This window comes from Nyctereutes procyonoides, unplaced genomic scaffold, assembly GCF_905146905.1.
Source record: "Nyctereutes procyonoides isolate TBG_1078 unplaced genomic scaffold, NYPRO_anot_genome, whole genome shotgun sequence".
Taxonomy (NCBI): Eukaryota; Metazoa; Chordata; class Mammalia; order Carnivora; family Canidae; genus Nyctereutes; species Nyctereutes procyonoides.
Genome location: NW_026575020.1, coordinates 1,057,682 through 1,197,510, shown reverse-complemented (window position 1 = coordinate 1,197,510; position 139,829 = coordinate 1,057,682). Strand labels below are relative to the sequence as shown.

The 139,829-nt window shown below is 50.4% G+C and overlaps 7 protein-coding genes across 13 annotated transcripts in view; 3 read left to right on the top strand and 4 right to left on the bottom strand.

The window, feature by feature from the left end:
• Window positions 1-36,092, bottom strand: part of PYY (peptide YY) — a 41,021-nt gene extending 4,929 nt beyond the window's left edge. The window contains exons 1-2 of the mRNA XM_055336007.1: window positions 35,976-36,092; window positions 741-803 (exon numbers count right to left, since the gene is read on the bottom strand). The gene's annotated coding sequence lies outside the window, so the exon portion shown is untranslated. The remainder of the gene's footprint in view (window positions 1-740; window positions 804-35,975) is intronic.
• Window positions 34,193-39,171, top strand: NAGS (N-acetylglutamate synthase). Its single transcript, XM_055335976.1, has 7 exons — window positions 34,193-34,716; window positions 35,303-35,577; window positions 35,688-35,901; window positions 36,167-36,347; window positions 36,681-36,852; window positions 36,948-37,130; window positions 37,740-39,171. The coding sequence occupies exons 1-7, from the start codon at window positions 34,282-34,284 to the stop codon at window positions 37,891-37,893; spliced, it is 1,614 nt and encodes a 537-aa protein (XP_055191951.1). The 5' UTR covers window positions 34,193-34,281; the 3' UTR covers window positions 37,894-39,171.
• A 131-nt stretch (window positions 39,172-39,302) lies between these two features.
• Window positions 39,303-43,066, bottom strand: TMEM101 (transmembrane protein 101). Its single transcript, XM_055335989.1, has 4 exons — window positions 42,860-43,066; window positions 42,376-42,556; window positions 41,094-41,240; window positions 39,303-40,310 (listed from the first exon to the last, which is right to left on the bottom strand). Exons 1-4 carry the CDS (start codon window positions 42,994-42,996, stop codon window positions 40,002-40,004), a joined length of 774 nt encoding a protein of 257 aa, XP_055191964.1. The 5' UTR covers window positions 42,997-43,066; the 3' UTR covers window positions 39,303-40,001.
• A 10,864-nt stretch (window positions 43,067-53,930) lies between these two features.
• LSM12 (LSM12 homolog) lies at window positions 53,931-77,075 on the bottom strand. Its single transcript, XM_055336183.1, has 5 exons — window positions 76,881-77,075; window positions 74,902-75,035; window positions 57,926-58,035; window positions 56,390-56,516; window positions 53,931-55,594 (listed from the first exon to the last, which is right to left on the bottom strand). The coding sequence occupies exons 1-5, from the start codon at window positions 77,002-77,004 to the stop codon at window positions 55,502-55,504; spliced, it is 588 nt and encodes a 195-aa protein (XP_055192158.1). The 5' UTR covers window positions 77,005-77,075; the 3' UTR covers window positions 53,931-55,501.
• Window positions 77,076-79,573: 2,498 nt separating this feature from the next.
• G6PC3 (glucose-6-phosphatase catalytic subunit 3) lies at window positions 79,574-83,922 on the top strand. 2 transcript variants are annotated; one of them, XM_055316935.1, is made up of 6 exons: window positions 79,574-79,906; window positions 81,779-81,885; window positions 82,292-82,382; window positions 82,576-82,694; window positions 82,886-83,027; window positions 83,258-83,922. In XM_055316935.1, exons 1-6 carry the CDS (start codon window positions 79,689-79,691, stop codon window positions 83,619-83,621), a joined length of 1,041 nt encoding a protein of 346 aa, XP_055172910.1. In that variant the 5' UTR covers window positions 79,574-79,688; the 3' UTR covers window positions 83,622-83,922. The 2 variants fall into 2 exon arrangements, with proteins under 2 accessions (XP_055172910.1, XP_055172909.1); XM_055316934.1 differs by having other exon boundaries at window positions 81,779-81,929; window positions 82,273-82,382.
• Window positions 83,923-84,306: 384 nt separating this feature from the next.
• On the bottom strand, window positions 84,307-122,648 carry HDAC5 (histone deacetylase 5). Of its 6 annotated transcripts, none has more exons than XM_055316889.1 (27): window positions 122,500-122,648; window positions 116,991-117,201; window positions 109,633-109,707; window positions 98,001-98,260; window positions 97,768-97,912; window positions 97,541-97,655; window positions 97,104-97,234; window positions 96,826-96,972; window positions 96,623-96,735; window positions 96,168-96,299; window positions 95,717-95,939; window positions 93,440-93,651; window positions 92,880-93,173; window positions 91,991-92,156; window positions 91,229-91,362; window positions 90,748-90,868; window positions 90,222-90,271; window positions 89,951-90,058; window positions 89,484-89,539; window positions 89,249-89,336; window positions 87,988-88,107; window positions 87,634-87,731; window positions 87,341-87,459; window positions 86,731-86,864; window positions 86,393-86,477; window positions 86,095-86,260; window positions 84,307-86,010 (listed from the first exon to the last, which is right to left on the bottom strand). In XM_055316889.1, the coding sequence occupies exons 2-27, from the start codon at window positions 117,010-117,012 to the stop codon at window positions 85,971-85,973; spliced, it is 3,354 nt and encodes a 1,117-aa protein (XP_055172864.1). In that variant the 5' UTR covers window positions 117,013-117,201; window positions 122,500-122,648; the 3' UTR covers window positions 84,307-85,970. The 6 variants fall into 6 exon arrangements, with proteins under 6 accessions (XP_055172864.1, XP_055172884.1, XP_055172893.1 ...); XM_055316909.1 differs by having other exon boundaries at window positions 109,633-109,704; XM_055316918.1 differs by lacking the exon at window positions 109,633-109,707.
• Window positions 122,649-137,667: 15,019 nt separating this feature from the next.
• HROB (homologous recombination factor with OB-fold) overlaps window positions 137,668-139,829 on the top strand; it is a 15,359-nt gene continuing 13,197 nt past the window's right edge. Inside the window, exons 1-2 of the mRNA XM_055326448.1 lie at window positions 137,668-137,849; window positions 138,772-138,822. Coding sequence (XP_055182423.1) covers window positions 137,847-137,849; window positions 138,772-138,822 — 54 coding nt within the window. The 5' untranslated portion in view covers window positions 137,668-137,846. The remainder of the gene's footprint in view (window positions 137,850-138,771; window positions 138,823-139,829) is intronic.

Below are 139,829 nucleotides of genomic sequence, written 5' to 3'. Positions count from 1 at the left end.
CTCCCCACAGGTGCCGACATCTCACATATGTTTCACCCAAGTACAACTTCCACATATGTCCAGACAGTACTGACAGCCTCTCATCCAGCTAAAAAAAAAAAAAAAAAAAATCCCCTGGAGGAAACAGTGGAAAATCACTGGACATCCACTGTAGTTAGGTGGTGGATTTGTGGGCTCTCTGAATGTTAAGGCTGCTCATTTTTTAAGTCCAAGTGAAACTGTCCATGCTACCTAGATTACTAGCCGCAGCCCAGAAAACACTGGCTACCGTGATGGAGCTTATCGAAATGCAAACCTGTTCATTTCATCATGAGTATAAATGTCCTGTTACCTAAAAACACTCTGTGGCTCTTTGCATGGAGTGAAGCAGAGAATGGCGAGTAACCAGTTGACACCACTGAGAAATGGTCACCTCTCCAAAGGGATATTAGCCTCATTCAAGGGAGCTTTGTCATCTGCTTGGATCAATGGTAAGGAAGCAGACAGGGACACTCTGTTTCCCGTGATCTGTCATTGTGTACAAAGCACTGTGAAGGGCAAATGGGACCATGGGTGAATGAGGGAGGTCAATGAGAATGGCTCAAACTGTCACACCATGGATTCTGGTTATATCTAGGGGGTGGCTTTGGGAGGTAGTAACGCCAAGAAAGAAAGGATTTTCACTTATGGCAGGAGTTCTCCTAGGAAACCTTCCCTTACCCAAAGCTGTCAGTCCTTCTGCAAAACGCAGCAACAGATACCTGTGGCATGGTGCATTCCCAAGGTTCAGGCTTCTCTTTAGAACAGGAATCAGCAAAGGCTTTCTGTAAAGGACCAAACAGTAAACATTTTAGTCTCTGTTCAGCCCTTCAGCTTGGCTACTATTGCACAAAATCAGCCATAGAACTATGGGTGGGTGGGGGGAGAATGAATGTGGCTGTGCCCCAATAAACTTCACTGGTGGATATTAAAAATTGAATTTCACATAATTTTCACATCATGAAATATTCTCCTTTTGATTTTTTCCAACCATTAAAAAACATAAAACCATCTGTTGTAAAACCATTTGTACCCAGGATGTACAAAAACAGGTTTGCGGAACCACGGTTTACTGTCCTATGGTCTCAAAAAGCAGGTATTTCGGTTCCCCCTGGGGTTGGGTTGCCTGTTTACCAAGAGTCAGCTGGCTCTCTCGCCTGTTTCAGCCAGGTATACTTGTCATTGTAATCCTATAATCCTATAATCCTATTATCATATAATTCAATTAAACATTACACAAACTGATGAAATCTGAGTGCATAGAGTCACTTCCTTGAAAACTAAGTTGAGTGCTTTGAATAAACTAAACAGAGAATTGCCAAAATGTTGAATTCAGTGTGAAGGATAACTATAAATTATTCGGAGAAAATTCTTTTAAAAATCTACGTGGATTATACACTGGATAGTTTCACTTGTGCCCTTACGTTCTCACACCATTTAATGAAACTGGAAATAACGTGATGGATTGTGAGAGTGATTTAATTTTTTTTTAATGATACACACACAGAGAGAGAGAGAGGCAGAGACACAGGCAGAGGGAGAAGTAGGCTCCATGCACCGGGAGCCCGAGCCCGACGTGGGATTCAATCCCGGGCCTCCAGGATCGCGCCCTGGGCCAAAGGCAGGCGCCAAACCCCTGCGCCACCCAGGGATCCCTGTGGGAGTGATTAATGCAAGGAAGATAAGGACAACTCATGTCAGGAGCCCAAAGAGTGCCTGGTGCCTAAATGTGTATCTATATGTTTGAAGTCAAAACAAAATGACAAAGGCATATGTTTCTATTTTTATGATTGTCCACTCCAGCCAGCTTTTTGTAAAGACTGACCAGTGACCCAGTCCTGCTTATATCTAGACAAGGGCTTCTCCATCACTTTACCTATTTTCTGTATAGTTTGAATTTGAATGTTTTTTTTTTAATTTGAATGTTTTTATAGGGTGTATATACCACCTTAATAATTTAAAGAACTAATAAAGGGGGTGCCTGGGTGGCTCAGTTGGTTAAGAGTCCGACTCTTGATCTCGGCTCAGGTGATGATCTCAGGGTTGTGAGGTCAAGCCCCACTTTGGGCTTGGTGCTGGGCGTGGAGCCTGCTTAAGACTCTCTCCCTCTCCCTCTACCCCTCCCCTCCCTGCTCGAGCTCTCTGTCTTAAAAAAATTTTTTTTAATTAAATAAAAAAGAATTAATGAAGCTGGAGCATCTGAGTGGCTCAGTTGTTTAATCGTCTGACTCTTTTAAAGTTTTTTTTTAAAATATTTTATCTATTTATTCATGAGAGACACAGAGAGAGAGGCAGAGACATAGGCAGTGGGAGAAGCAGGCTCCATGCAGGGAGCCCAATGTGGGTCTCGATCCCGGGACTCCAGGATCATGCCCTGGGCCAAAGGCAGGTGCTAAACCGCTGAGCCACCTGGGCTGCCCTAATCATCTGACTCTTGATCTCAGCTCAGGTCTTAATCTCAGGGTTATGAGTTCAAGCCCTGCACTGGGTTCCACATCCAGCATGGAGCTATGAAGGAAAAGAAAGAGAAGAAAGAGAAGAAAGAAAAGAAAGAAAAGAAAAGAAAAGAAAAGAAAAGAAAAGAAAAGAAAAGAAAAGAAAGAAGAAAAAAGAAAGAAAGAAAGAAAGAAAGAAAGAAAGGAAGAAAGAAAGAAGGAAGAAAGAAAGGGAGAGAGAGAAAGAAAGAAAGAAAGAAAGAAAGAAAGAAAGAAGAAAAAAGAAAGAAAGAAGAAAGAAAGGAAGAAAGAAAGAAAGAAAAGAAAAGAAGGAAGGAAGAGAGAGAGAAAAGAAAGAAGAAAGAAAGAGAAAGAAAGAAGAAAAGAAAGAGAGGAAGGAAGGAAGGAAGGAAGGAAGGAAGGAAGGAAGGAAGGAAGGGCGAGCAAGCCAGCCCATGGGTGGTTCAGTGGTTGAGCATCTGCCTTTGGCTCAGGTTATGATTTCGGGGTCCTGGGATCAAGTCCTGCATCGGGCTCCCCACAGGGAGTCTGCTTTTCCCTCTGCCTATGTCTCTGCCTCCGTGTGTGTGTCTCAAAAATAAATAAAATCTTTTTTAAAAAAAGAAGAAAGAGGGAAGGAAGGAAGAAGGGAGGGAGGGAGGATGTGATATAAAGAATTTTCTAAATCACTAGGGAGAAAATGTGAGTGTGTTGTGAATTCTGGAACCAGGTTACTGTGAGGGGCCCTGGGCTCCAGCACACCTCCCCCCCAGGAAGACCTGTGTACACCCCCCCCCATGTAAATGCTCCCATGCCCCCATGTAAATGTTCTTAGGGATGAACCTCCTGTCTGAATCTGGAATGTTTCAGGGACCTACGGTCACAGAAAGCCCATGCTGCTGATAAAGAAGCTCAGATTCTGAAAGTGGCATGATTCTGGAGAGACACAATGATAAGCCAGGCCACTAGAGTCCTTGTATCTGTGACTCGGATGTCTCACGTGGTACACCAAGGAAATGGTTGTCAAATCAGTGAACAAGTGAGAATATTAGGTTCAAGTATTGGTGCAGCTGCCTTAATAGAGACTAAATAACAGTAGCTTCAGTGCCATTGAGGTTCATTTCCTGCTCATATAAGGGTTGAGGGGGCAGGTGGCCCAGAGGCAGGGGGCTCTGGTAGTGGCTCTGACCCCCAAGGAGCCCAGGCCCCTTCTATCTTGTTACTCCGAGATAGTTGGTGCATGGTGGAAGAATGTTCACTCCACATCCACATGCTGGCTCATGGGCATGAGAAAAGAGGAAGTAGAGGGCAAACATTTTCCGTTTAACAATCTAATGGGGAAGCTGCATGCACTACTTCTGCTCCTGTCCCAGCTTCCAGAACTTGGTCACATGGTCATTCCTTGGTGAAAAGAAGCCTAGGATATGTGGTCCCCACTATGAGGATATCGTCTTCCTCCACAGTTTTAGCCAACTTCGTGGTGTTTTCCAACCTCAACAACCAATTCTCTGGTTCTCCTGACATCAAGTGGGTACCTAACGATTGGATTCAATTCTGGCACTAACTACCTAAGATTAGCACAGTACCCAGCACTTCTGGGCCCAGTGCCACAGAATTGCCCCCTACTTCAGATGCCATCCAAGGTCCTGGGCCTCCTGTGCTTCTGACCAACTGGCTAGAAATCTGGGACTCCCACGACCTCATCCTCAGGTTTGACAATTTGCTAGAACGTTTCAAAGAATTCAGGAATACGCTTTCTTTACATTTACTGGTTTATTATAAAGGGTGTTCTAAAGGATACAAATGAACAGCCACATAAAGAGGTATGTAGGGCAAGGTGCAAAACAGTCCTTCTGTCCTGTGGAACTATGGTGCACAGCCCTCCTTGGAGATGGTGGTGGGGCCGAAAGTTCCAGGTTTCCCATCAAGGCTTGGTCTTTCTGGTGATCAGTCCCCGTCCCCCTCCTGAAGCTATCTAGGGGCCCACTTACCAAGAGTCACCTCATTAAAACAAAAGATGCTCCTGTCACCCAGGAAATGCCAAGGGCTTTAAGAGCTCTGTGTCAGGAACCAGGGGCAAAGACCAAATATGTATTTCTTCTTATGCCCCAGTCCCCTATGTGAATAAGCCCAAATCTCTATCACTTGCTCCTCTACTGAGCTCCTGACCCATATCGTCCTCTTTCCCAGACATATCTATTTGGGTGTCTCCCAGTTAACTAAAACTCAATGTCATCTAAAGAGCAAAAATAATGAATCAACATTTCTCAAGTGCTTCCATTGTACCAGGTCTTTTCACATATTAACTTCATCTTCACTGCAAACATGATTAGTCCCATTTTTGCAGGAGATAGAATTGAAGCACAGAGAGCTTATATTTGTAGCTGGCCCTTGACTTAACCCCCACATCTCTGGGGATCTCCGGTTCCATGAACAAAACCTCCTCTTCTTCTGGTGGGTGAGTTGGAAATCTTGGTTTCACACTACAAATGACTTGAATCACTCTGCAAGTCTGAAGAAAGAGCAATGCAGATCTAAGAATGGGCGGCAGGTCTCAGAATTGGGGTGTAACCACAAGGAATTCTTCAGAAAGGGTGTAACTTTATTCTGTGTATTCCCTTGAAATACAAGGGAACCATATGAAATGCACAGTTGAGGAAGCATCCACCTTCTTAATACTTGGAGAACACATTTTTATCCATAAATATAAAGTGGGATATGCTGTATATACTGCATTTTGGCTTACATTTGTCATTCAGTGGTACCTCACAGGGCTCCTTCTGTGCCAATAAATATGCATTCAACCCTCTCCCTCAGCACTCCTGATTCTCCTTACCTGCTCTGTTTTTTTCCCACAGTACTTACCACCTTCTCTCATACTATACAATAACTTATTTGTTATGGTTATTATCTGCCTACTTGCAATAGATCAAGTATCTGTGACTCTTCAAAATTCATACATTGATGGGACGCCTGGGTGGCTCAGTGGTTGAGCGACTGCCTTTGGCTCAGGGCGTGATCATAGAGTTCGGGGATCGAATCCCACATCAGGCTTCCTGCATGGAGCCTGCTTCTCCTCCCTCTGCCTGTGTCTCTGCCTCTCTCTCTGTGTCTCTCGTGAATAAATAAAATCTTTTAAAAATTCATATGTTGAAATATTAACCCCCAATGTGATGCTCTTAGGAGATGGAGACTTTGGTGGGTGATGAGGTTATGAGGACTCATGGAATACCAGTGAGCTCCCTCACTCCTTCTACCATGTGAGGACATAGCCAGAACAATCTTTATGAACCAAGGAGGGGTTCTCCCCAGACCCTGAATCTACACACACATACACACATACATGTACACTCCTAAAGACAAAAGTGTATTTCTGCCCCATTGCACGCCCTGCAGGCTAGGTGGTGGACGATATATGGGGCCCTGACCACCGCAAAAGGTAGACCAGATCTCACTCCACAGAGCTAGCATGCACCTGCCTCTGAGGCTGCAGAACTAGGGGCTGAGAACACAGGCCAAGAGGACTGGGTTAGCCACTTTCGAGCAGTGTGACCTTGACCAAATTACTCACCCTCCATGTACTTCAGTTTTGTCATCTGTCAGATGCAGATAATAGTATTTTTATTTTTTAAGACTTTATTTGAGTTAGAAAATGAGAGAGAGAGCAAGAAAGCAGTAGTGGGAGGGGGGCAGAGGGAGAGGGAAAGCAGACTCCCCACTGAGTGGGGATTCCCAACTGAGGCTCAATCCCAGGACCCTAAGATCATGACCCGACCCAAAGGCAGAAGTCCAACCGACTGAGCCATCCAGACGCCCCCAACTGTGACCATTCTAAAAGCGATTAGGTTCCAGGTGAGATGGAGTAAGCCCAGGCCACCCTGTCTCTCCCACTAAATGCAGCTACAAACTTGAATGGTGGTGAATGGACAGCCATCCGAGTAGTCAGGAAAACAAAGAGCACTGGACAAACCGAGGAAGAAAGCTAGAATTCAGAGTGCCACTGAACTGGCGGTGCCATCCCAGTTTCCTCTGGTGGCCCCCAGCCAGGATACAAGACAGCCGGGAATTCAGAACGGGTACTGCCGCGGAGGGGTTGCCAGCAGAACCGCTCTGGTTCTGGGTGGAGGATGCGAGAGGGGGGTCTAACCTCAGAGAGGGTAGTGCAGCCACTGGTTTTGCCTTCTGCATTTTGTCCTGCCTCAGCCCCCAGACAATTCCAAGGCAGTGGCAGTGGTGACAGTAAGCCCTCCAACACACCTTAAACTCTCAAGGAGCAGAATTTCCCCCTCTGATCAAAGAGCTGCGCTTCCAAGAGGTGGGGTGTGCAGCAGAGCAGGGTAACTCAAGCCCGTTTTCTCACTACAGAACAAAACAGGGAAGCCCTCAGGGAATGAGAAGCACAAAGGAAATCGCAGACAGGGAAAAGCCACCTCACACAGTGGCTCACAAACTCCTGAGCTCACCCCTCAGCTCTACCCCAATGGTTCTGGTAAACCTAAGCAGTAAAACTAAGGGCTGTTTTGTTTCATTTTGTTTTTAAAAGATTTTATTTATTTATTCGTGAGAGACACAGAGAGAAAGGCAGAGATATAGGCAGAGGGAGAAGTAGGCTCCATGTGAGAGCCCAATGCGGGAGTTGATCCCAGGACCCCGGGGATCACGACCTGAGCCAAAGGCAGATGCTCAACCACTGAGCCACCCAGATGTCCCAAATTAAGTTTTTGAGACTGGACTGGAGAATAGACCACTGCTCAAGTCCCAGACCGGCGGCCACTGGATGCTACACACATGCCACAGAGCTAAGCCACATGGAAAAGCTTTGACGTTGAAATAACACTGGAATGGGATCCCTGGGTGGCTCAGCGGTTTAGCGCCTGCCTTTGGCCTAGGGCGTGATCCTGGAGTCCCAGGATGGAGTCCCACATCGGGCTCCCTGCATGGAGCCTGCTTGTGTCTCTGCCTCTCTCTCTCTCTGTGTGTGTCTCTCATGAATAAATAAATAAAATATTTTTTTTAAAAAAAGAAATAACATTGGAACTATATAACCCACAGAAGTCTGTCTGGTCAGGATTTGCAGCCTGAAGCCACCTGGGTCAGTTGTCAGCTAAAACAAAATTGCCCACATTCTCTGAAGAACTAAAACAATAGCCAGATTCTTTTTTTAAAATAATTTCTTTTTTTTTAAAGATTTTATTTATTTATTTGAGAAAGAGAGAGAGCCCAAGTGAAGTGAGAAGCAGATGTCCTGCTGTGCCTGAAACCTGACATGGGGCTCGATCCTGGGACTCCGGGATCATGACCCCAGCTGAAGGTAGACCCCCAACCAATTGAGCCACCCAGGCACCCCTACCCAGATTCTTAGAACATAATCTTTTTATTTAAAAAAAAAGATTTTATTTATTTATTCATGAAAAACACACAGAGAGAGGCAGAGACATAGGCAGAGGGAGAAGCAGGCTCCCCGTGAGGAGCCTGATATGGGACTCAATCCCTGGGCAGGGATCACGCCCTGAGCCAAAGGCAGATGCCCAACCGAGGAGCCACCCAGACGTCCCAAAATATAATCTTTTTAAATATTCAGGATACAAGTGAGCATTATGCAGCATACTAGAACCAAGAGATTCTTCAACTCAGACAAATGCAAAAGCCAAGATGACAGAGGCCAGATTTCTCTGACAAAGACTTCAAAGCAGTTATTTTAAATGCTTTGGGCAAATACTCTTTAAATGAATAGAAAATATTGAAAGTCGGGATCCCTGGGTGGCGCAGCGGTTTAGCGCCTGCCTTTGGCCCAGGGCGCGATCCTGGAGACCCGGGATCGAATCCCACGTCGGGCTCCCGGTGCATGGAGCCTGCTTCTCCCTCTGCCTGTGTCTCTGCCTCTCTCTCTCTCTCTCACTGTGTGCCTATCATAAATAAATAAAAATTTAAAAAAAAATATTTAGAAAATATTGAAAGTCTTAGCTACTAAATTAAAGATATAAAAAAAGAACCAAATGGAAATTTTAGAAATAAAAAAATAAAATAACCAAAATAGAAATTGCCTGGATGGGGGCAGCCTGGGTGGCTCAGCGGTTTAGCGCCTGCCTTCGGCCCAGGGCGTGACCCTGGAGACCCAGGATCGAGTCCCGCGTCAGGCTCCCTGCATGGAGCCTGCTTCTCCCTCTGCCTGTGTCTCTGCCTCTCTCTTTCTCTGTGTGTCTCTCATGAATAAATAAACAAAATCTTAAAAAAAAATGCCTGCATGGGATCATAGCAGAATGGATATTACAAAGGAAAGAACCAGTGAATGTGAAGATAGAGCACTAGAAATCATCCACTCCAAGTCACAGAGGGGGCACCTGGCTGGCTCAGTGGGTGGAACCTGCGACTTTTGATCTCAGGGCCAGGAGTTCAAGTCCCACGTTAGGTATGGAGATTACTTAAAAATAAAATCTTGGGGATCCCTGGGTGGCTCAGCGGTTTAGCACCTGCCTTTGGCCCAGAGCGTAATCCTGGAGACCCGGAATCGAGGCCCGCGTCAGGCTCCCTGCATGGAGCCTGCTTCTCCCTCTGCCTGTCTCTCTCTCTCTCTCTCTCTCTCTCTCTCTCTCTCATGAATAAATAAATAAAATCTTTAAAAAATAAAAAAAATTTAAAAATCTTAAAAAAAAAACAAAGAAAATAAATTAGTGAAAAAAAGGACTAAGTGGGGACACCTGGGTGGCTCAGCAGTTGAGCATCTGCCTTCAGCTCAGGGCGTGATCGAGTCCCACATCGGGCTCCCTGCGAGGAGCCTGCTTCTCCCTCTGCCTATGTCTCTGCCTTCGTTCTGTGTCTCTCATGAATAAATAAATAAAATCTTTAAAAAGGAGAAGGAGAAGGAGAAGGAGGAGGAGGAGGAGGAGGAGGAGGAGGAGAAGAAGAAGAAGAAGAAGAAGAAGAAGAAGAAGAAGAAGAAGAAGAAGAAGAAGAAGAAGAAGAAGAACTACTAAGGGTATTTGCTGCCAAAAGATCTGCACTAAAAGAATTGTAAAGGAAGAGGCAGACAAATGTCTAAGGACTTTGGCATTGTCTTCTGAAGTTCAACTTGAGAACCTTTCAACCCTGTATGACCCAGAAATCCCTCTTCAAGGCATTAATCCTACGGAAATGAATACAATGTCCACATGAAAACCTGTACATGAATGTTTATAGCAGCTCTATTCATAATTGCCCCAAGTTGGAAACAATCCAAATATCTGTCAGTGAGTGACCAAACGAATAAGCTATGGTACGTTCGTATATTGGGATATTTACTACTTTGCAATTAAGAGGAATGAACCATTGAGATGCAGAATAAATTGGATTAATGTCAAAGGCATTAGGCTGAGTGCACAAAGCCTATCTCAAAAGGTCATATACTGTATAATTCCATTTATATGACATGCTCAAAAAGATAAAACCATGGTTGATAAAGAACAGATCAGTAGTTGTCAAAGATAGGGGTAGGAGGAGGAATGGCTGCACAGGGATAGTGCCGGGGAGCCCCTCAGAGTGACGTAACTATTCTATATGCTGACCCATGGTAGTGACCGCAGAAATCTATGCATGTGTTAAAAGTCAGAACTATAAACCAACCAAAAAAAAGTCAATTTTACTGTATGTTTTTTTTAAGATTTTATTTATTTATTCATAGACACAGAGAGAGAGGCAGAGACACAGGGAGAGGGAGAAGCAGGCTCCATGCAGGGAGCCCGACATGGGACTCGATCCCGGGGTCTCCAGGATCACACCCTGGGCTGCAGGAGGCGCTAAACCGCTGCGCCACCGGGGCTGCCCTCAATTTTACTGTATGTTAATTTTTAGAATCATTTCTTTAAAGCTACTATATCTATTAACACACTGCCTGGTAATTAGTAAGCTTTCGAAAAGTATTAAAAATAAAATAAATTCCTGGCTTTGTGAACCTGAGACACCTACCTGTATAAGGAACATATGAGAACTGCCCGCTGGGGGGCTGCTCAAAGAGCAGGAGAATATCCTGCTTCACCAGGGTCTGTGCTTCTGTGAGGTCACCCCCTAGGTGGTGTCCCCAGGTTCTGTGCAAGCAGAAGGGAAATAGCATAAAAAGTCATGATCACTCAACACAAACAACTCCCAGGAGGGAGAGGTGGGAAGGGGAGGACTGTGGGGAGCAGGTCCAGATGCATTTAGAGAGCGTGAGGTCTCCTAGAAGCACAGAGTTCAGTTCTAGAGCCAGATAAATCCTGGTTCAAATTCTGTTTCATCTGCTCCCCCAGCCTCTGTGGTCAAGTGATTTCATCTCTGAGCCTCGGTTTTGTCATCTGTGAAAAATAGATCATAAAACTGCCCGTAAAGGCATATGATGATTTAATGATATGGTGCTGTAAGATGCTCAGCACCGTTGCCACCTCATTGTAAATGCCCAATAAAATGCTACATTTTATGGCTATTCTTTGTAATAAAGACATTGGCAGGATATACCCTGAATGTGAACAGGGGGTTACCTTTTGTGGAGAGATTTTTTTTTTAAGATTTTAAAGAAACTCTATATCCAACGTGGGGCTCAAACTCACAACCTTAAGATCAAGAGTCGCACGCTCTACAGACTGAGCCATCCAGGCACCCCTTGTTGAGGGTTTTTTTTTATCTCCAACATTTCATTATGAAAATTTTCAAAGTTACATCAAGTTGAAAAGATTGTTCAGCAAATGTTCTTCGTAAGATCCAGAATGGGCTTTTTCTTTTCTTTTTTTTTTGCTTATCCATAGTTTACATTTGTGTATGATAGACGTATATTACTTGGGTAATGGAAAATAAATACAAGGAAGGGAGGGACACCTGGGTGGCTCAGCGGTTTAGCACCTGCCTTTGGTCCAGGGCGTGGTCCCTGGAGTCCTGAGATCAAGTCCCACGTCGGGCTCCCTGCATGGAGCCTGCTTCTCCCTCTGACTGTCTCTGCCTCTCTCTCTCTGTGTGTCTCTCATGAATACATTTTTAAAAAACTTTTCTTAATTAAAAAAAAAATTCAAGTAAGGGAAAAGAAGAAAAAAAAAGTGAAGTAGAACAGGACCCAGGTCGGAGTCCCTGGGCCAAAGTCAGTGCCTCCCATTGATAGCCTTGGCTCTGCCATCAACTGTCTTTAGAATCAGCCCCACATCTAATCAGAAATTCTTCCAGCCATTGAGCTATTTGCCCATATATCACTCTTGTGTCCACAGGATGTCAGGTGAGATTTTGCCAAGTGCCTTGCTAAAGTCCAGACACAAGGAGCCTGTGGCACCTCCACCTCTAACCAAGTAATTCCATTAATGAGGCAAATTAGATCAACCCAGAGTAATCCGTTCTTAATGATTTCTGATCATGTCTTCCTTTCCACCTACTTGCAAACTGAGGGTGGTGGAAAAGGCGTGGATCCTGGAGACAGACTGTTCTGGGTTTGAATCTCACTTGCATTTCTCAGCTGTGTGACTTTGGGCAAGTTGCTTGACCTTTCTGAGCTTCTCTGCAAAAAGGGAATAATAAAGCCCATGTCACAGGCTTCTCCGATAAATAAAATAACAGATATTTCTGTGTCTCCCTCCCCATCCAAACTGTGGTCTCCTCAAGGCCAAGGCCTGGGCTTCTTATCTTTGCATCCCACGGTGCCCAGCACAGAGGGGGACCCTCACCCCACCCCCTACCCCCAATATCCCTTCCACTCCTCACTCTACTTCTCCACCCCCAGCATCTCCCCACCCCTCTCCACATCTCTCACTAACTCCCTTTCCACACATTGTCCTCTCCTCCCTCACCCAGAGCCTCTCACTTCTCCCTCTCCCTCTCTCTTACCTCCCCTGCCCAGCCCAGGTGACAGGCTTCACCACTACTCCACCCCAGGTCCCCTGTGCAGCCTGTGGCTTGCTCCACGGCCCCCATGGAGTGATAAAGTGGTGTCAACTCATTTGCTCAGTCACTTGTTAGCAGCTCCATTAGTTCTGAGGCTCCATGGAAAGCCATTACTGTGACTCAGTCTGTGTCATCCATGCCCGGAGCAGGCAGGTAACAGCAGACAGAAGAGAAAACACAACATGACCCACCATCCGCCCTCCTGGCGCCTCCCAGGCCAAGGCCCAGGCTGGCTGCTCCGAAACTAGGGCTCCAGAAGCCTCTCCCTGACACCCCCTTGCTCCCACAGGACCCAGGGAGGGGGTGGACAGTGCTGCCCCCAGCTGGAGGACACTGGCCTGAGAAGGGGGGGCGGCACAGACCCGCCCATTCCTCAGCATGACAAGTTCGTGGTCCTTCCTGCTTCACCCTCCTTCACCCCTCTGGCCACTTTCTCCCGCCTCCCTCCGCCTGCCTCTCTCCTCAGCTCAGCGCTGGGGTCCCCAGAACCACAGCCCAGCCGTCCTGCCCCCGCCACTGCCACAGGGGTCTTTCTGCTTGCAGGCCCCACTCCAGGCTGGGGCTAACGGGGAAACCTCGTGCAACTGCTGTCCCAGACCCAGGGCTCTTAAAAACCATCACTAGCTGAGAAGGAGATTCTCTCTACAATAAGCGCTCTTTATTTATTAATTTTTTAAATGGTTTATTTACTTATTGGAGATGGAGAAAGAGAGAACGTGGAGTGGCAGAGAGGAGCAGAGGGAGGGGTAGAGAATGCAAGCAGCTTTTCCACTGAGCAGGGAGCCTGCTACGGGTCTCGATCTTATGAACCTGATCACAATGAGAGCCAAAACCAAGTCAGACACTTAACCTACTGAGCCACCCAGGAGCCCCTACAATGAGATCTTTGGGACACCTGGGTGGCTCAGTGGTAGAGCGTCTGCCTTTGGCTCCAGTCATGATCCCAGAGTCCTGGGATCGAGTCCCACATCAGGCTCCCCACCGGGAGCCTACTTCTCCCTCTGCCTATGTCTCTGCCTCTCTCTTTGTCTCTCATGAATAAATAAATAAAATCTTTTTTAAAAAACAGTTCTTAAGCAGGTCCTGTGATGGGCTTTGGGAATCTGTGAACCCCTTGAAGTTGCATGACAAAATTTGTGTGAAGGGACATCGTTCTGAGGAAGCCCATCGGTGGCTTCCAGGAATATTTAAAGCTCCTCCATGCTCTCCCCCGTCACCTCCCTCTCCTGCTGGTGAGGCCTGGCAGCATTGGGAATTACACCCCAGACACTTCATTTGGGTTCGTCCATCAGAGAGAAATGCAACATGTTCTCTACAATACTTTGCTATTTGTAAGTCACAATTTGTAAGTGATTTTTGTAAAAATCCTGTAAGTCAGGATTTTTCTTTGCTCCTACAACAGTAAAGGTAGGAGGAAATGCTACTTGTAGAGGTCACCCCCACTCCCACTCTGTGGCTGGGCTCCCCAAAGCACAGCCCTCAACATCCTGCATCCGAAGGACAGAGGTGCTTGTACGTCTGCCCGCTGCACTGTGGGCACCTCACATGCAGTGTCCTTGACTTACGTCTCTGCATCAGAGTCCCCAGTCGAGTGCCAAGCTGGAGAAGAGCTTCAATACATGTTCGTTGGACAAAGATATGAAAGACTCTCTATTTCACAAAGATATGAGACACAAAGAGGTAAAGTGACTTGCTTCCGTGAGGTCACCTAATCTTAGTCAGCTAGGCCTGAGTCTCTGAAAGGCCTGGCTCTCTGGTCCTGGGCTGATGGGGTGGCTTGGGATGTGTTCTCTAACTCTTGCTGGTTATCCCCAAATCTATTCTTCTCTTCTTCATTAGTCAGATAACCTCAGACTTAGCTGAAACCTAGCCATCCAGAATTAGAAACAAAACAAAACAAAACACAGTCCCAATCTCTCTTGCAATTAGTTATGTAGATGGGACTAAGTTCTGGCCAATGAATTGCAAATGAAAGTAATATTTATAATTTCTAGGAAGTGTCATTAAAGGCATTTTAAGACACCATAATAGTGTGTGGTATGTTTTTGGGTTTTTTTTTTTTCTGCTTCTCCTCCTTTCTGTTTGCTGGAGAAAAACCAAATGGTTGGAACTCAAGCTGCCATTTTGGACCATAAGGCAAAGGACACATCTTAGCCAGAGTGGAAGTCCTGACAGGCCCTGGATCCCTGACAATTCACTACCACACCTACCCTGGAGAATAAAACTTTGTATGTTTACAGCAATCATTCTCACCTCACAACTTGTTAGAAAGACACATTCTCAAGCCCCATCCTGAACTACTGAATCAGAATCTGGGGGTAAGGACTGGGTTTTAACAAGGCCTCTGCTTGATTCTGATGCACACTCAAGTTTGAGAACCACCAGGTTGAGGCATTATAAATTTCTGTTTTTCTTTACTTTCAGCTGGACCTAATCCCCAGTGATAAAACATCCAAGGGGAAACAAGACTCCTGGGCAAGGATGGCATCTGCCTATACAGCATCTTTGTGGAAAAAAAAAATTTAAGTACTCCCTTCTCTAATAACAAGAAAAATTGTAAATGTAGTTGACTATAATCCCATGACTTGAGCAACTAGAAGTAGGCCAAAGGAGAAATGAGGACGTTGGCATCCAGATGAGGCCTAGGGATGGGAGTGAGGGAAGAGGAGAAGAGGAAAAAAACAGGGCAGAGAGAATTTAGTCTGTGACAGAGAGCTTAAATTCATCCAAATGGTAGTTCTATAAATGTGTTTTTTTAAGATTTATTTATTTGAGAGAGAGTGTGTGTGCATGAGCAGTGGGAGGAAAGTGGGGAGGGAGAAAGAGAATCTTAAGCAGGCTCCATGTCCAGTGTGGAGCCTAACACAGAGCCTGATGCAGGGCTTGATCTCATGACCTTGAGATCATGACCTGAGCTGAAACCAAGAGTCAGATGCTTAACCAACTGTGCCCCTCTATAAATGTTTTAAATTTTTTTCAACTTTTTTTATTGGAGAAACTATACATTGCTGTGAACAAACTGCAACTGTTCAGTTCAATGGGTTTCCACAGACTAAACACACCAGTGTAACCAGCATCCAGTGTAAGAGATGGAACACATTGCCAGTCTCCCAGAAGTCCTCCTATTACCTATATGCTAGTACTTGGCAGCCTTGCGCCCAGGCAGGAGTCAGGCAAAAAAAAAAAAAAAAAAAAAAAGGTTTAGCCAAGGTTCTGGCAAAAGCAGGAGTACTAGGAAATAAAGCAGATTTGGGCATGTGGCAGAAACAGGCATGACTGGACAGAACTGGACAGTCATTCAAGCTAATGAGATGTCAGTAAGGCTTAGGTCTGAAACTGGGCCAAGCTGGATTCTGGGCTCCACTGGGAGCCTGGGCCCTTCCCTGCTCTGGGGGCAGCTGTTCATTTTGTCTTATAGAAGATGGTTTGTCCTTCAGACAACCTTGGCATGGGGTATCCTACGAAGGAAAAGGATGGTGGTGGCTCCAAGTCTGTGGCCTCCCGCAGCATGTTGAGATCCTGAAAGCATCTGGGAGGGGAAAGCAGGGATCTAAGGAGAGTTTGGGGGGCAGAGCTGACTGCCTTGGGATGAAGGAGGTGGTGAGAAGTTGTGGTCACGTCCCAAGGGCTCTCCCACTGAGGCCCCTCTCTAACTCAGTCCCCAGCTCTGGAGCCTGCTGGGTGTCCCCCAGCCCCCAGCCCCACCGGGACTCAGATGGCCTAAGCCCCCACCCCCTGCTTCTGAGACCCTAGGAGTCTGGGAGCCTGTCCCCAAGGGAAGGAGGGTGAGAGCTGGTAGGGAGTAGGGGATAGATCCCTGGGGCCTGGCTGGAGGCGACACCGCTGGCTGGGAGGGCTGTTACCCCAGGGGCTCTCATCACAGGAAGACTCCTTCAGATGCCCACCTGCACCCACCGCCCACCCTCCCGCACGGCGCGCACCAGCTCTCACCCTCTGGGCCCTGGAGGCCGCAGGCGGACCCGGCGGGCAGGTCCGCCCACTCCGCGCCCTTTCCCAGCCCGGCCCCCACACCCGGGCGGCGGCGGGGACGGCCACGGTCGCACGCCGCCCCGCCCCCCCGGGGGTCCTGCGCCCGCGGCGGCGCGAGGCGAGCGCAGGTGTTTGCACAGCTAAGTGGCGTCTGTGTACAGAGCCGGCGAGCGGCCGCGCCGCGCTTATCTCCCGCAAACACATTATCTCCCGCAACAGCAGCAGCGCGCAGCGCCGGAACCCCTCGCCCCGCCGCGCTCATCCGGCCGGCGCTGATAAGGACCGGAGGGAGCGGGGGACACCGCCACTTCCCGGCACCCTGCCCGCCTCCGATCGCCCCGCGGATCCGGAGAGGCGATGGGGTCGCTGCGAGGAGGGCCCCCCCCCGGGGAGGCCGGAGAGCCCCCGCGCCCTGCGCCGCCGGCTGCCCGCCCCCCCCCCCCACCAGCCCTGGCCCCTCCCCTCCCGGGCCCGGCCTAGGCCACCGGGCCTGGCTGCCCCGTGCCTGTCCGTCTGTCTGTCTGTCAGCCCCGGCCTCCTTCCCCTGGTGGCGGCGACACAGCCAGGGAGCCACGTCTTGACCTGGATTCCCAAAGGGTGGGAGCCGGGGGCTCGGCAGGAATTCCTAAACACCACTACCACCGCCACCCCTACCACTACTACTACTACTAGTACTACTAGGATCTAGTTTGACCGAGGCTTAACTGGGGCGCAGGGCTGCCTGCGAAGCATTTCAATCACCGGACTTCATTTTCCCAACAAGCTCTCAACCTCTCGGTGAGGGAGGCACTGTTACGATTCCCATTTTGCGGAGGCGGAAACTGCTTCCTTCGGGTGCAAACCTTAGCGTACAGATTTGAATCTGGCGCCTTGTGAACCCGGAGCCTGCACCGACCTCCTCCCAAGAGACCAGCGGGTCGGTCCAGCCTCCTCGGTTTACCGAGGAAGACACTGAGGCACAGCGGCAAAAGGAGCTGGCATCTGGGTGTCAAGGCACGGAGTCGGCTCCGAGGTCACTGAAATTGATTGCCTAAAGTCTAGACTGGGACCTGGCCAGATCGTTAAATCTCGATTTTGCTCTTAATTAAATCCAGTCTGGTTGCACGAGGCGGTGGTACTGGGCATGACTTTGTTCTCCTCCAAACTTGTAGGAAAGCGGTTATGTGACTTTTACAATGAAAGTGAAAAAGCCCTTCTAAATACATAGAAATAATATGACAATAAATGAAATGAATACATTAAAAATGTATAAGTTAGACTACATTAAAATATAACATTTCTCTATATAATAAAAAAACTAAATTAAAAGACAGGCCTCAAACTCAAGAGACATAATTGCAACATATACAACCAAAGAAGCTTTAAGATCTGGAATATGTGGGGACACCTGGGTGGCTCAGAGGTTGAGTGGCTGCCTTTAGCTCAGGGCATGATCCCAGGGTCGCAGGATCGAGTCCCACATGGAGCTCCCTGCAGAAGCCTGCTTCTCCCTCTGCCTGTTCTCAGCAGCCTCTCTCCCTGTGTCTCTCATGAATAAATGAATAAAATCTTAAAAAAAAAAAAATCTGTAGGGCAGCCCTGGTGGCTCAGCGGTTTAGCACTGCCTTCAGTCCAGGGCCTAAACCTAGAGACCCAGGATAGAGTCCCACATCAGGCTCTCTGCATGGAGCCTGCTTCTCCTTCTGCCTGTGTCTCTGCCTCTCTCTCTCTCTCTGTCTCTCATGAATAAATAAATAAAATCTTAAAAAAATCTGTAATATGTGAAGAGTACCTATAGATCAATAAGGAAATGACCCAGACCCCAGTTTCAAAAAGTGAGCAAGGACAATATGCAATTGACTAATAACAGTGAGAAATATTTATATTATCACAATATTAATCAAAGAAATACAAATTAAAAGAGGTATTTTTTTTCCAATTAAAAAATTGGGGGACAAAAATTTTGTTTTTCAACGACAACACCCAGTGCTGCCCAGGCCATGACCAGCCCCGTCTCGAACACTAAAGAGGAGACTGTAGGAGAATTTTCAGAAGGCTGCTCTAGCATCATGAGCATCTACCTTTTATCCAGGTTCCCATTTCTGTGAAGGTAAACAGTAGATACATCCAGAGTAAGTACAAGAATACTCAGCAAAGCAGCATTTAACAAAATACACAGAAAAGGAGAAACAACGCAAAATCCCCAAATATCCGACAATTGGTAAATTATAGTATATATGAAAGATGTACTATATTAATGGAGCCACTAAAAATCACATTTTAGAAGATCACTGAATGACAAGGTTGAGTACATAAAAATAGTACAGAGTGGCTCTGAATCTATACAAATATACATGTCTATGTCTATACGTGAAAGGAAATCCCTCAGAGAAATTCTGTACATAAAGATGTCAAGGATAGTCACCTCTTGGAATGGAACTACAGGTGATTTTCTTCTTGATATTTTTATGTTATTTTTATAGTTTGCAACAGATACTGTTTTTATAATCAGAAAAGTTTTAACTGAGAAAATTAAAAACAAGAAATAATTAAAATAAAATAATTAAAAATAAATATATAATCCATAAGACATTGTTCTCTTTATTTTCTTGGCACTCTAGCCCCAGCTAGGGAACGATATTTTTGAAATTTGCTCAGGGGGTGGGAGACCCCGCTTCTTCCTCGTGGGATCCCCCCCTGACTTCCTGAGAGCTGGCCCTAGGCTGGCCTGCCAGCAGGGACATCTACCCTAGTGCATGAGTGTGTCACCCAAACTCCACCTGCTGTCACCCTTTCTTTCCTGCCTGGCCTCTGCAGGGTGAGAATTTGTCCTGTCCACCAGCTCCCTGTCCCCTGTCTCCCCATCTTGTCAGAAGGCCCCAGGACTACAACTTTATGTCTTCCACTGTCACCTCCCTGCCCCAGAGCAAAAGCCTGGCCCCCCTCCCCAACCCCTCCAGCCTTGATCCAGGAACAAGGCCCAAGGAAGGACCAGAGCCCAAAAGGGCTGTGGTCTCAGCAGAAAAAAAGCAGAGCCAGGCTCTGTGCCTAGGAGGAGCAGAGATTCAAGATTGACCAGGAGTAGGCAACAGGGAGGGCCCCTTGGCCCATAAAGAGAAGTGAGTGTCTGGGTCTTTTTCTCCTGAAGACACCCAAGTATATGTCCACGAGGTGAGGCATTTGGGGTGTCTAAGGAGGAGGCTAGCTGCCCCCATTAGTCCGCATGGTTTACCCCAAGACCGAGTTTCTTGAAGCATAAAGGAAAGGATCCTTTGAGGACTGTGGCCCCAGACAAGCCTAAACTGGAATCTCAGTCTTAAAGCCCATTGATTTTGCCTTTCTGAGCCTCAGTTTCCATCATATGTAAATGGGAATAGTATCCTTGCAAGGCCATTGGAAGGAACACAGAAAATGGAGGAAAAACCTGTGAAACCATACCTGGGGCTGTAATGCCTGCCCCAGGACTCGGAACCACCATAAGCCACCATCAGGGGAGCCTGCATGTTCCTGCCTCTCCACCCTGCCACCTGCTCATAAGTGGATGAATTCTCCAGCCCAGCTGCCATAAACCATTTTTTTTTTAATCCCAGCTCAGTGTGTCTGCTACATGCTGGGCACACTGCTAAGCATGTTACGTTTACGCCCCATTGCAATCCTATAAGGTCTGCATTATTAGCTCCATTTTACTGATAAAGAAACTGAGGCTCAGGAAGGTTAAGCAGCTTGCTGCAGGTCCCACAGCAGGTAAGTGGATACCACAGCAAAAGCTGAGGCCAATCTGGCCCTTGGTCCGAGCTCCTTCCTCTGTCTCCGGCTGCCCTCATGGAGCCCGATGGCTGCACACTCCTCGGGCATCTGTGTCCACTCCCCTGGTGGTCAGCACAGACGTGGGTGACTCTGAAGCCACATCTCTATTACCAACATTTCCAGACTGGGCAGGGCTCTCCCCTCCTCTGCCCTTATTAATTTTACCAGGAGCCTCCTGAGAAAACCAGACCTCCCTCTCTCCCCGCACCCCTGCTGCTCTCTGGCTTAATTACTTCTCCTCCTGGCTGTAATGAATGTCTCTGAACCCCTGAGACAGGAAGCTTCATCAGGAAGAGCCGCCTTCATGATTCAGCCCTGCCTCCCCCAGCCCTGTCCCTTCGGACCCAGACAGAGGCCCAGCCTCAGCCTCATCTCCAACCCAGCCCCAGCCTCAGCTACAGAGGGCATCTCTGGTTGGGAGACTCCCTTGGCCCCTCAGCTTCCCTGCCCCCCATGGATTGCAGGCCCTAAAACCAGACCATAAGGGGTCTGCCCCAGACTTGAGGGTGGGGTCTAGATTGTTGAACCCTCATCCGCAATCTGCCCGCAAACATTGGAGCTGACGGCTCAGCAAGGCAACTCCTCCTGGCTTCCTGTGTACCCACACCCCCAGAGGTCAGCACACAGAGGGTGTTCTTTCCTCTTATTCATTCACCCCATATTCCGGGAGCACCTACTCCATACCAGTCCCTGCTCCAGGCACCTGGGGATATAAGAAAGAGCAAGATAGACAAGCGGTGAGGCCTCTGGGGATTTATGGTCCAGCAAAAATACAGCCCAAAACAAGTGAACAAGCACAGAAATACAATTACCTTTGACCCTGGAACAACACAGGTTTGAACTACATGGATCCACTTATACGTCGGCTTTTTCAATAAATACAGTACAGTCCTGTAAATGTATTTTCTCTTCTTTATGATTTTAATAACATATTCTTTTCTGTAGCTTACTTTATTATTATTTTTTTAGATTTTATTTATTTATTCATGAGAGATCAGAGGGAGACAGAGAGAGAGGCAGAGACACAGGCAGTGGGAGAAGCAGGCTCCATGCAGGGAGCCCAACGTGGGACTCAATCCCAGGTCCCCAGGGTCACGCCCTGGGCCAAAGGTGGCACTAAACCGCTGAGCCACCCGGGCTGCCCTGTAACTTACTTTATTGTGAGAACACAGTATATAGTACATCTATGTATATACCCTATGTGTGTTAGGGTATCCCTGGGTGGCTCAGTGGTTAAGCGCCTGCCTTTGGCCCAGGGCGCGATCCTGGAGTCCCGGGATCGAGTCCCACGTTGGGCTCCTGGCATGGAGCCTGCTTCTCCCTCCTCCTGTGTCTCTGCCTCTCTCTCTCTCTCTCTCTCTCTCTCTATGTCTATCATGAATGAATAAATAAATAAATAAATCTTTAAAAAAATGTGTGTTAATCAACTGTTTATAAGGATTCCGGTCAACAGTAGTGTAGTAGTAGTTAAGTTTTAGGGGAGTCAAAAGTTATACATAGATTTTTGACTGTGCAGGGAGTTGACATCCCTACCCCCTGCATTGTTCAAGGGTCAACTGTATTTATAGTGGGAAGTGAGATAGAGTGATAACTTGAGCAGCAGCGATGGGCAGGGAGAGATGGCACAGACGCTTCCATGCCATCCTATTCGAACCCTATATTGGAAGCCCTTACAGCGGCCTGCCCGGGATCCTTCATACGTCAAGGGCAGCAGGGTCTTACTGGGTCATCACCTCCAATCACCTGGGGCTTCCCCCTCTATACCCACCCCATCCCTCACGTCAAACAGCCACAGGGAGAAGAGGTCACCGGTGTGGGAGCCCCAGAGCCTTCATGTCAGGGAGGAGGGCGGCAGAATGAAGACAGTATCCTCTGCAGCCCCCCGACATTCCCCTTCTGCCTTTCCACCCTCCCACTGGGGTCCCTTATCCTTCCTTCAGACCCTGCACCCATCACCGAAGTAATTTCCAGGTAGACTACAGAGTTACACATAAAAAATAAATTGAGCCACACAAAATCAGGAAGAAAGCACAACCAGAACTCTTGAGGGAAGAGGTTTTTACAGAGGACTGGACGAAATCACAAGAGAAAGGTCAACAGCTTTGCCCACAGAAGCATTAAACGCATGTATGTGTCATAAAAGCGCAACTGAAATGACGCATGAACACCCTCTTTTAGCCAGGCTCGCTCCTAATCTGTCCTATATGGAGCTCGGGGGAAGCTTCCCTCCCTCACCCCCAGCCCTCACCTTATCGAGTGTGGGTGGGCTGTCGCCCCTGAATGCTCCCTGGCACCCGGCTGCTGCTCCATCTTCTATCAGAGCGCCTTGTGAATGTTGGTTTCAATTTTGATCCTCATGGTCTATGGGCACCTTGACATCTTGTTGTTTATATTTATAATCTCCACGCCCAGCACACAGAGATACTTTACGCAAACTAAAATTCATTAAGTTGTTTAGTGGATATCTGCTCTATTTTTTCCTTCTCTGGGTTGTTTTTTTTAATTATAGTAAAATATACATAACCTAGACGTGCCTGGGTGGATCAGTGGTTGAGGATCTGCCTTTGGCTCAGGTCTCGATTCCAGGACTCCCGGGATCCTGGGATCGAGTCTATTATCAGGATCCCCATGGAAAGCCTGCTTCTCCCTCTGCCTGTGTCTCTGCCTCTCTCTGTATGTCTAATGAATAAATAAATAAAATCTTTAAAAATATATATACATAACATAGACACCAAAAAAATTTCACATAACATAAAATCTACCATCTTAAGTTTTGAGGAAATGCCATACTGTTTCCATAGCAATGACACCATTTTACATTCCCACCAACAGTGTGCAGAGATGCCAATTTCTCCATATCCTCACCAACACTTGTTACTTTCTCATGTTTTTGACCGTAGTCATCCTAACACATATGAGGAAGCATCTTATTGTTGTGGTTTTTTGGGGGTAGTTAATCTCTTTATTAATCTCTATGCCCAACAGGCTCAAACTCACAACCCTGAGATCAAGAGTTGCACGCTCCACCTACTGAGCCAGTGAGGCTCCCCTTACCGTTTTGATTTGCATTTTCCAATAACTAGTTTTTAAATGAGCCAAGAAACTAAAAAGAAAAGAAAGAAATCCATATAACAGATATGACAAAGAGTAATAGCTTTTTAAAAAATATTTTATTTTATTCATGAGAGACACAGACATAGACAGAGGGAGAAGCAGACTTCCTCTGGGGAGCCCCAGGCAGGACTCGATCCCAGGACCCCAGGATTACGCCCTGAGCCAAAGGCAGACGCTCAGCTCCTGAGCCACCAAGGTGCCTTGACAAATGGTAATATCTTTTATATGTAAAATGAATATACAAATCTCTACGTAAAACATTAGGATACAAAAAGATAAGTGCACATGAAGAGACAACTTCGAAAGAGGAAAGGTAACATAAGAACAGATGGCATCACTGGTCACCAAAAAAGACAAAATAGAATACCGTGTTTTACCTGGGAAGATTTCAAAATGTAAAAAATAGGGGATCCCTGGGTGGCGCAGCGGTTTGGTGCTTGCCTTTGGCCCAGGGCGCGATCCTGGAGACCCGGGATCGAATCCCACGTCAGGCTCCCGGTGCATGGAACCTGCTTCTCCCTCTGCCTATGTCTCTGCCTCTCTCTCTCTCTCACTGTGTGACTATCATAAATAAATAAAAATTAAAAAAATTAAAAAAAGGGATCTCTGGGTGGCGCAGCTGTTTGGCGCCTGCCTTTGGCCCAGGGTGCGATCCTGGAGACCCGGAATCGAATCCCACATCGGGCTCCCGGTGCATGGAGCCTGCTTCTCCCTCTGCCTGTGTCTGCCTCTCTCTCTCTCTCTGTGACTATCATAAATAAATAAAAATTAAAAAAAAAAATTAAAAAAAAAACAAAATGTAAAAAATAAATAAAGAGATAAAACTCACTGCTGGCGAGAGTGCTGGCATTCTCAGACATACTCATCCATTCAGGGCTGATGAATGTGTGTTGGGACAACCCTTTTGAAAAGTAATTTCCAAAGACTCAGTGGGAATTTATGCACTTTAAACTATGGATTCAGTTTCTGGGCACTTACCGAAATAAACTAATTTCAGCAATATTTGCAAAAATGTGTACCACAGTTTATTTATAGCAGTGAAAACTTGGAAGTAGCATAAATCTCTAATAATAGCATATTCAATAATAAATTTTAAAATATTCCTACAGTGTAACACTGCGCAACTGTGCAGTTGATTGTGAAGTTTATGAGATGAGAAGCTGTTTGGGACCTTTAAGTGGGGAAAGCAGAATACAAAATTTTACCTGCTATATGATCTCAACCCAGAAAAAAAAATAAAGGTAGTAAGTGTGTATAAAAATATACAGCAGGGGGCAGCCCCGGGGGCGCAGTGGTTTAGCGCCGCCTGCAGCCCAGGGCGTGATCGTGGAGACCCTGGATCGAGTCCCACATTGGGCTCCCTGCATGGAGCCTGCTTCTCCCCTCTGCCTGTGCCTCTGCCTCTCTCTCTCTCTCTGCATCTCTATGAATAAATAAATAAAAATTTAAAACAAAACTTTAAAAAAAATATACAGAAGGGTGCGCCTGGCTGGGGCAGGTGGTGGAGCCACTCTTGGTCTCAAGGTGAGTTTCAGGTCCACATCAGATGTGGAGATCACTTAAAAATAAAATCTTAAAAAAAAATACAGCAGACTGGTGGAAGCTTTCTCTGGCTGATGAGCCTGTGGGTAATTCTTTTCCGCCTGGGTGCTTCATCTCTTCTCATCATATACCTCTCCCCAAATGGAAAATGTAATCACAATCTTTCATAAACTTTGATCAGATAGTCCCTTTTCTGAATATTTATCCTTAAAAAAATCATTCAACAATTTGAAGGAAAATGTTATGCGTGAAGTGCTAATTATGGGGTTGTTGTTTTTTTTTTTTAAGATTTTATCTATCCTTCTGAGCCGGGAGCCTGATATGGGGCTTGACCCTAGGACCCCAAGATCATGACCTGAGCTGAAAACAGACACTTAACCGACTGAGCCACCCAGGCGCCCCACTAATTATGTTTATAATCACATATAAGTTGGATGCAAATCGAATGTTTAATAATAGAAATTAATTAAATGAACAAGGGAATTTTACCCTTGTTGAAATCTTTGTCACTAAAAGGCACAATTGAGAAGTGTGATATGTTGAAGTCCTAACACCTAGTACCTCAGAAGACCTTATTTGGAAACAGGATGTTGCAGTCTTAATTTGTTAAAATGAGGTCATCCTAGTAGGGTGGCACTTATCCAATATGTCTGTTGTCCTTCTAAGAAGAGGAGACAAGACCAGGGAGAAGGTAGCCATCCAACCCCAAAGACAGAGATGAGTGGTTCATCTACAAGCCAAAGAATGCCAAGGATTGCCAGCAAATACCAAAAGTTGAAAGAGCCAAGGAAGCATTCCCCCATATAGGTTTCAGGTGGTCCTGCAGTCGTCTGGATCTTGGACTTCTAGCCTCCTCACCTGTGAGGCCATAAATTTCTGCTACTTCCAGCCACCCAGTCTGTGGCACTTTGTTAGGGCGACCCTAGGAAACTAATATAGGATCTAATGTGAAAAACTTTCCTGACATCTTAAGTGAAAATCAGAAAAATATTTGTAGGTACACAATGACACAGCCAATGTTTGTTTGTTTAATGTACAAGAAGAGCATGGAACCACATGGACCAAATGCAAAAGCAGCTATCCATTAGTAGGCTAGGTAGGTTTTATTTATCCAGTTTTATATTTTTATAATGGGAAAAAAGGGGTTTGGGTTTTTGTTGTTGTTATTTTTTTAAGTATACCTTGAATGTGACCACCAGCTCCTCTTTTCACTCCCACTGTCAGACCCCTGGTCCTGCCTGGGATCCACCATCCCCACCCCTCCGACCCACCCCTACCCTTAACTTCCAGGAGCCCAGTTGAGATCGGGTCCCTCATTCCTCAAAGTCCTGCAGTGGTTCCCCGGGTCTCCTTACCCTGCACCCACTCCACTGGCCTCACGACCCACGGCGTTGCCCTTCCCCGCCCTGCCCTTGCCCTGTCACACCAGCAGGTTCACGATCATCGGTACTTTCCCTGGGGTTTCTCAGTCTGACCTGCAACCACCGGTGAATCAGTAAATCGGGAGGGAAGTCAGCTTTCTCCCCACGAACAGGACCAAAGGGAGAAAGAACCCCTGCAGTGGGAGTGGAAGCCAGTCTGTGAGGCTGGGACTTGAAACCCCCGCGTCCGACCCCACATCAAGGCAAGGGCGGAGCCTGCCCCGGTCCACAGTGGGCGCTTCCTTCGGGTGTCCCGACTCAGGACGCCTGAACCCCCTCCTCCCACCTTTGCCCCCCAGTAAAACCTCCCAGTCCTCCTGACTCCCCCTTTGGCTGCACCCTCACTCCCAGAGCTGGTCTACACGCGGGAGGGTTGGAGGTGTCAGGATGCGAGAGCAGCGCACGCAGAGGGGGTGGCTCTGGAAGGGCGTGGGCTGGGGTGGGGGCAGCCAGAGTCCGGGGCGGGCAGCAAGCCTGGGCACGAAGGGACCAAGAGCCTGCCCCCCTACACGCGGCCCCGGTCCGGTTCTCGCTCGTCCCTGGAACCGATAGCTGTAACTTCGCAAGGAGCGCACCCGGCCTCGGGCCGCCGGGCTGACACCGCCCTCTCGTGGCAATAGGTGTAATTACAAGCTGCAGCCGCCCGCGGAACAGCGTCCTTATCCGCCAAGGACCGTAGAGCCTGACGGTAGAGCCCTGAGTTCCCGGAGTCCAGAGGGCGGGCTGTTCAACCTTAGGACAGTTTCCTAAGCCCTGATACTCCACAATCCCCTGCCTCCACAGCAGCTTCGCCTTGGGACGTGCACATATTAGGATGAGGCCATATGAAACTTCCATTTATTGACTTACAAAAACACAAAACATACGAAAGATACACATAAGCTCAGCCCCACACCTCACCCTTCATACATGCCAAACCCCTCAAACACACACACACACACACACACACACACACACACACACACACACACCTCTACACATTCCTCTTTCCTCTGTGGAACACACAGTTGGCTCTCCCCCCAGGAGCTCTCAGCCATGGGACTGACCCAGAAATACCACCCAGCACTACACCACCTTACCCATGAGTCCCACACGACACTCAGCCTCCACGGAGCCATAAACACAACACCCCTGAGTCCAGCTCCACCCCAGGGTCTCCACCTCTCCCTCCACATCTTCTCTGGCCTCAAACTCACTAGGGATATCCCCATATTGAATGCCTACCTTTCTTGACCTCTAGAGACCAGCCTACAGACCTGCTCCAGTACTTTTCAGATTTAAATGCCCATAGAATCCCCTGGGGAGCTCATTAAAATGCAGATGCTAATTCAGTAGGCCTAGAGTGGGCCCCAGATTCCGCCTTTCCAACCAGCTCCCAGGTGATGCTATGAACCATGCTTTGAAGAATGAGGCTGGGGGATCCCTGGGTGGCTCAGCAGTTTAGCACCTGCCTTTGGCCCAGGGCAGGATCCTGGAGTCCTTCCGGCATGGAGCCTGCTTCTCCCTCTGCCTGTGTCTCTGCCTCTCTCTGTCTATCATGAATGAATAAATAAAATATATAAAATAAAAAAAGAATGCCACAGTTCTCCCAGAAGTTCCTATGGTCTCATCCCAGGCCCCTCCCCAACCATCTGCCACTGGACTTTCCCACCCTACTCCCTCCCACACACACACATACACACTCACACACTGAAATGGGAAAGTCACTGATATGTGAAACCAAAGGCCTTTTCTCATGCTCTGAGAGGCATCTATGCTGTGGGCTGCCCCTTTCTTCTTGAAACATCTCCACCTATGGATTCTGGGTGACTCCTGGTGGGCCGTCTTCTACCTCTCCATTGTGTTTTCTGCTTTCTCCACCCCCTCCCTGGCAGCTCGTGGCCACACTCAGGGCCTCTCCATCCCTGACCTCTCTCCTGAGCTCCAGGATCCTCTTCCCCTTGTCCACTAGGAAGCTCTGCTTGTGCCCTGAAAACACTTTAACTCCACTTGTCTAAAATCCGTCTCCTTGGATCCTTCATAATAATGGTAACACCGACTTTGTGGTGTTAGTCGGGAATTAAATAAGTGAATACGTATCATGTGCTTAGAACAGTACCTGAGGAAGAGTTTGCCATCAATTATCTTCAAGACAGTAAGTAGCCTGTCCTGGGACACCTGAGTGGCTCAGTGGTTGAGCATCTGCCTTCAGCTCAGGTGATGATCCCCACAGGGAGCCTGCTTCTCCCTCTGCCTATGTCGCTGTCTCTCTTTGTGTCTCTCATGAATAAATAAATGTAAAAATCTTAAAAAAAAAAAAAAAAAAGACAGTAGCCTTCCCTAAAGACTCCCAGGCCCTAAAGATTGTAGGCTGTAGGAAGACATCCTATTGTAGGGTTATGGACAAATTCTGCCTTCTGTGTATATGTGTCTTTTTTCTTCTGTCATTTCCCAGAGAAGGTCTCTATCAGACACTAACAGGTCTGCAGCATAGCCCTCACACTGCTGCTAGCTCCCTCCTTTTAAAACACTCCCAGGGCAGCAGCCAGAGGAAGAGGCAGAGAGAAGGGAGTCCCCTGCTGGACAAGAGGCTCATGGCAATACCGAAATTCTTAAATCCATAAATTATATATTTGTGGAGTATTTACTGTTTCACATATTCATGCCTTGCAGGAAAACTACTCATGGAAGGTACGCCTGGGTGACTCAGTGGTTGAGTGTCTACCTTCAGTTCAGGGCCTGATCCTGGAGTTCCGAGATCGAGTCCAGCATCGGGCTCCCTGCATGGAGCCTGCTTCTCCCTCTGCCTCTGTCTCTGCCTCTCTCTCTCTGTCTCTCATGAATAAATAAATAAAATCTTTTTTTAAAAAACTATTCATGGAAGAAGCAAACTCGCTTTTATTGAGTGTTTGCATGTCAGACTGGTACCTGCCACCTATGGGGAGTTCATTGAATTTTCTCATTTGTCCGATCATACACAGCAGTGGGTAGATAGTATAATAAATCCCCTGTACCCATTGCCTAGCTTCAACAAATATCAACTCCTGACTCATAGTGAGCCTAATTGCATCTGTTTCCCCACACTGCTTTCTGCCCTCCAGGGTTATTTTGAAGCAAATGCAAGACATCTTATCATTTCATCTATAAATATTCAGCATGCACCCTAGAGTACACGGAATAATTTTAAAAACACCACACACAATCATAGCATACCTAAAAAATAACATATCAAATATCCCTTGTGCTCAAATTTTTCCAATTGTCTAATTTTTTAAGGTTTGTTTGATTCAGAATCCAAATAAGGATTAAAAGAGACTTTTTAAAAGATTTTATTTATTTATTTATTTGGCAGAGAGAGAGAGAGCAAGGAGCAGGGGCAGAGGGAGAGGAAGCAGCAGGCTCCCTGCTCAGTGGAAAGTCTGCTGAGCAGGGAGCCCTGGCATGGGGCCCTATCCCAGAACCCTGAGATCATGACCTGAGCCGAAAGTAGATGCTTAACTGACTGAGCCACCCAGGCACCCCTAAAAGACATATATACTTTTGAAGCTACGCAATGGGTACAGAGGATTTATTATACTATCTACCCACTGCTGTGTATGATCGGACAAATGAGAAAATTCAATGAACTCCCATAGGTGGCAGTTACCAGTCTGACATGCAAACACTCAATAAAAGCAAGTTTGCTTCTTCCATGAATATATACTTTCAGGGGCACCTGGGTGGCTCAGTCAGTTAAGCCACTGACTCTTGATTTTGGCTCAGGTCATGATCTCAGGTTTGGGGGATTGCCCCCCCTCCCCGTGAGGCTCCGTACTAAGCACAGAATCTGCTTGAGATCCTCTCTCTCCCTCTCCCTTTTTCCTGGCTTGCACTCCCTCTCTCCCTCTCTAAAATACATATATACATACATGCATCTTTTTGGGGCACCTCACTGGCTCAGTCAGTAGAGCATGTGAATCTTGATCTCAGGGTTGCATAGAGATTACTTAAAATCTTTTTTTAAAAAATACACCTTTTCACCTAATTCCACCCTTCTCTCTCCTCCTCTTTTCCTTATAATTTATTTGTTGAAGAAACCAGGTTACTTGTCCTATAGTTTCCCACGGTGTGGGTTTTGCTGACTGCATGCCCATGGAGAGCTCTTCATCTTCACTATGATGCAATGAGATTAAGTTTTATTCTCTTTCCCCCTTTATATGGGTGAGAAAATGGGAGCTCAGAGAAGTTAAATGCCTTGGCCAAACCTCTTTAGTCAAGGAAGTGGCAGAGCCAGGCCTCCTGACCTCCAGGCAGGGAAAATGGGACTACATCCTCAGGGTGCCCTGATCACCGCCTGGCACATGGTGTGTGCTCACAAAACTTTATAATCTCCCACTGGGCTCTTCCTCCTCACAGATGAGGAGGGCCACCTCGGGGCTGTCTGAGTAGTCGTAGGACCAACCCCACGACAGGGTCTACAGAGCCAGTCTTCCCTTTCCATAGGGCCCTACCTCTTTCTTGCTGTTTTCTCTTCATTCAGTCATTCATTCATTCAGTAAATGTTTACTGGCCACTTCTCCCATGCCAGACACCATTATGGCATGTGAATGAGTGTGGCTCTGGGCCTCTGTACATGGGTAGATGGGTATGATCTTAGGATGTATGTCTGCTTCTAATTCTGTATGTTGTGTGTGTGTGCATGTGTGTGGATGTGCACACAGAAGTCTGTGTATATTCGTGTCTCCAGATCTGAGTGCCCCCGTTGTCATCACTGACAACAGCTGGGTGTGTATTTGTGTGTTCTCAGTACCTGTTCATGTATATGCTGAGTCACTGAGCATGTAAATGTGCACAATTATGCATGCCAATGTGTGTCTGAGTGGACCCGTGTCTCTCTGCAGACCTGTTGTGTCTATACATGTGTATCTCTCCATGTGTACATCGTGTGACTTTGGATGGTGTGGGAATCCATGTATTCTGTGTATCTCTGTACACCCGTCCGTCTACACATCTGTGTTTCTGCGTGCATCTTCATGGATGGTGTGGGTTGCTACGTTTGTGTACTCTGTGTGTGTGTGTGTGTGTGTGTGTGTGTGTGTGTGTGTATCTCTTTGCTCAGGTGCTGTGACGGGAACTGTCAGCTGTCACCCCTGGACCGTCACCTCCATGCCCACCTGTCCTGAGTGGCAGCCAAGGAGGGCTCTAATAGGAGGGAAAGCCCTGGCCCTTCAAACCAGCTCCTGTGCTCAAGGCTGAAGCCCATGCTAAGCGGAAATATCTGGAGGGGTTGGAAGGTTACGTCTGTTCTCAGCATCTCCATGACCCAGGGCCCGGTGAAAAGACAGGAGCCCGATTCTGGGCAAACTGACAGCAAGCTTTGCTCTGAAAAACAAAACGACAGCTTGCTTCAGAGGGGAACAAAGAAAATTCGAGCTGGAACCACAGACTGACAACAATACTATAGCCCCTCAATTCAGAGATATGGGGTCAGGTGGGGGTGCTGACCTCACACCCACACTCATCTCCTCTGTGAAGCACTGCCAGCTCTCCAACCACAGGCTGGCCTTTCCCCCCAGGAGAGGCAGTGGGGACACAGTGGCCCTGGGGTCACTGAGTCTGGAGTTAATCATTTACTCAGGGTATTCCTGGGCCCATTGGCTGCGTGGGGACACGGCCCCCTGGGCTAAAGCCCAAAGCAGTGGGAAGCAGCTCCCCAGCTGGTGTCACCAGCCCAGGGGAAATGGGGCTGATGCTCTTGGCTTCTGAAAAGGGTGGGCCCTTGGTCTGTGGAGGGAGAAGTCAGCCCTGCCCTCACACAGGCCCCGAGTTGGCAGGAGGCAGGACTTAGCCACAGCTGTGGGGAGAGGGCCTGGAAGGGGCCTGCATTTGGGAGAGGAGTGAAGAGAGGCCAGGGCTGGGGCGGATAGACCCCCTGAGCTCAGAGGGGCCAGGGAAGGTGGGAGCTCGGATGAGGGGCTGGGACCCCCTCCTCTGGTAGATTCTGGGAAGTGCAGGCAAGAAGGGCGTGGGCAGCCCTATCCTGGAAAAAGAAGGCCCTAGAGGTGACCCCGCAGAGTAGGGGGTACACTCTTCCTGCTTTACTCTCTAATGGAACCCAGGATTTCTAAAAAGGAAAATGGAAAAGTCAGTGGCGGAGGTCACAGAGGTCAGCTCCCCCGCCCTCTGCCAGGAGTCTTCTGCCTGGGAGGGTGCATGCGTGCACGTGCTGTGGTTCTTGCAGGGGATCCCCGGAAGGGGTTGCAATCCTCACCCAGCATCCTCTGGGATACTCAGGAGAGAAGCAGCTCAGGCCACCACTCGCCATTTAGGCAGAGTCCTCGGGGTCCTTCCTCCCCGCACAGGGAGCATAGAACTTTACAGAAGGAAGAAAAGAGCAGTGGTGAGAACTCAAGATACCTAGCATCTGGCCATGACACTAACAGCTATGTGACCTTGGCTGAGTCACTGCTTTTCCTCTACCGCGACACAAGTTGAGACTCCAGCACAGTGTACCCAAGCACAGGATGTGTACAAGTGATAGCATACAGGGTGCTTTTAGGCAGTGAGCAGATACAGTACCAAATAACAATGAATCACATCCAGTGAAAGTTTTCAGGTCCTTTTCATTTTTTTTAAAGATTATTTATTAATGAGAGACACAGAGATAGGCAGAAGGAGAAGCAGATTCCCTGCAGGGAGCCTGATGTGAGACTCGATCCCACGACCCTGGGATCATGGCCTGAGCCAAAGGCAGACGCTCAACCACTGAGCCACCCAGGTGCTTTTCAAATTGTGTTTAAGAACATACATTTGGGGGCACCCGGGAGGCTCAGTAGTTGAGTCTGTCTTCAGCTCAGGTCATGATCCTGGGGTCCTGGGATCAAGTTTCATATCAGGCTCCCCGGAGGGAGCCTGCTTCTCCCTCTGCCTATGTCTCTGCCTCTGTCTCTGTCTCTCATGAATAAATAAATAAAATCTTTTTTAAAAAATGGGAATAATAATTCTCATCCTGGCCTCATCGTGAGGATTAAATGAGTTACTATATGTGAAGGGCTCTGCACAGTGCCTGGCATTCTCCATGTATCAAGAGAAAGCCTCCCAGGGTGCTAGGGTAGCTCTGACATTGGGCCCTTACTGGCCTTATGTGTTACCAAGAGACCAGGCAACACTACCTAACTGGAATTTAATAACAGTTTGTTCTGGATTTATTCTTAAGGCTTTCTTCTGTTTATAGCAAGTGATATTGGTCTTCCAGTTATAATCTTGATAGGGATAAACTTTAAATTTGAAAACTTTAATACTAATAACGGGGATTTACCCTCTGGTTCCCTTCCCATTGGATGGATCTAAACACTGGTCTTGGTAGAAAGGAGCATACATTTTGGGAAAGGAAGGAAAAGGGACACTGAAGCTGTCCTCACAGCACTTTATAGTCTGGTATATAGCTTATGGCCTAGTTTCAAATAAGGTAAAATAAAATAAAATAAAATAAAATAAAATAAAATAAAATAAAAATAAAATAAAAATAAAATAAAATAAAATAAGGGGTGATTTGTGAATATGACAGAATTCTTCAAAGTGGTACCCAGTGTCTGGAGCTTGGCAAACCCTGGTAACCTCATGATTCCAATCTTTGCGTTCAGATGATAGGAGGGAGGCATCCCCGCCCTCCAGTAGAGTTGGCCCGCCTCCACCCTCCTTCCACTTTTCCCCACCTCTCCTTCCAGTCTCCTCCCTCAGTCCCGATAACCTTAACCGTCACTTGCTCACCCCTCTTGACCTCCTCAAACTCCCCTTTAATCATCCAGAACCTTAGAGACCCTCAAAGCCACCCTGGGTCCCCTGGGCCCTTCCTGGAACCGGCCTTGGCAGCAGATTAAAGACGCCCCGCACCCCTTATCTCTGCCTCGTGACCCGCGCGCGCTAGTGGGTTCCGTCCCCCTTCCCCAGGGGCGGGGATACTGTTGACCCCGCCCCCTGACCCAAGGCGTGACCCTCCTCAAATGCACCCGGAGGCACTCAGGGCCCCCAGTTCGCGGCCCGCCCCGGCTGGTCCGGCCCCGCCTTGCAGCAGGTTAAGAGCCCCCCCAGGACCCGGAGCTCGGGACAGAAGCGCACTCGTGGGGGGGCCAGCCCGTCTGGTTGTCATGGCGACGGCGCGGTTGGCCTGGGCCCTGCGGGCCACCTCTGCGGGAGGAAGGCTGCGCGGTCCCCGAAGCACCGGGGACGCCCGGAGACTGAGCGGCAGCACACGACGGCGGGCGGCCAGGGGCGCCAGCCCGGGGCGCCGGCTCAGCACCGCCTGGGCGCCCGCCCAGCCGGTACGAGAAGGGACCGAGGGCGCCGAGGACGACACCCACGCGCCTGCCGCGGAGGAGCCGGAGTGGCCGCCGCCCCCCGCGCCCCCGGTCCCCCCCGAGCCCCTCGAGCCCCCCGGGCCCCCGGCAGGCCGCTCGCTGGTGCAGCGGGACATCCAGGCCTTTCTGAACCAGTGCGGAGCCAGCCCCGGGGAGGCGCGCCACTGGCTCACGCAGTTCCAGACCTGCTACCACTCCGCGGACAAGCCCTTCGCCGTCATCGAGGTGAGCGGAGCTGGGCGCCGGCCGTGTCACGGCGAGGGGATGCACGGGGGCTGTACGGTTGTACGGCGACGTGTCGCCAGCCATGGGGGGACCGGCTGCGGACTCCGCGCAGCGGAAGCGGGAAAAGGTGAGACGGGGCCCGGACGAGTGCCGGGACTGGGTGAGGCTGCGCACTGCTCCAGTAGTCTCCCGCCCAGCCCAGGCGAGGAGACTGGGGACCCTAATCCGCCAAGTGTGATGCGCTGGAGAAGTCCCCACCACCACCACGGACGCAGTTAGGGGTTCCGATGGCAAGTGGGGAACCTAGACAGGAGCCGCCTGGCTCACCCCTCCCCCCAAGGAGTCCTAGAGTCCAAGGTCGCAGGGAGGCACAGAGGGAGGAACAACAGTGTGAGATAAGGGGATGGCAAGACCCAATGGGGCAAAGGGCGGAGCAGGTGGGCGCCGGTAGCCAGAAATGGAGCCTGACTGTTCCTGGGGAGGGGAGGTGCAGCGACAGGGCCCTGTGGGCCAGGCTGCAGGAGCAAGCGGTTGTGGCAGGAGTCAGGGCCACTGAGGCCCCTTCTGAACGCTCATTCCCGTGCAGGTGGACGAGGAGGTACTCAAGTGCAGTCGGGCCGTATCCAGCCTGGCCTTCGCCCTGGCATTCCTGCAGCGCATGGACATGAAGCCACTGGTAGTCCTCGGGCTGCCGGCTCCCACCGCGCCCTCCGGCTGCCTTTCCTTCTGGGAGGCCAAGGCACAACTTGCCCAGCACTGCAAGGTGCTGGTGGATGAGCTGCGGCACAACGCTGCCACTGCCGTGCCTTTTTTTGGTGGTGGGTCGGTGCTGGGAGCTGCTGAGCCAGCCCCTCATGCCAGGTTAGTGCCGCCCACCCTGGCCCCGTCCTTAGACCTCACTAAGCTGCCCGCCCTGCCCCAGCCGGGCAGGCCTGGAGGGGGCCGTCTTGAGCATCACATCTGGCCCACAGCTACGGTGGCATCGTCTCAGTGGAGACCGACCTGCTACAGTGGTGCCTGGAGTCGGGCAGCATTCCCATCTTGTGCCCCATCGGGGAGACGACCGCACGCCGTTCGGTGCTCCTCGACTCGCTGGAGGTGACCGCGGCTCTAGCCAAGGCGCTGCAGCCTACCAAAATCATCTTCCTCAATACCACCGGAGGCCTGCACGATGGCACTCAAAAGGTGTGTCCCCTCCTTCTGGGTCCCACTCCTATGACTCTGTGCCTAGCTGAGCCCCTCTCATGCCCCCTGCTCACCTTCCAGAGGGCTTCAGTCATTCTCTAGCCGGGTGGGTCGGGAATGGCGTGGTGCCGGATCAGAACACTCCCTGGCCGAGGAGGACTCCGGGAGGAAGTGCGGGTAGAGGGTCGGAAAGGGTCGGGGAGGGCAGGGGCAGAGTCCGTAGCCAGCTGCAGGCCAGAGGCTCACCCCCTGGCCCTGGACATAGGTCCTGAGTAATGTGAACCTGCCCGCTGATCTGGACCTGGTGACCAATGCCGAGTGGGTGAGCACCAAGGAACGGCAGCAGATGCGGCTCATTGTGGACGTGCTCAGCCGCCTGCCCCACCACTCCTCGGCCGTCATCACCTCCGCCAGCACGCTGCTCACCGAGCTCTTCAGCAACAAGGGTGAGGGCCGCGCCTGGGGGCGGGGTGGGGGGGTGGAGACCCGGCTCGGTGGTAGGTGGGTCTAGGGGAAGTAGGTGGGACTACAGGCGATGGACCGAAGTTGAGGGACAACAAACAGCCAGCGGAAAGCATCTCACTTTGTGAAAATCATGTACATATCTATGCAGACCACAGAAATCACTTCATTGTGTAGGTCTTCCAAAGAGGGTCACTGTCCCACCGGCCCCTGTTCTCTCTGGACACCCCCCCGCCCCCACCAGGCAGGGCAAAGGCAGGAGCGGACGGGACCTGGCTCTTGGTCCCTTCCTCCTCCATCCTCCACCCCACCCCCAGGGTCCGGGACCCTGTTCAAGAACGCCGAGCGGATGCTGCGGGTGCGAAGCCTAGACAGCCTGGACCAGGGCCGCCTAGTGAACCTGGTCAACGCCAGCTTCGGCAAGAAGCTCCGGGATGACTACTTGGCTTCGCTGCGCCCCCGGCTGCACTCAGTCTACGTCTCTGAGGGGTGAGCCTGCGGGCCCCAGGCAGGGACCGAGGGGCAGAGCTGGGCACCTGGGGGCCAAGGAGAGGTCCCAGCCTGCCTCTCCCCTGCTGCGCCAGGTACAACGCGGCCGCCATTCTGACCACAGAGCCCGTCCTGGGGGGCACCCCGTATCTAGACAAATTTGTGGTGAGCTCCAGCCGCCAGGGCCAAGGCTCTGGCCAGATGCTGTGGGAGTGCCTGCGGCGGGACCTGCAGACGCTTTTCTGGCGCTCCCGGGTCACTAACCCCATCAATCCCTGGTAGGTCCCGCCCCTCGGGGCTCTGGGCTGCCCACCCCACCCCCACCCCTCGCCAACCCCCACCCCCCTTCACAGCCACGCCTCAGGGAGCAGACCACACAGGGAGCCTGAGATTTCCCCAGAAGCAGAGCACACTTAAAAGCCCTGGGCCCCACAGCGGTGGATTCCTTGAAGACACTCCCCAACTCTCCCAGAGTCCAGAGAAATCCTGACCTTCCAGGCTCTATTCCACCCTCCAGAGTTGCCGAGCTCTGGCCCCCAGCCCACTGCATGTCTAGTTTCCCTCTGCAACTATCCCCTCACCCAGGTCTGTGGGGACCAAGAGGTGAACAAGAACCCCTCCCCTGGATGCACAGACAAGACTGGAGAGAGCGAAGGACGTCCTCAGTCTAACCTTCCTAGCTTTGGGACTCTGGCAAGTCAACTAACTTCTCTGAGCTTTAGCTGCTTCTCTGTGAAAAGAGCATTAATACTACCAGGCTCTTGGCTGCTGCTGTACGGATGAAACCAGATAATAGTAGGGTGCCTCGCATGTAGGAGGTCCTCAAAATAACCAGTGAATAATGAGCACTGGCCTTGCCCTAAAGGCACCCCCCCTTCTGCCACCAGGTACTTCAAACACAGTGATGGCAGCTTCTCCAACAAGCAGTGGATCTTCTTCTGGTTTGGTCTGGCCGATATCCGGGACTCTTACGAGCTGGTCAACCATGCCAAGGGACTGCCGGACTCCTTCTGCAAGCCAGCTTCTGACCCAGGCAGCTGACCCTCACCACCAACCTGCAGGCCCTGGGACAACCAGGTGAACCAAAAGCCATGCCTGCTGGAGGAGCTCCCAAGCAGCCACAGGCTGGACCAGGCTTGATGGCTAAGTGATCTGCAGAGGAGGAAGCAACCCCTACTCTACTCTGTCCAGAGGGGGATGCCCAAATGGGCACAAGCACAGGAAGAAGGGTGTGCCAAGACACACCCCCACCCCCCATCACTGGCTCCAAAGCTATAACCAGATGGCCTTCAATTTTCAGTCTAGGGATTTGGGAGGTGAGGGTGGGGGGCTGGCCTTCTAGGGCTCTACTCAGGGCTAACCTTAAAGGTGGGCCAGTTTCTGTGGTCTCTGTGCTGTTTCAAGGCTCCCTTGCTCAAAAGACCACCCCCCATTTGCTTGATATTCCACCACGTATTTTAATTCCTTCGGGTCTTACAACTTTTCAGGAGGCCTTGATTAAAACACAAATACTTGTCTGAGAGTCAGCTCACACTTAAGAAGAAATGAGCAGTGCCCTTCTGGGAGCAAGATCTTGAGGGCTGGAGAACCAGGGGACTCCTAGAGGGAAGAGAAGAGCTAAAAGAGATGGGAGTGCCCCAAAGATGTATGTTGTCACTGTCTCCCTCACCTAGGTGTCAGCAGCCCCCGGAGGGGCTCCCCTCCATCCCCCAGTCAGACCAATAGCAATTCCAGCTCTTTCCAACCCAGACCCAGACTTGGATGTTTCCCTCTAGACCCCACTGGAAGCTGTCACCATCTGCGGGAACAGAATATCTCAGCAGGTGGGAGTCCAAAGCCAGAGATTTCGTTTCGCATTTTTGACTCCCACCATGTGCCATGCCCATACTGCCTGCTGGGCTATTTTCAATCAGGAGGTACATGGACAAGTAGGGAGAGGACCACCATGGCACAGCAGAGCCACACCAGAACAGACCCATGAGCAGCCTCTGACTTCCTCAGGAGAGGGGTGACACAGCTGTGCGTGGGCATTAGACAGGTCCGACCTGGAATCCAGCTGTGGCTGTGGCTGTATTTGCTATGTGGCTTGAAGTAAGCTGCTCGCCTTCTCTGAGCTTCCATTTCCTCATCTGTAAGATGTAAAACCCTCACAGTGAACACTTAACATTAGTTCTCCCCACTAGCTGCCCTCACCAAAGGTTTCTTCCAAAAAATCAGGAGGAGAAAAGGGGAGAAAAAGGCTAAGACACAGGAACTGGGGACAGATCAAAAGCAAACTATAGGGAGGATCCTGACTAGAGAGCCAAAGGCCTGTGGGAACTCCCAGAACAGGGCAGAGGTCATGGGAGGACTGAAGTAGGCCTTAACTAGATGTGGTCTTTCAAGAACCCAAGATCAATCCCAGCCAATGGCAACGCGCCTTGTGGGGAGAACAGAGAAGCAAAGCCAAATGTCTATAAAATGTTTATTTTTGGAGGACTGTGTGGTCTGGTGTTTGGGAGGGCACTCACCCCAACCAGGCCAACCATAGTGCTAGAAACAGAATGCAGGAGGCCGGGGAGTTAGCCGCTGCCTGCCAGACCCCTGCACACCCCAGACTGGGGCCTGCTCAGCTCTCAAGCTGGGGCAACAGGCTAGAGCTGTTTCGGCCCCCAGCATGCCCTGAGAACTCACATGACTTCTGTAGTGCCTGGCCCCTCAGCTTCTTTTGGCCCAATCCACATGTCAACACACATACTCACTCCCAGTCTCCAGAAAGCACTGCAGAGCCTAGCTGACTCGTCAGGCTCAAAAAGGAACTTTTCACATTTGCTCACTTTTGGTTCATGGTCTTCCTTCCTCTGTACCCCCACCCAAGCCCTGTCTTATTACTCCCTTCTCTGAAACAGGAGACCCAGGAACCAGCTGGCCTTGGGTCCCTAATAACAAATGGGAAAAAACCCTGGAAGGCATCTTCATGAGGCCTCCCACCACCCCCAAGGGCCGAGCCCAGACACCGGGGAAGAGACCTGCCTCCTACCAACACATACACACAGCAGAGAACCAAACCAACAGAGCAGAAAGCATAAAGAAACAACTGGGCCAGCAAGGAGGAAGGCAGGGTGGCCCTGGGTGACCCCCTGCACCCATCTCAGTCCTCGCCATGCCACTCAGCCATCAGTGGCCAGGATGACAGCAGCCCCGAAGATGCCCACGCTCTCTCCAAGGAGCTTCATCTGGTTCCAGAACTCAACGCGCCGTGTGTTGTGCCAGTAGGCGACATTGCCATCAATGAGCAGCATGACCGGGGGCAGCAGTATAGCCAGGATCTGGGCAGCCAGGGTCACGTAGTAGCCTGACAGGAAGGCCAGGGCCAGGACGCCATACAGAACGAAGAACAGCTGGATCATCAGCTCCCCTCCTGGGAGATGGTTCAGATATGCCAGCCGGTCCTCCTTGCTGTGCTGCAGTGAGTAGGCCTAGAGACACACCATCCTCTAAGTCTCTCCAGCAGGCTGAGAGGAGCCGGTCTGGGGATGGCTGCCCTGGAGATGGCACCTGCAAGTCAGCCTCTGCAAGGTGGGCTTCTGACTCCCATCTCAGACTTGGGGGCTCTCTGAAAATAGGGCCTGCATCTCTCCCACAGACTAAGGAGCTCATGAGGCTAAGGCCTGTCTTTCCTCACCTTCTAGGCTCAGAAGGAAGTGTGTCTCCACAGCCAGACTAGGGCTCTCACCTCTGAATACAGAACTGCACATGGGATACGATGCCCAGTAACGAATATGAAGCCAGGTGACCTGGAGCCTGTCCAGGTCCCCATCCACACTGGCTCCCTCTAGGTCCTCCACGAGGTAGTACCATAACTGGCTACCCTAGACAACCCCCACAACTCTAAGTGGTAGATCCCCATCTGGGGTCTGAACCCCACCAAACCTCTCCTTTGTCCCCTCTCCCATTCCTCTGGGGGCTAGAGCCATGAGATGACCAGTCCACTCTGTTCTTCTCTCAGGCTTGGGACTGAATGGTCAATCCAACTTCTTTTCTCCCTGGTGGCAATAATGTTGGGAGAAGGAACTCTCAAGCAGGTCTCAGGAGACTGAAGGGCCCTTGAGGCCCCAAAACTGGCTGAGGAAACCCCAGGAGGTAGACCATCAGGAAGCACGTGCAAGGCCTTATTCTGCCCACCTCCCTGGGTGCTGCCAAGCATGGGCTCAAACCTCATTCCCAAGCAAGCACTTCCAGCCAACGGCCCCCCAACCTACCACGCAGATGAGGTAGATGCCCAGGAACACCTGGCCGGTGGACTGGAGGGAGCGGCTGCGGGGTTTCTGGCGGTACAGCTCCCCAGCGCCGCTGGCCAGCACAAGAAAGCCGCCGATGATAGCAACTGTGCGCGAGTACATACGGACCTGGACCGAGGTAAGGGGACCCCAGTCAGGAACTGCAGCCACATTTCTCCTGGCTGTCCAGAGCAAAGAACAGCCCATCTCTACACATCCCATTCCACCTGATGAACCCTCTTACCATTTCCAAGTGTGGTAAACAGGTACAGCAGAGATAGATAATTTTTATCAGAAGTGGAGACTGAGGCTCAGAGAGATTAATAAAATTGTCCCATGTCCTACAGAAAGTGGCAGAACCCAGATACCAAGAGTTGCCCCCTCTGTACCCCAGGTGTACAGACTTAAATCCCAATGTTCTTTCTGCTATATAAGACAAGAGTCTGTCCCATAAAAAACAAACAAAACAAACAAACAAAAAAAAAACACATTAATCTCATTGTCCTGTAGCTGTTCACTCATCTGCCTCCCCTACTGGACTGACAGTCCATTCCTTGAGGGCAGTGCCTTTGTTGAGGATTATCTACAAGCTTGCAGTGCCTGCCATAAGTTCTGGCACTTTCAGGTTTAAATGCTCCACTAGGGATCCCTGGATGGCGCAGCAGTTGGCGCATGCCTTTGGCCTGGGGCGCGGTCCTAGAGACCCGGGATCAAGTCCTGTGTCGGGCTCCCTGCGTGGAGCCTGCTTCTCCCTGTGCCTGTGTCTCTGCCTCTCTGTCTCTCTCTGTGTGACTATCATGAATAAATAAATAAAATCTTTAAAAAATAATAATAAAAAATAAATGCTCCACTAAATTAAATTTCGTAAAATTGGATGGTTGAAACCGGTACTCTCCAAGGTCCCTTTTGCCCTATAATCTGACATTACTAAACTAATGGTTTAAAGGGTTCTGGGAACTAGTGACCCAGGTACTAGTCTCACCTGCAAGGCTGACTGTGGTGTGACTTTGAGAAAGTCTCTTTCTCATCTTCGGACCTCAGTTTTCCCACTCTGAAAGGCAGTCTTGTGTGGTCTCTAAGGTCCTTTCATTCTTGCAGTCTGGAATAATCTCCGCAAGCCTGGGGGTTCTGCATTCCCAGGCTTCACACTATGCACCTGGCTAGCGCCATGCATTACCCAACTGCCCGGGGCCCGGGGCCCGGGGCACTGGCCTGGGGCTCCTCATCCCCTTACCAAAGTCCCGCCTTGGGCCGAGGTGCTCACCTTCAGCCAGTCCCCGTAGTGAACGTAGCCCCCGATGTAGGCGGCGTAGGTGCTAATGGCCAGCTGGAGTGCGGCCCCCAGGGCGAACCAGCGGCGCTTCACCCCAAAGGACATGAAGCTGGCGCACAGCACGGCCGCCCCCAAGTCGAAGTACAGGTAGGGTACTGGGATGTCGGGCTTCCTGCGAGCCGGAGAGGGGAAGAAGCAACGAGGACAGAGTGAAGCGGGAGAAGAGCCTTGCGACGACCCCTTGAGTTCCCACAAGCTCCACTGCTCCCCCGAACCGGACGCCCTTCCACGGCCAGGATCCCTGCACTACGCTCGATGCCCACCTTGCCCCAGACCAGAACCCCTAAAAAGCCCGAGGTCCCAACTCTTCCCCAGCCCAAGGGCCCCAACTTCTTCCCCACCTCATCGCACCCCCGTTCTTGGGACTGGCCGTACCGCCCCCCACCGCACTCGGCGGCCGCGTGGGCCCGCTCACCGGCGCGCTTCGGCCCTCTCAGCGTACAGCATGAGCTGGCTGAAGCAGCCCCAGAAGGGGCAGCGTGTGAGCAACACCGAACCCAGCTGCATGATCAGCTGCAGCATCCACCGTCGAGAACCCATCTTCGACGCCATCTTGGGGAAGGGCAGTCCGCTGCGGCGTCACCCCCGACGGGGAGACCGGCGCGGGGAGGCGACACGCAACTTCCGGCTCTCGCGGAGCGGCGGGGGTGGGAGTTGGGAGCAGTATCTTTCCCTCCCGACGGGAAACCATGCTCTCGCTCTCTAGTTCCGGACCGGAGCAGGTGTTCCCTCTGCGGATTTCGACCCTTCCCTCTGCTCATGGCGGCTTAAGGATCCTTCCTCTTGGCTGCAAAATTGAAAACTAGACTAGAGGAAGGAACAGTGGGTTCAGCTTACCAGAACCATGGGCAATAACCTGATGCAATGAAGCTTACTAGTCTTTGCATGCTGCTAGACCTGGGCTCCAGGCTTCAATCCAACCCTAAGGTTCTTTGGGCATGTCCCTACACTTTCCAATTCCATCTGTAAAACGAAGAGGACATTTACCTTACAGTGTTGTTATGAGATTTAAATGTGGCTGTGTTGGTACCAGCTCATAGTAGGGGGTAGATAAATGGTGTACACAGACACAACCCCTCTACCTCTGTTTTCAGAGTAAGGCGTTCTCTTGGCTAAGTCACTTGTAGAGAAGTTTGGTCTCCTTCGTCCCCTGAGAGAAGAGCAAGATTAGACGTGGGCACACAGGACATCTCAAATGAGTCTATCCTTTCCAGCTCCAATGCTCCCGCTCTAGCCTGAACTACCATCTTCTGATGGTTTAACCACATCAGGCTTCCAACCGGCTTCCCCAGCTTCTCCTTTGTCCTTGTTTATTCTTAGCTCCCCTGGTTTGTTTTCATGACATCAGGTACCCTTCATTTTAATCCCTCAGCACAATGGCAATTATGTATTTTGGATTCTTTCTTAATGACCAGATTAACCCTAGATTGTGAGCTAGGTGAGGGCAAGGATGGTGTTTGCTTTCTGTTTACTGTTATATCCTTGCAGCCTAGTGTACAGGATGCATTCAGGAAATACATGCTAAGTAGATAAATGAACAAAAGATGTTGCCACTAGGTCTTGTTCATAGTAGGTACTTAGTGATTATTTGTTAAATAAGTGGGCAAAAGTTCTGGGCACTCCAGGATTGCCACCACAAAGCCATCTCCACCTATCTTCCTGCACCACCCCCCACTCCCTGCAACACACAAACTCATCTTCCCAATACTGAAGTTAAGACTCTACAGGCAGAGGCAGCCTGGTGGTGCAGGGGTTTGGCGCCACCTGCAGCCTGGGGTGTGATCCTGGAGACCTGGGATCGGGTCCCATATCGGGCTCCCTGCATGGAGCCCGCTTCTCCCTCTCCCTCTGCCTGTGTCTCTGCCTCTCTCTCTGTGTCAATAAATAAATAAAATCTTAAAAAATAAAAAAGACTCTACAGGCACTCCCACTAGGCTATTTAATTCAGGTCAGTTTGTTTCCAGTTCCCTGGGGTGGGGAGAGGAGCATCCCCACTTAAAAATTCCCACTCAGCTAGTAAAAGCTAAACAAAACACCTCTCACATCTTATTTTTCAGTCACTGGGATAAAGCCTGAGTATAACAGAAACCTGAGGGAGGCATAGATACATCCATACAAAATGTAGGAAATGGGATTGTGTCCATGTATGTAGGGGTGGAAGTGGGGGAAAGCAATCTTCAGATGAAGGGAATGAGAAAGGGCTTGGATTAAAGGCCAGTTTGTCTACCTCCCCCCATGCGCCAGTGACAACCACATGAGGTAAGTTTTCCACAGGCCCATAGTACAGAATCATATTTTCAATTGGTTTTACTTTTCCAGTCTCTTCACCCATCCCTGATTCAAATGTGACAAGAACACACAGCCCTCACCGTCACCGGGATGGGGACAGTGTATGTCCATAAAATAGCTGTAGAAGCCTGACCAGGCTGTGCCCACAGGAGCAGTACCACATCCTCATGACTTTAGCAACAGCAGAGGCCAGGGACACGTGTGGGGAGAGGCAGGAGACTGGGATTAACAAAACTTTCCTTGGTACCCACCCTACTCTGACTCCCTCTGGTCTTCAGTCTCTGCTTCTAGTGCCTGAGGCCCCAGAAGATTGTGGAAAAGCACTAAGGGCCAAATCCCTTTCTTGGGTTGGGAAGGATGCAAGCATTGTACTGGGTCAGAGAATAGGTGAGAGGTAGGATCACAGGCCCTGAGAGAGGAAGACAGCCATGTGTCCCCCACAGCACCACCACCACCACCACTCTTCCCACTCCTGCCCAGGGGTGACAACCCAGCTGGACAGACTTCTGAAAAGAAGCCCTTTTCGTCTTCTACATCTCTAGCTGCTCTCTCTGCTCCAGCTGCCTCCACTTCTCTCTGCAGCACCCCTATCTCTCCAGAGGGCTCTCACTGCCCAGCTCCTCTGGAGTCCCGCCTGCGCTTGTTGGCTGCCATCTGACCAGCATGGTGCCCAGGATACCTGGCACAGTAGCTGCCTCGGGGTGGTGGGCAGAGCCGGGCCTCCGTACTGCTCAGCACCTCCTCCAATTGCTGAGAGCCAGAATTTAAGTCGGGTTGCCTACATCGGCCACCCACAAGTGCCACAGGTGGTCCAAGCTTCTGGAAAGCACCCCACAGGCCCAGGGCTCGCACCCAGGGGTTACTGGCCATCCAGATGTCCACCTTACCTTGAAACTGAAGCAGGGCAAACAGTTGTCTACAAGAGAGATGTCCAGCACCAACAAGCCACAAAGACCCCAGCCTCCAGCTCACTGATGTCACTCCCAGCCAGAGAGGACCTCTAGGCCTGACACGGTGGCCAGGCCACATGAAGCAGTTCCCAGGCCACAAGAGCCAGCGTAGACAGACAAGGCCCTAAGCCTGGCTGTGCCCAGCTTGGTCAGCTAGTGGGACTCAGGTAGAGCTGCTCCAGGTTCCGGGTGCGGGTGAAGACCAGGGGCAGGTGAGCCAGTTGGTTGTGGCTGAGGTGCAGCCACTCCAGGAAATCCAGGCCCCCCAGGGCTCCACCAGCCAGATCCCACAGGACACCATGAGAAAGCAGCAGCACCCATGGTCCCCACAGGCCCTAGAAGGAGCCACCTGGCAGGCAACTCAGATTATCGTGGCTTAGCTCCAAGAGCCACTCTGCTAGGGAGCTTGGGAGGGAGGCTGAGTGGGTGGAGGCCCCCACAGTCCACCACACTTCCTGCGGCTGGACAGATGCATGATGCTGGCCACCAGATTCTTGGGTAAGCCCATGGTCACACCTGCTCTGTCCTTGCCCCTAAGGGGCTGGAATGACAGTGGCATCAGGCTTGCAGCAGGCACTCATGGATACACAGACCTTCATGCCTCACTCCTCCACCCAGGACTCTGGGAAAGTGTGGGCATGCTAGGGAGAGGAATAATAGATACCATTCAGGGGTCTCACCATTTGCCATGTCCCCCAATACGGTCTTAAGGACACCTCACTCCCACAATTTAGCCTGCTACCAAGGCTCTGGCAAGAAGCGTCGCAGCCCGAGACCCCAGCATCCCGATCCCCTACCCCAGCCACCTCTCACTCCCTTATGCCTACCAGGATAAAAAGCCATTGGGGAAGATGGCCTTTTTAACCACCGGCACCCCTTCTTTCCTCCCACTCCATAGCCACCCCCACTTATTTACCACACAGCCCAGGAGCAACTCTACCTTCTCCTCCCCCTAAACATCCCCTGGGTCACTCAACCAGCCAACATTTGCAGAGTCTCTGTGCTGCAAGAGGACACAGCCTTGACTAGATCCTGGCCTAATATGGCCACTGAGGTTAGGGCCTCAGGCCATGAAGTTCAACACACTCACCCGTATTCCTGGCACGACCTGCCAAGTACAGCCCCGGCCCAGGAGTGGCAGTGGAAAGAATCTCAGTTCTAGTTACTTGCACTCCTGGCTGCCTGCTGGAACCCTAGCCCCAAGCAGTAAAGAGGTCAGCTCTCAGGGAAGCCACAGCACTAAGGATGGGATAGAGGGGTGGGGTGGGGTGGGGAGGGTGGGCGGGTCAGATTGAGGACCTCTCCAAGGCCTTGTGGCCTTATAACCAGCAGAGCAGGATCCTGCTCTGCCTTTCTAAGAACACTACTCCTCACCCCACCATGACCTTCTTTTGAGCCCCACACCCTGTTCCATTGCTTGTCAGGATGGCAGCCTGAGGCCCCTTGGAGGTTTCAAGTCACCACACCTCACATCCAGAAGTCAAAAAGGAGCCAGGCATCTTCTCTTTCATCCTATACTGTCTGCCTAAGAAATCTGCCATCATCTGTAATTCACTTAGGTCTTCTCTAGACAAAGGAAGGAAATGCTCTTTCTTGTCTCACTAAGCCAAAGGTCAAAATACTCCGTTCTGGCCTTTGAGGAATGTCCAGCATCGCTGTCTGACACAGTGGGGTCTGGAGCCAGGGTTTCTGTACCCAGCATTTCTACCTTGCCCTAGGAGGCCAACCAAACAAGTTACTTTCTAGGTTCCCTTGTGTGCTCCCCAGCCCCATCCAGCAAGACTCTTAAGAGAATCATCATGGCCATATGGAAGAGATGGTTACCAAGGGCCAGGCACCTCATTAAAGACTTCATTTAATCCTCTACCGAGACACACATTTTAGAGGAAACTAATGGTTGGCAAGGATACAATGGCTGCCAAGTCACCCAGCTAATGAGTGGCAGAGATGAAATCTGACATAACCTAGACCTGTTGGAATCCAGCCATGCTCCTGACCACTAAACCACAGTGCCCAAAGACAGGGCCTACTGTCCCACATGCCAGCCAAACACCCCTCAAAAAAGTTAAGGTCTACAGGTGAGTAACACAGATTATCTCCAGAATGGGAAGAGCAGATGAGCCATCAGCAAACTAGGATATGAATCTGAGCCTTTGATTGATCAGATTTGAGCACCCCCCCCCTCACTTTTCTTTTAGATTTGAGCCCCTTTGAATTAATTTAAGGGATCTGGTTCAAGGAAATTATAGTGAAAAATATGAAAAATCACTGTCAATAATCTTTGAGGGGTGCCTGGCTGGCTAGGTCACTGGAGCATGCAACTCGTGATCTTGGGGTTTTGAGTTCAAGCCCCACACTGGGTGTAGAGATTACCTAAAAAAAAAATGAAATCTTTTTAAGAAATTATAATAATCTTTGAGACAATATTGCAAACTGAAGGTTGCCAGAGACTTCAGCTCAGTAAAAGTTCCAATTTTCAAAAGTCAGACAAGTGTTACAATAGTTAACAAAACTCAGAAAGTTTCATTGCTTATGTTGTGTTACCTGGAACATGGCATCCGCTAGGAGCTCACATGAGCAGACCAAAAAATATACTCAAACAACTTTAATTCCTTTTTTTAAAATTCCTTTTTTGATAGGGTTACTAGATGAGTATTATAGATAAATATCTGGATTTTTTTTAAGATTATATTTATTTATTCATGAGAGAGAGAGAGAGAGAGGCAGAGACACAGGTAGAAGGAGAAGCAGGCTCCATGCAAGGAGCCTGATGTGGGACTCGATCCCGGGTCTCCAGGATCACACCCTGGGCTGAAGGCGGCACTAAATGGCTGAGCCACCCAGGCTGCCCAACCTCTGGATCTTATTAAAATCTCTCATCACATCCCTTCAGATAATGAGAACACAGAAGACAAATTGGAAATAATACAACACTGGAGTGGCTAACTATTGGATTAGAGTATCAAGATTTTTTCAAAGCTCTCAATAATTCAGAACAGTTGGCCGAAAAAAGCCATTTCACTGGAGAAGACTAGACAGCTCCCAGTCATATCTATGTGCCTCTCACGAAGGGCTGCAAGGAAAAGGAAACATCCCGAAGAGCAAGGACTAGCATTCTGGAAACCTGAGCTCTAGCCAGTTCTAGAAATGAGCTAAATGGTTAGAGGACAAAAGGGCACAGTACCACATGTTGTTTCTCAAAGCAAACAGCTCCCCATCAATGAAAGTGTTCAAGTAGAGACAGTCTGTCAAGCATGCTACATAGAGGATATTTAAACTGAAAGACAGGGGCTCCCTGGGTGGCTCAGCGGTTTGACACCTGCCTTTGGCCCAGGGCATTATCCTAGAGTCCCGGGATCGGGTCCCACGTCAGGCTCCCTGCTTGGAGCCTGCTTCTCCCTCTGCCTGTGTCTCTGCCTCTCTCTCTCTGTCTCTCTCATGAATAAATAAATAAAATCTTAAAAAAAATAGAATTAAAAAAATAAATAATAATAAATAAACTTAAAGACAGGGCACCTGGGTGGCTCAAGTTAGTTGGGCATCTGCCTTTGGCTCAGGTTGTGGTCTCGGGGTCCTGGGATTGAGCCCTGCATTTTGCTCCCTGCTCAGGAGGAGTCTGCTTCTCCCTCTCCCTCTGACCCTCCTCCCAGTTTGTACTCTCTGGCTTGTACTCTCTTTTGGTCTTAAATAAATAAAAATCCTAAAAAGACACAAAATAAAAAACTGAAAGATGGGGGCACCTGTGTGGCTCAGTCAGTTAAGTGTCTGCCTTTAGCTCAGGTCATGATCCCAGGGTCCTCCTGGGTTCAGAGTCTCGAATCATCAGGTTCCCTGTTTAGCGGGGAGTCTACTTCTCCCTCTCCCTCTGCTCATGCTCTCTCTCTCACTTTCTCTCAAATAAAGTCTTTTTTAAAAGCTGGACTATTTCTATATGAGCTGCAATATCCCTGGCATTTCTAAGTCAGGATATCTGTGCTGAGCTTCTGATACCACAGGGGCCATGCCTGGCACTGGGAAACATCCTCTATTTACACACTGTTCACATACCGACTCCTGGCTTTACATGGCTGCTAATCCTTCCCATAGCCAGGGCATCAAGATGACAGCAGGACACTTTCAGAAAGGCTAATCCAAAACAAAAACCAAAGTGTATTTTGATGACAGCCTCCATATGTATGGGGTAAAGGGTCCATTACTAGGCTCACTCCCTTGCAGACATCATCAGCCAAATTCCCTTCTCCATAGTACACACCTGATAAATAGCCTTCATTGCACCCAGCTATCTTGATCTGTACCTCAAGTCACTCGACAGGACTACCACAAAATCACACAATGGGCATCTGGTTACACCCTGAATGTATGAGTACGGACCTCAGCAATCACGGCATTTGCCCCGTGGTTTACTGAACCACAGGACACATATCCTTTTCACCCTCACTTTCCTGTCAAATCTACGAACTCACACCAACTGTACTGTCTTCTCCTTCCTTCTTCTTTATACTGGAAGGGCCCCCTCCTATCAGAAGCCAAAATATCCTCCGTGGCCACGGATCTCTTTTCCCATCTTCTTGGAGTTCACGATTAGGTAACAAACTCTTAAACATCTAGCTCCAGCCCAGTCCTCCCCACTGAATCCCAGGCTTGTCATCCAGCTGCCCAGCTACCATCTGCTCTTCAGGGTTTCACAGGTTAAGACAAACATGGCAAAACAAGACTCGATTTTTCCACAAACCTCTTCCTCTCCCACTGTTCACCATCCACACAGAAGCCACTCTCAGTTCCTCTCTCCCCCTCACCACCTTGGCCCCAAACCTTACATATCAGCAAGCCCCATCCATCGTCATTTGTCACCACCGTGTCCTTCCTAGATTACCGCAACAGCCTCTGAGTGCAGTGGTCTTTCTGCCTCTACCTTGACCACCCGACATCAGACTAAAAGCCCTCGCCAGCTTACAACCCTCAAATGGCTCCCCATTGTGGCAAGAATAGATTCCAGTCCCTATAGCGCTGACAAGATCCTGTGTGATCTGGCTCTTGCTCATGAGGCTTCAGCCACCTATCTTCTAGTACTTCCTAAACACTCCAAGCTCTTAGCACCTCAACTTAGCACTTCCTGTTCCCTCTATCCAAGCACTCTTGGCTATCCCCTTGTTCAGATTTCAGCTTAAATGACATCTCAAGAGACCATCCCAAAATATTCTCTTCAGAGCAGTACATGTACCTCCCCACAGTTAAGCATGAACAGCTACTTGAAACTAGGACAGAGACAAGAATAAAGGGGTGCCAGATGAGAAAAGCCATTACCCCTTCCACTAAAACTGCTGGAGTCAGCATCAGAAGGGTTAGCAGAGAGAAAGGAAGGAAAGGTTAGAAGTAGGCCTCACCCTCACCTTACTTTGCCAGTTCAGGAAGATACTTAGTTCTCCTTTAGCCTTTTCGACAAAATTGAAAATGACAGGAAAATGGGACAGGGAGGACAGGGTTGGTCCCTGCTGTCAAAAGTTTGCTCTCAAGAAACCTAAGAGCCCCACTGCTCCCCACTTGCTCATCTCCCATGTAATCTACCAATCCCTTGTCCTCTTTCTAAGCTTGATTTCAAGTTGTCCTCAAATCCCACTCAAGTCCTGGGTCGCTTTTCATCTTGACTCTGGAAACTCATCTAGTTATTACACTGGTAACTTTCAAATGTCTGCATTCAGTCGTGTTTAACCACTGGGTTGCTAGGGAATAATACAAAAATGAGTCGGTCATTATCCTTGCCCTCCCCATCAGACCGCTCCAGAGAAACCTACACAAAGAACTATAATGCAAGTCATACACACCACGTGATATGAGGGATCCAAAACAATTCTAGGAATTGCCTTCCACTTTGACGAGGATGGCTTCGCAGGTGGCTTTGAAGCAAGGCACTGGAGGATCAGACAGACAAGATAAAACAAGATAGGCTGGGAGTGATCTGAGATCACCTAGCCCCATACCTCTTCTATTATAACAATTCCAAGATGCTAAGATTAGAGTGCACTTCGTCAGCTGGGGGTGAGGCAACCAGTTGGCAAGTATCTTTCTTCTGACATTGTGAAGTACGGCGCGTTGAAGTACGCCGCGTTGTCAGAAGTACAAGGAGTGGGAAGAAGTGCTTTAGAATCTAGAGGGTATTAAAACTGTTAGCCCCAGAGGGTGGGAGGGGGGGGGGAAACGTTTGCCTTATTTTCTAGCTTTCCTATAATGAGCCCTGTAAGGCTTTTATAATAAAACAGAACAAACTCGTGAAACTTTATTACCCAACAGAAGTCTATGACCAGTGGATGGCAGCCTAACAGCATCCTTTTGTCACTTGTAAGGTACCTGGTACTACTATGTCGAATCCCTTAAGCTCGGGCAGTATACACTGGTGATTTCAAGTTTCTCAAAGGGGAATTCTCTGGCATGAGCAGCCTCCAACGGTGATGAAAAGGCAAACCCACCATGTGAACAATGACCATCATCTAACCCAGATGACCAAGCCCAGTTCCCAAACCTACCCCTGCCTCTCCCCACCACTATTCACCCCACACATTACAGGTCCTCGTCTTGTATGTTCTCACCATGGGTCAACAGGATAGTAGACTCTATCCCCATATAGGACTGAAAGCTCTCTACATTTTCCATTACTAACTAGTATGCCTTGTGGAAGAGCAGATTGCAACACACACATTCTTGACTTCAAAAATGTCAAAGAACCTTTACCCTATATCACTGGATCCCGGCTGAAGCCCCTGACCTAACCCTGAAGGGCCTGAGTAATTTTCAAAGCAGCAAGAAGCTGCTCAGACCCTGAACAGCACTATTTGGTATCAACTCACTGTGGGAATGCTCCTTATACCCTAATGACTCCACGTTCTACCCAGCAGTACACCCAAAAGCATGTGGCAGTGGGGAGGGAGGTCATTGGGTGCCAGGGTGGAGGTTTATATATACTGGGGAAGAGAAGGCTGCAAGACCAAGGAGACACTATAGAACTACCTGCGCGTGTCATCAGAGATGCAAGCCCTCCGAACCACACTCTTCAGCACCTCAGTGCTCTTCCAATCTAGCAGGAAATTCCTGCGCCTCTCACCCATCTATGTTGCACCCCACACCTGGCAAACAAGTGAGCAACACACATGCCATTAGTTTGGAAAGTCACAGAGCAGAATTAGGAGCCTATGGGAGGATAAAAGCCTGGGGTTCCATTCCAGCTCTGCCACCATGGGTAGCAGGGGTTCTCAGGACAAGTCACTTAGCACTGTGGAACCCACTCTCCTTCTGTGAAAGGAGTGGTTTCCATATTATAATCAAAGGAATTTCCCAGGACTCCAGGGCAGAGGTAGAGGTGAGATCAGAGACAGAAGGCAGGACTCTGAGACACCCCCATCCTTGCCCGTTTTATGTTATCGGCCTCACTTAAAACACAATCTAGAGAAGACTTCTGAAACAAAGCCAGAGTTTCTGCTGACCATCTAATCCAATCTCATCCCCAGAGTCAACCACCCCAGGACCAAGCTAACACTGACAGAGCACCTTCTAGGTATCAAGCATTCTAAAGATATTTAGCCTTCTACACCAACTTTAGGAGATGGGTATGGGTTCCATGTTGACAGTGGGAAGCAAAGGCTCACGCTGGTGAAATGACTTACCCACAGTCTCAAAGTGAGGAAAGGGAGGTGTGGGGATGTGAGCCCAACTCCAACTATTTATGCCTCCAAAGCCCTGGTTCTTTCTTCTTCACCTGCCTTTCACACGGTCGTAACTCCACCTCTTTAAGTGCTTAGAGTTCCCCCACATTTTATAAACGAAAACTAGAGTCAAAAGTACTCCCTATCAGAGCTTACAAGGTCTCTCTTCTTTCTCCCTTTTTTATCTTCTCCAGCAGCTTACACTTCTGTGCAAACTAAATTGAAGGCCTGGTATTTTAAATCTAGCTCTGGCCAATAGCAGGTGGGTATAAAAGTCTTCTCGTTTTTTTCTTCCAAACAGCCCATAACAAATGGCCTCATGTATGTGTCCATCCCTCTGCACCCCTATCCACTCACACATACCTCCCAACCCTGAATCCCTTTCTTGAAATTATACACTTTGCACTATATCCCTGGGTGAGCTCCAGGGGTAGGAGGAGGAAGGGTAAAGAGTAGGAAGCAGAGAATCTAAAGGGAAAAATTACCAAACACACTTCCCCTTACACGCCCTCCCTCTGGGGTCTCTAGAGCATGTACAAACCTGAGACATGAGTGATGGTTAAAAAAATTTGGGTTTTATTGTTTTTGCTAAACAATACTAAAAAAAAAAATTCATTTTGAAGGCAGGGCTTGAATTATTTAATTTTGATCCATTTATTTAATTAAAAAAAAAAAAAAGGAAGGGGAAAGAGATCATGGCCAAAAAGATAGTAGTTAACCCCCACCCCACCCCCAAAGCTCCAGCCAGTCACATGAGCATCACCCACTTCCCACTAGGTGCCTGATAGTCAGCTGGTGGCACACTCTGCCCCACTGGACTGCCCTGAAGACACAGGGACAACGGGTGCCAGTTTTCGTGCTCAGCAGGTTAGTCAAACCAGACAAACTGGTGGGCTAAAGTCCAGAAGTTCTCTCCAGGTTTTCTGCCCATCGGCTGAGCATATACAAACTATCGTAAGCTTGTAAAATTTAAGTGGGGTGGGGAAGGGCATAAAAGCAGGAGGTTGGTGGGAGAAGAGAAACTACAGGTCACCCAAGCTTTCTCCTGGGCTAGTGGCTCTGGATACAGACTTCGAGAGACTGGGAGAGGTGGGCTCCAGGTTTCTTATGGAAGAAAATCATCCTTCGAGGAGGAGCTGAGACGTGCCATGCAAAATAGTTCTTCCTGCAGAGGGCACGGGAGACAGGGCAGCTGACTCTCCCATCTAGGAGACGGGAGAGTGGTGAGAAGTTCTTCTAGTACCATGAAGTAAGACAAAAGGCAGAGGGAGAATCCTGAGGTTCTGGCCAAATCTGAGACTGGTACACACACACAGACTAAAAAGCCATCAGGAACCCTCACAGCCGAATCCCACCTGCAAACACTGGCTCTAGAAAGTGCTGCAGAAGATTCTTGCTGTGAACCAAGTCAAGTTAGTTGCCTGGCTATAGGTGGTGGGGAGGGTAATACGTTTTTATTTTCGAAGGGATGAGGTGGGAAGAGCGGCCATGATCTAGTAAAAAGAGACCTGCAAGAAGCAGAAAATATTTAGAGAACATTTTAATATATATTTTCATATATATATTTAAAGTTAAGAAAAATAAAACTAATTCAAGCCATGCCCTGTGCAAAAAAAGAAAAAAAAAAAGAAAGAAAAAAGACAAATTTAAAGTGAGACCTCTGTCTGCTGCTCTAGTCTCAACTTAAGTATCACAGTCAGCTTGTTACTTTTATTTTGGAAGAGAAGATGTAAAAGTTTCTTTCGATCACTCAGAAGGCAAGTGTAGCCACTTATAAAAACAGAATGGCAGGGACAGACTAGGAAAGTCAGAGGTGAAAGGGCAGAGCAGGAAAGGAATTTTCAAAAATAAAATTAACAAGGTGACTGTTCCAGAAGGGGCTGTGAAAAGGACATGGTGGACCGAAGTCTGTTAGTCAAGTAATGATTCAACTTTTAAATTATTCTCTTGTTCTTTTTTGTTGGGTGTTTTGTTTGTTCAAGTCTAAGATTTGGAAATGCTGACTCTGTTAACAAGAGCCAACAGGAAATATAGGATCCCTTCCCTCCCCCGGCCTGCCTCCGCCGAAGCCACCACCATCGCCTCGTTGGCTGGATGCTGGAAGAGTCCTCCGTGTGTGTGGACTCAGGATGACAGGGCAGCCTCCTTCTGTGGTTGCTGGGCTTGTGAACGCTGCAGTATCTTTTGGCTTTCCACGTCTCTAAAATGTTTTTCAACCTGAAAGAGACCAGTTCAGCCTAGGTCAGAACAGGAGATGGGCACCAAGGCCTCCCAAACAGTTCACTCCGGGCATCCACAGCCCGTCCTGGCTGTCCATCTCATGGACCATTCAGGCACCTCTCCCCTTGGTGTCTGCAGGCCTTCCCAGACAAAGGTAGGCAGGGGCCTCTTGTTTCAACCACATTTGCTACAGTTCAGCTAAGACTGTCTAAAAGAAAGTGAACCTATAAACTAAAACACAGCATGAAAGGAGATTATTATGCCCAAACTCCCTCCCCCCTCTTCACCTAAGTGCAGAATAAAAAGCTGACGGGGTATTAACAGTATTAGAATGTTTACATCCACAATGATGGTCTCTCAATGCTCGGAGTGTTCTCACAAATGCTGCCACTCAATCTAGACAGTCACATGATATATGCAAGGTCAGAGATGCCAACATCAACTGATTTATACCAACCAGCCCTTCCTGAGAACCCAGCCTGGGATTAGAGGAACTGCTCAGGCTCAATACCATGGAATGGTCTGGCTAATTTCAAAAAGCCACAGTGCTGAGGACATGGGGCCAACCACTCACTTTATTGCACGCTGCCCAGTGGGTTCCATCCCCACAGACATGGCCAAGCCACAGTTGCAGAGCACTGCAGCACAGGAGGCAGGGGGCTAGGCAGAGCTGCCCTCAGGCTGGTAGGTCGCACCAGGCAGGGATTAAAGTACAAGGTCCTGCCCTGATACTGGAGGGGTAAAGGCCAAGGAATCATCCTTTCTCTAAAGGTTCACAGCTCCTTTACTTACTATTTTGCGTACATGGCTCAGTGCACTCCCCTCTTTGCCTTTACAGTTTTCCACTTGATATGGGGGTGTAATAACAACTTCTTCCATGACTACGATGTTTTTTTCTTGCCATTTACAGTCTTTAATGCTGGAAGGAGAAGAGAGCAGGTGAAAGTTGCCTCTTGCAGGCATCCCACACCTCCTGCCTGATGAATAAATAACTCCAGAAAACTGACCCCCACTTCTCAGCTCACAGCTCAGGCAATAACCAGATGCCAGCAGCCCATTGGGTGTAGTAGCCAAGAAATAGTTCCTGGGCACCACTGGCTAGGAAAAGCAATGACATGATGCATATTCCATTCCGAGGAGAGCCCAGAAGAGTTACTCTGAAGCATTAGGGACAGCCTATATTGGTGGCAGTCTCAGAAGTCTAATCCAAATTGAATTCAAATGAACAGCTAGGAACAGGCCACTAGATTCAATTTAAGTAGCAGCCTAGGGCAGGGGTTGGCAAACTTTTTCTATACAGAGTCAGACAGCAAGTATTTCAGGCTGTAAGGGCCATATAATTTCTGTCACAACTACTGAACTCTACTGCTGTACCAAACTACAAAAACAGCCACAGATGACATATAAACAAACTAGCAGATTTGGTTAGAGTTTGCCAACCTCTGACCTAGGGGGAAATAGCACCTTTAGAAAGACAGGAAAAAGAAATTCCCCATCATACTGTGATCTATATTCTGCCTCCCACCTCCTAAAATGGAAACTGCTCCTCAAACTGGCCCTTCTCAATTTTCAGACAGCTGGGCACTTGCCAGACTGGGAAAACCCATTCCAGTTCACACTTGGGGAAATGCAGGGCAGCTGATATTCTTCAGAGTTCCTTCACATACCTGTAAGTGTTCAGATACTCATTCCACGGCCTCAAACAGCTCTGATGCCAGCTGCCATCTGTGCACCAGACCCAGGTGGTTAAATAGGGTAACAGAAGGCAGCAGGGGGGAGGGGGAGTGTCAAATGTTTCAGTTTTTCAGCAGCTAGGGAAGCTAGTGGAGAGTCAAATGACTTCTGCTGTGACAAAATGTCTTTTAGGAGGTGGTAATAAGGTGGCCTTCTGCTCTCCCTGACTCCCTATATACACCCCAATGTACAATTGGAGAGAGACAGAGACATGTAACTTTCCTTTAATAAAACTGCATCAGCTTTTGGAGAAAGGTACAAGAAGATCAAAATAATGAAAGAGAAAGAAGCCACAAGCTCTAAGTTATTGAACACCAGCTCTAAAAGGGACCTTTAGGATAATCTAATCCCAAACCAAATTTTACATATGAAGAAACTGAAGGTAAGAGAAGACAACTTGTCCACAATTACACCATTTTCCTGTACAGAAAGGTAACAGACACCCGCATCCCTGGACACCGAGGGGTTGCGGACACACTAACCAGCATCTCTACCGACTTTCAAGAACACAACTACCCAACAGCTGGCTACCACACAGCACAGCCAGGCAGCATCACCCCCAGGACAAGGGACCCCTATGCTCCCCCAACTCACGTCTTGTGTATGGTCTGGAAGAGCTGCTGGCCCTCTAGGGAAACACCAGCGCTGATTGCATAGGCCTGGCTCAGCTTCTCCTCCTTCTCTGTCCGTGCTTTGCTGGCAAGCTAGGGTGGGGGAGAGGAAAGAGACTCAGAAAAGCATTCACCTTCATTCTTCCCAACAGTCAGGACCTGTTTTCCAGGAGGCTGGAAAAGACTGGTTTGGTAGATTCCGTTTTTTTCAGTTTATGGAACACATACATGATATACCTGAGAAGTTAACTGCTACAGAGGCAAACATTCCTTCCACCCAGTACTTACTGAGTGCCCACCAGGTACCAGACATACACTGTGCTAGACTTGAGATACAGCACTGAAGCAAGGACTGGACACAGACTACAAATAAAAACACAAAGTAACTTCAGACAGTACTAAGGAGCTAGGAAGAAAACAATGCAGGGCAATGTTACACAGCGGGACTGGGAAGTGATGGTCAGATAAAAGATAACACACACATTTCTATGAAAGGAAAAAATTAAGAATTTTTATCAGCCATTGCTAAAGTTTAGAAATTAGTATCTACACACTTTCAAAGACCAGAATTTGAGGTTCTAAAGACTACCTTTCTGATACCACTATCTGTACTCACATGGGGAGCCAAGACTCAAGTAAACCTAACCCATGGATACTGCCCACCTTCAATGTGAGCTACTGCTATCCTGCTCTTTAGAAAATGGAATGGTCTGCCTTCTACCTTACATCTGTTCCTTATCTGCCCTCTAGTGGAACATTCATAAACTGATTAAAAGAAATTCTAATAAAATCTATAGTATAGTAGTTTCCCCACCCCACCCCCCTCATCCAGGGTCAACCTCAGTCTGAAAGCAGATGATCCTCCTCCTGACATATCATCAGGTCAGGTTAACAGAAACCTACTGCTACATCACAGTGCCTACATCATTCACCTCATTTCATCTCATCACGTAGGCATCTTATCACCTCACATCAGCACAAGAAGGGTAAAAACAATACAATGAGATATTTTGAGACAGAGAGACCGTGTTCACATAACTATTATTACAGCATATTGTTATAATTTTTCTATTATCATTGTTGTTAATCTTTACTGTGCCTAACTATAAATTAAACTTTATCACAGTTATCGATCTACAGGAGAAAAATTAGTATATACAAGGTTCGGTACTATTCATGGTTTCAAGCACCCTCCACGGTCTTGGAATGTACACCCTGCAGATAAAGAGGGGGACTACTGTAGTCTACTAAAATCTAGTTAAGTCCCTCCCAATAGCGGTGTGTTGCCGTATCAACCTCTACTGACCCTCTAATACACTTCTAGTCCCCACCCTATAGTATTTGGTGCTAGAGACTCCAGGAATACAAATTTAAGGGTAAGACAAAACAAATATGCTGGACTAGACAGCCAAAATGAAAAGTAGATAATGCATCTGAAAGTCAAACAAATGATTTGGAGATTTTTCAGGCCCACAATCATGAACAGCTTAGTATAATGATCCTGCAGCTAGTATACTAAAGACATATACAGACACACACGTGAGAACACATAATTTGTCCCCAAACACCAGTTCCTTAAAATAGGGAGATCATACCTCACACACATCCCCCAAAGTACCTAGATATTTGGAATTCTTTTTTTTTTTAGATTTTATTTTATTGGGACGCCTGGGTGGCTCAGTGGTTGAGCGTCTGCCTTCAGCTCAGGTCGTGATTCCAGAGTTCCAGGATTGAGTCCCACATCGGGCTCCCTGCAAGGAGCCTGCTTCTCCCTCTGCCTGTGTCTCTGCCTTCTCTCTGTGTCTCTCATAATAAATAAATAAAATCTTAAAAAAATTTTTTTATTTATTTGAGAGAGAGCACGCGCATGCTGGAGTATGAGCAGGGGGAGAGGCAGAGGGAGAATCCAACTCCCCGCTGAACAGGGAGACTGACCAAGGACCTGATCCCAGGATCTGTGACCTGAGCCAAAAGCAGATGCTTAACAGACTGAGCTGCCCAGGTGCCCCAATATTTGGAACTCTTAAACATTTATATTCCACTGTAACAGTGACCCTTCAAACCAGAGATCAAGTATAGTTCTAGAGGCAAAGTTCTAATTGTTAGCAAAATGAAGCACTCTATTAAGGTGTGGGTTTGACTATGAAGAAGAGAAAAGGAGACCTTCAACTGGGATATGGGGAGCCCTACCTCTGAGTTTCAAAGATCATCTGAGGGGTGAGGGGTGTGAACATAGAAGAGAGAGGTCATGCACACTGTCATTTCAGTGTCCCTAGGGTCAAGAGGAAAGAAACACCAAAACTCTGCAGTGATTTGAAGCCAGAGCTCATTTTTCACATGGTCCCCAGGACATGAAGAGACAACTACAGCAGCACTAAAATAATCTTTCAAGCCTGGTCCTGCTATGCTGGCCCCATCAGGCTGGAACTCCACAGAGAAATACATGAATAGGGCTGACAGTATTCCCATGAGCCTTGGCAATCCCAACTGCAGTAAGAAAGCATTCAGTTTCTATGGAAAGAGAACCACTGGTGGTGTATTTTAAGCAGCAAAAAGCAAAACTTAGTCACCAAAAAAACCCTGATAACAAGGAGTTTCCTTGAGTCTCACTGTTCCAAACAACCCTGTAAAAAATCTGAAGTCTCCAAGGAAAGAAGGAAAAACTAGGGGACAACAGAGCTCCCCTGGATTAATCATGCTCTTGCAGGGCTCCTACAGAGAGCAAGTGACCAGGTCGATGTTTACCTTACCCCATGAACAGGTTCGAAGGTCTCATTTGGAGGTCTTTTTATTTTTTTATTTTTTAAGATTTCATTTATTTAATCACGAGAGACAGAGAGAGAGAGAGAGAGAGAGAGAGAGAGACAGAGGCAAAGGGAAAGGCAGGCTCCATGAAAGGAGCCCAACACGGGACTCGATCCCGGGATCACGTCCTGGGCTGAGAGGCAGCACGCCAAACCGCTGAGCCACCCAGGCTGCCCCAGAGGTCTTTTTAAAAATGTTTATCCCTGAAAACCAAAAACATCTCTCAGTATTGGGTCAGACCAAACTGCTTCTATAAAGCTTGTGTTAACTAAATAATACAGGATACCCACAGCAAAACATCCTTGTCACCTACATAGATTAAAAACAGAACATCACCCATTCAATAAGAGAAGAAATGGCTCAGGGAAACCAGGCACCTATGCAGAATATTTAAGAATAGAACTGACAAATTTAAGCTAGAAGAAGAGGGAAAAAGGCTGAGAGAGGAGTCACTTTTGAATTTTTGCCAGAGGTAGAATAATATGCATATAAATCTCAGCCAGAAGGGATTTGTTTGGACAGCCTGAGTAACAGCAGCACAACAGTTAAAGAACAAGAATTTCAAAGTACATTTCTAGCCCCCTACAATACAAATTGTACAATCTCCTCCAAAGACTATCCTGAAAGCAAAGGAGAATAGACTAGATGATTCTCCACGTGAACTCATAGTGCAAACAGATCCCAAATGATAAATCATAAAGAAGAGCCTTAGATAAGGGGGAGTCTGGGTGAGCTCAGTTGGTTAAGCATCCAACTTTTGGTTTCAGCTCGGGTTGTGATCTCAGGGTTGTGAGATCAGGCTCTGTGTCAGACTCCACACGAAGTGTGGAGTCTGTCCCTCTCCCTGCACCCTGCCCCCGCCCATAAATAAATAAATTAAATCTTTACCCCCCTCCAAAAGGAGGGGGTCTTAGAAAAGTCAACAAAAATCAGAGTAAACTGACTGTATTTTAATTTGCCCCAATATCCTCAATTACTCTACCTGTACCTGCAATTTTGCTTTGGGGGATCTGGACACACTGCAAACCTTGAAACCTCCAGCTGTCAGTTTATGAATTGCATTTTCACGGCATCTGAAAAATGTTTAAATCTGATATCCAGCTACATAGATCTGCTTTCACCAGGAACTTGTACAAAAAGGGTAAATTTCTCCCACAGAAGAACCTATCAATAAGGTACAAGGAAGGTTACCCTCACAAAAGGAACCTAGCAGTCTTCTCTCAAAATTAGGAGATTACCTTGCTCTTTTTAGGAATGTTCCTGAAAACTCATGAAAAATATAGATAATCACCTTTTATAAACCCAATGACTACCATTCTACCCTAGAGTTAGCAGTTACAGATTTAAATTCTCCCACATATTTTTGTAAACTCATACATATGTATAAATGGTCCAGTTATTCCAAGACAAGTTTAGTTATTGTCAAACCACTAGAGGGAACCAATAAAAGCTGCCCTCAGTGGAGGTGTAGGGGTGTGCCTTTCAAGCTTCAACCACGATTACAATTTTTTAAATTCAGTGACTACCACCGTACTGCAACCATTTTCAATGTAAATATCCTAGCTGCTAGCCTCGCTTCCAATCAAACCTGAAACACTAACTGGTTAGAATCTCAAAGAGTATAAAGGCACCACTTTACAAACACAAGGGGTTCAGGCAAAGTGAGAAACACAAACCTACAAATATTTGTTACTAATGTGTATGTGGCTTAAATGAGTGCACAAGCCAACCTGTACTTACCTGCCTTTTCTTGAAACTCAGTGAAAATAGCTATCCCTTGTCTACTAACCAGTGCTTCCTCCCATGGCCATTTTACATATAGCAACTTGAGTGGGCACTGAAGAAAAGTACACAAACTTGATACCAAAGCACATCAATATTAAAAGGCTTCTAGTCATGCCTGCTGTTGGGTAACCCTTGAGAGAGTCAATTAACAAACATACGCATCTCCTCCTGTGCTCAGTGACATGGAGAAAAGGGAGCAGCCACAACAACAAAATCCAAGCAATATGCACTTCATCTTGTTATTCAGTCACCAGCTGGGCCATCTTAGTCCCATACACCCAGACCAGGAAGGCACAGGTGCTGTGGGGAATCCAGAGGGATTCCTACTTCAAGTATTTAACAGGCTGTGACAGCTGATACAACAAGGGAAGCAGAGTCCAAAGAGGAACATGCTGGATGTGACCTACTGACTCCAGTGAGGCACTCTGAGTTTGTCTTCTCTGTGTATGTAGGCTGTCCAACCAGCTGCCCTCATAGAGAGGTTAGGAAGCACTGCAGCTGCTGCCCAGGAACTGCCGGCACTGCCCGCAAGGCCTGGTAGAGGCGGAGTGGTGACAGACCAGGGCAGCCAAGAACCATTGGCATACTGAGGGCCAGAGCTTGTTTCTTTTTTTTTTTTTTTAATATATTTTTTTTGGGATCCCTGGGTGGCGCAGCGGTTTGGCGCCTGCCTTTGGCCCAGGGCGCGATCCTGGAGACCCGGGATCGAATCCCACATCGGGCTCCCGGTGCATGGAGCCTGCTTCTCCCTCTGCCTGTGTCTCTGCCTCTCTCTCTCTCACTGTGTGCCTATCATAAATAAATAATAATAAAAAATATATATATACATATATTTTTTAATTTATTTATTCATGAGAGACACAGAGAGACAGAAACACAAGCAGAGGGAAAAGCAGGCTCCATGCAGGAGCCTGACCTGGGACTTGATCCTGGGTCTCCAGGATCACACCCTGGGCTGAAGGCAGCACTAAACCATTGAGCCACCAGGGCTGCGCGCCAGTGCTTGTTTCTGATGTTTCAATTGCAGGGTGTGCTCTTGGAAAGCCCTCCTTCCTAGCTAGCAACAAGCAAGCTCTGAAAATATTTCTTCCAGCTATCAAATCAGTATCCCCAAGTCTTCCTGTTCCCTAGCTGAAAGCTCCTGTCTGACAGTTTCACTAAAATACTGTTCTTTCCAACTCCAGATAGTTGGGAACTCCAAAAATAGAGTACCCCACTTGTCGTTGTGTCTTAGAATACATAATAATGAATCAAAACATTGAATCAAACAAGAACTGTAGAGCCTAAGAGGCTTGGTAGTGAATATTAAAATTTTGGGCAGCCTGGGTGGCTCAGCGGTTTAGCGCCGCCTTCAGCCCAGGGTGTGATCCTGGAGTCCTGAGATCGAGTACATTGGGCTCCCTGCATGGAGCCTGCCTCTCCCTCTGCCAGTGTCTCTGCCTCTGTTTCTGTCTCTCTCATGAATAAACAAAATATTTTTAAAAAATAATAAATAAATATAAAATAAAATTCTAAGACCCAATTTGTTAAGCGAGAGCTTACTCCATCCTAGGCACCAAGCTACACACTTTACATGTATCAAAATATTTAATCCATACAACAGGGCACCTGGGTGGCTCGGCTGGTTAAGCATCTGCCTTCAGCTCAGGCCATGATCTTGGGATCCTGGGGTCAAGCCCCATGTCAAGGTCCCTGTCTGCTTCTACTTCTTCCTCGGCCCCTTCCTCCAACTTGTGCTAATAAATAAAATCTTAAAAAAAAAAAAAAAAAATCCAGGGGTGCCTGGGTGGCTCATTCAGTTAGGTGTTTGCCTTCAGCTCAGGTCATGATCCCAGGATCCTGGGATCAAGCCCCACATCAGATTCCCTGCTCAGCAGAGAGCCTGCTTTGTCCCTCTCCCTCTGCCTGCCACTCCCTCTGCTTATGCACATGCTCTGTCAAATAAATAAATAAATAAAAACTTAATAAAAAAATCCATACAACAAGCCTATGGAATGGGGACTAAAATCCCTCCTACTTAATAGATGGAGAAACTAAGTTACAGCTGTTAAGAAACTTGCCCAAGTTTACCAAGCCACAAGTGGGGGAAAGTCTGGATTTCAACCTAGTCTGACTCCAGAAGCTTGCATTCTTAACCCTGTACTACAAACAGTTCCATCTAAGAGAAGTCAGTCTAAATTACTGGTGAAAATATAAAATTTGAATGCAAAAGAAAATATTTTCAGAAAGGAAAAAAATTTTTTCCCAAAAATGAAAAACTCAGCTGCCATCTCCTCTTTTTGTCAGTTCATTCTGGCATTCCCACCGATGCCCCCAGTGCAGAACACAGCTGTCTGCCTTCTAGTGAAGGACCTCTTTTCTGAAAAGGGCCCCAGTCTCCCCCTGAACCTCAAGGACATTTCTTTTGTTAAAAGTAAATCACGGGAATGCTTTTCAGAAAACAGATCTTGTGTGGAGAAAGCATTTCAGGCCAATAATGACAGGTGCCCCCTGGACCCATCAATTTTTTTTGTTAATATTTACCTATTTAAGTAATCTCTACACCCAATGTGGGGCTCAAACTCACAACCCCAAAATCAAGAGTTGTATGCTCTACCAACTGAGCCAGTCAGACGCCCCGTGGACCTGTCATTTTCTGATTGGTCCAAGACTAGGGAAGCTAAGTCAAGCAAGTTTCCTGCACTTGAATGTTAAGATATGTTGAGTGCAGGGGAGCCTTGGGTGGCTAAATTGGTTGAGCCTCCGACTCTTGGTTTCAGCTCCAGCTGTGATCTCATGAGTTGTGGGACAGAGCCCTGTATGTAGGGCTCTGCACTTAGTGGGGAGTCTGCTTGAGGATTCTCTCCCTCTGCCCCTCCCCTGGCTCATGCTCCATCTCCAAAATAAATAAATAAATCTTAAAAAAAAAAAAAAAGATACATTAAGTGCTTTGAGTTATGATGAAAAACACCCTGCAAATCCAGGGGCCATGGTGACATGATACTTAAATCATCATGTTGCTACTACATAATATAGACCAGCCTCAAGTCACAGCCAGTCCAGGCCAAGGCAAAGGTTTTTCTCTCACCTATTTTAAAATAAAAACTACCTGTCATTAAGTCAGTAGTTTGTTAGCTATTTGTAATTATATCACTAAACACAATTCATAACTACAAGAGAAAACTAAACTTCCAGGACACTAATTCCCTACTCCCAAGACCCTGAAACTAGTACTGCTGTGGAACCTCTACACAGCCCTGTCAGAAAGAGAAATTGCTGAGATACAAGCTGAAATCTGACCTTAACAACCTATCTCTGAGAGTGTCCACTCAAATTGGCTCACATGTAGCTGCGAGGATTAGGAGAGATACCCCAAATGAAAACACTAGGTGAGCTGTAAAACACTGTACAAGTATTAGCTGTTAACACTATTATTATAAAATCCTTATTATTAGCACAAAGAAGGTGGCTTATGGGTCATTTCAGAAAAATCCATACAATCCAACCTTCCTTTAGCCAATGGCTCAGTGCCCTCTCCTTTCTGGTTTCTATATGAGCTGCTAGAGAGGCTATAAGTCCCAAACAGAACATCTTCCAAAACATAAATGGAATAGTAAGTTGGAAATGCCTTTATGTGCCAAAATGGGGGGATTACTTAAGGAATAAAGAGTTGACTTGGGGGCACCTGGGTGGTTCAGTTGGTTAAGAGTCCAATTCTTGATTTAGGCTCAGGTTAGGATCTTAGGGTCCAGAGACAGAGCCTGCTCAGAAACCACACTGAGTGTGGAGCCTTAATATTCTCTCTCCCTCCCTCTGCCCTTCCCCCACCTCTCCTCCCCACTCTCACCTTCCCTCCCCTGCTAGGGATAGGGAGCAGATGCACTGCTCTCTCTTTAAAAAAAGAAAGAAAAAAAAAAGGTTGATTTTATTCAGTGATAGTCAAAGAGCCATGCACTGTTTCCTGGGCTCTGAAGAGAGAAAATAAAACAGAAGAGCCACACACACCCTCAGAATTTTACTTCCTCAAAAAGTAATTCTGGCTCAAACCCCTGCCTACCACACACTAGCTGCATGAACCTGAGCATGATGCATAACCTCTCCAGAGCCTCAATTCATTCATCTGGGGCCCATCCTGAAGGGTTATTGTTGGAAGTTCAGTAAGCATGTAACACCTAACACCATTATCAGCACATAACAAGTCCCTTCCCTCCCTCTGAGAACTAATAACCTCCAGGTTAGCTTACTGACGTAACAGCAAAAGTTTCTAAATTGCAGAGATGGGCAAATGGAGCACCTTCCAAATTAAGATTAGCTTGATTCCATTTAGCTTCCTTTTATCTAATTACTTATTCTTCAAGACCCTACTCCACTATTACATCAGGAAAGCCTTCCCTAAAATGTTTAACTACTCTATGCCAAGGGTTGGCAAACTACAGCCTGTGGGCCAAATTTGGCCAACCACCTGTCTTAGTTACGCTTTATTAGGAAAAACCATGCCCACTTGTTTATATATCATCTATGGCTGCTCTTGCTACAAAGGCAAAGTTGAGTAGTTGTGACAGAGAATGGACAGGCCACAAACCTAAAATATTTACTATGTGGCCCTTCACAGAGAAAGTTTGCTGGCCCCTGCTCTGTGCTCATAAGCATCTTGCTCATACCTCCACTAACACTAATCCTGCCATACGGTCAGCACCGGTTAAACAATGCTCTCCCCTTTCACTACCAACAAACACAAGATTATTGTGGGCAAAGGCGTCTTCATCATCCTAACATTCCCAGCACCTGGAAAGGAGGGGGAGTGAGAGAAGAGGAGTATAAAAGGAAAAGAAACCTCAACTATTAGTTTCACAGAACAGCTCCCAGTTCCAGTTAAATGACTAACATACGGTCACACAATTCATTAACAGCCCAGCTGTTAAAAAAAAAAAAAAAAAAAAAAAACCTAATTCTTCAAACTCTCCACAATCTACCGCAGACACTGTTAGCTTATGGCAGATCCTTTCATTTTCCACTTCAGGTACAATTTGCTTGCCTCGGGATCCCTGAGTGGCGCAGCGGTTTGGCGCCTGCCTTTGGCCCAGGGTGCGATCCTGGATACCCGGGATCGAATCCCACGTCGGGCTCCCGGTGCATGGCTGCTTCTCCCTCTGCCTATGTCTCTGCCTCTCTCTCTCTCTGTGTGACTATCATAAATAAATAAAAATTTAAAAAAAAAGATAAAAATAAATAAAAATAAATAAAAATAAATAAAAAAATTTGCTTGCCTCTCCAGGGTAGTTTCTGGTATTTACCTAAGCTAGTCTCAAAATTCCAATGCTAGAACTTGACTGCATCACCCTTTTCCCTCCAAGTCTGTTCAGTAGTGGAAAGGCTAAACAGTTAGAACGCCCCTTAACAGAAGAAGCAATACCACCATTGACTCACCAGTAAAGCCCTCATTTTGAATCGACTCCATGTCAGAGTGCAGAGGTAGCTTCAATAACACACTGATGCACACCTCTGCCAGTCACTCAGGCACAGCAATTTGTCTTTTCAGGTGTACGGCAACTGCCTCCACACCCCATGATGTTAAGAAAGCCTCCTTTGGAAACAAACCCTTAACCTAATGAAGGTTCACAGGGTCAGCTGGCTGCCATGCATTATGGCTTGAACTGAGTCATGAGCCCTCGCCTGAAGCACTGCATCCCCCACTATGGCTGTCAGTTTCAATGCCACTGAAGGTGACATCCTTCAAAAGGCTAGTGGATTTTTCTTTTTTAGGCTAGTGATTTTTTTAAGTAGGCTTCCTGCTGAGCATGGAGCCTAATGTGAGGCTTTAATTCACAAACCTGAGATCAAGACCTGAGATCAAGAGTCAAGCGCTTAACCGACTGAGCCACCCAGGCACCCCCAGAAGGCTAGTGATTTTTAAAATGGCAGTCAGTCAGGGAGCCTGAATGGCTCAGTCGGTTAAATGACCAACCCTTGATTTTAGCTCAAGTCATGATCTCAGGGTCCTGGGATCCAGCCCTTTCTCAGACTCCCTATTCAGCAGGGAGTCTGCTTGAGATTCTCTCTCTCTCCCTCTCACTCTGCCTCCCCCACCAAAGTAAATAAACAGGGGCATATGGGTGGCTCAATCAGTTAAGCATCAGCCTTCAACTCAGGTCATAATCCAGGGACCCTGGGATGGAGCCCACCAAGCAGGGAGCCTGCTTCTCCTTCTCCCTCTGCCTGCTGCTCCCCCTGCTGTTTTCTCTGTCAAATAAATAAAATCTTTAAATAAATCTTTTTTAAAAATTAAAAAAAAAAAAACCCAGCAATCATTCTACCTAATTTTATCTGATACTACTTGCTACTTAACACATCCCATCAGTTGACAATAATGGGCTCATTATCATCACCCCCAACCTGTATCTTCATGAGGAAACAGCTGTGTCGGGACGCCTGGATGGCTTAGCAGTTGGGCTCTGTTTTCGGCTCAGTGTGTGATCCTGGAGTTCAGGGATCGGATCGGGTCCCACATCGGGCTCCCTAAGGGGAGCCTGTTTCTCCCTATGCCTGTGTCTCCCACCTCTCTCTCTCTCTCTGTGCCTCTCATGAATAAATAAAATCTCAAAAAAAAAAAAAAAAAAAGGAACCAGTGTCTGCTCACATCCAGGTACAAAACACTGATCTCTAACCTGGTACTGAGACCCTGACAATATACTCAAATCAAGTGAGCCAATAGGTTATATACAGTTTCTAGAAACTAGAAAAATTTTACCTGAAAAGAAAGCCTTTTTTTTTTTAAAGATTTTATTTATTTATTCATGAAAGAGATGGAGAGAGAGGCAGAGGCAGGCTCCATACAGGGAGCCCAACGCAGGACCCGATCCCAGGACACCGGGATCATGCCCTGAGCTGAAGGCAGATGCCCAACCGCTGAGCCACCCAGGCATCCCAAAAAAAGCCTTGCTTTCTCTAGAAAAGGAGTTATTTCCCTTCCCACATTTACACGTATTATTAACTCCTACCAACATACACACAACCTAAGCATAGTGTGGTCAGGGCATCTGATTCTATTTGGTGATAACACCATACCTCAACACATTAGGGTCACAATATGGTCAAGGGCCAGCTAACAAGATAGATCCATGAACAAAGGCCACAATGCAGCAGCTATTAACTACCCCAGGAGTTTACTCATACTTTAAAATTAACCTTCAAGGGATCCCTGGGTGGCGCAGTGGTTTGGCGCCTGCCTTTGGCCCAGGGCGCGATCCTGGAGACCCAGGATCGAATCCCATGTCAGGCTCCCGGTGCATGGAGCCTGCTTCTCCCTCTGCCTGTGTCTCTGCCTCTCTCTCTCTGTGTGTGACTATCATAAATAAATAAAAATTAAAAAAATAAAATAAAATAAAATTAACCTTCAAATCACTGGAAAGTCTACAGTTATGCTAAATCTTAACTTTGAAATTGGGAGACCTCAACACACACAAAAAAGTCAGCTCTTCTCTCAATGTGACATCATACCTAAAGGTGAGCAATTGAAGTTAGTTTTTTTAAAAAGTGAAGTCTGACTCTTCCATTTTCTCAGCCTTACCAGAACCACCCCCTACCCCAACCGATCTCCAAATACTCCTTTTATCCAAAGTCAGCCAACTCTTTCTTCATTACCAGGGGCTAACGATAAGCCTTTTGAATCTCTTCTTCCTCGTTGCAGGTGATAACTCATGGCTTGTTACTAAGATATACATGGGTAATAAATAAATACAAGAGGCTAACAAACTAGTCAGTGGTTTGGTAAGGGAGGTGGACAACTTATCTGTGGATTTCAATTTTCTATGCTTTTTCACTTTTCCTGCCTTCCCCTACAATACACAAATATCTCAAGAAAGTCTTCTCCAACTCAACAAAGAGAGAAGACAACTTAAATGCCTTTCATTCATTGCATGAAAGGCATTTATCTAAACAAATACAAACATTTGCCTTGGCTGTGTCCATGAGTTCTTTCCTAAGAGTCTCAGAGGTTGAAAGCACAGCCTCCTGGGTTCTGTGACTGCTCACTCTAAACCCCAGTACTCAGCCAGTAGTGTTCACTTAACTACACCACCTGATAACATTGCTCTGGAAGTTCAAGTTAATTCTGGTCACCAAGAAGAGATCTCCTTAATACATTTAACTATACTACATATTAACAGTATTCAATACAATTTTGATTTCCCCCAATCTTGGGTTGGCAAATTTGGATATCTGGAATGAATGAATGAATGTCAGATCCAAAGCCAGGAGACATTGACATAGTAATAGCATTCATGTTCTTGGCTGCCTTCCCTCAGTCATTATGCCCCTTTCCCCTCATTTTACCCCTATGTCTATTCAAGGAACATCAGTTGGCTACACATAGCTAATACAGACATAGAGAACATCTGCCAATTCTAGTCAATTGACCTAATCCCCACAACAAACTCTATGAGATAAGTACTAACATCATCCCATTTTTACAGTGAGGAAATTGTTGCTTAGTAACGTTAATAGGCAGAAAAGTAACTTTAAAAACTCACCTTCTTGGTTTCTGCTTTTTCTACTAGACCACAATGCTCCTGACCACACACAGTACAGAGATTTCTATGTAGAAACATTACTTTACACAAGACTTTGGCAGTCAAAATATCAGACCTGAGTTCAAATCCCAGCTCTATGACTTAGTAGTTGCATGACCTTGAAATACTAACTCATTGTCTCTGGGCCTCAGTTTATTCTATGAGATGTTGATGGTACCCACACCATAAAAACTGTTGTTAGAATTAAATGTCTACCAATTCCTAGTTCAGAGAGTGGCTCATGAAAGCATTAGTTCCCACACTACCAGCCATATAACCTAGAACAAGTCACTTAAACTAATAAGCTTGTATTTTCACCCATTAAATGAAAAGGAAAAGAATACACTCTAAAGATCACGTGGTGTGGTTGTGAGAATGGAATGAGAGGTGTCAAAGCTCTTTGTAAACTGTAAAGCATGAGAAAAATGTAAAATGTAGTCCCCAGCAGAGCTTCCACAACACATTGCACAAAACAGATTTTCAGGAAATGTTTTATAATGCTACACAAGAGAGAACCTTGCTAATGTTGACATGTCCCAAATCATCTCCTGAGAGCACTAGTAACCCACAGGTAGTCTTTATCCCCAGAGAACCAGATGCAGAGCCAATTCAAAGGAACCTGTTAAGAAACACATTTCATTCTGCCTCATGGGCCCTAGGGTTCTTCTCAGCCTAAAGCAACATTTAAGCCTTTCTCATGGCAGAATAAACTAATAAGCCACAGGGTGAGTAACCTGAACCTCGCTTATGACTGGTTTTGATGTGCTTTTGTAGTTTTATTGAAATGCTTCTGTCTTAGGAGTCAGAAAATCAGAACACTTTAACAGGATACAATGGTACTGTGGAGAAGATCAAATGATACTCATACTTCCACCTTCAGCAAACCCACTGTCCTCTTCCAAGCTGCCTCTCACATCCCACAGCTGTAGACACAGGACTCCCTAGCCTGCAGAGAACTGTCAACAGAAAGCACAACACGCTCATCTCTAAGAACTGCTAGTTCATACCTTCTCTAGTTGGGCTGGAATTAAGCATTTTCTTTAAAAGTCTTTTTCTTCCATTTCCTGCTGGGTCGGAGTAAACAAATATCCAATTTATATCAACAGAATTAATTAAACAGAGCACTCACTATATCAGCAACATGAGCCAACATGTGATGGTATCTTCCACTGGAAGTAGAGCACACAGGTGGTGCTCCCCCAGACTGTGAGCAGCAACAGTTTTATTCCAGGGATCTCTGAGCACTTTAGTTCCCTTCTAACATGCTTAAACAATCCTCCATCTTATTTTTTTTAATGGTTTTTTTTTAAGATTTTATTTATTTATTCATGAGACAGGGGGGGGGGGGGGGGCAGAGACACAGGCAGAGGGAGAAGCAGGCTCCATGCAGGGAGCCTGACATGGGACTCGATCCTGGGTCTCCAGGATCACATCCTGGGCTGCAGGCGGCACTAAACCACTGCGCTACCAGGGCTGCCCCAATCCCCCATCTTAAAAAAAAAAAAAAAAAAAAAAAAAGTCCATGCTCTTCAGTGGAATGAACTTTTCAGTTCATTCAAGCAATATGTAAATAGTTGCCCAGATGAAATTTTCAGTAACAGTGCAACAGGCTCTTCTAAGTCTAACCAAATTCAGAGAGGAATCTCAAAGCATCCTCAAACAATGGCTTCAAGGCAAGGCCAATATAGCTTACTCCTAAACATCTCTGCAAATGAAACGGTGGGTAAATGAAGTCCAAAGATAGCAGCCCTCCAACCTAATTTTGGTTTTTAGTTTCTGACTCTTCTACCCAGCAAACCTTTTTCAAGACCTGGCAAGCAGGCCACAAAGTAAAAAAAAGTAAAAATTTGGTCTTCCCTAACCTATTGATTCCTGCTGCTTTCTTGAAAGAGTGGGTAAACAACTAATTTACAACAATGCTAATAAATTAAAACTGATCAGCAGAAAGCAAAACCCTAACAGCAAAGATAATCTGCAAACTCAATAACCAAGAACTATTTATATTTGAGGTCAAACATAAGAGAATTACCTCTTAACAGCACCTACTTAACAGTCCCACTCAGAATATTCCAAGCCCTCTCACATAAATGATGGCATATATTGGTCACAAGAACAGAAACTTAGGTTTTTGTTTGTGAAAATCATCCCTCTTTCAGATAATCTTTCCTCTGCTACTCACTAAAGACCCAGTTGTTTAGTAACAAACTTCTCATACCCTATAAACACTAAAGGATAACTTAAAGTCTATTTCCTCTTCGACATACTAGTAAGAATAAACTATTTCACTTGAATCTTTTAAAAATCTCTTCAAGGTGGAAAAAAAAAAAAAAAAGACAACCACTCAAAGGGCTCCTACATTCTAACAAAAAAAAGAAGGTACGTAAGCCAGAGTTTCAAAAATCTATAAGTTTCTAAGAGTGGGACATTCTATATTCAACAGCCTTTAATATGAAACTCAAGACCATTCCAAATCTGTCCTCAGACATCACTAAAACACAAGTGGCATTTCTCCCTGGAATCTGAAAAGAAGGGAGCTCCAGATCAGAGGTAACTATATTCCACCAGCCTCAGTTGCCCTCTATTGTTTCAGCTGCCTGTGTTTCCTTGCTTTGCTGAATTGTAGCCAACATACCATATTCCAGAGAGGCAAGAAAATATAAGTTATTACAAGACTCCCTCAGAAGGAGAAACTTCCACCACACTAATTCAAGAGACTTAAGGAAAGGCACCTGCTACTAAAATCGAAGGTTTAATATTATATTCAAAGAATATTAAGCACTTACTCTGCACAAGGGTCTGTATATTCAGCCATGAACAAAACAGGTATGGTTCCCATCCTCACAGAACAAAGTTTGGTGAGACAGAAAAGCAAACAAATGATACACAATTATAATTACAAAAAGGCTATGAATAGGGCAACCTTAAGTTCCAATATGCCCAGGACACACTGATCTACACTTGTTCAGTGTAAAACAAAAGCACTCTGCTTTATTCTCAACAATGTCCCAAGTTGGACTCTAAACACTATGTCACCTTAGCTCTAAAGAATAAGGTACTATGAGAGAATAATGGGGGCAAATTACTTTACTTGGATGATCAGAGAAGACTTCCTGGAAGAGGTGCCATTAACAAAGTCCTGAAAGATGAGGCTCCGGACATTCTGGAAATAAGAGTGTTCAAAGTACAGGACAGCAAAGACGACAGGACATGGAGTAGTATTATTTTTATAATACATGAAATTTTGCCTGATAGAACTCATGAGCCAAAGTGATTTGGGGGTTCCCAGATATCAACATGTAAGTTTAAAATACTCTAAACATCTAATTCTGTCAGACCTCAAAATTCAAACATAAAGACAAAAATGAAGCTTTAAGGCAGTAGTTTTCAAATTTTTGTAGGTCATGAATCACAGGTCTGCAAAATACTCCATATGTTCACCAAAACCATATATATTCATGTGTGCACACATACAATTTCAGGAGGTTCACAGGCATCACCCCTACCCAACCCCGCTAATACCAGAAGTTCACGCACAGACTCCAGGTTTCTAGAAAACAAAACAAAAAAAACAGCCCTCTTTCACTAAGGACAAAAGTAAGTTTGCAATTTTATTTCTCTATTTGGGCATTAGAAGGTTTCTTAAGTCTGAAGGTACGCAGAAATAAGGAGAAACCTAAACCGGTATGTTTTTCAAAAAGGTATCAGAACAAAGAATTTTATGTTAATGAAAAAATGAAAAACAACAGACAATGTATGTATCACCAAGAGCCAAGGAGTCTCAATGTTTCCCATTTTGGAGCCAGAACTGCCCGCAAGTCCTTACCTTACTAACATTGAGTGAAGCTAGGGGAGGAGGGGTTTCTGTTCGGTCATTAATTATTTCCACTTCTGAAACATACTGTAAGTTTATGAGCAAGATGTCTGCATGGTTGGGCTTTCCACTGGAAGAGGGACATTCTGGTGAAAAAAATAAAGTTAAGGAAAATAGAGGCAAACAGCACTGACGCATCCCAAAAGGGGCATGGAAAACAACTGAAAAGAGGCTGGTGTAACAGGTGTGCCACGAGCAAGAAGGGGGAGCATCACAAGAATCATAGCTCTCCTCAGGAAATCTCTGCCTGTCACCTTCCGCCCGCTCAAAACCCCAGAACCAAAAGATCTCAAGCTTTTCAAAGCCAAATACCATCCAAAATTGGAAGCCTCAGAAAGGGTTTCCGTCACCTCTCTACTGGTTGTATGGAAGCATAATGCAATGTTAATGCCATATATAGAGTTTGTCTTGGACCTAAGGCACACCACACAGAAGAGGCATTACTCTCTGTTCTTGGTACAATACTTTCATCTATATACTGCTCTTTTCACTTTTTTCGATTTCAGATTTCCCATTCCGCAGAGGAGAAAACTATAGGACTGGAAAGGAGGCTCACTCAAGGTGAACCCAGGTACTTAACCCATTTATCTATCTATCTATCTATCTATCTATCTATCTATCTATATATATTTATTTATTTATTCATTCATTCATTCACTCACCCCTCCTCCAACTATTTATCAAGAGTATATTATATGCCAACTAAAAATAAAGTAATTCCTCATTCCAAAATCCTTCCAACTAACCCACTAATGTAAAAGGTCTTATTTGGTCCAGGTCTGAGTTTTTACAGTTTACCCAAAAAAGCAACAGTTCTTGCTGTAAAGGACATCTTCCTAAGCTAAAAATATCTACAACTAGCGGTTAAATAAATTAAAATACTTGCCACTCAAATGCAGCATTCAGTAGAAAACTTCCTTTTGAAAGATGCCATAAAGGATTACTCCTCAAAAAAATAAACCCACCTGTGGCTCAAAAAGAGGGGAAGGGGTGGTACATTTATTACAACCAGGAACTATTTTGTTTCCAAGACTGAGTTTCCTGGAGTAATTCAGAAATCATTTCCACCCCAAAGAAGCAGGCCTTCTTTTCCATTCTGTTAATCACCACCACTTCCAAAAGGGGAGGCAACTACTATGGAAAAGTCAGGACTCCATGTGCTGGGCTGAGCAAGGGAGCGTAACTTACTCTTTCACCTGTAACCCACACAACCCTACACGAGCCCCTAAAAACCGTGGCCTTCTCTCTGGGACCAGGTTTCCAATGGAAACATTCTCAAAACAGCAATTTTCAAATGACTGAGAAACCTCATTCAGTACTCCCCGCCCCCAACAGCACCACGCACACACACTCACCAGCAAAATAAGCCCCTATCCCCACCTCAGATACAAACTGTCCTGCAGTTACTCTCCCCCCAAGGCAGGCGAGGCCCATTTGGTCACCACCCCACCGCCGTTCCTTGAACCAAATCCTCCCAGCAGACACCCCCTCCTAAACTCCATACCCCAGCCCTACTAGCAGCTCTTTACTCTACACACCCCCTCCCCACATGATTCTACCCGCCCCCCTTCCATCCGGGCTCCAATCCACCAGCCCCCTCCCACGACCACCCTCTCTCTCTGGAGCACTGTATCCCCCCCTCACAGCGTTTCCCCCGAAAAGGCATCCGCGTGTCAAGCCCCCCTCCACCCACTGACCCTCGCTCGGGGCCCAGCTCCCACAAGGGATGGGAGACAGGGTCCCCAAAGCGGACCGAGGGACACGCGAAGAGGGGGAGGGGAGCTCAGGGCCGTGCGCATGCGCTCCGGGCGCCGCGGTAGCCGGTCGCCCCTAGGCCCGGAGAGGGCCCCAGCCGCCGCCGTCGTCCCCCACCCCCCCACCACCACACATACACGCCGGCCCGGGCTTGGGCTCCGCGCAGCGAAGGATACTTAAAGCCAGCATTTTGGACTGGTAGTCGAAGGCTACCACCTCGCCCTGCAGCCGCTGCTCCTGGCACGTCCGGCACGACACCTGGCTCCCAACGCTGAAGTACTCGCCCGGAGGAGCCGCCATCTTGGGAGAGCAGCCGCGGCCGGCGGCGGCGGCGGCAGCAGCGGGCGAAAGCCGGGCCCCCAGTGAGCGCCGCGACGCGACGCACGAGGCGTGCTGACGTCACACGCCAGGGCGTGGCCTGGCTCTGGGTGGGGCGGGAGCCTAGGTGGAAAGGGAAAAAAGAGGAAATAAAGGGAATCTGAATAAGTGTTTGTGCAACTGCGCCCGCTTATAAAGTGCTTGCAGAGTCCATTTTAGAAGTTAAAGATAAATGACCTACGTGGCATGAAAAGGGGAAGGAGAAGGGAGCTGCAATCTCTATTATGTGCACACCTTGACACAGAGTTTAATGAATGAACTCTATTTTACATAGAGTAATCTGAGGCCCAGAGGTCTTAAGGAAATTTGCCCAAAACGATTATACCCAGTTACAAAGTACTAGTGGGAAGAACATGGCCTATAGGATTAGCTAAACTAGGATCGGAGTCCCAGGTCTGCCACTTAACGAAGTTCTATAACCTTGAGCAAATTACTAACCCTGACCCTGTATCATTACTTTTTCTATATTATTACTTACTGAGCATCCAACAATCTATTGAGGTGAGAATCAACATCTTCAGTTTACAGATGAAGAAACAAAAGTCTTAGACTAAACTTGGCTGAGGTCGCACAACCGGAAAGAATTCCGTCTACCTGTTTCCAAAGACGGTGCAATTTACTGCATTAAATAATACCTCCTAGAGTATTAGGAGGTTAAGTGAGATAATGTGTACAAATGAATGCAGTTCCTCCATGATCGCCCATCACCCTTGGAACTCAAGATGCTTCCACATCTCCCATCTTGTCCTCTCTAGAAAGCCAGGCACAGGGCAGGAATGTGGAGCAGTGGTAGTGACAAAGGTGGCCTTGGAGCAGTTTTGACCCTCCCCCATTAGTGTCCATCTGATATTCGAAATCCACCTGCTCTCATCCCCCATAGAAATTCTCGAGCCTCATGTATGAGTAACAACAGGTTGATCTTTCCCTAATCCAAAGGGAGGCAAAGGGCCAGCCTTGGCACTACCTAACCTGAACACAGTTCAAAAGCGTTTCCTTACCCTGCAAGAAACATCAACTTCCTAATGTTGGGTGTTTATTAGTACAATCATTGTAGTAGGAATAAAAGTACTGCTTGCTCCCTAGTTGTGTTAGTTAGTTAGTTAGTTGTGTTTTTCCAGGGAACTTTCAAGTCTGACCCTCACAAGTCACATGTAACTGCCGCTCCACTTTTTACATGGCATTGTGATTATACGTTTTCATATATATGACTGCCCAGTACTGTTAGGAAAAGCTTCCCGGAGGAAGTGAAAAAAATCTGAGACCTGAAAGACAAGCAAGATCTCTATAAGGAGAAAGAGCTTGGTGATTTCAAGGAACATAAAGCAATTCAGAAATATTATGAAATGGAGTTGTGGGGGTAGGCTGGTAAGGGTTGTCTCACCGGAGCCTGAACAAACTTTGAAAGACCTAGAAAATGTAGGCTTTCTCCTTGGGGCAATTGAAAAACATTTAGCAAGGTAGTACAATGACATTTATATCCAGCTTCCGTTCCCCACACCTTTTTAATTAGTGAAATTAATCTCTTTCCAAGAAGAACCATATTTACATTCTCATTTTCATCCACCCATCAGAAAACTCTCCAAGAACAAAGTTGCTGGAGGTAGGAAGAAACCGGGGAGCCACTCAACAGTCTCCTCCCACCCCAAGTCTGCCTCCAGGCAGGATCTCGCCCAGAATAGCTGAGGTTTCTATTTTGTGTGTGTTCCTCGAGAAGATATTTCCAAATTTTGTCGTGGATGTGTGCCCCTCCTCTTCCCATTCCAACCCAGCTACTACCTCATAGTTTACCTGACCAACGGGGTTTTGGGGGGCAAGAAAATGGAAGGAGGGAGAAGAGCAAGCCTAAAAGTGAGAGGAAGTGTGACTTAGACTGCTACGTGTAAGAATTCGCAAGTGTTTAGGGAGGACTCCTCAAGATGAAGAGGTTTATCTGTCAGCACCCGAATCAATAACCGATGGATTCGGGCTGGAGATGCTGGGGCTGGGGGCGGAAGGCACGGATTGATTAGCGGTGTACGCAAATCTAGGGTCCCGCTTCAGCGCCACCGGAGATGCCTGGCTCCTCCGAGGGAGTGTCCGTAGCCCTCTCTCCAAGAAATCTCGGGATATCTTTGGAGGGTAGCGGTACGGGAGAAAAGAGGTCTGGTCTGGAAGGAATCCTGACACTGAAGATTACACATCCATCTTCGCAGCAGCACTGCAAGAAGCCCGGGCGCGTCGCCGACCCCTAGGCTTAGTCCTTCCCTTGACCCGGAACAGCAGCGAGAGCCGCCTCTGCGCCCAATGCCCACGTGCCGGCAACAGCGGCCACGTGGGGCTCTGCGGAAACGCCCTCGCAAAGGTTTGTCCCCTGCGCTGCCCAGTAGAAAGGAAGGCCCGGGAGGAGCACTAGAGGAAACGTACCGGCGAGGGGCCGGACTCCCGCGAGTCTGGGACTGCCGAGGGGCGGGGTAGGGGGCGGGGCCTTACTGGCCGCTGGCTGGAGGCGGAGCCTGGGGCTCAGAAAGGTGGGTTTTGGACCGCCGTGGGGAGCCGCTTCCTGGCCTCCGAGACTCCCCGGCTTCCGCCTTACAGCAAACCCCCGCCCGGCCGGCCCCTGGGTCGCCATGGAGTCCACGCTGGGCGCGGGCATCGCGATGGCCGAGGCGCTGCAGAACCAACTGCCTTGGTTGGAGAATGTGTGGCTCTGGGTCACCTTTCTGGGCGATCCCAAGAGCCTCTTTCTTTTCTACTTCCCCGCGGCCTACTACACCTCCCGCCGCGTGGGCATCGCAGTGCTGTGGATCAGCCTCATCACCGAGTGGCTCAACCTCGTCTTCAAGTGGTGAGACAGCGAAGCCCTCGGCATCCTAGTCCCCCCACCCCCATGGGCCCTGAGTCCTGGGCAAGCCCTGAGCTCTCTCAGCAGGTGCCTCAAAGGCTCGGGCCCCCCGCCACCCCGCCCCAATGAACCCCATGGCCTTAAGACCTCCTCATCCCTACCCCGGGGCCCCTGACGTTTTTCCTTTGAGCATCATTGTGCATCTTGGTCTCAGACCTCAGACCCGTCTTACTTCATTAGACCAGTGTTTCTCAAACGGGCCTGATCAGAGAAATCACCTAAGGGGTGTGTTTAAAAAATGCAAGTACTTCATCCCACCTCAGACGTGTTGACTTAGAAATTTCAGGGGAGGGTTTGGGAAAACTATTTTAAGGAGCATCTATGGCAGCTTAGGTAGCAAAAAGTCCTTCTCAAGTCATTCTTTCATTCATCTAGTCATTCATTTATTTGACATTTAGTTGTTAAGAAGCGTGCCCTGTGCAAGGCTTCACACTAGTTGCTAAGGACAGAGAGGGCTGGAAAATTAAGGTGCGTTTTCCGACCATGACCAGCAGAATAGGAAGCACTTGAAAACTTGCTAGAAATGCGCCATCTCAGGGCCCAGACCAGAGCTCCTGAATCATAATTTGCATTTTAACGAGGACCTCAGGTGTTTGGAGTAAGGCTTGAAAAGCACCGCTTTCCAGGGAACACTTTCTTCTTCCTTTTCTCCTCCATTCACTAGTGGGCTCTTCACACAGACTTAGAAGCCAGGCAAGTGAGTGGGGCTCTCAGGGGTTATCTCTTTGTGCCACCTGTTCTCTCTTGGGTGAAGAGAGGAGTTCTGCCTCCTGCTGGGCATGAGCTGCTCCTCCCCTCACCTCAGCCTCCGTTCCCTGCCTGAACCCTGCCTGGAGGAGGGAAGGGAGTTCAGAGGAGACACTCGAATGGGCTGAAATGACTTGCTGAAAGACAAAATAGGAATTACCTTCCCCTCCACTCTTCTCTGCAAGGGCTTCATCCCTCCTGAAAACGGAAAAGCAGCAGTCTCATCATTTCCTTCTTGCCTAATTGCCCTTTGCTTTGTGCTGTCTCCCCGCTCAGAGTCTGCGTGAGCCTCCCTCTCTGCTGGTCCCTACAAGACCACCACCACCACCGCCTTGACGAGACACTCTCAATGCCCCCTCCCACGTAACAAAGCAAAGCCCCTATTCATTTCCTAAGTGTGTTTTGAACACCCAATGTGTGAACCTGGTGATGAGGGGAGGCGGTTCCCTTTTGTGTCCCTCCCCCACAGCTGCTTTTCTGCTCTCACCTATTCTCATTCTGGCAGCAGTAGCCTAGCCTCTTCAGGGTCCAGCAAAACACCTGCTGGGCCAGGGGACTTTGAACTTTTGGTCCTCCTTGTCCTTTCTCACCCTCTGTCCATTTCCCACTCCTGATTTCAAACACAAGAGACTGGCCTAAGGAGTTCACCTGTAGATAATTCCGGCTGGAGTTTAGGAAATGGGGAGAGAGGGAGAAGCAGGAGGGTCAGTGGAGGTCTGGAAGCAAAAGAAAGAGGTAAGGCCTGGGCTCTCTAGGAATGAGAAGAGCAGGGCCAGCCCTGTAGTAGGAGGGATAAGAGCAGGACCAAAGAACATTTCAGAGCATGTAAGTGCACACACACAATCTCTTGTCTCTTTATCACTTAAAAAATAGCGCGCGTTCTCCTGTTTCAAGGCAAAAAAAAAAAAAAAAAAAAAAAAATCCTTGCAAGGTAATGCACAGAATTGGAATCTCTTTTTAACCCCACCCTGCAGGCCCTCCAGTGTACTCCAAGGCATCCTTCTGTTCCCCACCTGTTTCCTTGGCTGTATGTGTGTGTAATGTCATCTTGCATCTGTTCTCTCCTAGGTTTCTGTTTGGAGACAGGCCCTATTGGTGGGTCCATGAGTCTGGGTACTACAGCCATGCCCCAGCCCAGGTTCACCAGTTCCCCTCTTCTTGTGAAACTGGTCCAGGTGGGAAGTCCCAAACCTCCCTGTCCCCATGTGGTTGGGGTTTGGTGAGTGTTTCAGAGTACTTTTTAGCTGGGGTGGTCTCACCGGAGGCCCAGCCTCTCAGTTACTAACCCAGAGAACAAAGAAACCCCAGGAAGACTGAGTTGAATTCTGGAAGAGAAGCACCCATACCAGAGTGCCAGCTGCCCACCTTGTTTAGAGTAGATCCAAGAGATACTGGGCAAAGCAGAAGCCTGAGAGCAATGGCCTCAGGCAGAAGTGAAGAAGGCTGTAGGGTGGAGAGAGCCATGGACCAATGATGGAGGGGATGAAGGGGTGCAGTGATGGCAGCTGTGTCCACCCATCACTGGAGGCTCCTGAGTTCCACTCTCATCCTCTCACCTCAAGCTTCTGGATTCCCCGGCAGGCAGCCCTTCTGGACACTGCATGATCACAGGAGCAGCCCTCTGGCCCATTATGACAGCCATCTCTTCCCAGGTGGCCAGTCGGGCCCACAGGTATACCTTGGCATTGCCTACCAATGGGGGCAGGGGGATGGTACCCTGGATTCAAAAGACGCAGCAGGAGGGCAGCCTGGGAACTGGAGTTCTGGGGACCCTGGGGCATTTGGTCCAACCATGAAATACTTGGATGCTGAGAGAAGCCATGCTGTGTATGGACACCTCCTGAACCATTTGCTTTTCTTTGTAGCCGCTGGGTGAGGGTGATACCTAGCCTGGCTTACTGCACCTTTCTCTTGGCGGTCGGCCTGTCTCGGATCTTCCTATTAGCCCATTTCCCTCACCAGGTGTTGGCTGGCCTGATAACCGGTGAGCAACTGGGGCAACAGAGTGGGCCTAGGGGTTGCCACTGGCAGTGGGAGGACCAGTGTAGGTTCTTTCCATCGTACAGCAGGCCCAAGGCCCCCTTATACCTCAGTCTATTCTGCCAAACTGCCCTACAGCTCAGCGGGGCTCATATCCCCAAACTCCTTGAAGCTGCTGTCACCCCACTTCACTAGGTGCTGTCCTGGGCTGGCTGATGGCCCCCCGGGTGCCCATGGAGCGGGAGCTAAGCTTCTACGGATTGACCTCACTGGCCCTGTTACTGGGTGCCAGCCTCATCTATTGGACCCTTGTTACACTGGGCTTGGATCTTTCTTGGTAAGTCCTGCTTTGAAGCTTCAGCACGTTGGGGCCTGTTCTGCTTTGCCCGTACCTAGCCTAGTGGGTCCCTGGTTGGCTATAGCTAAAAGGGGACACATTACCTGTTCACACAGACTCTCCTGGGGTCACAGCAGAACGTGGGGGTAGACCCCAAAGAAGCTAAAAGCCATTGGTCCTCTTGTTTCCAAGGGAATGTGTCTCCTGGCAAAGTCCTCTCCTCCCCACAGGTCCATCCGCCTGGCCTCCAAGTGGTGTGAGCGGCCCGAGTGGGTGCATGTGGATAGCCGGCCCTTTGCCTCCCTGAGCCGCGATTCAGGGGCTGCCCTGGGTCTGGGCATCGCACTGCACTCTCCCTGCTACACCCAGGTACGGCGGGCACAGCTGGGACACGGCCAGAAGATAGCCTGCCTTGTGCTGGCCATGGGGCTTCTGGGCCCCCTGGACTGGCTGGGCCATCCTCCTCAGATCAGCCTTTTCTATATCTTCAATTTCCTCAAGTTCACCCTCTGGCCATGCCTTGTCCTAGCCCTTGTGCCCTGGGTGGTGCACATGTTCAGTGCCCAGGAGACACCACCCATCCGCTCTTCCTGACTTCCAAGTGCCTCCCGTTGCCACTTGCCCATGACAAAGCCAACAGTCTATGACCTCCACACTCCAGAAAGTGGGCCTCATCCCCTTCCAGCTCCCAGCAGGCCCTGTTCATCCTCAGTCTCCCACTGCTCCACCATCTGGTCTTAGCCCCCAAAAAGGGCCTTCTCTCTCCCAGAAAGGCTGGTCCTCCTGCCTTCTCCCCCCCCTGAATCCCCAGGGAGCTAAGGCAACATCAAGACCTATGGGCTCCTGTAACACTGTGAGGGGCTCAGAGCAGCCCCAATAAAGTTCTTGAATACTTCTGGATTTCTTTCTTGCCTGTGCACACATTTCCACTGAACTTGCCTGTGTGTGTGCAAGTGAGACCCTTGCCAGGCCACCTGTTCTGCACTGTCCCGCCCCCCCCACCACCACTGTTTCCATGGAGACCTTCAGACTGGGCCCTCTCCCCAGCATCACCACCTAGGCCACAAGAGAGGTCCTATGAGATGCTATGGCTACATTCAGTGAAATCTTGTCTTTAACCTACAAGGACAGAGACTCACTCCCTCCCACCCCAGCCTTGTTTCCTAAATTGGCTAGTTCAGTGGCTGTAGAAAAGAAGAGCAGTTTTTTCTTCGCCAGGATGGGGAATGAGAACCTCTACTCCATTTGGAAGCCCAGAGAAGAGACATCAGCCCCAGAAGGCACTGCCAGAAACAAGTTTATTTACATAAGGACACAGAGTGTAACAGATTACAAAATCCTTAACTGAAATCCATATCCAGGGAGACAAAGCAAGGAGTGGGTTTACATGAGAACCAGACCGGCCATGGGGAGAGGGAGGGTTAAGGACCCGGAGCTGGGGCTCAGCACGGGGAGACTTGGTACACTGGGCCTGGCCCCATCTGCATCCCGCAGGAGGATCTAGAACACACTAACAACACACAAGACACAAGCACACGATGAACCAATGGTGGTAAGACTCCTGCCCCTCCCCTGGCTCCCTCAACTCTACTCAGGCCCCCATTAGGGAAATAAATATGTAAACAGATTGGTGAGGCCCGCAGGACAGAGTGGAAAGAAAGTATATGTGGTATCGGGAGGAGGAGGGAGGAAGACTCAGCCCCCTAGGAGTCCCTTCCCATCTTTGGTTTCCTACAGGCTAGACAGCATTCCCTAGAAGCCTTGTGGGCCCCCAGCCCCAGAAACGGCTGGGCTGGGCTCCTAGGAAAGAGAAAGAGTGGTGCCCAGCCCCTCCTGGTCTTCGCTCCCTTGGGCCAGTGGCCAGCAAAGGAAGCACAGGAGGAAGGGAAGCTACAGCTAAGGGCAGACTCCTGGGTTCCTGGGTTCTGGCCCTGCCCCTTCTAGAATCCCTATTCTCACCATCCCCAGGCTTTACAGTAAAAGGCCCCAGGAGGGAGGTGGGCCACTGACCCTTCTCATGGCATGCTGGATGGCTAGGGAAATGTGGTCCTGAACAGCAGGGGGGCTCTCACCAGCCTGGAGTCCCCCTGTAGGGACCACCTCCCCTCCCCAGGCCGTGCCAGCAGAGGGACAGGGAAGCCAACAGAGTAAGGCAGAGAGCAGGCCTGCTTCTACAGCTCCTCCTGGTCCCTCAGAACCCAGGAGTGCAGCCCCACCACTCCCCATACACTGTGACCCTCTCCAGCCTCTAGGAAGGGGAAATAGGCCCAGAGGAGTTTGAAGCAACACAGCCCTGCCTACAGAACATAGGCCCACATTCTGGGGCACTAGCCTTCCCCTCACTACTGAGGCCCAGAGAAAGGAGAAGAAGGGTTCTGTGCAGAAAGGATGAGGACAACAAAGAGGGAAAAACGTAAAGAATCACAGGGTGGGAGCCCCCCTCCCCTCCATTCTGTATCATAAGACTGTAGAGCAACCTTCTGGATCTTCCCCTGAGGTTGGAGAGGGGAGGAGGCTGAAATTAAGGCATTTCCCCCCAAGTCAGCTGAAGCCAAGGCACCAAACTTACTGCTCCCTCCTCTCTCAGGGAGACCCCAAAACCAGACAGTACTGCCTGGACCCCCATGCCACCCTAAGCTGACCCAGGCTCCAAGGGGGAAAAGGACAGGATGCAGGAAAGTGGGCATGGGACACAACATGGAGGGTGGCTGGAAAGTCCCGCCCCCCCCCCAACCTTCCAGGGGAGCAAACTTCTAGAGTGGAGACCTGGGCCACACTGAGAGAAGCCAAGGGGGAGGCAGGCCTGAGACAGCTTTGAGGAGCAGGGAGGCAAGGCTGAGAGACCCACACAGCACACGTTGTTGAATGTGTGACTTTTTGTTTTTAATAGAAAAAATAAACAAAATCACAATGATGAAGCCCAGAGGGATGGGGGCCAGGGCGTCACAGGGCAGGCTCCTGTTCCATGGGCTCCTCTGCTGGCCTGTGGGAACAAGCACACAGAGGGGGGATTGTTGAGGTGGGGGCACTCACTTGAGCATAGGCAGAGGTCAGGAAGGCGGCTTACCTGGGGCTATGCTCCCGGGCAGCAGCAGCCTGGGCCTGCTCCGCCCCCACCGACAGCAAGGCCATGGCGCTCACAGTCTCTGCCTCCTCCGTCTCACCTGCCTGGGCCTCCCGCAGGGAACGACCTAGACCAGCAGCGAACCTCTGGACGCAGCTCCAGTGCTTGCCTGAGGACGAGGAGTAGGCAGGTGTCAGGGAGGACAGAAAACCCAATGCTACGTCCCCAACCCTGGCAGACCCACAGGCTTCTGCCCCCTTGGCAAGCTGAGGGCTGAGCCTCTCTGCCTGTCCCCACGCACTCTGGATCTCGATGACTTTCTCTAGTGTGGCCACTGCGTTGATGTTGGGCTTTTGTTGCAAGACTGCCTCGTCCAAGGGCTGCAGCTGGCAGGGGAAAGAAGAGAAGGCTTATGGTAGGGAATGGCTGGTGGTGCCTGGCCCTCTAACCACCTCACTGAGCCTCAGACATCTCCCATGACAGGGGCAAACCTAGCTTTCTGGAGGAACTCTGGGTCAGAAAACCCTCCCTGGCCACCAGCTGTCTTTAGGACTCAAGAAGACCTTCCCACCTTCTTGGTCAGTGCCACTTGATCAAGAAAGGGGCCCTTCACCCCTAGTGCCTCCCTGTACCCCTTACCTCCACGCTGAGCAGAGCTGAGACACAGGCCTCAGAGGCATCACAGATGGCGGTCAAGTCGTGGCCTCCCTCCAGGGCCAGCACCACCCGGCCCCCTGCCAGCGTCATCAGCTGCCTGGTCAAGTGGCCAAAGCCTTTAGGAGGATGAGTGAAGGGAGGAAGAATTAAAAAAACAAAAACAAAAACAAGAGGTGTAACAAATAGCACAAAATAAAATGGTGAATTTAAACTCAAATATATATCCATAATAAAATTCAGTATCAACGGACTAAATGCTCCATTAGAATAGATAAGCTAAATATATTCCAATTACATGTCATAAGGAGCACCACTGAAACACGAGGGATCTACAAACTCCATCTCTAGGACTCTGGAAGGAGATATACCCTCTGCTACCCCACAGCCACCTGCTTCCCCCCACCAAGGCCAAGGTCAGCAGAAGGAGAGGGGGAGGCTCCTGCCAAGATGATTCCAGGTTCTGGACCTGCCCCCCACCAGCCCCCGCTTCCCTCCTCCCAATCTATGCAATACCAGTCTATTCCTGCCCCGTGCCCCCACTTAACCCCATCCTCACTGCTCCACAGCCTCCCTCAATCCCCCAGCAGCTCACATCTGGCGGTGACAGAGTAGCCACCCAGTGGAGACAGGTGTCCCTCAACAGCATCAAACCCGGCAGAAACCAGGACCACGTCAGGTGAGAACTCGTGGGCAATGGGCATCACCACTGTCCTGCAAAGGGAGGGCCCAAGCTAACCCGGGCAGGTGGCTAGGCCAGGCCTCACCTCACTCTGTGTTCCCCCCAGAGACAAGCCCCTCCACCCACACCAAACTGAGTGTTTTCTGCCCCTCCCGTGGCAGGGCCCAGGGTCTCCCACCCCTCCCTCGGCCCTTCTCAGTCCCCACCTGAAGGCCGTTAGGTACTCCACGTCTCCGATGGGGGGGTCCACACCTCCCGTCCATGCCACGTTCACATTGTACCCAATGCCCGGCCCTCCGCCAACCTAGCAGCGTGGTGGGGGAGGGGTTATTCTCACTGCCTGGGGACCCCAGACACTGCCCCTGCCCTCAGCCCTGATTCCAACCCTTAATCCCACTCACTACTGCTCTGCACGGAAGGGCAGTTAGCCTGCATGGTCCTCCCACTAGGAGCCCAGATTCCCCAGGGAACCAGCACTACCACAGGCATCCATGGCTCCCTGCTAGGTCCCCTTCTGCCACCTCCCCACGGGGCCCCATATTTGAGCCCAGGAACTATACCTCTTCAGGAGCCCCAGAGCCTGGAAAGAAGTTCCCATTGTCATAGCGATGCAGGGAGATGTAGAGCACAGACGGGTCATTGTAAAATGCTTGCTGGGTGCCATTGCCATGGTGAATGTCCTAGTGCGGAGGGGTGGAAGCATTAGAAAAAAAGCTCTGGCTCTGGCCCAAAGGTCAAAATTCCACTCACCCCCACCTCCACCCTATGGTGAACTCTGGGCATGCAGTCCACCACAAGCTACAGGGCATCGTGCTCCATTCACAACAGTATCACCCCCACTTTTCTACCCAGGGTCTATGGGTCAGGATATGGCACTGTGCAGAGGAGATGCAAAGCCATGGGATAAATATGGGGGATCTCCCTGCAGAACCCATTCTACTCAACAGTGTGGAGAGAACATTAAAGCTAGTAAGGAATTGAAAACATACATTCTGAAGAACCCAAATATTCCATGAATTTTTAAACCAAAGTTGGACTTCAAAGAGACTTCCATCTTTGCTGAGGACTGCTCCTGGGTACTTCCTTTTCCCTCTGCCACAAGAGGCAGGGTTTGAGAAGCAGTGCCCAGCAGCAAGACCAGAAGTGTTGGGGGCCAGAGACCTGATCTGAAGCCCAGTACCAATATCCCAAACTATGTGGCTACATCACCCGACAGCTCAGTGTCTCCATTTCTAGAAATGCACATCCTGACTTGTACTACTCAAGGTGGCCATGAGCAGTACACTGTGTGTCCCGGCACAGAGTGAACCCCCAGTCAAGAGTGGCTCTAGGGGCACCTGGGTGGTGCAGTTGGTTAAGCAACCAACTCTTGGTTTTGGCTCAGGTCATGATCTTGGGGTTGTGAGACTGAGCCCCACATTGAGCTCCGTGCTCAGCGCAATCTGCTTGGGTTTCTCTCCCTCTGCCTAACCCCCATGTGCGTGTATGCATGCACATGCATGCTGTAAAATCAATCTTTAAAAAAAAAAAAAAAGAGTGGCTCTAGCAACGGCGGTAACAGTCTCTACTGTTCAAGGTAGAAAATCTCGGTTGCTTGAGGCTACAAGGTGGGGGCCAAGAGGGACCAGGGCTAAAACCACTTTCGAGTCTTAGTGAGGAGGGAGCCCCGTGGGAATAGGAGGGCTGTGCTAATGCTCCAGCAGGAAGATATCTGGGAAGCCACCAGGCCCAGCAGTGGTGCAGGTAGTTGAGGAAGAGGGAGCAATGTTGGGGTGGAGCCTTCCCGAAGGCCAACCCTGACCCCACTAGCCCACTGCTTACCCAGTCCACGATGAGAACCTTGCCCACATTCAGTTTCTGCTGCAGGAGTTTGGTTGTGATGGCTACAGAGTTGAAGAAGCAAAATCCCCTGGTGGGTGGGGAGAGCAAAGGGTTGGGGAGGTCAGCTTCAGCAGATGTTTGCTCCATGAGCAAAAGATACATAGCAACTCGGCTGAGAGGGAGAAGGGAAGGGAGGAGGGCAGTGGGTCTAGTGCAGGGCTGAGGTGGCACTCACATGGCTGTGGATTCCTCTGCATGGTGTCCCGGGGGCCGGATGATGGCAAATCCATTCTGAAGAAGGGCAGACAGAGGGGCAGAGACAACAGACCGACAGGCAGGCAAGGTGGCCACAAAGGGGGAGGACACAAAAGGAGAGGAACAAAAACAAGGCAGGGAAGAGAACACAGATCAGAAACATGTCTCCCGCACCCTAGGAACACAGCTGCAGGCCATGTGGGCGGGCAGGCACCACCTCTGACCTCACCATTCCCACGAGCATCACACAGTAGTGCCTCTTCGCCAGTCCCTCTTTACCCCTTGCTCCCAACCTGGCCCAGGAGCTATCACCTCCTCCCCACTCTGGCACCTGAGAGTGAGGCTTGCAAGGGACAGTGCCTTGCTCAAGGGGAAGGCAAGGCAGCACCCATCCTCCACCCCTGAGGATGCAGGGCCAAGCCTGCCTTGTGCAGGGCACATGCTCACCTTGAGCTCTCCTGCGGCCACCTTGAAAGCAAGCTCTACCAGGCAGCCCACTGCCATGCGCACGGCACTGGAGGAGTGCATCTCATTCCACACGGTGTCACTGTCCACCTGCGGGGGCAGGAGAGCAGGCTTCAGCGTGCCCCCTGCAGGGGGAGGGCAAGAATGGGGGTGGGCACCTAGACAGTGGGCCAGCAGCCATGCTGGGCAGGAAAGGAGAGGCAATAGCTGGGAAAGCCAACCGCCCATCCCTACTGGCAGGTGCCCTACTCACCCCAATGCCCCCACAAGGCAGCATGGCGTACATCTTCTGGCTGATGGGGCCTGCAAGGAAGAGTGACAAAGCTACTCTGGAAGTTGCCTCAACTGCCAAGACTACAGGTTAGGTCCTGTGGAGGGTGGCGAGCCCCATCACAGAAAAAGGAGGCCAGGTCCAAGCATAATAGAGAACTTTACGCCTACTACTCCTCTCCAGTTGGAAGAGGTCTGTCTCCTATTCTGGGGCGGCAACACCTTACTTCTGCGGCAGATGGCAGGAAGAAAGGGGCACAATGTGTTAGGGAGAGAGCAAAGCACACTCCCCCATCTCTAAGCCTGACCTGCCACCTCTTACTCTCCTGCAATGTCCCCCACCCGTGTGGTACTCCATGTGCATGGCGCGCCTGGAGGTGTGCAATGTGGCACTGTACCACCTCTTCCCAGGGGATGACCTGTGCCTACTGGGACCCACTTGCCTACCCTGACAGTTTCCTATCCCACCAGGGCAGTGGACATGGCCTGGCCCACGCCTGCCGGCTCACCGAGCAGCTTCTTGCTGTCCAGCTTCTGTCGGTTGAGGGGGCTGGTCCCATAGAGCAGGGTGTGGTATTCGGAGTGCACAGTCTGGATCTCATCCAGCGTGGCTTTGCGACCCCGGATCCGCTGTGTGGGGAGAGCAGGAGGAGAGGCCAGTGAGAGGATGCACCTAAGGCCTAGCTCTCCCTGATGCCCAGGCCCTCTTTGCCCCACAGCCTGGGACACATGAAGTCACTTTCCAGCCTTAGAAGAATCCAAAGGTTTTTGTAAAAAGTATGCCCCAGCCCCAAGGCACCCCAGTCCAGGACCACTCCTATACAGCTAAACGGGCTGCAAGGGATGGAACAGAGAGGTGGCTAAGGGACTGCCCCTGAGATCAGGGGTTGAAAGAAGGATGAAGAAAACAGAGAGGCTTCATGCACGGGGATATACAAAAGCTTTCGCTGGGTGTGAGCTGGGGGCTGGAAGAAGGAGGGGCTCCCTTACCTCACACTTGCTAAGCAGACCTGTCTCCTGCAGCCGGGACCAGATGCTCTGGATCCGGCCAGCATGTTCAGGGTGCACGTGTGTGTTTCCACACATGCACTGGTGCTTCAGCATGAACGTGTCGTAGACCACACCTGGACCAGGGACACACCTGTCAGCCAGCACCACTCTGGGCCACAGCAGCCTGGCCAGCCGCCGCCATCCTCAGCAGAGCTCACTGAGCTCTCCCTAGCCACTCCTGGCCCAAGGACCTCCCTATAGCCAGCCTAACCGCCTTTCCACGCACCTACCCCTCTTCTCCTGTGGTTCCCTTCTTCCATTCCTCCTGTTCAAAAGCCTCGACCAGGCTGCCCCTGAGACCCCCACTGGTTTTCATTTCTGCCCACCATGCTCTCAACATAGTACCCCCCTTCAGGGCACATCGTCCTTCCCCCTACTCTGTCACAGCCCCTGTGTACTGATCCCCTGAACCCCTACACTCCATGGGTGAGGCAGGACCATCCCCAGGCATCTATGCCCCCTGAGAGCCCAGCACAGGGCAGCTTCATGAGGAAAAGCTTCCTGGAATGGGCTGAGGTCTCACTTTTGAGCTCAAAGAGAAGAGAACAGGAAACTAGAAGGGTAGGGCCCAACTGAGATAGTGAGTTCTCTTCACCCAGGGCCCCAGGGTTTATGCGGTCCCTCAACAGGTTGCACAAGGCTAGATACCATGCATAGGCACCTGGCACATGGTAGAAGGGCAGCTGGTGGGGGGGGGCTCACCTGTGGTGAAGAGGTGCTTGGCAGGCTGGTCTGGGGGGCTTTTCATGCCCCCAGGGGCAGCAGGTGAGGACTGGGTGCGGCCCAGGGCCTGGTGGGGCACAGTGGCCAGGCTGAGGGGGGCCTGGTACACCTGAAGTGGCTGCAGCTGCTGGGCATCGGAGAACACCTGGGCAGGAGGAGAGTGGGTGGGAGCGGGCATGAGATCAAAGTGAGGACGAGTGTCCTAGGGCCTCCAAGGGGGCCCATGTTCCAGTCTTTCTCTTCCAAACCTCCTCTTTCCCCATATCCTTCTACCAGGAACAAGAGGCACTCCAGCCTTCGCCATCTCCACCTCCCAGGAGATGGGGGGGGGGGGGCCGCGGGATGTGATGAGTCACGCCAGAGTAGCACTGAGGTAAGAGGCTGGGAGGGATGGGGGCGTGGGAGGGGGCAGGATGAGTCAGGCCGGGAGGGCTCAGCAGTGTCCGCAATGAATGGAGCACAGCTAGGTGCAGGGCAGACTGTAGTAACAGTGGGGGCGTGTGTGTACACATGCGCACATGCACGCACAGACCAACGCACAACCGGCCCTATGCAGGGAGAAACGCAGATACCCAGGCCATGTGCATGCACAGGTGTGTATCCGTGAGTGTACAAGCACACACACACACACAGCAGTCTGGAGGGGTGGGCGGCTGCGTCAGAGCCACAGCCACAGAGAGAAGCAGGCAAGCTGTGGCCAGCACTGAGGCCAATGCAAGCACACACAGAGCCCCCTTCCACAGCCAGCGTCTCCTTCCTACTCTGCTTTGGCTCTCTCCAGAACCTGCCCCTGTGCAGCCAGATGGGGAGAGGGAAAGGCAAGTGTGGAAAGGGGTGCAGGAATCAAGGGCTGGGGTGGAGGGGGCACCTTTTTGTAACCAGCACTGGACTCATCCAAGTCAGGCCCCTCCTCAGCGCCACTCTCGCCCTCCTCATCCTTGACCTGGATGCACTCCTCCTCCTCCTCTTCCTCCTCCTCCTCCTCTTCCTCCTCCTCTTCCTCCAGGTCTTCCTGGGTGCTCTCACTCTCCGTGGAGCCTTCTCGGGGGATGGTCAGGGCTCCCTCCCCAAGCAAGGCTTCCTGCTGCTCAGTCAGCTCCTCCTCTGTCTCCTCAGGGTGGGTGGTGGGCTGCCGTGGTAGCTCCCCAGTCTTGGTGAGGATCTGGGAGCAGAACAAGGGGGCACACAGGCTGGTGGGAGGGGCACAGCCATGCAGCCTGTGGCCCCAAAGGGTCTGTCCTTCCCTGGCCTCTCTCTCTGGCAGTCGCCCTGCCTGTATAGAGCTTCTCCAGGAGGCAGGCTGGAGCAGAAGCGGCTTGGGGGGTGGCCTAGGGCATCAGCCCCCATCCCTTTGTCTGTCAGCCTAGCCAGTGCCCTGTTGTACCTGGCGCCTAGCACCACCCTGGCCCTGGGCTGCTCCTGGCTCACCTTGCCCAGCTGCAGCTGCTGTTGCTTCTGTTTCTCCAGGAACTGCTGGTGCTGCTGCTGCATCACAAGCTGCTGCAGGGCCTGGGGGCTCTGGGGCAGCGGGGAGGACTGAGTACGACTCAAGGGCCGGTGCCGTGGGAGCTTGCCCACTGTCCGCATGCTGGTGGCCACACGTTCACCTGTCACCAGCGGGGACTGCCCATGGAGTGGCACTGCGTGGCGGGAGGAGGGAGTCACCATCACTGACAGGGCACCGGGTACCCCCATCCCACCCCAAGATCTCCCCCTCCTAGAACAAAAAACCCAGGAAAAGCCTGCGGCACCCTGCCCCCAAACCTGAGCCCCATTCTTCCTCCTCCTCACAACAGAACAGTCTTGCAGCTTAGAGCCACTGCCATCAGCAAGCCTTCCTGGATTCACCACTCTCTCCCTTTGATTCCCTTACTATTGCACATACAGTCATAGGCCCTCAGGGTAGCTGAACAAGGCCTAGTTTTCCCCAACTGCAACAGGATCTCCCTGATCATGGACATGGATGCCAGCAGGTGGGGAAGCCTGGGGCCCACGGTCACGTGTCTCTGAAGCCAAACCTCTTCTGATGCCACCAGCTGCTTAAGGTTTGACCCTCCAAAGCTATGCTGTCCAATTCCATAGATGCCAGCCACGTGTAACCACTGAGTGCTTGAAGTGCGGCCTGGCTAGGGACGCATGGGTGGCTCAGCAGTTGAGCATCTACCTTTGGCTCAGGGCATGATCCCAGAGTCCTGGGATCTAGTCCCGCATCGGGCTCCTTGCATGGAGCCTGCTTCTCCCTCTGCCTCTGTCTCTGCCTCTCTCTATTTCTCATGAATAGATAAGTAAAATCTTAATAATAATAATAATAATAATAATAATAAAAAGAAATGCAGCCAGGCTCAATTGAGATGGGGGTGCCTAAGTGGCTCAGTCAGGTGAGTGTCTGACTCTTGATCTCAACTCAGGTCAGGATCTTGGGGTCATGAGGTAAAGCCCCATATTAGGCTCCACACTCAGCACTGAGTCTGCTTGTCCTTCTCCCTCCCCCGCTCACATTCTCTCTCTCTCCCTCTCAAATAAATAAATAACGGGTGCCTGGGTGGCTCAGTCACTAAGCATCTGCCTTCAGCTTAGGTCATTACCCCTGGTTCTTGATATCGAGTCCCAGGGGATCCCTGAGTGGCTCAGCGGTTTGGTGCCTGCCTTTAGCCCAGGGTGTGGCCCTGGAGTCTCAGGATCGAGTCCCACGTTGGGCTCCCTGCATGGAGTCTGCTTCTCCCTCTGCCTATGTCTCTGCCTCTCTCTTTCTCTCTGAATGAATAAATAAAATCTTTAAAAAAAAGAAAAAGAAAAGTCCTGATATTCAGCCCCATATCAGGCTCCCTGCTCAATGAGAAGTCTGCTTCTCCCTCTGCCCCCTACCCTACTCGAGTGCACTCCCTGCCTCTCTCAATAAATACAATTCCAAAACCTTAAAAAGATAAATAAATTGAAAACTACTCTAAGTGTGAAACATACATTGGATTTCAAAGACAGTAGAGACACAAAGTAAAATGTCTCACTGATAACTCTATCGATTGTATGTTGAAATGACAATACCCCAAATCTAAGTATACCTTTTTTTCTTTTTAAGATTTTATTTATTCGTGAGAGACACAGAGAGAGAGGGGCAGAGACACAAGCAGAGAGAGAAGCAGGCTCCATGCAGGGAGCCCAATCCCGGGACTCCAGGATCACGCCCTGGGACAAAGGCAGACACTCAAGTGCTGAGCCACCCAGGCGTCCCAAGTATACCTTATTAAAGCTAATTTCATCAGTTTATTTTCACATTCTTTTTAAACATTGCATCTTTATGTAATCTCTGCACCTAACCTGGGGCTCAAACTCACAACCCTGAACCAAGATCAAGAGTCGTATGCTCTACCAACTGAACCAGCCAGGTGCCTGCCCTTCCTTTTACATTTTTTAATGTGGCTCTAGAAAACTTTTAAGTTACATATGCGGCCTGTGTTGTGTTGTCTGTCCACTGGACAGCATGGCTCTGAAACATGAGCACATCACAGCAGCAGACGATGTCGAAGACAGCGTCTGGTAGGCTGTAGGTGCTCTATCATGTCTGTAGAACACACAAGATATCAATGATGCCATGGAGGAGAGCTGTGACAGAGCTGGAGTGTCCCTACCTATTCCCTGATGGCTGGCCTACACCCTCCGAAGAGGGGCCTGATACCCACTCCCTTGCACCACTGCCCGCCAGCTCACCAGCAATGAGGGTGCTCTGCTGCCGAGCCTGCTCCAGCAGCAACACATGCTGCAGCAGGGAGGCGTGCCCATGGGGGCTAGTGTCGCCCTCCAGTGCCACGCCCAGCAGACAGCCGGGGATGGAGGATGTGCTCATGAACTTGCCCGTCAGTGCGCCGCCCTGCCGCAGGGACTGGAGGGCCTGCCTCTCGGCCTCCTGCTGCGTGGACAGCTTCGGGGAGGCCTGGCAGTGGGGAAGGGAGACGGAGATGAGGGAGGGGATGCTGGCCCCAGTCCTGCCACTGCTGTCCCATGGTCAGCATCCCTTACCTACCCTCTGCCCACCCCCCAGCTCTGAGGAAGGCCATGTGATCTCCATCAGGGTCTGGTGAGAACAAGAGCCCCAGCTGGAGGCATCCAGGACCACAGACCTCAACACCAGAGGGAGGATGGGGCCCGTGCCCAGACTTACGGTGAGGTGTGAGTTGGTGACAGTGACTGTGGCCTGCAGCCCTAGGGAGATGTTGGGCAGAGAGGGAGACGTGTAGAGGCTGAACTGGTTGGGGGAGCTGTCCAGAGGGAGGGCCCGGTGCTGGGGGAGCATCTAGGGAGCAGTTGGGAGACACAGGCATGAGAGCAAGCAAAGGGGGGCCACCTGGGGCAAAGGGCTCTGAATGGTGCCTCATGCCTCGCTCCCCGCTCCCCACACCAAGCCCCACCTGGGGGATACTGAGAGATCACAGTCCTTCAGAGGCCCGCAGGACAAAACCCACTTAAAGGCAACAGGTCCTTGTGGCCTGTCCACATGGGCAGAGAGTCTGCTGAATACTCTCAGTAAGACACACATACAGGAAGGAGCTGCCTTCCGTCTTCCAAGGGAAACGGAGCAGTTTTGGCCCACCCACCCAGCCCTCTGCAGGCCTGTACCTCGGTGGGGATGTTGGGGACTGAGCCAGTAAAGCCATTCTCAGCAATGGTGCTGTGGGAGCTGTTGGGAGAGCTGGGGCCGGAGCCTGGTGCACTGTTACACACGGAGGACACTATGGGAGAATGGGCTGTCACCTGGGCATGCTCAGAGCCACCCACCCACTCCCAGGACTTCCAAACAGGAACAAGATAGGAGCCCTTACCCCCAGGCCCAGCACCGGTGATCTCAACAGCTCTCTTCTTAAAGGTGCTAATGACTGTCCCATCTTTGCGGCGCAAAAGGGGACTACTTCTCCGCTCAGCCACCTTCTGCTTTAGCCTCGAACGTACTTTCAAGTTGGGTTCAGAGGCTGGGGCAAAGGGAACCAGGGCTCAGATACAGCCACAGGAACAAGGCACACACCCGTAGCCTGGCCCTCTGAATTCCAACCCCTACCTCTAGGGAGCCATATTCTGGAAAGCCAGGTCAGGCACTACACACCTGTTTTGCGGAGGGGGAAGTCATCGCGGCTGTCGTAGGGCCCAAGCAAAGGCAGTTTGTAGGAGGGAGGCGTCCCAGGGGGGCCACTCTGGGGAGGGGAACTCTGGTCCAAAGAAGCATGGTGGGCTCCCCTGGAGGGTGTGGAGTGGGGACAGAGACAGACCAAGGTTATCACCCAGCCAACTGCACCTGCCTCCAAGCAATCCCACTGAGGAGCTGCCCACTACATCAAGGGACAGGAGACAGGTCCTGGGGCGGGAAGCAAAGAGAGAAGCCAGGGTGGGGGGTGGGGGGTGGGGGTAGGGGAGGAGTTCTACACCCTCAGAGAGACTGCGGGGGGCCTGTCTCTGGCTCCGGCCAGAAGCCCCCTGCTGTCCTGGCAGCCACGCAGCTGGAGCAGGGCGCCTCTATGACCCGTGCCTGCCAAGAGCCATTACCAGCATTTGGGGTGCTGTGGGAGGGAATGGTTGAGGCCGCCGGGCGTGGGCTCCTTTGACTTCGACAGAAGGAATTCCTGGAGCCTCAGCTTCACCTCGGTGCTGGCGATGGCACCTGCGGGACAGGGTGCAGCTGACCTGGTGCTCGGGGCCCGAGGGTGCTTGGGGCAGGAGCCCGTGGCCAGGGGCAGAGGGGCAGGAGGTGGGAGGTGTGAGGCAGGCCTTACTCTCTTTGCTCTTCTCCTTGTTCCGCAGGCTGATCAGCTGCTGCTCCAGCCGCTGCTTCTCCAGCTCCTCCTGCCGCCGCTGCTCCTGCTGCCGCTGCTGCTCCAGCTCCTGCTGCCTTTTGGCCGCCAGCATCTCCTGCTGCTGCTGCAGGGACACAGGGGGAGGCAGAGTGAGCCAGGTCCAGGCGGGGGGCAGAGGTCCGGGCGCCTCCCCCCACACCCTCCTTGCACACCTTGAGGTGCTTCTGCAGCTGGACCTCGTGCTGCCGGGTCAGGTGGTCGTGCTGTTTCTGGAACTCGGCGAACAGGAGCTGCTTCTGCAGCTGCTGCTGCTGCTTGAGCGCCAGGAGCTCCTGCTGCAGCTGCTGCTCCCTCAGTGCAGGGTCCACAGGGCCTGCCAGAGCCCCCCGTAGCTCCGCGGGGCTGGGGCTGCCTCCTCCCCCACCCCCCATGGAGCTGGGCATGGCTCCGGGCAGCACCGGCTTCACCTCCACTGCGGAGACAAGAGACAGGCGTCAGAGAGCCTAGTGCCAATGCCACCATGCCCTGGCAGCCATGCCGGGGGCCCAGAAGGCTACCAGGCAGGACCGCCAGACCCAAAAGAATAAATCAGGGGGGAGAAGGGTAGGCAAATCCCTCTGCCCCACAGAACTGGGTTCTATCTTAATCATGTGAAGTCAAAGCCGTGAACTTCAATAAGAAAATATGCATAAGCAGGGGTGCCTGGGTGGCTCAGTCGGTTAAGCATCCGACTCTGCATCCGACTCTTCGTTTTGGCTCAAGTCATGATCTCAGGGTCCTGAGATGGAGCCTCACATTGGGCTCCACACTCAGCGGGGAGTCTGCTTGTCCCTTTCTCCCTCTCCACCTCCCCTACTTCAAGCTCTTTCTCTCTAAAATAAATAAATAAACCTTTGAAACAAAAACAAAGGAATAAAAAAATATGCATGAGCATGAAGCACACTCTCTGGAAGACTGAGTGCTCGACACATGACTATATTGTCATTGATCATTAACACCACTAGGCGTTTTACTGATGAGGACACTGAGATTTAGAAAGGTTTAAGTAGATGACCAAAGACATCTGGTCAGGTGATCAATGAACCCAATGTGAATCCAAACCCTATGCTACTTAAACCACTGCCCTTTCCTTGCCTCCTCCCCACCACTCAACATGACAAGAAGCCTATACTACAAGAGAAACTGAAGCAGATGTTGGTTCTAGAACTGAGGGGGCTGACAGCCAGGGCCCTTAGTAAACCCAGGAGAGACCCGTGGGGCCCTTCCCTCTACCCTCTCCCCTTTTCTCTGCCCCATGCCCAGCTGGGGCAGATAGGACCCAAGGGAGAGGCTGTGATAATAGGGAGGGAGTGGGGGAGGGGCAGGAGGCCCCAGGGAAAGGGGGTGCAGGGCTGCACCAAACCAGGGACAGGAGGGGGCTGGGAGTCAGACTCTGCTTCCTTTGCTGGATTATCTCCTTTCAACAGTTTTATTGTAATTACCCTGGAAATGCCGCTATATATAGAGTGAGCCAAACAGCAGCTGTGCCTGGGGGGAGGGGGAACGAGAGAATGGGCGGGCGGCACAGGGAGGAGGCGGGAGGAGGAGACAGGAAAGGAAAGGGAATCAGACAGGAAGAAGGGTAATGCACGGGGGGGGGGGGGGGGGGCCTCAGAGGCATGAGCTCAGGCAGAGATCTCCTGGACTCTGGTCTCCAGCCTCTGGGAAAACCGGCAAGGAAGAGAATGGGGGGAGGGGCCTGGTGGGGACCATGGGCTCAGGGGTCCTAGGGAGAGGCACATGTTCCAATGGGCTCACGCAAAGCTCCGGCCTTAACCTCTTGATCCCTGTACGCTGTCCTCTGGTCCCTGAGTGTCACTCCCCACCACTGCCCTGGGGTTGCCAGGGCAACTGGGCATACACCACACCAGCAGGGAGCCCCAAGCCCAGCCCACACTCCACAGAGCCGCCCAACTCTAGCAGGAAGGGGAAGGCAGGCTACCCACCGCCTGGGAAGGAGGAAGTGAGAGAGGCAGGGCCAACCCACCTTGTTTCTTTTCCATTTCTTTCTCCAAAGAAAGCCCTCACTTTTCTCACTCCAGCCCAGGGAGGCCACAGGGAGCTGGGAAGACCTTCCTGTGGCAAGGCAGCCCACTCCAGCCTGGGCCTGGAGAAGGAAGGACCCCAACATCCTGGTGGCTACCAGTGTCTCCTGCCCTTGTGAGCAGAGCCTCTCTCTGCCCAGGCCCCCACCATCAACCCACCCTGGGAGTGGACAGGGAGTTGGGAGGGGACTAAGGGCTGAACTGGGAGGCTCCCATACCCTGTGCAGTCAATGGGCCTGAATCTCTCCCAGGAACCCATGTTGAATGAGTGTCACCTAGGCAGGGGCTGGGCCTGCTGAAGGTGAAGGCCCTGCTACTACCCTTGTGCCCAAACACAGGCCCCCGGGACCCGCCAGAGGTGGCGGGGGGCGGGGGGGGGAGGTAAAGGCTGAGCAGAACAGCTCAGTCCCCACCAGCCCCTTCTCCACCCAGCACTGCTAGGCACATTCCTCTGTGGTTTGCCCGCCAGCCACACTGACGACTCTGTGGCCACGAGGCCAGAGCCACATCTGCAGGAGTGGCCAGATGTGGCCAGGAGGGTGGGGTTTCATACACAGACACAAGTACACTCACTCACTTTCCCTCCCAGCCCGTGTCCTCCCCCGGCACCAGGAGGAAGGGCCTTTGGAAAGGCCCTGCAAAGGGCTCCTCTGGAGGTGGCCGACCTTGTCCAGGGTGCAAAGCAGGGTGACAGCAAAGAGGGAGCAGTCAGCCCCCAGTCTCCCCAGCCCTGGAGATGCTCAGCAAAGCACTGGGCTGGCTGGACAGTTATCTATTCCTCGGCAAGGATGGCTTGGCCCGTGACACTCTGACCGTTCAGCCAAGAGAAGGACAGGCTTCAATCTGCTGCTCCCGGCAGTGCTGGGGCTGCAGGAACCGGATGACTGCCAGCCTGCCCTCCCAGGGAAGGGCAGGGGTCCAAGCGCTCCTGGCTCCCAGCAGATAACCCTGCCGCCAGCAGTGCTGGCTTCCCTTGCAGGAGCCCTGCAGAGAGGGCACGGGCTCGGGCGATGGGAATCTCCCACCGGGGCTCCCACACAGCCACCACCGTGGCAGAGAGGCTAGGCCCCGGCCACAGTAGGAGCCCCAGCCCCACTGGTACGCAGGTGGCAGGACAGTCAGTGGGCTCCGCCACATAGCCTTGTTCCCATGCAAGCAGGAAGCACAGCTGACTAGAGAATATTAGTCTGCAGGCTCTGTGGGGGCCTGGACAGCATGCAGCACCCCACAGGCCTGCCAGGTCATAACCTGGCTCTAAGATGGAAAGGGTGACAGCTGAGCAGCTGGAGTCAGGGAAAGGGTGGGGGGAAGCACAGAGTCTCCTGAATGAAGTTTTCTGGGCACAAAACCCAAAGCCTGGCTGGCCCTGCACCCCCTAAAGGATCTGTGCCCTCTGCCAGCCTGGCATGAACAGAGCAGGTGGCAGTAGCCACCATTAGAATCAAATACCTGGAAGGAGAAATGGGTGTGTGAAGATTAGAGGAGGCTCTCGACCGCCTCCTGGTGGACCAAGAAAGGGGGAGGAACTCTGAAAAAAGGAAGCGAGTAAGCTGAGAGACACTGCTCCCTAGGAGAAAAGGCTGGGAACTCTAGCTAGCAAAGAGTCCCCAAAAAGGCCAGGAGAGAGGTTAGGTAGGAGAGCAAGGCCCTGGGTCCCACCCCCAGCCCCCATGCCTCTTTCTGACAGACAGGTAGAGAGAATAGAGAGGAAGCTAGGCAGCCAACACAGTAATCTCCTAGAGAGGGAAGATGGAAAGGTTCAGGCCTACCCTACTCCATACTTGACTCCTGAGGGGCTCTGACCTTTCCTCCCGGGAGTGGTGGCCTTAGGAAAAAGTGGCCATATCACCCTGTCATCTAGTCTTCTGTAAGGACTGACTCACACTGCCTCCGTGGAGGAGCCCAGTAAAGGTAGCTGAGTACGCAGGGCTATATATTTCTAGAGTGGCCCTAGGCATACCAAGCTCTGGCTCAGAAGGGGGCCACCCTGCCCAGCTTCACAAGCCCACCTGGGCAGTGACAAAACCTTAGTGAGGACACTTCCCTCCTACCCAGCTGGGTCTCCCACCTCTCCATGAGCCCCATCAGCCCAGTGGGGGCTCCCACTGCAAATTCTTTGGGCAGTACAACAAGAGATTGCCTGGCTCCTCACGCGGAGACAAGACAGGTACTGATGGGACAACCCTCAGGTCAACCACCAGTACAGACTTAGATTAAAAAGAGTGTCCGGGAAAAGGGATGCTGCCCCCTAGCAGGCAGGAGACCTGAGATATGAGGAGCAGGTTTTAGCAGCATGTTTAGGAAAGAGAGTTCAAAATTAAAAAAAAAAAAACATGAGACACCAGGGTGGCTCAGGGTGTGATCCCAGAGTCCGGGGATCAAGTACCACATCGGCTACTTGCATGGAGCCTGCTTCTCCCTCTGCCTGTGTCTCTGCCTCCTCTCTCTGTGTGTCTCCCATGAATGAATAAATAAGAAATCTTTTTAAAAATTAAAAATTAAAATAAAAAAAACCCAAATCTGGTTGCCCAAGGGTAAGGCCAGGCCCTCCCCCTGCTCGGAACATCCTGCAAGCCATGCCCCAGCACCGTACCCTCAAGTGAAGAAATCACCAGTTCCAGAATCCCTGTGCCCCAAACCCTGGCAGCAGGAAAATAGTACTTTTAGTCCCCCCCACACACCTCCCAGAAGCCCTAGATGGAGGGGGTCGACACAGCATGTGGACCTGCCCAACAGACCTAGAAAGCTTAACACCTGGCTCTTAAAAGACCCTGCTAGGGACACCTGCGTGGCTCAGCAGTTGAGCGTCTGCCTTTGACTCAGGGCATGATCCCAGAGTCCGGAATCGAATCCCACATCAGGCTCCTGTAGAGAGCCTGCTTCTCTCTCTGCCTATGTGTCTGCTGCTCTCTCTCTCATGAATAAATAAATAAATAAAATCTTAAAAAAAAAAAAAAAGATCCTGCTCCCAGGAGCCACCAGCCACCAAAGGCTAGGGGAGAAGTAAGAGACCCAGGGTATGCAGAGTATGAGACAGGGGTACACTGTGCTGTCTGGAACATCTATGCAAGATAAAAAATGAGGCCTCTGCAGCTAAGTCCTAGATCAAAGGAACTACCTTATGAAAAAGAGGGGAGAAGGTGAAGAGGGCCTTTGAGATCACCCGACTAGGCCCCCTCTTTGCACCGATGAGGAAATCACACCTCTTAGGCTGCTGTGCAAAAGATCCCACAAGCTAACTAGCAGGGACTCACACCCTCTGAACACTAACCTGAGTACCCTGGTTCCACTGTAGGGCATCCCAGGCCCTCCACACCAGCCAGCCTGGGTAACTGGCCCCTCTGGAGAGTAATGTGCTGGCAGCCCATCCGAGAGGGCAGCACCTTCCACCAGAACCCGTGCCCTGGGGATCCCTGGGTGGCGCAGCGGTTTAGCGCCTGCCTTTGGCCCAGGGCGCGATCCTGGAGACCCGGGATCGAGTCCCACGTCGGGCTCCCGGTGCATGGAGCCTGCTTCTCCCTCTGCCTGTGTCTCTGCCTCTCTCTCTCTCTCTCTCTCTCTCTCTCTCTATCATAAATAAATTAAAAAAAATTAAAAAAAAAAAAAAAAAAAAGAACCCATGCCCTGAGGAGCTCCCTCCCCAGGCTGGGCAGTCAGCAGCTTCCTGCGATGTCTAATGACCCCGTTCTGTCCCTCTAGAGAATGGGAAAAGGAGCTTGTCCCTTCCTCAGCCTTGAGGGATTCGGGAAGGAGGCAGGCAGTAGCATTTCGCACTCCTCCCCATGACGCTGATGACCCCTCCCCACCAGGGACAGGTTCCCATGATCTATTTCTGTGCTCTTACGTGACTAGTGAGGCCAATTTAGGCTCAACAGGTTCTACCACAATTCAGACAGTATTTCCACATGTGCAAGCCGGGGAGGACTCTCACCTAGCAATTTTCACAGCTCCTCATGTAACGCAAGCGAACACACATCACGTAATGGTTAAGAGCCTTGGCTCTGGAGTAAGAGAATGCCAGGGTTCAAGTCAGGCTGTGCCACTTCCTAGCGCAAGGTGCTCAGTACCTCTCTGTGCTCCATGCAGGACTCTGTGAAATGGAGTAAGTATCTTCTTCCCAGAGCTCTCAGGCTCTGGAGAGGACTCACAGATGAGCTTGGCACTGGACCCAGGAAGATCTCAGGGGCTGCTAGTGAGGACTGGTACTAATGGCTCCTGATATATCTGTGTGCTGTGTGTGTCCTGGACCTCTGGCAGTCTAGCTAAGACTTTAGACCACTTCTCAGAATGTTTCTAAAGTGTGTGAAATAAAATACTTAGAACCCAGGGTGTCTGGGTGGCTCAGCCAGTGGGCATCTGCCTTCAGCTTGGGCCATGATCTCCAGTTTCTGGGATCCAGCCCACATCAGGTTCTCCACTCAGTCGGGAGTCTGCTTGACCCCCTCCCTCTCCCCTTAGCCCACTTGTATGCTCTCATGTTCTCTCTTTCTTAAATAAATAAAATATTAAACAAACAAACAAACTTAGAACTGTGCCAAGCTCAGACCACTACGAGAGGGAGGCCTTAGCTCTCTCGTTTCAGTTTGCTTCAAGGTTGCTCTGTGGTCCTGTCCCCATCAAAGCCCTTCCATGGGCCCCACACAACACAAACAGGAGTTGCCAGCAGCTAGATCCCAGCACTCGAGAAGGAATCGCTGGGAACAGCCTCCTCCCAACCACAGCACATCCAGGCTGTCTCTCCCACCTCGCTGCCTCCAAGAAGGGCTGCTCTGTCCTCTGTGGTTCAGTCCACGGCTGTGGCATCCCTCTGGTCCCTCAGAAGCATTACTTAGCACAGACGAGCCCAAGTTTTGCTCCGTGTTCTCAGGGCCCCAACTCCAAGTGGTCGGAAAGTCTTCCCTGGTATCCAACCTCGAAGTGACAGCTCTCTCCCCAGTACTATCCCACATGATCTATCCACATTTCTGAGCCCCTCTTCTTGAAAGGCAGAAGCAATGTGCAACTGACTTCAGGGGCTTTTAGAAGGTTAGTGCAGGAAGGGCCTGCAAATCAGCAACTCAGCTTCCCAAACTGAGAGAGGACGTGAGACCACAGCTGAAAGAGACTTGCCCAGCGTCATCTGGAAAGGAGGCAGAGGAGCTAGGGCTTACTCAGGGTCTTCTGACTCTCTGCCTCCCACTAAAAACAAAATAGAACAAAAACACAAACCAACAATAACTACCACCACCAGGAGAAACTATGAGGGCCACTCCTGCACTTAATGAGAGAAGGATGCAAGGATCTAGACAGGGCATCCAGTTGGCCGTCTGGCACACCAGAACCCAGGAGCACAGGCGAGAAGGGTTCAGTGGTTAGAGTCCCCAGAAACCTTGAGGCCGACTGTGCCTCTGAAGGACCTTAAGACTAGCAGGTACAGAGGCCTGGTGGAAGGCACAGTGTCTCGCTGGTGAAGGGAGAGCTACTCATTGATCTCCCTTGCTATCTGGAGGAGAAACAGACTCACTTCTCACAGCCCATCTCCAGGAAACACTGGGGCACCAAGCTATAGGCAGCTCAAAGTCACACTAATCATTCAAAGCCTGCAGCTGTTGCTGAGCCTGTTCACTCCACACCAGGGGTGGACAGCAGGGGCTCCAGGGCGGGGGCTCTGCTTCCACTCCCGAAGTGCAACCCAGCCCTGAGCATCCAGCAGGGCGCACTGCCCACCTGCCCACCTGGCCACTTGCCATAATCCCTGACCCCAGCCAGGGTTTAGACACCTGATGACCAGTGTCTCAAGGCATCCTCCCTCTGCAGACTGTCAGGCTGCCATGTGCTGGGTCTGCCTCTGACTGGGGCGACAGCCTTCCTCCCTGCTACAAGGAGTCCAGAGCCTGCTGAGGCCCTCCAGAGTTGCTGGTGACATCCACGGCAGACTGAGAGGCCCCATGATCCCATCCACACGACTTCTGTCCGCAGAGCCCAAGTCTACTCACATCAAAATCACCGGAGATGCGTCAAAAATGCCCTACAGAATCCGAACCCTTCAGGGGGCTAAGGCTTGGAGCTCTGCAAGTTAATATATTCCCTTAGTACTTCTGATACAACTGAAAGTTTGAGAACTACTTTCTCATGGTCTGGCTACACTCATTTCTGCTGCCAACCTGACAGCTGTTACAGCTGTGTGTGTGGACACAGTTAATCTGATTTCCTGTCTGGCAGCTGTGTAGCAGGGAAGGGACAGCTGAGGGTCTCAAAAACAAGAGGAGGGGATGAAGGAGGAGGGGATGGGGGTAGGGAGGCTGTCTGAATGGGATGGAGTGTTCAACTTTGTTCCTGAGTGCCCCGCTCCCCTGAATTCCCTGCAGGGAGGGAGAGAGTTGACCCACTATTCACAGAAAACAAAATCTCTTGGAAACCTCAGGAGCCCTCTCTTCCCCCCAAAGCCAGATTGGTCTCTATTCTCTAGAAGCATAAACAGGAGACACAAAGACAAGTTGTGCAAATTGCATACTACATAAGAGCACCCAACCACAGGGGCAAGTTGGGGCTGAAATCTAGCCCACGTTCCAATTGCTAAGCCACGTGCTCTGGCATGTAGATGTATCCACCCGGAAGAAGGGCCACCTCTCAAAAATGTATACAAAGGAACGTTTGTATGGGTTGGCAGTAGCCCTACAAAGAGACCTGAATCTGAATCCCAGCTGTCACTTACCCTGTGACCTTGGGCAAGTTCCTTTACCTCTCTGTTCCTTCTCAGTTATACAACATGCCTAATAATACCTTACTAAAAGAGACAAGGTAAGGAAAGCATCGGATACTTTTGTCACTTAGGACATTATTAGTTCCTGTCCCACCTGAGCCTCGCCCTTTCTACCTTCCCCACACCCCTACACCTACACACCCACACACCCAGCCAAGCTTAGAATGATGTGAAGAACATGAATAAGAATATCCTGGGGAAATCCCGATACCAAACCCAAACCCCATGGCACTTCCCAGCATACGCAGCATCCCTTCCTGGCACAAGCAGGATTCACACCCTCCTTCACTGGGGAAAGGAGACTCCTCCTCCATGCCTGCTCATAAAATCCTACACAATGCCTAAGCATGAGGTCTGCCCAGTCCGAGCCACAGGGGAATCCAGGGCCCAGAGAAAGGAAACGGGATCCCCCAGCACTGTGTCCTTGGGAATCCCACACAGGAGTTGGAGCTCTGAGGCTCCCCAAGCTGTAACGATGCCTGAATGCTCGGGGTGGCCACTGTGTGCCAGGCTGTTGTGCAGAAGCCAGGCAGAGACCCCGTCCATCAAGGAAGACCTCTGATGGCACTATCAGAAGCTATGGCTGGTTCCCCTCATCAAGCAGGAACAGCAGAGTGCCCTGCACCCCCTGTGGGCTCCCCCAGCCAAGGCTCTGGCTCACCCACTGGGGCAACTCACCATATCTGTCTATTCACCCACAGGCCAAGCCCCAGAATAGAACCCAGGAATCCTGACATCAGCCCTGGACACCAGCCCCTCCAAGCAACATTCATTCATCCATGCGCCAGGCACTGTGCTGCAGAATGGCTGTGAACGAGACACCCAGAGAGCAAAGGATGGCCCTAAAAGCGGGTTCCAAAGACTTGCTGCTGGAGTAAGTAAAGTCCAGGTTAGACAGCCATCCTGGCAAGCCCTGTTCCCCAACCTCTTGGGCTGGGAAGGACTGGCGACACATACTGCCCAAGAAGCGTCCCTGGACACCTGCTTTTTTAGCCACAGGCTTTTGCATCCTGTCTGGAGACTGATCATGATGGGGAGAGGAGGCGGGCGGGGTTGGGGGGGGGAACACCAGGCTGCCTGAGCCCTCATGGCCGTGTTTATCCGGGGTGGATTTTTTTTAACCCAAAGGTTAAAGTGTTTCTATTTGAAACATCTATTTACATTCCAGAGTCCAAAAAAAAAAAAAAAAAACAAGGCATCCGAGCTCCAGGCCTATATCTGTCCCTAGCCGCGTCACAGACACAGCATCAGAGCTGCGCAGGGGGAACATTCTTAGCCCTCTCCCCGAGCCGCTGAGGTGACTCACGCCTCCCTCCTGCCAGCATGGACCACACCACCGATCAGAAGGCTAGGCAGTGTGTGTGTGGCAGGTGGGGGCATAGGGATCTGGAGAGAGGGGCTGGGAGTGGGGAGGTCTATGCAGACAGGCAGCCTTAGGGAAGGTATGGGAGTAGCAGGATTCCATCCTGCAAGGATTCTAGGGTCTAACTTGAAAGAAGGTAAGAGACCATGCTGAGGAGAAAACTTTAGGCCAATTGCCAACTGCTGCCGAGAGGCTAGGGACAGAGGGGGGGGGAGGAGGGGGGCAGGATGGGTAGATCGGTATGGCATCTGCCTGATAGGGTCGAGCTGCCTGCAAGAAATGCTCTGCAGTCAGTCCTTTGCTCTCCAAGAGACGGGCTTGACTCTCAGAGGATTCAGGGCAGGGTCATTGAGCAGGGTCTTCAGTTAGAGCTTCTGGCTCTACCAGACCAGGGCCAGAGCAGCCCTCTGTGTTTATACTCCCTCCCGGGGGTACTGCATACGTCCTCTGCACAGCTGGCATCCCAGGGACCTGTGTGAGCATCCTGTAGGGCTAGTCCCTAGGGGTATGCCCTAACCCTAGGAGACTATGTGGGCATCACTGCCCAGGCAGAAGGCAGGCCTTATTTTAAGGATCTTCCAAAACTTCCCCAAACATTCATCCTCTGATACATCTTGGTCCAGCTGCAACCTTAGCTCTGGAAGGCTTCTAGAGCCAAATCACAGGTACTTGTGTAAGCAAACAGCTCCCACCTTACAATCCAAAGCCTGGGACCCACACCCACGTATCCAGAGGGAAAGACTCCTGATACATATGCACACGGACGCCCACACCCAAGTGCAAAGCCACTGCCAGGAGGGGCCAAGCCGGCATGGGTCCAGCGGGCCCCTCCCTAGAAGAAGCATCTTGTGGTGCCGGCCTGGTGGGAAGGCTGTGCCAGAAAGACCTGATGCTGCCAACAGGTTCCTGGGAGGGAGGAAGAGAGGGAGTGGCCCAGCTCTGGGGGACCCCACACCCAGCCAAGAGTCAAAAAAGTCCCTAAGGTGGCAGGACTGGGGGTCCTCAAGCCCAAAAGAAGCAGAGTAACACTCCTTCACCATCACGAGATGGGATGAAACCAAGGCCTGAGGGAAGGAGAAGACAGATGGGGGAGCTAAAGGAGTCGGGACCCCTGACATCCCAGCTGCCAGCCTCCACCTGACCCTACCACAACTGCATCACATCTGACTCTCCGGGAACTCCTGACTGGGGACTTACAGAAGCTGTTATTTCCAAGAACCTGGCCAGAGGAGCTGGGGTAGCCTTTATTCTTGTAGACACTTGGCTATGGCTTATTTCCCTGCCCAGACCTGGGGAGCAGGCCACTGGAAGGCAGGTCACTGACCCACTTCCTCCCCTCCCACCACAGTGCCAACTAGGCCAGGATCCTCTAGTAATCCACAGCCCCCAGCAGCTTATGCAGACCCTGCCGGAGGCCAAAGAGACTCAGGAATGCAGCAGAGTGCAGCTGGAGGGCATGGCAGGAGGCTTGGGCCATAGAGAGCAGGGAAGCCCACCTCAGTGAGCGTGGCTCCCCTGACCACCCAGATCTCAACAAAACCCTCCAAGAAGATCTAGGCAGGATTCCACCTGGGCGATGCCTGGAGCCAGATACTCAGCCCCAGGGACAAGGATGCTCAATGGCAGAGGGCAGGCGGGGACACGGAGGCACTTACCTGCCACAGGGATGCCGTGTAGAGGGGTCCGAGGCAGGATTTCCAAGGATGGTTCCCGGCCTGACATCCCATCTGCTGAGAAACAGGATTCTGTCTCATAGATGGTCTGCAGCATCTCCACGAGCCCCTGAGCCTTGGGCACCAGCAGCATGCCAGGGAGGGGGCCGCCGGAGGCGCGAGTCGGCCAAAGGAAAGGTGGTCGGGCGGGGCCCTCACTGCTCAGGGGCTCCCTGAGGCCACTGCCGCTGGGACCCGTGCTATAGGGAGGTGCCTCATCCGGCCTGGGCACTCCTGGCAGCAGGAGGAGCCAGGAGGCCCCGGAGCTACAGCCCCAGCTCTCCTCTAGAGGGGCATCGGACCCCTGGCCTTTCCCCAGCTCCCAGGAGCTGGGGTATGGCTGAGCACTCAGGGGACAGGAAGGGGAGCTCAGCAGGCAGGCGGGCTCTCTGTGTTCCCTCCCAGCCCTGGGTGACAGCTCTGGGCCTGGCTCCCTGCTCCTCCTTCCCGAATGAGCCGCCGGCAGCTGGCAGGAGACTGAAATAGCAGTTGGGGGAGGGCCCTGTCTATAAATAGGTGGAGCATGCTCAGGGAGCCGCCGGCCGGCTGCCAGGAGCCCGGGCCTGGCGGAGGCCCCATGGGGGGGGGGAGGCTCGTTCCACCCCAGGAGGAAGCCAGGCAGGGGGATGGGGAGAGGGGAGGGCCCGAACTCAGGGCCAAGGCCACAGAGCCGGGTGGCCAGAGTATGGGCTGGGGAAGGGCACAGGCCAGAGGACCCATGTGTCTGGGAGCAGCTCTGGTGCTATTCTTGGCAGGCAAGGGGCCAGAGACCCAAAAGCCAGATTCCATCTCTATGTTCCCCCTCGCCATCGGAGCAGGTAAAGAAACCAGAAGGGTCTGGAGAGGGTGGCAGACAGGGCCACCTGGCCTAACCTCACATCTTCCCTGGAGTCCTCCTAACAGCCAGATGGGAGTTTATTTAACTTCTGCCCTCCCTCAGAGCTGGAAGGTGCCTCCCCACCCCCTCAACCAGAAGGGAGACCCCCGAGCAGCAGCGAAATGGCACCTCCCTCCTACCCATTAGCGGTGTTGCCTCCAGGGGCTGCTCAGCTTCCTTCCAGGGAGCAGGGAAAGAATCTTCCTGGATAGGCCTTGCCCCTAACCATGAAGGGGACCAGTGAGCATCTGCCCACTCTAGGAGCACACGCAGCTCCTCCCTGGCAATGTACCAGGTGCAACGCTGGCAACAGCACATACATCACCTCATTTACTCTGCACGATGACCTCAGGAGATAGATGCAGGTGGGGAAACTGAGGCAGCAAGATGCAGTCACTCTATATCATACAGTTGCTTAAACGGTAAGGCCGGGATGTCTGAGGCTCTAGTCTTAGTGCTAACCACCACAGCCCACTGCCTCCTACACAAAGAAACACATGAAGCTGTCCTAGGGTTCCCATTAATAGGTAAGATGACCCCCAGGACCCTGAGAGAAACAACCATGAGGCTGGAGCCCCTCTATGAAGACTCAAGCAGCTGTCAGGCTGCAGCCCTTCTCTACCAGCACAAGGCTTGGCACAGCCGCCCACGCTCCTGGGGCCCTGATGGGACCTGGGGCTAGTGCACCACGAGGACTGGTGACGTCTGCCCCCCTGCCCACTGCTGGCTCGTCCCTTCTCAGGTTGTGCCTCCCACTGGTACCGAGATTCCACTTGGCCCCCTGACCTCACTGGAGCCTTTTAATAGCCTGGTTATTCCTGGGTCTGGGTCCCCCCTCCCCCTTCCTGATGTCACAGTTGCTATTTTGGAGCCCCCCTCCTGCCCCCTCCTTGCCCCCAACTCCAGGCATGGAGCCAGGGACACCTGTCCTCTCCCTGGACTGGATGACCTCACCCTCCCATCAGGAGCCCTGGAGGACCTGGCCAATCAAGGACACAGTAGCCATGGCTCCTGCGGCCCATCTTCTCAGCCAGCTTCCACCAGGCAGGGAGGATAGCAAAGGGACCTCCTGTCCTGGGGGGGTGGGGGTGGGGCACACACAGGGTTGGTGGTAGAAGAGGTTTTTCCAAGGCCCTGGACTAGTTGATCTTATACAATAAGATGTACATTGGGGTGGGGGATGGGAAAAGGACCCGAACAAAGATCTGGAGCTTCAGCTTCTCTCTCAGGGCAGACTCTAGAAAAATGGTGATGGAGCAGTGCTCCCCACAGGGTTTGGAATTGGGAGACACCTCAGTGTGGGCCTGGGAAACTCATTCACCACCTCCTGCTCCAACCTCATCCTGGCCAACCAGACTCTTCCTAAAGAGGAAGGGAAGAAAAGACCAAGGTCCCCCTGCCACAAGCAGGTGATGGACAGTAAACTCAAGGCAGCCCAAAAACCAAAAAGCCAGGGGCAGCAGCCCCTCCCAACTCAGGACTCCGCCCACCCACGCTGGGAGCAACCAGAAGGGCTGGCTAGCCCTGTCCTGGCTCTCTCTGCCTGCCTCAGGCACAGGAGAGTAAGGTAGGGGAGCCCTGTTCTGCAGAAGAGGAAGTCAGCAGTAACAGTGACTCAAAAGTAGGGCCCCCAGAACCTGGAGCAGCCAGAAACCAAAGGAAAGAGAACTTACTAAGGGAAGACAGGAGCACTCAGCAGACTGGGCACCCAGAGGTTAGAACTTCCCATAACAGCATGAAGTGGGAACCAAACTGTCAGACAGCCGGACAATCCTCAATGCACTTCCCAGAATCCCCTAGGGGAATTAGAGACAAGGCCTGGGGTGGGGACCAGTGTCTTCTTTTCATCTGAGACTCAAGTGATACAACAAGGTCTTCCTCATGTCTAACCTCAATCCTTCATGCTTTCTGGCCCCTCTACTCATGGTTCATTTCTCTTCTCTATCCCAACCTATCCAGCTCTCCCATGTGTTGTCCCACAAACCTTCCAGAGCACCCACCAAGTATAGGGCGCATGAACTCCACTGGGAACCAGCACCATCTTCTCTGGTCACAACCGGAACGACCTTGTTCCCTTCCTCAGAGGCTGGCCTCGGGCCCCCGAACCCTCAAGGCCTGGAGGAGGAAAAGAGCCCAAAGCTGGCTCCTTGGGCTCTTCCAGGCTCCCATTTCCAGGGCACAAAAGGTTGGGATTAGGCCCTGACCTAACAGAAGAAAGCAAGTCCTCTCAGTGCACAGGAAAAAAAATCCAAGGGCTGCCTCAGGAGCACCTTGGATTGGGGGGGGGGGGTGCCAGCTGCCCCAGGGCCCCAGAAACATCAGGCCTGCCTGCCCTCCAGTTTTCTCCTGCCCTCAGAGGCCCATCATGATGGAGTCTATCAGCACTGCCTGGAAGCTGCCATGTGCAGGTTCCATGCTAGGTGCTGGCTGAACCCTCTCGTTTGAATCCAAAGTCCCAGAAAACATGAACACCTACTTTGGCATCTTTCACATCCCCTCAGGGTGGACCCTGCCTCTGACTGCCCCATCTGCCTCTGACTGCCCCTTTAATCCCTTTTGACTGATGAAGTAGGGAAGAGGAGGGCGGAGCAGATCCCAGTCTACAGAGAGCACAGGTGCACTGGGGGCATCTAAGTGTAGAACGGACACCAGGAGTCCACTTCCCAGACCCTCGCCCCACGCCCACACTGACCCACTTTCTCCTCCTCCGGGCTGGCTGCCTGCCTTCCCCGGGGGCTCAGAGGCAGAGCACGAGCCCGAGGCTGGGAGGCAGGACGCCGAGGTTCCTGGCTCCACCCCACACCCATGCCCCAGTTTCTCTGGTCACCCAGAGGGGGCAGCTGCTTTCCTCCCTCCTTCCTGGGAAAGAGAAAGAGAGAAAGTGTGGAGTGTGCTGGGAGGTGCTGGGCAGGCAGGTGTTGTCATGAAGCTTGTCTCCCCTCCCACGCTGGGGATAAGGAACCTGGCTGCCGCCTCCTGTCGCCATCCACACTGGCTCCCACAACAGGCCTCACTTTTGCCCTCCCTTCTGGGCAGCAGCACAGAGGACAGGGCAGAGATCAGAGCAGGCCTAGGTCCTGGGTCCCAGGCCAGCTCCTCCAGCCTAGCCAGGCCGAGCCCAGACAGGGGGCAAGTTCTGTGAGTCCTTCAACCCCACTGAGGGGAGCAGAAATGATCAGCCCCAGAAAAATAAAGAAAGCCTCATTCCTTGAGCCCTCTTTGGCCTAAAGAGAAGCCAGATACCAGAGAGTGGCCTCCTCAGGGAGGCAGGCAGCCCCATCAGTGGCCTCTGCCTGTACTCTCAAGGTGGCAAAAGAGACAAATCAGGTCAAATGCTGGCGTTCACCCCAGCCCAGACCAAGTCAATCAGCCCCCACTCCCTGGGGAGGAGTGAGCCCCAGAAGTAAACTGTTTGCCCTGCCTGCTGCCCCTCACCCGGGACATTCTCTCTTCCTAACTCGTTTGCTAGGAGGGGAGGGCTAGACCATGTTCTATTTTTCTTCTGTTTTCCTGCAGGCTGAGCTCAGGGTTGGGCGTGTTGGGGATACTTAAGGACTTGCCAGATAGGAAAAGCTCCCACCCGGGGAGAAACTGAGGGGGCGAGGAGACAGCACTGTTCTGTGCCCTGAGGAAAGAGGAATGAGTCTTGGGGACTCAAGAGAAGGTGAGAGGTACTCAGGGGCCAGGGCACCCAGGTGCTGGGGACTACTCCTCATCACTCTCACTCCTCTCCCCAGTTCCAGGGCTGCACGCTCTTCCTGGGGCTCCCTTCAGAGTATCCACAACAAAGTGAACACCCACTTGCCCAGCTACAGTTTCATTTTACTCCTATGGAGTCCAAAGGCACATGGTCCCTGGGCTTGTGCCAGACTCCAAGCACCAGCAGCCCCAGCCCAGATGCTACTCTCAGCTCTGGGAATAGCAGGTGCTGGGCCCCTCAAAAAAGGAGAGCTGTGCGGAAGCTGCCCATTTCCTTGGCCCAGAGAAACTCTTCCTCCACAAGAAGAGGCTGCCCCGGAGCCCCAGAAAAACTAGATGGGAAGAGTCTCCCGGGGGTGCCCCCGAGCAATGATAGCAACTCTGAGGCCTCTCCATGGTCCTAAAATGCAGTTCCCAGTATTTGGCCCCCTCCTCCTCTCCCTCTTCTCCCAGCGTGAGAAGACAGCATCTCCCCCTGCTGGGGGGAGCTGGAAAGCCAGCCAGGAAGTGAGACAGCCCTCTAAGCCCCACTCCCACGGGCCCCTCCGGCCTGGCTCCTGGCTCCATAGCCCTTCCCAGACTGCCAGCCTCCTGCGCTGGGGGACACCTCCATCTACCACCACACTCCTTCCAGCCCTGGCTGAAGTGGCTACAAGACAAACTTGGACCATTGGCATCTGGAAAGGCAACTTCGTGACCTCCTCCAGCCAAGGTTGATCATTTGAGCCTTTCACTGTAAGGGAATAAAAGCCCAAAGCTGGGAAATGTCCTTCCCAAGCGATCATCAGATGCCTCTGGGCAGTTTCTGTTCCCCTGGCCAACAGTTTGACAACCTAGGCTCGGTGTGACCGTATATGGCCCCTAGATAAGTCAGCATAGTAGCTCAGAAGAAAGGAGAGGTTGGCACATGACCCTGCTGCAGGAGGGTCCAGCTGAGGTGGCCAGGGACTGGGAGAAGCCCCCTCAGGTGGTTCTCTCCCTTCCCTTGGCCAGCCTAGCCTCAGAGGAGGATGCAGGAAGTCGGAGCTTGACAGTTACCCCCGCACCCCAGCACCAGAGTCCCATTGACCTCTCTCCATGCCTCACTCCTGCCACAGCCCCTACAGGTTGAATGAAGGCAGGGACAGAGGCAGGAGGCTCTGAAGGGGAAGTACAAACCCTGCAGGAGGGGGCTCACCAGGCAAAGCTGACCTGGTGAGCCTCAAGAGTCCGGCCCTCACCAGCTGGCACTCTACTCTGCTTGCAGCCCGTGACCTGAGTCTATCGTGCCGGAAAGAGAAAGGGGGGCAGGCACAATGTTGACCAAAGCAAATGGAGCAAAGACGAATAATCCCACCAGCTTCCAGCTCCCCTGGGTCTACTAGAAGCCCCAGGACCTGAGTCAGGACCTCTGCCATAGAGCACTAGCATTGGGTCCCCAAGAGAAACCATCAGGTCCAGCAAACTGATAATAAGCAACGAGATGGGAGGTGGCCAGGATCCCTCCCATCCCAAAGATGCTGCATTCCATCCAGGAAATGGGTTTTCATCTCTAGTTCCTTTTTTTTTAATTTTTTTATTTATTTATGATAGTCACAGAAAGAGAGAGAGAGAGAGGCAGAGGGAGAAGCAGGCTCCATGCACCAGGAGCCCGACGTGGGATTCGATCCCGGGTCTCCAGGATCGTGCCCTGGGCCAAAGGCAGGCGCCAAACCGCTGCGCCACCCAGGGATCCCTCATCTCTAGTTCCTAATTCCCCTAACCCTAAAAGAAAGGAAAATATCCCTCTACTCCTACAGAAAAATATGTGGGGGTTAGGCTGGGCTGTAGGGGTTAAAGCCAAACAAGATAGACTCTGACCCTCTAAGACTGTACAGAAGAAGACAGCCAGGGACAGAAGGCAGTTATTACCCTGACCACACTGACCCATGACCCTCCTGGGAAACTCCTGAGGGTCTGGCTCCGGCCACTGGGACACATCCTCACGGGCATCCACCCAGACCCACCCATACATAAAGCTGCCTGGAGTCCCACCCAGAGACTATTTCTGGCAGCACCAGGCAGCCTCCTAGGAGCAGAGGGGAATAGGACATCGCAGAGTCAAAGACCCCAAATTAGGAATCCACCACATCCAGGGCCCAAAAAGAGAAGGGGGAGTCTACCCAGGCTCAAAGGAGAGAGCCAAGACTCCTCTACCAACATGTCACCGCACCCATCCCACTACCACATGTTCCCAACAAAGCCTGAGGCTAAAGGCCCTGCAAACCTCCCCTACGAAGAGCATGGAAGGCAGAGAAACTCTCCACCAGGAAGAGAAGCAACCACCACAAAAAGGAAGCTGCATTCAGCTATTGCAGGAAACCTTCCAACATCATCCCCAGCCGGCCCAGAGACATTCGGGGACACATATTCCCTCTCAGGCCTGGCTGTCTTGGCAAACGGGGCTGGGCAGAACTGGAACTGCAGGCCCTCGGAGTTGAGAGGGCCGGCGTGCGGACAGAGTTGGACCCATGTCCTCCCAGGCCCAGGCTGGCCTGGCAGCGCATCAATCTCCAGTTCTGCCCCACAGTCGGTAACTTCAGGTTTGCCTTGGTCCTTTTCTCAAAATGCTTCTCTGTTCCTGACCCCTTGTTCCTTTATGGCTCAGACCCCCCCAAAGGTCAGCTGGCCTGGTCTAGAAACTCATACAGCCCACTCTAGCCAAAACCACCCCAGGGTACCCTTTCTCTGGCCTCCCAGCTCTTACCCGACTCGGTGGGAGAGTTCATGCCGGCTCTGGGCCCACAGGAAGCTGGCGTTGGGGGCTGGGATGGGAGGGGGTGGAGCTGCGGTGATGTCAAGAGGGACAGACGATAACAGACAGACGGACGGGACAGGAGCCCGGGGCTGCTGTGCCTCTAATGCCCATCAGAGGCCATCCTTCGGGGCGAGGCAGTCAGGCACTCAGAACGGCATCCCTAGGGAGAGATGGAGCAGGGTTAGAGGCCCCCAGCTCAGGAACCCGGAGAGTTGAAGGAGACCTCAGGGCTGGTCAGTTGACACCTGGGGAAGAGGAGGACACTTGCTTGTGGGGGGGTGCAGAGGCCACAGAGGAAAACAGCAGCGCTGGCCAGACCCTGGCTGCTTCTCTAACAGGTGAGGCTGCCAGCACTCAAGTAAAGGGAAATGGCTACACTGGCCACACCCAAACTCCCTTTACAGGTGACAGTGTCCACTGCCAGGTGGGGGGAGACCTTACAGACTCACGTGGGTGCCTGACGTGGGACTGGGTGTACATGAAAGGAGAAAAGCACAGGAGATTTGAACTCTGTCCGTGGTAGTGGGGAGATGCAGGGCTGGAGTCCTTGGGAAAAGTTAAGGGAGAAACTAGTATCCCAGCCCCAGCTGGCTGAGCCGGGACTCTTCTGCACCATGTTACTTTCTTCATACTCCCTAAGCCCTGTGCCACCCAACCCTGGAATTGTGACATACTTCTATCTTAGTATCCCCTATTCAACAGTAGGTCCAGGAAAGACGATAAGAGCCTCTCTTCTACTGATAACCCATGCTGTTTTCCAGGAATTTGGAAAGGCAGTGACATGCACCACCCCCCCATCTAGCACTCCCCAGACGAGGGTTCAGGGCCCAAGTCCAGGGCTTTATGTGTGTTGTACAAGTTGTGCCCTACATAAGGAAGTCTGAAAACCAGCCTGTGCTCTGCCTGCCAAGCCACTGGTCATCCAGGCTGAGACCACCCAGAATAAAAGGACACCTTTTCCCGGTTTGTACAAAGGCCCCAAAGACTGCAACAGTAGGTTTGCCCAGACCAATACAATAATGGAGGACATCCCAGTATTCCAGGACTGTAAGTTTGCCAACCTGTCCCCACCCCTTCAGCCCCATGGTTAGTCTTCAAGCCTCAGACACTACGCAGGCACCCACCTGGGCCCATCCCTACACGGCCCATGATCCACCCCAGACATGACCTCATTCATTCTCTTCCAAATGAAGGCAGGCCCCCAATACCCAGTGAAAGCAAGGGAGCAGGAGTGAGCCAGGAGTCTGAAAGAAGCTAGATGTGTAAGCCCTAACCCTGCTCCCTCAGCCAGGAAAGGGCAGTCAGCTCTACCCCATGGACAGCCCCACCTCCTGGCAGGATTAATTCTCAGTAAGCCTTGCATTCTCATCAAGGATTCCCAGGAGTGTTGTCCATTTGGAGCCAGTAGCCAGGGATTCAGGCATAGCAGGGACACAGAAACACGAATACACAAACACACATATACATACACATACATATACACACACACACACACACACACACACACAAGACCCCGAGTCTTCCTAGGCCTGCTGCCCCCTGCTTTCACCCACAGGTCTGGACTCTGTAGCTGGAGGAAGGTGCACTCAAATGGGGAGTTAGAAGGAGGCAGAGTCAAGGGGCTGAACTGCTCCTGGCAGGCACAGGTGTGGGGCAAGGACAAAAGAAGCTGTGCAGAGCTCAGGCCAAGCTCAGGAATGTGGCAGGTGGGGCAGCTGGTGCCCTGGCAGGGCCCGCGTGGGCAGGCAGCTCAGCCCGTGCCCACCCCAGGGCTGGCGCCCAGTCCTGCTCACACCCTTTCCCGTGGGCTGGGGAACACAGGTTCAGAAATTCCCACGATTCCCAGCAGCCAGAGTGGCCCAGCCCATCTCCTTAGTGAAAGGTGGCTCCACAGCAGGGCACTCAGAAGGGGCAGAGCTTCAATGGTACAAAAAACATTAAGATCCACTTGGAGCCCCCATCATCTTCACTCACTGGAGAGAAGAGGAAGGGAGGGGCTCCTAGAACTCCATTCGGCTCAGGACTCAATTAGGCCACACTCCTCCCAGCTTGCCGGGTGCAGCAAGACCCCAGGGGCCCCTGTCCACCTGCAGAGGGTGTCTGCCAACACCTCTATCAAGCCTCCTGAGTGAACAGGGGCCTCCCTGGGAAACAAAGCAGAGTTCATTGCCTGATCAGGACTGACATGGATTATTTTCTGGGGTGAGGTGTGAAGGGGAAAAAGGACAGGGGGATGGTTAAAAGCTGGTTATTTGGTCCATCCTCTGTTGCAAAAATTCCACCATTGCCTATAGTGATAGGAGGGTCTCAGTGGGCAGTCAGGGGCCAAGAGCAGTGTCAAATCTCCAGGATGGCAGGGCACGGAATGAGGTAGACCAGGTGTCCCTCTCCCCCCAAGCTCATGGCCAGACCAGGGGAGATAAGGCAACCCCCACCCAGCCCATTCATGAAAAATAAAACTCTGGCATAGAGTGGGAGAAAGGCCGACAAGGAGGGAGACATGGAGCAACATGATGCCCCCAAAGCCGCAAGTTCACAGTACTACCCTGCAGCTTATCTGTCCCTCAAAAAACTCCCTTGGAATTCCTGGGGAGTCAGGTGTCCCTTTGAGGGCCTCTCAGGAACCTGGACTCCAGTACCACCAGGTAGCCTTCTCCCCAGTCCTGAGCACTGTGGTCTGGGGTACCCTCCCCAGGTCCCAGATGGTCAGGCAAGAGGTCTGAACCAAACCCTGTGAACCTGACATTGCCTGGAATCTGAGATCTGTTGCAAAGATCTCATCAGAAAGCTGCAAACCCATGCGTCCCGTCCCAAGGCTCAAAAGACTCCTCATCTTGCCCCCCTCCTGACTGTGACCATGGCAGATCACAGTTCCCCGACCCCCAAGAGCTTCTACCACCTTGTGCCTCCCCCAGGCTGGGGCGCCAGAAGCCTGGGGTTACCAGAGCCAGGAGGGGTAGCTGACTTGGGATGTCCAGGCCCCAAACTAAGGGGAGGGGGAGAGAACAGGAAAGGAAAAAAGGCACCAGGCTGACAAATTCATTTTTGCAATCGGCCCATTTCTGTTTGTCTGCTCAGACGCAGCTCCAGGCATCTGCACAAGCCAGATGGAGGAGGCTGCTATTTCTAGAAAAAAAAAAGGGGGGGGGGATGAGAGGGGAGGGAGGGAGGAGGTGGAGGCAGAGGGCAGAAGATGGGGGTCTGTCTGCCCTAAAACCTCAGGCAGACCCATACCCCCTCCCCAGCACTACCAGACAGGGTCCCCATTCAAAAAAGGACGGGGGGGGGGGGGGGGGGGGCCTGGGGTGAGGTGGGGTAGGGGAGAAGAAAGGCAGAGAAAGTTTAATTAGCCCAAGTCGACTACAATAGGCCCCCTCATGGGCCGCATCAGGTTTTCATTCATGAGCAAGCGACAGTGCTCCAAAAATGCCAAGAACCGCCCCCCCCAGCAGTCTCCCCCCCCCCCACAGAAGCTCGTCCTCTAGCAGGCTGGCTGAGCCCGATGCTGTGTTCCAGACATCCCTCCTCAAAGGGATGTGAGTAGGAAGAATTCATTATTAAAGAGCAGCTGGTACTTCGGCACTGACTGCACACTCCCCCCCCCCCAGAGCCGATCCCTCTCCCCCTTTATGCAGAAACACAAACTACACCCCCCCCATCCCCAGGCCCCATTTCTAAACACACAGCTGGGATGCCACCCCTAGGGAAGGGAAAGCAAACCTTTGTCTCTCCAGCTACTTGAAGTGGGTGGGGCATGTGATACCGCTGCCCCGCACCCCCATTACTCAGTCGGGCTACTCGGGCTACTTGGGGAGGCTAGACAGGGGAGGAAGGGAAGGCTGGCACGCAGCTAACATGGCCTCCATCCTTGCCCTCAAGTAACTTGCACCCGGTGTCTGTATCTCAGGCCCCTGGTCCCCAGACAGGACAGAGTGGGGATACTGGGGGCCCACCCCTCTAACTCGGAAAGACCCCTACCAGATTTAACAGCAAGAGGAGACAGAGCAAAGAGACGATTCAATAGAGGCAGGGGGCAAACTAAGATCTCCCAAGCTTTGTGTTTAGGAGGGAGAGGGAAGGAGACTGGAATGAAGAAGCAGGCGGCCCCCAGCATGGCTCACCCACCATCCACAGCCCAGCCCAGCGCAGCAGCTCAACTTATCCCCCTTCATCTCAGGGACCCTGGTGCCTGGAACTCAGACTGAGGACCCTCTCTGCCTTCGTCCTCTGAACCTGAAGGGGCCCAGGGCGAGACCCAGTCCCCGGCACCGGTCCTGCAGAGCAGTCTGGGTCAGGAGCCCCTCTGGCCAAGACCCCTGGATCTCCCAACCTCTGCCTCCTTTTGTTCCTCCGACCTGGCACCATCCTCCCCTCCCAGGTAAACCCAAGCATCGCCATCATCACCCCCAATCACCAAAACTAATCCCAGGTCCCAGAAGCACAGTGGTCACCATCAGAGTGGTGGGTCTCTTGAGCACCCCCTCAAAAGTAACTGCAGCTGCTACCCTTCCTCTCTGGGGACACACCTAGTTTCAGAAGGCCAACAGTGGGGGGATCAGGTGGTCACCTCTTCCCCCAAATGGGGCACCCCCACTTTCCTCTCTTCTCCCCCCTCCCCAACAACCAGCCTCCCCAATTAATTACTTATCACTCAGACAACTCCTCATCTCCCCCCCCACCCCCCGGGCCCCAGAGGAGGGTGGGGTAGGGAAGCAGCCTCCCTCAAGTTAAAAGGCACAAGCACTGTCCCTGCCTTTATGAGATACAGACCCAGGATTAAAAATGGGGGGCATCCACCCCAGACAGGAAGGAGGGGAGCCTTCATCTCTCCCTGGCTCCAGGGTGTCAGACAGAGAAGAGGGTGGGAACAAACGCAGTAACGCCTCACCGGGGAGGGGGTGAGAATAAATGGGGGAGAGAAGTAGGTGGGCCCGGAGGCCCCCTCCTCACGCACGTAAGTCAAGGACACAAAATCGAGGATGCGTTCCTAGGTTTGGGTGGAAGCGCTGTGGGGTGGGCAGCGCCCCTCACCTCAGAGGACCAAGAAAGGAGTGTCCAGCGAAGAGGGGTCTGCATAGAATCCGGGTGCAGGGCTCGAATCGCTCTGCAACGCAACAAGCGCCGCCAGGGAAGGGGCACAGCGGGCAGCCTCCGCCGGTCCCCGGGCCGTTTGCGGGTGCGGGTCGCGGGCAGGCGGGCCCCTCCCTCACCTGCAGGGAACGCGCCCCTGCACGGGAGGGGCGTGGAGGGGCGCGCGCCATCACCCCGAGGCCCGGCTCCCCGGCTGGCGCGGCTCCCGGGGGGCGCCGGCTGGCACCGGGCGCCAGGGGGAAGAAGGGGGGCGCGGAGCGCGGCGCGCGCGGGGAGCCCGCGGGCAGCGACGGCAGGAGGAGGGGGGCGCCGCCTGGCGTCGCGGGGCCCCGGGGAGAGGGGGTCTGGGGTGGTGCGGCGCGCTCACCCCCTGCGGCTCGAGCTCCGGCTTCGCGGGCGGCGGCGGCAGCAGCGGCGGCGGCAGCAGCGGCAGCGCCTCCTCGACGGCTCCTCCATCTTTGCGGCGGCTCCTCCGGCTCCGCTCGCCGCCGCCACCAACAACAACATTCGGAGACGTCACTCCCGTCACGTGACCCGACCCAGAGCTAAAAATAGACCCAGACCCCCCCCCTCCCCTCCAGCTTCAGCCACCACCAACTCCTCCCCTCCCTCTCGGCCCTCCCCGCCGGGCGGGGCCAGCGGCGCCACCGTGACAGCTTCTTAAAGGGCCGGCACCCAGCAAAGGGTTGGGCTGGGGAGGGGGTGGCAGGCGAGGGATCAGGGCCCGGCCAGTGGCGGTGGAAGGAGCGTCCCGGGGGACCCGGTATGGCTGCTGCGCCCCGGCCTTTGGGACGCTCCACTTTCCTCCCTGCGCTTCCTCGACTTCCTATTCAAACCGTGGATGGTGCAATCGTTGCCTGCTTAAGCTTCTCCCTAACACGTCCTCCTGCGGTGGGGGAGGGCAACTGGGGATGGACTCCTAGGGCCTGGGAGGGCCGCGGAGGCCCCATGTAGGGGGCTAGGCTGGGGGCGGATGACTGGGACGAGGTCCCGAACCCACCAGAAGCGACCGCACACGTTGCCTCCTTGCCAGGGAAAGAAAAGACTGGGATAGGCCAGAGAGCATGGCTGTAACAGTTCAAGGCCTTCCAAAGGAAGACTTCCGGTTCCTGACTTTGATGCCATCCTCCGCTACAACTCCCCTTAGGACCCAATATGAAGCTATGTGATTGAACCTAGACAGTTTGTCAAAGACCCAGTCGTTTCACTAATAAAAATTTATTCTAAGGAAATAAGCATTGTGTTCAAAAATAAGTGTAGACGGAAAGAGATTGTTTATATTGATGTGAAAAGTTGGAAACAACCTAAATAGTCATCAGTAGGGAATTGGCAAATAAACGAGTGTACATTCACTTAGCAGAATACCATCCAGACATTAAAAATTATGTATGTCTATTTTGACCTGAAAGATGCTCATGGCTCGTTTTCTTGAAAATCGAGAATCAGGTATTACAGAATTGTTCCATTATTATAAACAACTGCAAACTAGATCCATATGTCTGAATACATATGTATATTAAAAAGCCTAAAAAGATGTATACCAAAATATTTACCTTTTGCTTTCTTCATCTTTTTCTGCATATCTGAAATTTTGCGACAATCATGTATTACTTAATCAGAAAAAGTAAATGGCATAAATAAATGTTTCCGTAATGAATGATAAAGGTCCTTTTTACAAAGTATCTCATGAATCAGTCCACTCTGGCCAATCCCTATCCCCACCACATGGTCCAAACCAAATCATCCCTTGCCTGAGATACTAGCTGCCTTGGTGACAGGTCACTCCTGCCTCCATCCCAGCATCCTTCCAAAGCCAGAGTGACCCTTTTGGAACACAAATCTAATAGGCGGAGGGCTTAAAACCTTTCCAATTTTGTCACCGAGATCTGTATCTGGACCAGAAAAGTGGTTTCCCAACTTTAGGGTACTCACAAATTACCTTTTTCAGCAGAGATGGGGCCCACAAATATTCATTTTTAATAAGTACCCCAGGGAATTTTGCTGCAGCCAATCCTTCCTTCATACTTGGAAAAAAGCAAACAAACAATGTAGAAGCTTCTGTGTGATCTGGTCCCTGCCCATCTCACCTCTCTTCCTTTAGCTGGCTTTCTCTTGTGTCCTTGAACTGTGTGTCCCTTGCTCCTAAGGGCCTTTGCACAGGCTGGTTTTGTTGTTGTTGTTGTTATTCTAGAATGCTCCCCTCCCCTTCTTCCCTTTACCTGGCTAACTCTTACTCATCCATAGAACTCAATTAAATATCACTTCCTGAAAGTGGCCTTCCTTGGTTCTTTAGCTAAATTAATTCCCCTTGTTATATATATTTTAACTGACCCTGATAATAACTTATAAATATGCACCTATTTGTGGCATTATGGGTTCAGTGTCTGTGTATTCCTCTGAACTGCGAACTTCTTGAGTGCTGAAACCACACATCTCCTCCCAGCACAGTGCCTGGAACGATAGCAGAAAGACTTCATGACTATTTGTTGAGTGAAATGAATGAGTATTAAAAGATTAAGTCGGGAAAAAAAAAAGATTAAGTCGGGGTGCTTGGCTGGCTCAGTGAGTTGGGTGTCTCCCTTTGGCTCGGGTTGTGATCCCAGGGTCCTGGGAAGGAGCCCCGCATTGGGCTTCCTGATCCACAAGGAGCCTGCTTCTCCCTCTTCCTCCTCCCCCCTGCTCATTCTCTGTCTCAGTCTCTCAAATAAATAAATAAAATCTTTTTGTTTGTTTTTTTTTATTATTATTATTTATTTATGATAGTCATACAGAGAGAGAGAGAGAGAGGCAGAGACATAGGCAGAGGGAGAAGCAGGCTCCATGCACTGGGAGCCTGACGTGGGATTCGATCCCGGGTCTCCAGGATCACGCCCTGGGCCAAAGGCAGGCGCCAAACCGCCGCGCCACCCAGGGATCCCTCTTTTTGTTTTTTTAAAGATTAACTCAAAGTGAGTACTTTCTGACTAAACAATGGACTCTAAGCAGAAAGACCACCCCCACAGAGTCATCACAAGTCACTTTAAAACAGAGATCCTCTTGCCTTCACCCCATAATGATGGCACCACCCATTTGCTTTTACAACCTTATGTTGTACCTAGGGCAGTTGGGTTGGGATTTTGCTTTCTCGGTGCTTATGTTTTGCCTCCCCAAACAGCATATGAGCCACTTGAGAAAAGAGATAAGATCACATTTCCTTTTGCCTTTCCAGCACCTAGCACATCACCTTGCACGTAGCAGGTACTCAGACAAGATCCTACAGACTCTGGAATTTCTTCTCTCAAGATCGCAGAACCTGTGGAAAGAATCCCCCACAATGGGATGATAGATGCCAATCACTGTCATGGAGAACCTTGGCTAGGCACTTCCCATTCTACAGATGAGGAGACTGAGGCTCAGAGAAGCTAAATAACTTGCCCAAACTCACTGGGATTCAAACTCAGGTCTCTGTCTCCCAAACACAAGGGACAGGGCCTGAAGGGGCTGGGCTCCCAGTCCTCTAGCCCTGTCCTTCAGAGGTCCCTGAGATTATTACCTCAGTCCCCCAGGGGCCAAATGCCCCAGAAGTTATAAGAATTCACCATGTGGGGGGACACTTGGGTGGTTCAGTGGTTGGGCATCTGCCTTTGGCTCGGGGTGTGATCCTGGATTCCAGGGATCGAGTCCCACATTGAGCTTCTTGCATGGAGCCTGCTTCTTCCCCCTCTGCCTGTGTCTCTGCCTCTCCTCCTGTGTCTCTCATGAATAAATAAATAAAATCTTAAAAAAGAAAAAAAAAAAGAATTCACCATATGGGGTCTGATGAACCTTCAGATTTCCCTTTCTCAGGTAAGTGGGGGTTAAACAATCATTCACTCCCTCTACATATGTTTTCAAGTACCTGTGGTAGGTATTGGGGATACAGAAATGAATTGCCTTTAAGGAACTTAGAGTTCCTCACAGAGTAAAACTGTCTTTTGTTTTGAGTTATAGGCCCTTGCTAGGATCATTCACCATGGAAACAAGGGTCATGGGGCTGTCTTGTTAAACACTGCCTCAGTTTCCCAATGTAGAGTAAACCTGCAGATAGAACCTAGTAGCTGATTAGGTAACTTCTGCCCCAGGATCCAATAGTGAATTTGGCCTCTTGATGGAAGGAAATTAATTTTGGAGGAGAGCTGGCATTGAACAGCTTGATAAGTTGTCAGCACTACTGAACTTTAAGAAGAATGCATCAGGGGAGAAGACTAAGGATGCTGAGCAACATTGCTAGGGGCTCTGGGAGTTGCAACCGCTATATGGCCAGTACCTAGCACAAGAGAGAGAAGGACCTTCCTCTGCGCTCAGTGGACACTGCTGAACTGATGGCACCTGTCGCTGCCACACCCCCCCTAGCTCGCTCAGGCCTAGGCCCGCTAAAGTTAGTATTGCCTGGGGATGTCTGGCTGGCTCAGTGGGTAAAGCATGTGACTTGTGATCTCGGGGTTGTGAGTTCAAGCCCCACCCTGGGTGTAGGGATTGCTTAAAAATAAAGCCTTTTAAAAAATTAAAAATTAAAAAAGTAAAATTAGCACTGCCTGCCGAACAGACAACGCACCCAGTTCAAATGTGCCCTCTCTTACACACTCTGACCCAGAATTTCTTATACAGCAGAAATCCTCCGATCCATGGACAGGATTCCAGAGGCTCTGGCCAGAGTGGTGGAGCCTATAGTTCCAGCCTCTGGTGAAGCAACACTTACGTGGTCCTGCTGGCCTCCAAAGAGTGCCTGGGGGTGAAAACAGTCCAGTTATGCCTAAATATAGCCTCAGGCAGAAAAGACTATGGAAGAAGGAAAAACTGAGCTGATAAACCCAAGCAATAAGCATTTACTACATATTTATCAAAGGAAATATGCATTCTTTAAGTCTTTTATCAATTACCAAGGGTGATTTGTACACATGGTATCTTGTTTCTGTTCTACCCAGCAAGAACTTACTGAGCATGTTGAAATGTTATGAGGTCAACACAACACAAGGTACTGTGGAGACTGCAAATAAAAGAGAAGAAGAAGAAGAAGAAGAAGAAGAAGAAGAAGAAGAAGAAGAAGAAGAAGAAGAAGAAGAAGAAGAAGAAGAAGAAGAAACAATCATAAAGAGGATAGGAAGTGGGACAACCTGGGTTCTAGGATCAGCTTTATCTTGCTATGTTGTTGGATGAGTCATTGAGTCATTTTCCCTCTGGACCTTGGTGTCCTTATCTGAGAAACAAGGTTTGGACTTCTGTTCTCTGAGGTCTCTTTCAGTTCTGACATTCTGTGAATTCCAAATTAGATGTGATGGCAGATGTGACCACATCCAGCATAGTGCTGGACTTCAAAGTTTGGGCTGGACCTTCATTCCTTGTGATGCTTTAAGGTCCAGTCCTGCCCTTGGGCTGTTTACAATATGTTCCAAGAGCCAGAAAAGGGTTTATTTCAGGGCAAACAATTCATATGCCCAGAGGCACAAAGCGAAGGCCATCACTGAGGGCTGAGATACTCAGAGTATAATGAAAACTGCCCCCAGGATGCCTGAGTTGGGCTCAGGTCGCCCTGTGTGACCCTGAATGAGTCCTTTCCTCTCTCTGGGCCTCTGTTTCTTTACCTGTAGGATGAGAAGGTTGGACTGGATTTTCTTCCTTCTAGCTAGAGACATTTCTGGGTGGTCCAACAAGGTAAAGTTGTGAAGGAAGGGTGGAAAAGGGGTTCCTCCTTGTTTCCCTTCCTCCCGTCTCTCTAGAGTCCTCTTTGGGCTTAGGGCTAAAGGGAGCTGGTCTCAGGTCAGCATCCAACAAGAATCATCTTGACTGAGATGTTTGGGGGAAGAGTGACAGACAGGTATCTAGCAAGCTACCATTCTTCTACTGGTTTCCTCATCTGTAAAATGGTATGTTTGGATGGATAACTTTTATTTTTTTTTAGATTTATTGATTTTATTAAAGAGAGAGAGCTTGAGTAGGAGGTCCAGAAGGAGAGGGAGTGAGGGAATCCCAAGCAGACTCTTTGCAGAGCCCGACACAGGGCTCAATCCCATGACCCCGAGATCATGACCTAAGCTGAAACCAAGAATCAGACAACTGCGCCACCCAGGCACCCCTGGATAGATAACTTCTGAGGTTTTTTTCTAGCTCTGCAAGCCAACAATTCTAGAGTTGTAGCTCAAAAAAACAAAAACAAAAACAAGAAGGCCTGGCTGGAGGCGAGGGCCTCAGTCATCCACTTGAGTGTTACCTGCCCTCCAACACCTCTGTCCCTTCCTAGGCTTCCCAGTTCCTGCCTTCTGGGATCAGAGATTGGGAACACATCCCTGTCTCTACACTCAGCAATGACCAATCCTTGGGAAAACCAGAATCATGGCTCATAGAATAAGCTATGAATTAATTTAAAAACAGACTGTTCTAGGTACAGCTACCATCATTTGTCATAGCGCATTTAAAAAGATACATACGCACATGCACACAAATACATATTTACAGAGAAAGCGCAGAGAAAAGCTGCCAGTTTTCTGATCTGTAGGTCCCAGGTCCCACAACCACCAAGAGCGTTTCATAGCAGCAAGGTACCTGCTAAAGGGCAGCAGGTGACCAGAAGGCCTAGGACAGAGGACAATGCTTCTTAGCCTAAATCTCCCCCAGTAGCCTAGAATGTTTCATATAGAACCTTCTTACTGCGCTAGCAGCAAGAAGAGCAGGAGGTCTAGGAGGATGACTGAAAAGGAAGCTTATCCTCTCCCCCGCATCCCTGCTAGGACCTGGAAGTGAGGCCCAAGATTTCCTGGACTGTACAGGGTTCCTCCCTGCCTGCTCAAGAGTCAAGGCCACATGAACACAAGAGCACAAGTGACAGCTGTGGCTGGTCACGTCCCACATGTCTGCAGGTTCCTCCACAGTGTCTTCTCTGGGCAGAGCATGCCTGCGGGGAGGGAACAGAGGATGCAAGATGTAAGTGTGCCTGCCCACTCAGAATTTATGATCCTTTGGGGATGCCTGGGTGGCTCAGTGGTTGAGCAACTGCCTTCGGCTCAGGGCATGATCCTGGAGTCCCGGGATTGAGGCCCACATCAGGCTGCCTGCATGGAGCCTGCTCCTCCTTCTGCCTATGTCTCTGCCTCTCTCTCTCTCTGTGTCTCTCTTGAATAAATAAATAAAATCTTAAAAAAAAAAAAAAGAATTTATGATCCTTTGGAAAAAAACAGAGCCCCCCCAAAGCAAGATGGGGCAGTGGAGAAGGAGGGAGCCTGGGCCTATAGAAGCTCAGGCAAATCATTTGCCCTCTCTGAGCTTCAGTTTCCCCTCTGTGATTAGAGGATTGAATCCTCTAATTCAGGAAGGCCCTCTTGGCCCTGAAGTCATGAAACAATAGAGAACAAGACATAGTGGACTTACCTGCAACATGGAAGGACATGGACTGTAGCCACTCAAAAACTGGCCTAATTGCCCTCCCTCCAGCAAGTAGTTCTTCAGGTGACATACATTTTGCCCCCCTTTCTTTGTACATTTATGGAGAGACGTCCTTTTGAAAGGCCTTGTCTTGTATATCATCGTTCTCGAATACAATTTTAAAATAACTCTTCAAGGTAGATATTATGCACTTCATCTTCTATGTAAGGAGAAGCCCTGGGACATTAAGTAATCAGTAAGTGGCAGGGCCAGGGCACAATCCAGGCTCTCTGGATATAACACCAGGTGAGGTCTCCCCAGCTTTGTGGGAGTCTTCAACAAATAGGCAGAGACAGCTATGTCCTCTTTCTCCAGGGAACTCCTTGAGGACCAGGACCTCGAGAGGAAGTCCTTGATTCATGTTTCTAGAAGGCATTTTCCAACACTTTTAAGCAGCAGGGTCTTTGGCACATCAGTCCTGGTCAGTAGACAGCAGCAGACAACAGACTTCACCATTTCATTTCATCCTCTAGCCCACGAGATGGGCATTATTACTATTATCTCACTTTTAAGATGAGATTCGAGTGACTTAAACCTGCCAAAACCCAGTAATTAAGATACCTTCCTGGCATCAGGAGCAGGCCCCCTCACTATATTTAGCAACATCAGCACCTGGGGAGAGCCAGCATCAGGGCTCCTATGACAAGCTATGAATTTGTTTAAAAACAAAGATTATTCTAGGTGCAGCATAGCCCAGGTGAGCAGGGCTCAGAGCCTGCTTGGTTTAACCACTGGATTCTACTGTCAATGAAAGGGTAAAGACCCAATCAGGACCGAAGCTCTGCCATTTACTAGCCTCGAACTTAAATATTTACTTAAACTCTTCAAATCAATTTTCTTATCCCTAAAAATGGACAACATCCTCCTCACTGAATAGCTGGGGCATGACATGGGCACTTGTGTGAAACGCTAGCTTGGGGGTCAGCAGAGGGTAAATCCCTCCCCTCCAGCTTCTATATTACCACTCCAGAGTTCTGGGGTGGTTGAGGTGCTACTGGCCACTCCTACTCCTAGAGCAAGGTACTCACCTTCCACACCTGAAATGACTCCTGTCCCCACCTGCTCTCACCCTGCTCTTTCCAGCTCTTTGAGTTCCCCATCCTACTCTCCCAGGCTTTGTACACTTGCCCTGGGGATGGGTGGAGATGCAAGCCCAGATGTCCAACCCCCCCTCCCCTTTCTCTGCTCCAAGAATCCTGCAGGACCAGGGACTCCAGGCTGGGGTAGCCAGATTTAGCATATAAAAAGTATGCCCAGTGAAATCTGAATTTCAGATAACCAAGGAATACTTTTGTATACTTATATTAAGAGTTCATGACTTTAAAAAATTTATTTATTTTTATACTTATATTAAAAGATTATTCCTTATCTGAAATTCAAATTTAAGTGGGTGTTCTTTATTTTATCTGGCATCCATACCCCAGACCCCTCCTTGGAAGACTGGCCTTAATGGTAGACAGCCCGGCAAATGGCTTTTATTAAGAGTTTTTAAACAATTTTAAATATAATTTACATAACATAAAATTTGCCCATTTTAAGTGTACAAGTCAATGTTTTTTAGTGAATTTACCAAGTTGTACAACCATCACAAAATCCCGTCTTCAGGAGCACCTGGGTGGCTCACTGGTTGAGCATCTGCCTTTGGCTCAGGTTGTGATCCTGGGGTCCTGGGATTGAGTTCCACATCGGGGTCCCTGCAGGAAACCTGCCTCTCCCTCTGTCTACGTCTCTGTCTTCTAATAAATAAATAAATAATAAATAAATGAAATCTTTTTTAAAAATCCAGTTTTCAAATATTTTCATCACCCCAATAAATGCCCACTTATAGTTAATTCCCATTACTGCCCCCACAAATTGCTTTTTTAAACATTTAATAAATAATTGTTTCTTCTGCTGTAAAAAGTCATAAACTCTTAATGAAGAAATTCTGGGGGGAAAGACAAAGAAGAAAATAAAATTACTCCTAAGTCCACAGTCTCATGGAGAACATTGTTATAATTGGATACTTTTCTAATCTCTCCATGCTCATATTTTTTCAAGAAAAGTAGTATCACACTGTACACAATATCTTACAATCTAATTTTTTCTGTAATACATCATGAAATTGTTCCCATGCCATCAAATCTTCCACATCATTTTCAGTGGTTACATAATATTCTGTTGTTTTTCCACTTTCTTTATTCAATCCCCTTTTGATGGACATTTAAGTTGTGTCCAATTTTTCACCATTTTTAAAATATTTTATTTATTTATTTATTTATTTATTTATTTATTTATTTATTTATTTGACAGAAAGAGAGAGAACACAAGCAGGGGGAGCAGCAGAGGGAGAAGCAGGCTCCCCTCAGAACAGAGTGCCTGCTCGGGGCTCAATCCCAGGACCCTGGGATCAAAACCTCAGCCGAAGGCAGACGCTTAATGGACTGAGCCACCCAGGTGCCCCTTTTCATCATTTTAAATAATGCTGTGATGCATGTTCTTATAGCTGTATCTTTGTACACATCAATTATTTTTCTTAAGATAAATTCTTAGAAGTGGAATTCTTTTGTCAAGGGTCTATATGTTTGTAAAGTTTTCAATAATATTTTCTGGCCCAGTAAGGGACACAACCATGGTACCAGTTGTCCAAGTCAGAAGCCTCAGGTAAGGCTCAGTCCAAGAAAAGAATGCTGATTGATGGGAGGCATGGTGTATAGGTGGTGGAGGGGAACAGGTGGGGTGAGTGCCAAGGAGAGAAGCCACTAGGCTTCGAAGATTGCCTGGTTCTGGGGAGACATTATCTGGGACTTCCCTGGAAACCAGAGGAATACTCTTGTCCCCTCCTTCCCCTCCTGACCACCAGCCACAGGTGCTCTAGGCAGCACGCTTCAGGACTTCTTTCCCTGCCACCCCCCTGCTCCTCTTGATGCTCCTCCAAACAAGCTGGATGACAGCTCCCCAAGATCCAGCCAGCTGCAGCCTGCCCTGAGCCCTAGCCAACCCCACAGCCTTGAGTGGGTCAGCCTGGCTTCCAAAGGCAGACCCTGGCACCTCACCAGGGGTCCAGCCTCTCTGTCCAGTCTCCCCCGTTCCCCCCACTTTCCCAGCCCTGGAGGAAGACCAACTAGGAGAGAGGCTAGAGCAGGTGGGTGTTGGATTGGGGGCGTAGATCTTGAGATGACTCACGCAGCCCGAGGGGAGAAAGGGGCTGGGGGGATGAATGGATTGCAAACCAGAAGGAGGGGCTGCGGAGATGAGCTTTGGTGCCTTGATTCGCCGCGTCAGTTTCTTCAACATCTGCAGTGCGTGGGGTTTAGCGATCCCACTGGGGGGTTGTAGGGGGTAGGGCTGGGAGGCTGGCTGACGTTTGCTTCCCGCCTGCTGGGTCGGCCGAGCGGTTCATGAATGACTCACCTCATTGTCAGGCTGATTCACTGCTCTCCTGGGGACTTGGAGGGCGGGGGGAGGCTGCAGCAGCCCCCTCTGAACGACTCATACTGTCGCACACACGCGCGCACACGCGCACACACGCGCGCGGGCGGGGCTCCAACGTGTCCACTTACCTGCTGGGGTCAGGACCCCATAATCGGGTTTCCGGGGTGGGAAGGGGGGGATGCAGACCGCTTAGTCTGTGGAGAACAAGCCTGAGTTTCGGTCTTGTTTACCCGTGGGTATTTACATTTAAATTAATTAAAATTAAATACAATTAAAACTTCAGTTTCTCAATCTGACTAGCTACATTGCAAGTGATCAGTAGCCAGGTGTGACTAGTAGCTACTCTGTTGGACAGAGCAGATAGAAAATACTTCCATCAACACAGAATGGTCTATCAGTAGCGCTGGTCTACACAACCTTCACACACAAAGCTGCACAAATAGATCAGCCTTCCCCCAGACACTCAGCACTACCCTCTATGCAGCTCACAACAGACATTTAATTCCACACACTCAGTCACACAACACCCACCCAATAACAAGGCCGTGCAAGACTCTCAGTGTGTATACACATTTGCAGCGTATGCCACTGTCCATACCAAGGCAAATGTAAATATAAACACATAAACACACATCATCACACTGATTCACATGCAACGGCTCATACAATAAAAATACAAATTAGGGCAAAATGCATTTGCAAATATGCTGAAATAGATACAAACTCAAACCATGTGGTTCTCATAACAAATCTCAGCACATGTTCCCAAACTCAAGTAGGGGGGAAGGGAACCCACATTGCTGAGCCCCGGCCAAAATGCCAGGCATGGAGTTAGCCATTTCAATGCATTGATTCATTTAATCTCACAGCAACCTTGCAAGGAAGATATATTATTCCATTCAATGGATGAGACAGTTAAGTTTCAGAGAGGTAAAGTAAATTATTCAAGGTCATGCAGCCAGTTAGCAACAGGATCAAATATAAACCAAGATTCGTCTAACTTCATAGCCAATACAGCATGCTGTCTCCAAACATACATGCACAGGCATGCATGTGCATATACGCACACACACACACAGATACTCAATGTGTACCCTCCTTTGTACCTAAGACAGTAAATCTTCTCATCCAGCAACTGCAGGGATTTTTGGAAGTAAGCATGGAGTTGCCCAAATTAATTTACATTCCTTCCTGAGAAATGGCATTAAGTCATTCAACAAACACTTGCTGATTGTCTTCCATGTGTCAAGCCCTGTGCCAATGCTGGTTCACAAAGGAAATGCCACAGTTGTTGCCCTGAAGGAGTTCGATGTCCAGGAGGGAGGTGTGAGGAAAACCTAAAGATAATATAGGATGCACAAGAGACATAAGGTATAATGGAAGTAGTCCAAAAATGCAGAGAACCAAGAGAAGCTAAGCTGGGTCTCCTGGAGCAGTAAGGAAGGCTTCTTAGAGAATGCAGCCTGTGAGCTGGGGCATGAAAGAGGAGTGGGAGGGAGAGGGATTGGCATTGATTGGGAGAGTGGTTGAGAGATGAGCTAGGGCAGGGAGACAAATGTCAGACACTGCAGGCCCTGGGGATTTTATATGTCATCCCCCAGCAACTGGGGAATTGAACATTTTCTTTGGTGGGAAATAGTATCCCATTTGCATGTTAGAAAGAATGGACAGAAGGGAGGAGATCTTAGACTAGAGAGATCATGCAGGAAGCTACCACCATAGCCCAGGCAGGAGTTGGTAAGGCCTGATGCACAGTGGAAGGCATCTGGGCAAGGTGAGGGATAGACAAGGATGGGGGAGTTGGGGTATATCCTGTTGCTGAGAAAGATCAAGGCAACAGATTACTGACCCATGAAAATGTGATAAAACACATGGATTCTCTCTCAGAACAAGGCATATATGCATATGCACATTATCTTTGGCACATAATTATAGGGGACTTTTTTTTAAGATTTTATTTATTTATTCATGAGAGACACACACAGAGAGAAGCAGAGACACAGGCAGAGGGAGAAGTAGGCTCCATACAGGGAGTCCTATGTGGGACTCCAGGATCACGCCCTGAGCCAAAGGCAGATGCTCAACTCAACCGCTGAGCCACCCAGGTCTCTCTTATAGGGGACTTATATTCCCTGATGCCCCAGGTAGGAACCCAGTGTTTTGGAATTCTAACAGGCAAAACAACATGGTGGTTAAATCTGTGGAGGCTGGAATCAGACAACCTGCTTCCTCATCTCAGCTCTACCACCTATTACTTATATGAGCTTGGGCAAAACATTGACTCTCTCCTCTTCTGTAAAGCAGAAGTGATCCTAGCACCTATATCGAGGTTTGTTACAATGATCAAGTGAGCCACTACATGGAAAGTTCCAGAACCTTGCCTGGAACACAGAAAGTACTCAGGAAGTTCTGGCAGCTATTATTATGGGTTAAATCAGAGTGTTATTAAGACCCTCCCCGCTTCATGGAGAGCCTGGGTGCCTCAGTCTGTTAAGCATCTGACTTTGGCTAAGATCATGATCTTGGGGTCCTGGGATTGAGACCTGTGTTGGGCTCCCTGCTCAGCAGGGAGACTGCTTCTCCCTCTCCCTCTGCCCTGCACCACCCCTTGTGTGTACACACTCTCTCTGCCTCAAATAAATAAAATATATATTTTTTAAGTGACCCCCTCACTACACTCATTCCCCTTTGTACCCCACTTCATAGCTGGGGATCTGATGTCTTCTGCCGTGGCCCTCCATAGCCTAAGTCCTAGCACCCACTTTGCGCTTTCCCAGAATTCATCCCTTTCTTTTCTGCCTGAATCTTTCAGCTTGGGCAAGCCTGGTTCTGAGAACGCTAACTTCTCTTCTAAAAGGAGGGAAGGGCACCTGGGTGGTTCAGTTAGTTAAGTGTCTGCCTTTGGCTCAGCTCATAATCTCAGGCTCAGGTCATGATCTCAGGGTCCTCTGATCAAGCTCCTTGGCAGGCTTCCTGCTCAACAGGGAGTCTGCTTCTCCCTCTCCCTCTGCCCCTCCCCCCACTCATGTGTGTGCACTTGTGAGCTCTCTCTCTCTCAAATAAATAAATAAAATCTTTAAAAAAAATTAAATGTCCCAGGTCCACATTTTCCATTTGCTCCAACCACCTGCCCCCACCCCCATCCAGGTCCTAACAGGAGGTTGGGGCAGTAGTTGCCAAATTCATTTAACTTAGAAAAAAAGTGATGGAGGAGGCACTTGGGATTTCACTGAGAAGAGAAGGCCTGCAAGTGGGAGTGTTGGGGTTTTGTACCCCAGCTTGGAAGAAGCACAGAGGGTGTGAGGGGATGAGAGTTAGGGCTCCAGCTTCCATCTCCCACTGACATTCTTTCTTTCTTTTTTTTTTTTTTTTTTAAGATTTTATTTATTTATTCATGAGACAGACAGACAGAGAGGCAGAGACACAGGCAGAGGGAGAAGCAGGCTCCATGCAGGGAGCCCAACATGGGACTTGATCCGGGGTCTCCAGGATCACACCCCGGGCCAAAGGCAGCACTAAACCACTGAGCCCCCCCCCCCCCCCCCCCCCCCCCCCCCCCCCCCCGGGCTGCCCTCCCACTGACATTCTGGCTTCCATTCTGACATAGGACAGACAGGTAAACTGGTCCATAGAAAGCTATGATGGCTACCCAGAGGTGAGGCCAGGCCAGTTCCTGGGGAAGATCCAAGGTCCAAGGCTGGTTCAGATCACATCATTAGGAACTTGAATCAGCTACCTTCCTCCTGCCTTTTGGGTCCTTAAAACTATGCAGCCCTAGTGTCACTCCAACTAGCCCTATAATGACAAGCAAGAAGAAAAACAGAGTGAGGACCGAGGGCTGGCTCAGGGATGGACGCCCCTGCCCATTTCTCTGCACAACTATCCTGAAATATCTTTTGACCTGTGTCTCCCTGACTCGTGAATTTGAGGACACAAGGAGTCTTATTAATTTCCCTATCCTCACTGTTAAGTACTGTGCCAGATACAGGGCAGTCATTGTGTCATTCATTCAATAATTCTATGGAGCATTGTGCTAAGTGCTGGGGACAAAAATGTTGAACAAGCCAGACAAAGTGCCTGCCCTCATGGAGCTCATTTTTGTTTGCTTGTCTGTGTTGCTTGTTTTTTGGTACTGAAACCTGGGAGCTCATATTTTAGGGAGGAAGACACAAAATAAAGATGTAAACCACGATAATTATAAATCATGGAAAATGCTGAGAAGGAAATAGAGTGTTGGATGGGGGAAGGATGTTACTTGAGAGATAGGTGAGAGGGAAGATCTGGGGTCTAAGTTTAAATATGAAGGATAAAAGGAGCAAGACCTAGAACACCGTTGCTTAATATATGTCTTGCAAATATGGATAGATGGATGGTTGCGGCGGGCTGTAGTGTGAATGAGAGTTCTGCTCTAGGACCCAGTCCCTAGCGTGCTGAGCTCAAGAGAGGAGGGTGGGCGGGCCTGGGGACCCAAGATTTGCGATGGGCTCTCCCAGAACTCCTGTTGAACCAGCCGACCGGGCCCGAGAAGCCGCTGGGGGGCGCCCGAGAGCCCGCTCGTTTCCCTTTAAGGCCGAGGCGGAAGACCGACGGAAGAAGGGCCTTTGGGTCGGCGGGATAGAAATAGGCCCGCCCCTTTAAGAGGGCGGAGACGCTGGAGTGGCGGCCACTTCGAAAGCGGCCTCGGGCTCCGGCCCCCGGCTTCCCGGCGACCCTCTCTCTTCCCCCGCCCGCGTCGCAGAGCCGCGTCTTTCCGTCTTCGCACCAAGACACCCCGCAGCCCGGAGTCCGACTCTCCCGCCTGGGGCAAGCCGAGGCCCCTGCGTCCCCCCTTCCGCCCCGCACGGGCCGGACCCGTCCGCCGTCGCCATGGTAATGCCGCGCCCCGGGGCAGCGGAACTGCCTTCCAGCTTGCAGCCCCTCCCTCACTCGTGCGAGCTGCCTGCCCGGGTTAGGGTTCGGATCCTAGTTTGGTGGCTTCGGGACACCTGGACTCTAGCCAGGGCTTGGGAAGGTCCGCCCCACACACCTCCCTCGGGGCCTGTTTCCCTCGTGCTGCCTTCGTCTGTTCTTGGAGAGCTGGTCATCCCTCCCGGGGGCTCAAACGTCGCGCCTCCGCAGCGCCACCCCCTCCGCCTGGCCCGTACCCTCTGACCTTTGGACACCGGGGATGGGTTTGTCAGACGGCAGCTCTTGCTGTCCCGGCTTCTGGGGTTAGGCACAGCCTGCTGCTCTGGGCGTGACACAGGTCTAAGAGCTGGCCCCAGCAGCCCTGCTGTCTAGAAAGAAGGACCTGTGGCCTGGGGGATCCTACCCTCTTGGGACGCTGGCTCTGGCACATTGGATTCGCCAGAAGGAAACCACTTTTTTCAGAAACAAGGCCACTGTACTAGGCATGCTTCGATTTATAGTAGTCTGTCTTATGGTTGACATGCGTTCCCCAGGCCAAATCTTGGGATGTTGCAGAATCCTTAGGCCCCTGTGCATAGGGCTGGGTCTAAAGAATGACCCATGCTCCTTTTGGGAGTCTTCCCCTTGCCTCCTCCTCCCTCTTCCAAGGCCAATACAGATGAACCTGAGTGGATTATTTTTACTAGAAAGGATTCTAAATCACCTAAATCATTAAGTAAATCCCATCTCTTCCCTCCTCATCCCTTATTCTTCCCTCAGCACTCCCAAAAAACAACAGTACACCCGATGGTCTTGTTAGAATTGGAAAGCAGCAGAGTGAGGACAGAATGTACTTGCAAACAGTATTTCTCCTCCAACCTCAATTGCTTTGTTTTTCTTTCAGGCATGCAGTTTGCAGAAGCTGTTTACTGTGGAAGAGGAGTTTGAAGATGAGGTAAGGAAGTGTTGGTGATCAGAGAGATAGCAGAGGAGATCTTGAGTGGAAAACACCCAGACCCAGAACATTTTGAAGCAATGTGCCCCAGCCTCCTTTTACTTGACATGTATAGCTTTTTTGTCTGTGAGGAGCTGAGAGAAAATGAGACATGTAAACAACCTTCTTAACTGTTTTAGAGACAGAAAAAAAAAACCAGAGATGTGAGCTGCCTAATTGGCATACCTTTAAATTACAAGGGCCCTTGCCTGGAAGCTGTGTCATGTGGATGATTCAGTTCACCTTTATGATGGCATACTTGAGGTGGGAAGAAAGTTTATGGAGAGCCAGACAACACGGTTAGTGGATGACAGGAGGCCTGGGGTCACCAAGTGGCTATGTGAGCCAGGGCAAATTACTTCATTCTCTGGCCTTCTGTTTTCTCTTCTACAATAGAAAGGATGTTCTTTAACCTCAAATGCTCTTCCCTTCCCTCTCAGAAGATGAGGGATTAGACCAGATTGGAAGCTGGCATATTAAAATCACCCCTGCTGAGGCCCTACCCCACACCAATTAAATCGGAATTTCTGGGGATGCACCCAGGCAGGGCTATTTCTAATCCTGGGGTATAGTCAGGGATCACTAAACTAGCTGGCAATCCCCACAGCTCTCTACCCGCTCAAATCCAATGGATGTAGTTTCATCTGGAGGCCCCAAATTGCTACCTGGAATCCGTTTCAGAAATAGGTAGGATTTAAGTGAGTAAAACCCAAAAAAGATAAATTAACATGCTGAAGAGTATAGCACCAACAACCAGGGTGAGGTCTTGGCCTCCTTATTCATCTAGCATACATACACAATAAACTACATTTATAGAATAGAATTACTTTATTTTATCAATGACAAGCCATTCCAACTTACTTTTTGTCTCCCAGTGTTGTACTTTAAAAATCATGTTTAGAATTTGTCGAGATGGGGACTCCTGTGATCCTGGAGTCCCGGAATCAAGTCTCACATTGGGGTCCTGG

What these genes read in the sequence shown, in the direction of transcription:
- LSM12 (XM_055336183.1), bottom strand. Translation starts at nt 77,004, where the DNA reads ATGGCGGCTCCTCCGGGCGAGTACTTCAGCGTTGGGAGCCAGGTGTCG. An exon ending in GTCCAAAATGCTGGCTTTAA is followed by an intron (nt 75,036 to 76,880) that starts GTATCCTTCGCT and finishes TTTTTTCACCAG; the next exon opens with AATGTCCCTCTTCCAGTGGA. An exon ending in TGAGCCATGTACGCAAAATA is followed by an intron (nt 55,595 to 56,389) that starts GTAAGTAAAGGA and finishes GGTCTCTTTCAG; the next exon opens with GTTGAAAAACATTTTAGAGA.
- NAGS (XM_055335976.1), top strand. Translation starts at nt 34,282, where the DNA reads ATGGCGACGGCGCGGTTGGCCTGGGCCCTGCGGGCCACCTCTGCGGGA. An exon ending in CGAGCTCTTCAGCAACAAGG is followed by an intron (nt 36,348 to 36,680) that starts GTGAGGGCCGCG and finishes CCCCACCCCCAG; the next exon opens with GGTCCGGGACCCTGTTCAAG. An exon ending in ACTAACCCCATCAATCCCTG is followed by an intron (nt 37,131 to 37,739) that starts GTAGGTCCCGCC and finishes TTCTGCCACCAG; the next exon opens with GTACTTCAAACACAGTGATG.
- HDAC5 (XM_055316883.1), bottom strand. Translation starts at nt 109,783, where the DNA reads ATGCTGCTGGTGCCCAAGGCTCAGGGGCTCGTGGAGATGCTGCAGACC. An exon ending in TCCCCAACATCCCCACCGAG is followed by an intron (nt 96,300 to 96,622) that starts GTACAGGCCTGC and finishes ACTGCTCCCTAG; the next exon opens with ATGCTCCCCCAGCACCGGGC. An exon ending in CAAGCACCTCTTCACCACAG is followed by an intron (nt 91,363 to 91,990) that starts GTGAGCCCCCCC and finishes TCCCTGGTCCAG; the next exon opens with GTGTGGTCTACGACACGTTC.
- TMEM101 (XM_055335989.1), bottom strand. Translation starts at nt 42,996, where the DNA reads ATGGCGTCGAAGATGGGTTCTCGACGGTGGATGCTGCAGCTGATCATG. An exon ending in ACTACGGGGACTGGCTGAAG is followed by an intron (nt 41,241 to 42,375) that starts GTGAGCACCTCG and finishes ACCTCGGTCCAG; the next exon opens with GTCCGTATGTACTCGCGCAC. An exon ending in GCATCTACCTCATCTGCGTG is followed by an intron (nt 40,311 to 41,093) that starts GTAGGTTGGGGG and finishes GTGTGTCTCTAG; the next exon opens with GCCTACTCACTGCAGCACAG.
- G6PC3 (XM_055316934.1), top strand. Translation starts at nt 79,689, where the DNA reads ATGGAGTCCACGCTGGGCGCGGGCATCGCGATGGCCGAGGCGCTGCAG. An exon ending in GTGGCCAGTCGGGCCCACAG is followed by an intron (nt 82,383 to 82,575) that starts GTATACCTTGGC and finishes TTTTCTTTGTAG; the next exon opens with CCGCTGGGTGAGGGTGATAC. An exon ending in GTTGGCTGGCCTGATAACCG is followed by an intron (nt 82,695 to 82,885) that starts GTGAGCAACTGG and finishes CCACTTCACTAG; the next exon opens with GTGCTGTCCTGGGCTGGCTG.